Consider the following 121,896-nt stretch of genomic DNA (forward strand, 5'->3'; position numbering starts at 1 on the left):
CATCGATGTCCATAACATAAATATGTTCATGAGATCCATTTAAGTCTAAATGCAAGTACGACCATGTAACTCATTTTATTACATTAATTGTCAACTCTCTCATGTCCTTTTACTTCTTCACCTAGCTCAAGCTGCCTCTGAAAAGGTTTGGATCTCAAGTCCAAAAAGGTCTGCAACGTCGGCAGGTTCGAGGTGTACGCCTTCTTCACTAAATGCCTGTATAGGGCCTGTGTGAGGTGCGCCCCATCATAATACATGTATGTGCTCCTGTGCTTGCAAGGGATGCTGTACTGCACGCATGGTTCACCAAGAATTTCAGTGGAGACGGTGCAACAACTCTGGTTCACCACCTTGGATTACATGCACACCATTCCCACACAATAGAACCAACATTTCAGTACCCACATGCCAGTGTCAAATATTCCATTAACGATGGGAACCCAGAAATTTCATATTGATCAAAAACACAGTAGGGTAAAAGTTTTCTGATTGCTAATGGGTTTTATCAAGAATCGAAGTCCAGCTTCCCTGTGATTTTAATAAATATAGCATAGCAAAGTAAAGATTCATCATCTTGTTCGAAAAACTTGGTGAATTTCCATCAAGATCGTAACTTTCATTTAACATAAATATGAAGGTAATAATGATTCCTACTGTTGAATGGGGACCCTCACATCTATGGTGACAGCACCACTCACCTCACTAATGACGAGCACAAAAGCGACCAACAAGCCCAGCACCCGCACCAAGTGGATCTCTTGCTAATTAACGTTTCTAGCTGATGTTACCAGACGAACATCAAGCAATGACAGGAGTTCAGGTGAACTTTTAGACAGATTTACTGGTTTTTGTCTGTGGAAATCTGACAATCAGAATCGCCAACAGTTTTCTAAAGCACAAATATCCCCTAACCCACATGATTTCTTCCTTAGCGTGTGTCAATCGCCAATGCTTTTGAGACATGAGGCTAGTGGTGGAGATGAAGATGGTGATAATGATGAAATCCACAGTAAAACGTGGCATACCATAAGATTGTGGATTGTCAAATACGTTTCTCACGATTCCATAGGTATTGAGGAACACGAAACTAGAACCCGGTAGACTTTTCTTCATCCCGTCTATTGAAGATCTCAGGGGAGAGTTAAACGTTATTGCAGCGTGGTTCGAGAGTCATCACCGACTCTTGAGATGAGTCGAGAAGACTCATGAGGCTTTGAGCCTCTCTTTTAAAGTCGGTGGATTAAGGCGGTGCTTAATGAGTAAAGAAAAAATTTAAAAAAATGGAAAACGGTGGAAGCTTCATCCACCGACCTCCTCTTCCTATAAATAGGGATGATTGGCCATTTTGAGGGTATGTAGAAAATCAAGTTGAGTGCTTTTGGTTGTGAGTTGAGTGTGCTCCATTTGTGAGCTGGTGAGTGCTCGTGTGTTCACTTCGTGAACTCGAGTGTCGAAGCTTCAAGTGTGTGCTGCAAGGGTATTGGGGTTTTAGCTCACTGCGTGGGCCAAAGTGAGTTTTTTTCTGAGTTCTCTTTTGTAAATCCAGTTTCATGAATAAATAATTGACATTTTAAAGTATACTCTGCCAAAGTTATTATTGAGAATTATTCTGGACGTCGAGACTCTGCTGAATTTTTTTCGCATAAATTCGAGTTTGTAGCTGAGTTATATTTAGGGCCCGCATTACGTTTCCCAACAATTGGTATCAGAGCGGGGTTCTGTTTAAGGGCCGATTTACTAGTGAGATTAATTGGGCAATTATATTCTGAAATTATGGCGGCATTAGCGGTTGCATTAAATAATATTGAGAAGCTTAACAATAGCAATTATGGCTATTGGAAATCTTGTATGGAGTCGTATTTTCTTGGACAGAAATTATGGGAGATAGTATTGGGATCAGACACTAATATTCCTGTCGACGAGGAACCGAAGAAGAAATAGATGATCAAAGCAGGAAAAGCTTTATTTGCAATTAAGGTTTCAATTGAGAAGGCTTTATTAGAGCATATACGAGAAGCTACGACTCCTAAAGAAGCATGGGATGCTTTTGCAACGTTATTTTCTCGAGCTAATGACGCCCGCCTACAATTGTTAGAAAATGAATTAGCTACATTAACTCAGGGAAACATGTCGATAGCAGAGTATTTTATGAAAGTTAAAAATATCTGTAGAGAAATTTCTCAAATTGATCATGAGTCTAAAATTAGTGAGGCCCATATGTAGAGAATTCTTAGTCGCGGACTTCGTCCAGAATTTGGCAGTTTTATAATTGGTGTTCAAGGCTGGCCAGTTCAACCAACTTTGTTGGAGTTAGAAAATCTCTTGATCAATCAAGAAACATTAGCGAAGCAAATGGCCGGGTTTTCTCTCAAGGGAAATAATGAGGAAGCTTTGTTTAGTAAGGGTTAGAGATCACGATGGCCAGCTAAGCCAGTCATTAGGTCTCCAAGTAGGAATACTGATGAAAAGAAAGAGAAAAATGTAGAAAAGAAAACAAAAGAAACTACACAACAATGGAGACCAAAGAATAAGTGTTTTAGATGTGGAAGACTGGGTCATTTTGCTCGTGACTGCAGAGTCAGAATAAATGAAGGAAATACAGTCACGACAAGTAAGCAATATGGGGGAGCTAACGAGACTGTACAGAAAAATTCATTTCTGTACTCAATGGAGGTTAAAGAGAATATTATGCAAGAAAGATGTAATTCCGCCCATAAAAAACCAGTAAAAGAAAAAGAAGAGAAGATCAATTATCAAACTGATTGGATAATTGATTCTGGATGTTCAAACCATATGACTGGTGATGAAGGCAAGTTCATAAGTATGAAAGAATATGACGGAAATAGAGTTGTTGTTACTGTTAACAACACAAAGCTCCCAGTGAAACATATTGGAGAAGCAGAGGTTGTAGCCAACTTTGGCAAAGACCAGATTTTACGGAACGTTTATCATGTTCCAGGAATGACTAAGAATCTGTTGTCTGTGCCACAACTTACATTTTTAGGGCACTATGTTGTGTTTGGCCCAAATGATGTTCAAGGAACTCCCATGTTTGAAGGAAGGAAAGTTGAGTCAATATATGTCTTGTCTGCAGAAACAACATATACTGACAAAACAAAAAAACATAGCACTGCAGATATCTGGCATGAGAGACTCGCTCATGTTGGATACAACAAACTTCGGGAGATGTCTAATAAGGGGCAGTTGATTGGCCTGCCCAAGCTTGAGGTACGAACTGACAAAGTATGCCCAGGATCTCAGTACGGAAAGGCGCACAGGCAGCCATACAAAGAATCAAAATATAGAGCTAAAGCGCCATTCGAGCTTGTGCATTCAGACGTATTCGGCAAAGTACCAGACCCATCGGTTGGAGGTAAATGATATTTTATCACATTTATTGATAATTTTTCAAGATATACCTGGGTCTATTTCATAAAAGAAAAGTCCGAAGCACTTGAAAATTTTAAGGAGTTTCACCAAATTGTACAAAAAGAACTTGGGCATAGAATTCGGTGTCTACGAACCGATAATGATGGCGAATATACATCTAATATGTTTATGGCATACACGAGGCAACATGGTATTTAAAGGCAATTCACATGTGCCTATACGCCACAGCAAAATGGAGTGGCAGAAAGGAAAAATCGCCACATAGCAGAAACATGTCGAAGTATGATGCATGCAAAGAACATGCCACCAAGATTTTGGGCCGAGTGTGTCAGCACCGCTGTACACGTAATTAATCGACTACCAATGTCAAGGTTTAATTTCAAGTCTTCATATGAAATGCTTTATAAAAAGTAGCCATCTGTGAGCTATTTTAGAGTATCTGGTTGTGTATGTTATGTCTTTATATTTGAACAACACAAGACTAAGTTCGACAAAAAGGCACAGAGATGTGTCTTTGTCGGATATGATCCATATCGGAAGGGATGGCGATGTGCTAATCCTAGCACAGGGCAAGTTCATGTTTCTCGCGACGTCATCTTCGATGAAGCACTATCGTGGGGGTCAGAAGAAAAGAAAGCGCTTCCAGACTCTCTAGTTTTTGAGAAAGATGTTCGAAACAAAATACAATTCGAGATGAATCAAGGCGAACATGAGTCGAAAGTTCTAGAAGCAAGACGACCTGATAAACAGGTCCAAATGTCTAAACATAGTTCAAGACGAGAAGGACGAGCAGATCCATGGAGAACAGGAGTAAGTCCTGTCCAACAAAGAAGTACAGAAGAAGAAAGACCATCACAACTTGAAGAGGCAGAAGAAGCACCAATAGCACTAAGAAGATCAACGAGAATACCAAAACCAAATCCCAAGTATGCAGATGCAGATTGTACCATCATGGAGGAGATCGAGCCAGCTTCTTTTCAAGAAGCAAAAGATGTTGAAAAATGGCAAGCAGCAATGAAAGATGAAATGAAGGCGCTGGAGCATAACGAGACTTGGGAACTCGTACCAAAGCCTGCAGGAGTAAAGCCTATTACTTGTAAGTGGGTTTACAAAATTAAAAGAAATGCAGATGGCTCAGTTGAGAGATATAAGGCTCGACTAGTCACGAGAGGATTTTCACAGCAGTACTGCATTGACTTTGAAGAAACTTTTAGTCCTGTTGCGAAGATCACATCCGTACGCATTCTGATGGCCATTGCTACAAGCAAATCTTGAAAGCTATGGCAAATGGATGTGAAAAATGCTTTCTTATATGGAGATCTCGATCAAGAAATCTATATGGAGCAGCCTGAAGGATTCAAATCTCCAAACAAGCCAGACTACGTCTGCAAGTTAAGAAAAGCACTCTATGGACTGAAGCAAGCACCCAGAGCATGGTACGGAAAATAGCTGAATTTTTAGTATTTAGTGGATTTCAAGTCTCTTCAGCATATTCAAGTCTCTTTGTCAAGGCAAGAGGTACGAAACTTACTATTTTGTTAATTTATGTTGATGACTTAATTATTACTGGAGATGACAATGAATAAATTAATCTCATTCGTGAACATCTCACAGTGAGATTTGAAATGAAAGAGCTGGGGGAGTTGCGACATTTCCTTGGATTGAAAATTGATTACGAAGCTCAAAGATTATTTTTAAGTCAAAAGAAGTATGCTCATGACTTACTACGTAAGTATGGTATGCTCAGTTGCAAACCTATCTCAACACCAATTGATATAAATGCAAAGCTTAGAATTGATGAAGGAGACAAGCTAGAAAACATTACTATGTATTGACAACTGGTTGGAAGTCTAATCTACTTAACATTGTCAAGACCAGATATTGCATATGCAGTTGGTGTTGTAAGCAGGTTCATGCAAACTCCAAGGAAGCCACATTTAGAAGCATTAAAAAGAAAACGAACTCTTGACTTTGGTATACTTGATGAAAAATGGCCAACTTGTCAAGTTGTTGGATATTGTGATGCGGATTATGTTGGAGACTTATCAACTCGAAGATCAACCACTGGATATACGTTTAGTCTTGGAAGTGGTGCAGTTTCATGGTGCAGTAAGAGGCAGCCGACAGTTTCACTGTCTACAACAGAAGCAGAATATAGAGCAGCATCTCAAGCCGCACAAGAATGTGTATGGTTGATATGACTACTAAAAGACATCAAACAAAATGTAGATTATGCAGTGAGAATTTACTACGACAATCAGAGTGCAATTAGACTGGCAGAAAATCCTGTCTTCCATGCCCGGACGAAACATATAGAGGTAGAGCATCATTTTATTAGAGAAAAAGTACTCAAAGGAGATATTCAGTTGCAGCCAGTCGGTTCAGCAGATCAAGTTGCTGACATATTTACCAAAGGCTTGCCAGATATTCACCAAGTTTCGAAGAATGTTGAGAGTCATAAGTAAAGAGTCGGTAATGAGGGGGAGATTGAAGAGAGTCATCACCGACTCTTGAAATGAGTCGAGAAGACTCATGAGGCTTTGAGCCTCTCTTTTAAAGTCGGTGGATTAAGGCGGTGCTTAATGAGTAAAGAAAAAAAAAATGGAAAACTGTGGAAGCTTCATCCACCGACCTCCTCTTCCTGTAAATAGGGATGATTGGCCATTTTGAGGGTATGTAGAAAATCAAGTTGAGTGCTTTTGGTTGTGAGTTGGGTGTGCTCCATTTGTGAGCTGGTGAGTGCTCGTGTGTTCACTTCGTGAACTCGAGTGTCGAAGCTTCAAGTGTGTGCGGCAAGGGTATTGGGGTTTTAGCTCACTGCATGGGCCGAGATGAGTTTTTTTCTAAGTTCTCTTTTGTAAATCCAGTTTCATGAATAAATAATTGACATTTTAAAGTATACTCTGCCAAAGTTATTATTGAGAATTATTCTGGACGTCGAGACTCTGCTGAATTTTTTCCGCATAAATTCGAGTTTGTAGCTGAGTTATATTTAGGGCCCGCATTACGTTTCCCAACAGTAACGTCGCCTTATATTGAGGGTTGCAACCATTTGCTTGAATTCCGAAAAGGACGAACTTGCGAGCTCCCAAATTGTACACGATCTGCAAAAACAAGCCTAATTAAACACCAGAACCAAGAAATTTAAAACACCTGCGTTGCAGAAAAGTTGGCATCGGCAATTTCCTGAAAAATGGGGATCGCTACTGCTATCCAGAGATAAGAAAAAGAGACTGAAAGTTGTTGTGAACCTTGAGTTCGTGAGTGAAATTTGCCAAGAGACTCTCATTGAACTCGTCGCAAACGCACTTTTCCCTCTGAACAGGTCCACTACACTCTTGTTCGAGGTCGTTACCTCCAGAGTTGAAGACGAATATGCTTTTTGCCAGATAGCTAGACAGCTCCTTTCTGTTGTCAAACTGTGTCCTTAACTCAGGGATGGTGATGGTTTGGAAGTGCTTGATTTGCTGGCTCAGTGAGATAAACAAGGTCTGCAACAAGTTTGCACATCATCAAAAAGTCAATACTTTAGTTCTCCGATTGCTTTTGCTTTCGATTATGTCCACCTTAATCGACCACAAAGCAAAATGTGATCAAGCAATTCAACGCCAGTATGGTTTACTCTACACTAGAAATATTTTGCATTCTAAGTAACTGATTGTGAATAAGAAAAACAAAAGTTAGAAGGCCGCGTGCTTCAAAATTCATCTTGTCAGCCAACAACAACTCATGTGTAGGGAGGGCGTTGACACTTTTGGGAGACAAACCACTTGAAAATCGTCGATAGTTTCCACAAAAAAGTCAGCCTCCATTGGCATGCATCGTTGAAAAGGAAGATGAAGAAAATGTAATCCCACTTAACCAAGTGACTGTGCCTTTACGAGAGCCTGAAATATCGGTTGAATTTTTATCCTGAGCCCGATTCTGCAAATTCTTGGATTTGGTGATTAAATAATTAGTTTTTCACGTTGTTATCTAAAAAATGTATATATAGTAGAAAATTAAACAGACAAGCCAATTACAAATGCTACTAACTGTCTTTTTGTAAAACAATTATTGATCCCATCATATGTAGAAAGCAACTTACGAAGCCAGTTAATCAGTGAAATCAGAAACAACTTAAAGAGAGAACGGGACAACCCCTGCCCCAAAAAGTTTCCTTACACCAGGAGGAGAGTCAAGAATGCCTGAGCCACTGTAAGCGCAGTTAACTCCATACAGGATCGTCTCGACGGTGGTCTTGGGGTCCATGGCAGCAGGAAGGAAATGAGGAATCCCCACGAGGTGGCTCAAGAAATCAGCGGGGTTCTTCCCATTGTTTAACCTTCTGGTAGGACCTGTGGGGAAGTCTATTCCATACGGCAGGGTAGCGGTGGTGCAGTTGGGATACACAAAGACAACGTTTCCACCGTCAACAACGGAGTCTCCAAACACAAACATGGCCGGCACGTTCCACTTTCCTAGGGTAACAACTTCAGAGTAGGAAGGATGGAGGAGGGCAACAAGGCAGAGGAAGAAGAAGCAGAAGGTTGTTCTCGCCATCTCCGCTGACAACAAACCTCTAGTTCCTTCGTCCACCCACATTTATACGGAAATGAGAGACTGTACGGTCATCGAGTCAGCTCTACTGGTCAATCAATTGGGGTGTGCTAGCCAAGGCTACTTCATTTCTACTTGTTCTCTAAACTGTATTTCAGGGACGAGCATATGATCATGATACCATCATGATACGGGTTAAGTAGCTGGCCGAACAAGTCCCTTTTCTTGACTGACAAGAAGAAAAACGACTGAACAAACTGATGCCATGCCGCTCATGTTGGGATAAAATGGATTGGACATGAATCTACTAAAATAATTCAACAACAAACTATAACCCAATAGATCATGCAATAATCAACGAATCAATGACCAAGCACTCCAACCAAACTAATCACAATCACAAATTGCACGAGAAATTTTTTACGTGGAAAAACCTCTCAAAACAATGAGGGTAAAAAACCACGAGGTACTACGACCCAAAAACAATCCACTATAATCAATGATAGAAGTTATCCCACGAGGGGCTACATAAAGCCAACCCTCAAACAATAATATCTCATCAAAACAATATGAGATAAACAAAGAGAATATCACCGATGGAATGCAGAAATCGTGGATTGGGAGGAGATGCGTTTAGCTTCCTCCTCGATATCAAAACTTGCTCAAGTCAAGTGCTTGCAACCTTTTCTTCCTTGCCTTCCTCTTCTCCTTCTCTCCTCTTGCTATGCAGCCACACAAGAGATCTCCCCTTTTCCTCAAAAAAAAAAAAGAAAAACCTAAAGAGAGAGAGACATAAGAGAGATTGGGGGTACCATTGGGTGCCCTCCCTTTTCCTCCGCTCGTCACTTAAGTGACGGGTCGGATCGGGTTGGGTCCTCTCTTGAGGCTGGACCCGACCCAACAAACTCCCCCTCCAGCCTCAAGTGAGGGAACATACTTGCAAATGAACAAAATTAATATACTGCCTTAAAGACAGTCACTCCAACTAAGTCTTTACACATGTCATGTTTTTCTTTAGGTAGAGACTTGGTCATTATATCTGCAGGATTATTATCTGTATGGATCTTATCAAGAACAAGCTACTTCGACTCTAGAACATCACGTATCCAATGATACCTCACGTCTATGTGCTTTGACTTTGCATGAAAAGTAGAATTTCTTTCCAAAGTGAATAACACTCTGACTGTCACAATAAAGCACATACTTGTCTTGACTGAACTGAAGTTCCTGCATAAACCTCTTCATCCATAGTAACTCCTTGCTCGCGTTTGTAGCTACAATAAACTCTGCTTCAGTGGTAGATAATGCTACACATTTTTGAAGTTTGCATTGCCAAGAAACTGCACCACCTGCATATGTTAATAAATAGCCAGATATAGAACTTCTCCAATCAATGTCTTCTGTCATGTCTGAATCTGTATAGCCAACAAGAATAGATTTTTCTGCCTTAAAACAAAATGAAAAACGGCAAGTCTCACAAAGATATCTCAAAATTCATTTAACTGCTTCATAGTATTTCTTTCCTAGATTTGAGACAAACGGACTAACAACTTCAACTGAATGAGCAATATCAGGTATAGTGCATACTATAGCATACATCAGACAACCTGTGACTTAGGCATAGGGAATCTTCTCCATATCTTTCTTTTCTGAATCTGTTCTTGGACTCTGCTTGGTGCTCAAATTGAAATGCGCTGCAAGAGGGGTGCTAACAGGCTTTGCCTTGTCCATGTGAAATCTTTGAAGTACCTACTTAATGTATTTCTCCTGAGATAGCCATAGCTTCTTTGAGTTCCTATCTCGCATGATCATACCCAAAATCTGACTAGCATGTCTCAAGTCCTTCATAGCGAAAGACTTGCTCAACTCCTTTTTCAAGTTTGAAATTCTCGATATATTGTTGCCAACAATAAGCATGTCATCAACCTAAATCAACAAAATGACAAAATCATCACATGAGAATTTCCTCACAAAGACGTAGTGATTTGAGGTGGTCTTGGTGTAACCATACTCCTCCATAAATGACTCAAACTTCTTGTACCACTGCCTAGGTGCCTGCTTCAGACCATACAAGCTTTTCTTTAATATGCAAACATCATTTTCTTTACCTTTCACAAGAAAACCTTCGGGCTGCATCATGTAAATTTCCTCATCAAGATCTCCATGAAGAAAAGCTATCTTCACATCCATCTGCTCGATCTCGAAGTCAAGACTGGCTGCCAAACTGAGAACAATTCTGATAGACGACAACTTGACCACCAGTGAGAATATCTCGTCAAAGTCAACTCCCTTCCTCTGATTGAACCCCTTCACAATCAACTTAGCTTTGTATCTTGGGTTTATGGAGCTTTCATCATGTCAGTTCTTCACTCGTAAAGTGACTGTATCTCATTTTTCATGGCTTTCATCCACTTTTCCTTGTGCACATCATGCGTAGTTTCTTCATAGCATTCAGGCTCACCACTGTCAGTCAACAAAATATAGTCACTTACGGGATATCTTGTTGAGGGACGCTGCTCTCTCGTGGATCTCCGCTGCCGATCTGCATCTGAAGAAAAACCCTACAAATTCTGATCGTCATCTTCGTCATCTAAATTAGGAATATCTGACAAATCTACTTGTCATTCTTTATCATGTATCTGCCCAATAGCATCATCTGGCACTGCTGTTGGGGTATGCTGCAAGAGAATAGACTCCACATCAACTGGCTGATAGCTGTTATGAGAACAATCTTTTACTGCTTTCTGAATATCCTCAATATTCTGATCTTCAGCAAATACCACATCCCTGCTTCTGACAAGCTTCTTCTCAACTGGATCATATAATTTATAACCAAATTCATCATGGCCGTAACCCAAAAACACGTACTGCTTGCTTTTTTATTCCAACTTCGATCTTTCATCCTTCGGTATATGCACAAATATCCTGCATCCAAATATATGCAAGTGCTCATAATACATCATTCTCATACCAAACTCTGTTATGAACATCACAATTCAAAAAAACATGTGGAGACAAGTTAATCACATAAGCAGCAGTATGTAAAACTTCACACAAAAAAGAATAAGATAACTTAGCTTCAGATAGAAAACATCTAACTCTCTCCATGAGTGTCATATTCATTCTTTCTACCACGCCATTCAACCGAGGAATCTTAGGTGGAGTCTTCTGGTGCCTAATGCCATGAGATCTGCAATACTCATCAAATGGACCAATATATTTTCTCTCATTATCGCTGCGAACACACTTCAGCTTCTTTCCTGACTGTCTTTCAACCAGTGCATGAAAGTCCTTAAAAACACCAAGGACTTGGTCTTTTCTCTTCAAAGAATAGGCTCAAACTTTCCTGGAAAAATCATCAGTAAACGTGACAAAATAAAGTGTTCCACCATGTGAACTTACTTTCATATGACCGCATACATCTGTATGAACCAACTCAAGTCCTTCTGACTTTTTGAAAGGTGAATGACTCTTGAAAGAGACCTGCATCTGCTTCCCTGCAAAACAATGACTGCATTTATCAAGTTTATCCTTCTTTACATCTGGCAGAAGATTCTTCTGGATCAAGAATTGCAGTCCCTTGTCACTCATATGTCCCAGCCTCTTGTGCCACAACTCAATAGATTTCTCATCCTGTGTCACATGCACCATGTCTCTGGAAATCGATGCCTACATAATATAAAGATTATTGTTGCATTTCTTGCTTCGAACAATAATCAAGGAACCTCTAGTAAGCTTCCACTGACCATCACCAAAAGTATTGTGATACCCTTCTTCATCGAGCCTTCCTGCAGAGATAAGGTTCAAGTGCATGTCTCACGTCTGTCAGCTTCAATAGGGCTCCTTTCGCATTCTTCAGAATGATGTCGCCTCTACCTACAACTTGAGACAAAAGACCATTACTCATTCTCAAAGCGCCAAAATCACCAGAAATATATGAAGAGAAAAAATCATTATGAGAAATAACATGAAGAGCTGAACCACTATCAACAAGCCAACAAGTATCATCTCTGGCAACATTAACCATGTCAGCATCACAAACCATGAACATTTCATGATGTCCAGCAATTGCGACATTATCATCTCTGTCATTTTTCTTCTCTTGTTTCTTCCCAATTTTATTCTCCTTGCTGGAAGCAATACTTCTTTATGTACCATTTCTTTCCACTGTGGTTGCATTTCAAATTCTTATATCTGGATCTGGACTTGCTTCTGTTTTTATCTCTGCCCATGTCACTCTTGAATTTACTCATTCCCCAGTTCTCTGTGAAAAGAACCTCTGTCTGAGAAGAGTAGACCTGAGATTTTTTTCTCATCTCCTCATTGAGAATATCTGACTTAACAGTCTCTAAAGAAACAACCCCATAAGCTACAGAATTAGTATGCGAGACTCTAAATGTCTCCCACTAATCAGGCAAAGTAGCAAGCAATAATAATCCCAAAATCTCATTTTCAAATTTAACACACATACTGGATAACTGATTGGTGATCCCCTAAAAATCATTTAAAAAATCTGACACTGAACTGCCCTCCTTGAATCTCAAATTCATCAATCTTTTCAAAATAAATAATTTACTACTTCAGGCATAAAGATTTTCTAATTATACCCACAAACTACATGCATGATTTTCATCTTGGATATGGTTGTAAACATTTTTATCCACAAATTGTCGAATGAAACCACAAACTTATTGGTGTTCAAATTCTCATTCCTCATCAGACTTAAAATTAGGCTTTTCTTTGGAAAAAATTGAGACGTGCATAGCCTTCACATATAAGAGATCTTTCATCTTATTTTTCTATAGACTATAATTAGTCTCATTTAAGCTAATCATACAGCTAGTACCAAAATCAATTTTGTTATCAACAGTGTTGGCTCTAATATCATTTTGTTGAGATAAAATGGATTGCACACGAATCTACTAAAATAATTCAACAACAAACTATAGCCCAATAGATCATGCAATAAGCAACGAATCAACGACCGAGCACTTCAACCAAACTAATCACAATCACAAACTTCACAAGAAATTTTTATGTGGAAAAACCCCTCAAAACAATGAGGATAAAAAAACACGGGATACTACGACCCAAAAACAATCAACTATAATCAATGATAGAAGTTATCTCACGATGGGCTACATAAAGCAACCCTCAAACAATAATATCTCATCAAAACAATATGAGATAAACAAAGAGAATATCACCGATGGAATGCAAAAATCGTGGATTGGGAGGAGATGCGTCTTGCTTCCTCCTCGATATCAAAACTTGCTCAAACCAAGTGCTCGCAGCCTTTTCTTCCTAGCCTTCCTCTTCTCCTTCTCTCCTCTTGCTGTGCAGCCATACAAGAAATCTTTTTCTTTCCTAAAAAAAAAAACCTAAAGAGAGAGAAACGTAAGAGAGGTTGGGGGCACCATCGGGTGCCCTCCCTTTTCCTCCACCCGTCACTTAAGTGACGGGTCGGATCGGATCGGGTCGGGTCCTCTCTTGAGGTTGGACCCCACCCAACAGCTGAATGTGTTGTATATTAAAAAAATAACATCAAACCAAACCGATACTTTTGTAATGTCACTCTGGTACCTGCAACGATGTTGATACATGTCTTTAAGCAAATGCTCTTTCACAATTTACGATAGGACCTTAGTAATTCTGATTTGATTTGAATGGACGTTTCGTTCTAAATGAAATCTATGTCACACCAATTCCAGAATGTGGACGTATGAACAACATCGATGCGTTTTTCTAGCATATTATTTTTTATTTTATTAAAAAATTGTACAATTACATAGCACGGATTCATCCCCCCTTGAGAGGAGTTCACGTCGCTTCTGTCTGTCACCGTACCCAAAATTGAATCTGTGGTCGGCCAGACCTTAAATGTTATATTTTATTGAGTCATCGACACTTGCATTGTGGTGGAAAGCCTTTCCCTCTTTTGCCTGTCTATTTCTACTCTTTGAATCATGCTCCCTTTACGTGTCCAGTGCTAACGCCCATTCAACCCAAAAGGGCTAAACCCATGTGGGGCAATAGTTTCTTCCACTGCTAGACTAATACTTAAGCTCAAATAGAAAAATCCGGCCAAGCCCAATTGGTTGTTTACTTCTTTAGTATAAAAATCATATCTTTTGATATTTTTAAGGCCTATTCGGCAAATGGAACATTGGTATTCTTTTATGATTATCAACATACCCTCATCTTTGGATCATATTTATAATGTGTAATTGTCACATGATTGTACCCTAAAAATGAGGCAAACATAGGAAACACTATTTCATGAATTTGTTTTATTTTGTTAGGGTTAGATTTAATATATTACTGTTGTCAAACGACTCTTAAAGGTCCGTTAACAACTGTAGCAGATTGTCATTGTTCCATAATCTACCTCAATTTAGTGGTAAATTCTTGAAACAATAACAACCTGATACAATTGTTAAACACCCCTTTGTATACTAAAAGAAACGGTGTGGCTGTCGCTATTCAATAGAATCTTTGAGTTTGAAACAGGATCTTTTTGTGGTTATTTCATTTCGTGGTTAGACGATGATGAGGAGCTTTCGAACACCCGGATCCAGCAGCATGAATTTTTTGTTTGTATCCTCTATTCAATATGAAGAAAGATAGGTAATTGTTTTTACTTGAACGAAGGAACATGGGAAAGAGGATCCCTGTAAGTGCTGTGGTTCCTTGCATAAAAAAAAAAAAATTATTTCTTTCATATAAAAATTTTGAAAAATAATTTTTTGATCCATGTTTAAATTTTGAAACAATAATTCAGTCCCATCATAAAAAACTTCTAACTCTTCGTATGCCTACATTTTGTTCCACTGAAATATGAAGCTTTTTTTGGTGGTCCGCTGAAGTATGATCTTTTTTTTAGACCGTGTGAGCAACTGCCCACACATGGCCCATACCTACCTCTCTCCCCTGGTATAAAGAGTCGACTACCTCTTCACTGTAGAACCCTGTATATGGGACTCAGCCTAGCATCTCAAGGTTACCTTTGTAATGTAGCTTATGAAGACTAACTACATATGTTTTTTCTTTATTTATATTGCCAAATATCTCAAAATACTTGCCCAGCTGGTGCTGGGGGCAGACTTAAAAGTTTTTGGTATTACTAATAAATTTTAAAATTTTTAAATAACATGTAAATGAGAAAAATTACCCTAGCATCTACCTCTTGCATGAATGAGATTGTAAAGACATCCAAAGATTCAAAGGGGAATTCAAATTCAGTGTGCACATCGCCTACGGTGTAATCGATTGGAAACTACTGTGGGGACAGCTAAGGTTTTAATCATTTTCGTCATTAATCAAATTAAGGCACAAATATGACATACATAACCAGTTACACAATTTTTTAGCAATGAAATTATAAGGGAAATATAAAAAACTACAAAAATCAGAAAGAAAAATGATTCTATCAAAGAAATAAATAAAATATAAGAAAAAAATTACCAAAAAGTTTGAACCTTTAAGGTTGGAAATGTGTTGGCTGTCAATGTGGGACTCAATATAGGGACGCTTTATATGTCTACAATTACATCTGGGCTCCACAGCCGATATCCAAACTCAGGTTCGGGCCTCATATCCAAGTCTGGGCTCTGCGCAACCCAATGTCATTAAAATAAAAAAATATTTTTTAAATATAAAATAAATATATTTTTACAAATAAAATATATAATCTCATTAAATAAAAATAATAAAAAATTTAAAAAAAATAATCGGGCCAAACCGATGCCCATCGAACCGATCGAGGTCGGCCCAATCGGCCGCGACCGGTTTTTTCAGGCCTGGGATTGGGCCCAATCCGGCCTAGAATTGGGTACACAGGCCAAACGCTCAGACTTACTACCAATGACATTACTAAACGCATAAGCAAGAAAAGCGAGCCAGGAGAGAGAACTAGAACTAGAGAAAAGAAAAAAGAGAGCGTAGCGTAAGTGGACAAGAAAGAATAAAGAATAGGGAGCAACCAGAAGAGCCAAGGCAGTGAAAAGTTTTGTTGGGTGAACCTCGTGTTTTTTCCTTTGGTGGACCACTTTGAAGTCGACAAAGTTGGTCTTTAACAAAACAAACAAAGACTTAGTTATTTTGGATCTTCAACTTATCCATCTTTATATTTTGGCTGTTCTCGTGACATCAATGTTGTTAAAATAGTTTGCCAGCAAGGAAGTCCTAGCGGCTGATTTGAACTGAAGTTAAATTGTTTGTGAATTCAATAACTAAGCTGTTTCTACTTTCTATCACAGCTGAATTGATGAGAACATAAAAACAATAAAAAAATGTCTCACATATTGATATTAAAATCTGGGTTAAGGAAACTAAAAATACAATTATACTGCTCTTAGAGAGTTCAACATGGGTTATTATTTCATGGTGATAGCTAGATTGACTTAGTGTAGGTTCACTTAGGGATGTTTGGCATAAGGACACCTTGTGATTATTTCATGAATTTGCCTTAAATTGAGACAGTCTCATGAAAATACTAAAATTATTGTTCAGTGAATGTGACTCAATCTTTAAGATAGATTTACAAGACTCAGCAAGTATTTTTGCAACCAAATACCCCTTAAAGTTAGGTTTCCCACCCATATAAATAAAAAAAAAGTTGACTTAGCTTGGATGATATATTGCAAGTCCAGTCCAGTGTAAGAGAGGGAAGTAAACTCAAGTAGCGAGCCTCAGCTGTCTCCTGGACTTTGTTGATATAAATTGAAGGCTATCATCATAAAAAAATTCCTAACTCCGCTTATGCCAACATTTTGTTCCGCTAAAGCATGAATTCTTTTTTGTGGTCCGCTGAAGTATGAACTTTTTTTTGTGGTCTGTGTGAGCAATTGCCCACACATGGCCTACACCCACCTCTACCCCTGGTGTGAAGAGTCTACTACCTCTTGACTGTAGGGCCCTGTAACTCAGCCTCGCGTCTCAATGCTATCTTTGTAATGTAGCTTATAAAGACGAAATACATATGCTTTTTCTTTATTTATATTGCAAAATATTTCAAAGTACTTGCCCACCTGGTGCTGGGGGCAGACTTAAAAATTTTTGGTATTAGTGATAAATTTTAATTTTTTAAAGAACATGAACATGTAAACAGAAAAAAGTTACCCCAACATCTACCTTAGTTTAGGTGAGGCGGTGGAGACAGCTATAGTTTTGTTTTATTAGACAGAATCAATTTCGTCTTTAATCATATTAGCGCATGAAATTTTTGTGCACAAATACGAACGTACATAACCAGTTTTGGAAATTTTTAGCAATAAAATTTTAAGAAAAATATAAAATAAGAAAAATATAAAAATCAGAAAGAAAAATGTTTCTGTCAAAGAAAGAAATAAAAATGTAAGAAAAAAAATTACCAAAAATGTAAGGATCGAGATGTTTGAGCCTTTAAGGTTCGAAATGCGTTGGTTGTGAATGTGGGACTCAATATATCCGGAGCTCGGCCCCATGTCAAACCTCATATTCTCTTACCCAAAAGGCGAAAGTATAATAAAATATTTAAAAAACCAGAAAGGCACAGATGAGTTTTGTTGGGCGGAGCATTAAAGAGGAACGCTGCTTCTTCTTCCATTGGCGAACCACTTTGCGACCGCAAAGTTGGCATTTCTTTTTCCTTTTTTTTTTCTCCCTACCAACTTGTGGGAGATTCAGTGTAATGAAGCTCAAACAATAAAATAACAAAAAAAAGGACTTAATTATTTTGGATCTTTAACTTAGCCATCTTTATATTTTGGCTGCTCACGTGACATCAATGTTGTTAAAATAGTTTGCCAGCAAGAAAGTCCTAGCGGCTGAATTGGACGAAAGTTGAAATTGTTTGTGAACTCAATAACTACACATTATGATGTTTCTATCACAAGCCGAATTATTGAGAATATAAAAACAATAAAAAAAATGTGTCACATAATGATATTAAAATCTGGGTTATGGAAGCTAAAAATACAATTATACTGCTCTTAGAGAGCTCAACATGGGTTAAAATTTCATGTCAGGCTGGTGGCTAGATTGAGTAAGTGTAGGTTCACTTAGGAGTCCGGACACCTTGTGATTGTTTTATAAATTTGCCTCAAATTGAGACACGTTCATGAAATATTAAAATTATTGTTTAATGAATCTGACCCAATCTTTAGAACAGATTTATAAAATACTCTTCCTGCAACCAAAATACCCTTTAAAGTTAAGTTTCCAACCCATATAAATAAAAAAGTTGACTTAGCTCGGATGATATATTGAGTCAGGAGTAAACGCAAGTGGCGAGCCTCAGCTGTGTCCTTGACTTTGTTGACATAAATTAACTGCTATCTTTTTGAACTAACATAAACATCATAGGGTTCACTTCGTTCCACAGTTCCAACTATATTGTAATGGCACCAGTTTTGATGAAGTTCACCATTTAAACCTTACGATTTGCTTGTGTGTAATTATCGAATGACAACAGAGGAGCAAAAACTTTCATAGGCATCTCGTCTTCAACAAAGTAATGACAACAAAGTAATGACAGCAGAGGAGCAAAAACTTTCATAGGCATCTCGTCTTCAACAAAGTAATTTGGGTTCCAGGGGCACAACATAACTAGTCAGCTTACTGGCAAGTTGCTGATGCATTGCGGGTTACCGTTCTGGTCGCGATTGGTGATATGTTCCTGACCTCTATAGGATGGTAGTGCAGTAATAAGATGATGGTCCCCAATGCAGCTTTGGATCCTAGAGGAAGAAGGTGGCTAGGCTGAAGAGAAGGGGGTCCTGATTGATCTCTAATAACGATGAGATGAGTTCAGACCTTAAAATTATCCAAGTTCGACCAACCTAAACTTGGGTCAGTTCAGCACGTGTTGCCCCTAATTCAATTTGTGGTTTCTACATCAACCTTTTGTCATGAATCTTTCTCAATGTTGTTTGGCAATGGCCCGGCCCGGCCCCTAGGTTCTCTCTACAGTGAAGTTGCTCTTTGCTCCTCCGGCTGGTGCCATTCAGGTCAGGCCGGAGGTCTCCATGAGTTCGACTGGTTGCCCACAGAGTCGAGCCCGATGGACCTGTTGGAGGTGTTGAGGCTCTCATTCGAGATGGCTCGCTGCTCGACGTCAAAGTGGTGCAGTGCCGCAATTTGTTGTCATCTCTCAACGCCCACTTCCTTTGCAAAGGGTGATGCTGAGTTTGATTTTGTATATGTCTAGGGTAGGAGCTTTTGGATTGCCTTCTCTTTTCCTCTTTCTTTCTCCTTATGATCTTCGGGTTTCTTGCGTGCCCTGAGTTTTGGACAACCCATTTTTCTGCCTAGCTATGAAAATTAAATAGAATAGTGTTTATGCTTCTTAATTAAAGCTTTCACTATGCCAATAGACCAGCGTGAAACTTGTAGTGAACACAAGCGATTAGTCTTGGAAATGGTGTAATTTTATGGTGAAGAGACAGCTAACAGTTTCACAATCTACAACAATAGTAGATTATAGAGCAACATCCCAAGCATGACAAGAATGTATGTGGTTGATGTGACTACTGAAAGACATTAAACAAGATGCGAATTATGCAGCAAGACTCTGCTGCAATAATCAAAGTATAATTAGACTTGCATAGAATCTGTAATTAGACTTGCATAGAATCTGTCTTCCATGCTCGAATAGAACACATAAAAGTAGATTATCATTTTATCAAAGAGAATGTACTCAAAAGATAGATTCACTTACAGGCAATCACTATAGAAGATCAAGTCATTGACATCTTTACCAAAGGCTTGCTAGTACAAATATTTACTAAGCTTAGAAGAATGTTAGGAGTCATGAGTAAATAGTCGGTAATAAGGAAGAGATTGTAAAGAGTCATCACTGACTCTCTCGAACAATCGTGTGCCTCCTCTTGTAAGTCGGTGACTAATGGTAAAAACATAAAGAAAAAAAAATTAATTAGAATGTGGTGGATTCTTCCACCACTAACTAATCCTCCCTATAAATGGGATGTTGGGCATTGTGAGTGCATTGAGTAAAAATTGATTGTTGAGTGTGTGCTCACTTTGTGAGCTGATGTGTGAGCTGATGTGTGAGCATTGAGTTAAAGTTGAGACATTAGAGTTGAGGCATTGGGTGCAAAGGGCATGGAAGTCCTTGGGTGTGAAAGTTTATAACGTGAGCTTAGTATATTTTGTCAAGTTGATTATTGAGAATTATTTTGGATGTCGAGACTTTGCCGTTTTTTCTCCGCATAAATTCGGGTTTGGATCTAAGTTATATCTAGAGCCTACATTTTCTCCCACAATTTGGAGATCCTGTTCAGATGTTAGTCTCAAGTAAATTAAACTGGTTGCATGGATCCTATTCAATTAATGTTTCGTTAAACGTTGTTTTAGGACTATGATTTTAGTCCCATATATATCTTCCAATTCAAGCACATAAGAAAGATTGCATAGTGATACAAATCGGTTTATATCTCTTTCCAAGCTGCTTAATAGGCCAAAATGAAACTTTCAAAGCTACAGAATCGGCCCATTATTTAGTAACATATTCATAAGTGCATTAACTTTTGTTTTTTTAACTAAATAGATTATTTTTAAAAACATCTTATATGTAAGGTAATTTGGTCATGTGATCGATACAAGCCAATTCACTGCACTCTTTCTAAGACTAATTTGTTTCTAATCCCAGCATGAAAACTTTCACTTACATGCCATTTTTCGGTGCAATTCATTTGGTTAGATCCAAATGTTTAAAACTTAAGCTGTGTAATTTTTAATCTTTCGAAAGATAAGTATGTTCTTGTCCCAAAGTATTAACTCCCACAATGTTGTTGACAAGATGAGAATCTCAAGATGTGTATGACATTACCAACTATTTCTCTAGCTCTTGCCATTGTGTCCCATGGCACCCTATTGCTTCCCTTAGCATATATTTGGGCTTATATCTCACAAACCTATATAAGGGAGGGGTCAAAAAGGAGGAAAATTATACAGTCAGGAATTTTTCGGGTATAATACAGAAAAATTGTACATCTCAGGAATATTTTGAGAAAATCTCAGCAATTTTTTTTAAATAAAACATTTAATAAATCTTGAAAATTATATAAAAAATAAAAATTAATAAAAAATGTGAAAAAAAGTGAAAAACATGTATACTACATGTTTTCTTCATGATTTGTATTTTCTGATGGTTTTTTAAAAGACACATCTAATTGCCGTTTTGTACGGCTGACTTATTTCTTGGATACTATACGCTTTTTTTTTTTCGAATAGTATGTGTCTTAAGTGACAATGATGTAAATTAACTTAAAGGGTAACCAAAATTCTCAATAGATAGTCAAATGTACAAGTCCCGTCTGTAATTTGATGCCTTGTATGCATTGTTCGCATCACAAAATAGGCTTTTGAATCAAATTGACGAAGCTCGAGATTCAGTTAATCAACCAAGTTAGTGATTTTAGCTGAATCATTTGGGAATCACCAAAACTTTAAAATATTTATTTTTGATTAAATGATGAAAGGTATACATAATTAATTAAGAATAAATAGAGTTAAAAATTTTAAAATGCGTAGTAAAGATGATACATGGAACTCTCGACGTGGCCCGTGAAAGAACACTGACAACATGACCCACCCATCACTATTGGTGAGATAAGCACAGAAGGATTCTTAAAACATCCATGAACTTAACACATACTGATGGCTGTTTCATTTTCATCAGTAAAACGGACTTTTGCCCGAGGGCTACTTCATTGCTGTCAGGAAACCTTAAGTATTTCCGACGACAACGTTTTCCATCAATGAAAAGTCTGTTCTTCTGACAAAGGCTACAGGCTGTGGCTAAAATCCACCTATTACTGACGGTATGTTTTGCTACCGTCAGTAGTAAATGGTTTTGTTTAGAGCCAATCGGACCACCACTGAATCGATTCAAGTGGGCATATTCAGAACAATCTTTTAGAAAATTGGTTTTGTATTCCAAGTTTGTTAACCCATACATATCTAACAATGTTGAATATTGAAGGTTTATTTGGAAGAACTTTTCTCGTATGATGTGCTTCTTGAGAGCAGTTGTAGTGCATAGAAGCATTTGAAATAAATTTCAAAGACATCATTTGATTCAATTGTTAATGAGGATAAATGAAGTATTTATTGCAATATAGGCCGAATACTCTTCCTAGACCCATTTCCTTCATTAGCTAAAGTATATTCATTGGTGCTATAGAAAGAAAAACAAAGGGGGGGCATGTAATCAATCAAATGTTTTATATCATGTTGGCTCAACTGCAACAGGACCAGATGCTCGATCTCTTAAGCACGAAAAAGGAGACATTCGTCTTCCATGATGCTTTGTTTGAACTGTAAATGACTTTCCACCATATGTGAATCTATCAAGGCGGTGTTGAAAAGGTAACTTAAATTCCTATTGTCACAAGGATATATGTTATTATTTATTAGAAATTAGTTACAAGATGTGTTACATGGTTCATCAAAGATTTTTATTATTAAATCACCAAATATCAATTTGGTAGTTGATTTCCCGTGACAACATCGAAATGAAGTATTTGCCTTTTCTTCTTTCAAGATATGATTCAGTCAATGAGGTGAAACGTTTTGAGAGTAGATTTTGAAAGAAAAGAAGACATTCTTCGAACATGTTTTGGCATATAATTGGAGGAAGAAAAGCATTTTTTTTTTCAGTTGACATATTAGGACAACTTACTTCATCACAATTTAGGTATGATGCACATTGAGAAAAATATATGTGACATAATTAGCAGACTATTCTATATAGAGAAAAAAAGGCAATTTAAATGATTGTTTGGATTTGAATTACATGAACATAAAATCTTTAGTTGTAAGTCATTGAGTAAGATAAAGTGATGTTGCCTTTTGCATGCTTTACTATGAGTAAGAATGAAAAGGACAACCTTTGTAGTATATTGCAAAATATAAATGTAACAAATACTTATGTAGCAAATATATCATGTTGTGTTCCATTGCAAAGACACATGATTTCGGTGTTTAAAAGTCAAGATTGTCATATCTTAATGCACTAATATACCATTGGTTATTTATAACTTGTTGCCTATAAAGGTCAGTTTTCTCCTTGCAGACACATATAGGTTCTTTAGGCCCTGTTCGATGCACAGGAAAAATCCTGTGCATCTGGTGAAATTTGTACGGTTGAGGGAAATTTATCCTGGTAAACAGTGTGTATGTCAAACGTTGACATTTTTCATCCGAAAAATGTATACTGCGAGGGCAAAATTAACCAGCAAAAAAATCCATCTCTTGATGTCGGACTTTTTACCACGGGGAATTTCACCTGCAATGCAGAATATCCTCTCTCGCTGCCTCTCTTCTCTCGCTCTCTCGTTCCTCTACGCCGATCATCGCTGCAGCTATTGAACTCCACCACCGCATTCCGGCCGTGAAAAGAAGGGTTGGAGCTCCATCTTGCATGGTCGTTGTTAGATGGTGTGGCCTTCGCCGGTACTACGATGCCTAAATGCTTACATGGTCGCCTCTCTACGTCTCTCCGATGTTAAGAAAGCTTGCGTCAAGCTCAGAACTATTAAAGAAGAACCTTCAATTTTGACTCATGAGCAATCAAGTCAGCAAGAAAATCATCTATCAAATAGCGTAACGCCCAAAACTAATGCAACGTCCAGCTTTGGTATCGACAGCTGCAAGGAACAAAACGCTTCTATGGAACGCCATTTAATGGGCTCTACAAATGGAAAGCAGCAGTTATCATGCGCCAGCCAGAATGCTCCCAATCTGATCCACGATTCTCACAATGCAACGCAAGGAGAAAAGGAAAGCAATCTTGATGAGAGGATAAGAAGAAAAGAAAAAAAGAAAGATCATAAAGATGGTGATTTGGCTCACGATTCTCAAACTGAAATAATTATGCCCAAAAATCTCTCACCGGTTACAGGGAGATTTTTGTAGCCTCTTACTGCTGTACAAAAAGTGACGATGTACATAGAAAGTGTAATCAAGAAAAAGAATACAGAAAAGAAACAAAGAAGGAAGGCTCTTTGATTTTCTGATTGTGGATGTAGGTTCTCAAGGACTGAACCACGTAAATCTTGTGTTTTCTCTTTTCCTCTTCCTTTCTCTCTTGTTTCCTATTTTCTTTATGGTATCAGAGCCACTACAAGCCTTCATCGGCAGATAACTCCTGGAAATAAGTCATTTCCCTTAGTGCCGCCGTTGATATCCAAGGAAGTGCCGTCCTCTCAATTTGGTGACCATGGCACCATCCACCTCAGCAGCATCTTCAAACAGTTTGCTCTATCCTTATCCCCTCAATTTGAACGTGGCCAATTTTGTTTCTCTGAAGTTGACACACAATAACTTCCTATTGTGGAAAACACAAGTCCTTGCACTCATTGAAAGTCAGGACATGGAGGGTTTTCTGACTGGTTCAATCTTTGCTCCGCCAAGTCACATTGTTGACCCTGCTGATCCGCAGCAACTAATCTCAAATCCCAATTTTGAATCGTGGCGTCGCTCCGACCGTCTTATAAAAGGATGGATCACTGGTATGTTGTCTGAAAACGTCCTTGGTTTAGTTGTTGGATTGAGTTCTTCTCAAGAAATTTGGTCCACTCTTGTTGATGCCTTTGCCCAAGAATCCCAAGAACGGGGTTTTCATCTTACTCATATGCTTACGACTTGTAAAAAGGGTAACGATGCCCTTGAAGTCTATGTCGCCAAGTTCAAAGCCATATGCGATCACTTGGCTGCCATAGGAAAATCTGTTGGAGACAAAGAAAAGGCCTTCTGGCTTCTCCAAGGACTGGGAAAAGGCTACGAGCCTTTCGTTATGGCCATGCTCAAGCCACCCGTTCCTTCTTACAAAGAATTGATATCTTTATTGCAAAGTTTGGAAGTGAGAAACAAATTTTTCAATTCTGACACTTTGCCCCAAGTTGCCTTCTATGCGCAATGTGACAATCAAAATCGACTCCGGGGCACTTACCAAATCTCTCGAGGACGAGGACGGCATAATAGAGGTGGACGTGGAGGAGGCTACCATCAACATCATCCTTCTCACAGAGGTGGATACAATCCGTCTCAAACAGGTTACAACACTAAACCTCCTCAACCAAAAATCGATGGGTCGGCCACCTCCTTCAATTCATCCAAAGATATCGTTTGTCAAATTTGTAACAAGAAGAATCACTCTGTCATGAGATGCTACAATCGTTTTAATCATTCTTTCCAAGTGGAAGATGCTACTCATGCCCTTGCAGCCCTTACTATAAGTGATCCACAAGATTCCGGATGGCTGGTTGATACTGGAGCTACAGGCCATATGACAGGGGACGCAAGTAAACTTAAGAACATTTCTCCTTATTATGATTCTGATATTGTTATTGTTGGGAACAGGCAGCATATCCCAATCACACACGTTGGACAAGCTGATATTTCTCCAAATCTTTCTCTTAAGGATGTTCTCTATGTTCCTCGTCTCACTAAAGATCTTATCTCTGTTAGTAAATTGACTAACGATTTTCCATACATTTTTGAATTCACCTCCGGTCGATGCATCTTGAAGGACAAGAGGACGGGCAGGCTAGTGGCAACGGGAACTGAACAAGGCGGTCTCTATGAAGTTAACAACAATGGCAATCATAAAGCTTTCTTTTCATCACGTTTTCGACGGGCGACAGAAGAATCTTGGCATGCTCGATTGGGACATCCTCAATCTAGTGTTCTCTCTTTTTTGAAGAATCATAAATACATTGATGTTTTACCTAATGGTTCATTTTCGATTTGTGCTAGTTGCCAAATGGGAAAATCTTGCAAATTGCCTTTTCTTGAGAAAGATGATATTAGCTCTTTACCATTAGAAAAAATTCATAGTGATCTATGGGGGCCGGCACCCGTTCCATCTCGAGAACAATATCTTTTCTATGCTATATTTGTTGATGACAATAGTCGTTTTACATGGTTTTACCCTCTAAGGCATAAATCTGATTTTTTTGATGCTTTTGTTCATTTTCACAAAATAGTTGAGCGTCAATTTGACAGGAAAATAAAAATCTTCCAAAGTGATGGAGGCGGTGAATACACTAGCTCTCGTTTCATAGCCTATCTTGATGCTCTTGGAATTAAACGTCAATATTCCTGCCCCAAGACACCTGAACAAAATGGCAAGGCAGAACGCAAGCATCGCTCTATCACTGAATTGGGATTAACATTGCTTTTCCATTCTAATGCTCCAGCACGTTTTTGGACTGACGCCTTCTCAACTGCGGTTTTCTTAATGAACAGGCTGCCCTCCGCCACCTTGAATATGCAGTCACCTTTTGTCATCTTGTTTAACAGGATGCCTAATTATTCCAGCATGCGCATTTTTGGGACCAGATGTTTCCCTTATTTGAGAGGATACGCAAGGAACAAATTTGATCCTAAATCAGTTCCATGTGTTTTTATCGGCTATAGCACCCTTCATAAGGGTTACAAATGCTTCGAACCAAATTCCAGACGTCTATACATATCAAGGCATGTCGTCTTTGATGAAAATTCACTCCCTTTCAAAAACCAATCTTCTCTCTACAAGGACGACATCATGGGAAGTGATTTTATATCTTTTGTCGACGTCGAAGGCTCAAGTGCTGGAACTCCATTAGATTCAGACGATCTCACACCTTGTTGCAGCCCTGCACCAGACCCGCGCCTAAATGTATAGGATCAAGACGCGACAAATGTGAGCTCCTTACCTACAAATGTTGATTCAGCCGATCCACTTGATCCAACGCCATCAGCTTCATCTAGCCCATCAAACTCTATGGAACCTCGAGCCATAGTTACTAGATCTATGACTCGAGCAACATCTTCCCAAAGCAGAACAATGACCACTAGAGCTATGACGGGCATTCACAAACCCAATCCAAAATATGCCAATGTTCATATCACTTACTCTAGCATTCCAAAAGAGCCCAAAAGAATTCAACATGCTCTTCGACACGATGGATGGAGAGCGGCAATGGAAGAAGAAATGATGGCTCTGAGATCCAATAATACATGGGAATTAGTTCCAAAAGAACCCAATATGAACGTCATTGGATCTAAATGGGTTTTCAAATCCAAACTCAAAGCTGATGGAAGCCTTGATCGGCAAGCCTTGATCGGCTAAAGGCACGCTTGGTTGCCCGGGGTTTCACTCAAGTTGAAGGAATCGATTATCAAGAGACTTTCTCTCCTGTCATTCGACCCACTACTATAAGACTCGTTCTTTCTCTTGCAACCATTTTCAATTGGCGCATCAAACAATTAGATGTTAAAAATACCTTTCTACATGGATCACTTGATGAAAAAGTCTATATGTCCCAACCACCAGGGTTTGAGGATCCTCTTCTTCCGCATCATGTTTGCCGTCTTAAAAAGGCTTTATATGGTCTGAAGCAGGCCTCTAGAGCATGGTTTCAACGGGTAAGTGATTTCCTCTTTGTCAATGGATTTTGGAGCTGTTATTCTGATCCATCGATGTTCACATTTCATGAGAATAACAATTGTCTCATTCTCTTAATCTATGTTGATGATATCGTGCTTACGGGTAGCTCTTCCAGCTTAATTCAGAATTTTCTCTCTAAACTTCAAGATGAATTTCCTGTGAAAGATATGGGGCAACTCAGCTATTTTCTTGGGATCAAAGTTTTACACACTGGCAATGGTCTCTTCCTCAATCAAGCAAAATATGCTCAAGACATTTTGGACCGTGCACAAATGATTGATTGCAAACCAATGAACACTCCCATGGCAACTAAGTTAGATCTTCTGGATACTTCATCATACCCAGATCCTACATTTTATCGTGCGATAGTTGGATCCTTACAGTACCTCACAATCACTCGGCCGGAGATATCATTTTCAGTAAATTTCATCAGTCAATTTATGCAGAATCCTACCCGAGCTCACTTCAACATTGCCAAGCGTATTCTCCGTTACATCAAAGGGACTATCGATTATGGAATTCATCTCCTTTCTCAAAGTACGGTTGATTTATATGCCTTTTCCGATGCCGATTGGGCCGGATGTCATCTTACCAGAAGATTCACAACAGGGTACTGTACTTTTCTAGGAGCAAATTGTATTTCTTGGAGTGCGAAGAAGCAAACCACCATCGCTCGATCCAGCACCGAGGCTGAATATCGTTCCATGGCATCAACAGCGGCCGAATTAACCTGGCTTCTTCAGATCCTTAGAGATATTGGCATTCCAATTATGAAAGCACCTGTTCTTCTTTGTGATAATGTCAGTGCTCTCTATTTAGCAAAAAAAACCAGTCTTTCACAATCGGTCGAAACATATTCAGATTGATTATCATTATGTGCGAGAAATGGCCACTTCAGGGAATCTCACCACTAGGTACGTGCCTTCTTCTGACCAAACTGCGGACATATTTACCAAAGCCTTGGGGAAAGATCAGTTTTTAAATTTACGAGTCAAACTCAACGTCATCAGTCGTTTTCGTTTGAGGGGGCGTATTAAAGAAGAACCTTCAATTTTGACTCATGAGCAATCAAGTCAGCAAGAAAATCATCTATCAAATAGTGTAACGCCCAAATCTAATGCAACGTCCAGCTTTGGTATCGACAGCTGCAAGGAACAAAACGCTTCTATGGAACGCCATTTAATGGGCTCTACAAATGGAAAGCAGCAGTTATCATGCGCCAGCCAGAATGCTCCCAATCTGATCCACGATTCTCACAATGCAACACAAGGAGAAAAGGAAAGCAATCTTGATGAGAGGATAAGAAGAAAATAAAAAAAGAAAGATCATAAAGATGGTGATTTGGCTCACGATTCTCAAACTGAAATAATTATGCCCAAAAATCTCTCACCGGTTACAGGGAGATTTTTGTAGCCTCTTACTGCTGTACAAAAAGTGACGATGTACATAGAAAGTGTAATCAAGAAAAAAAATACAGAAAAGAAACAAAGAAGGAAGGCTCTTTGATTTTCTGATCGTGGACGTAGGTTCTCAAGGACCGAACCACGTAAATCTTGTGTTTTCTCTTTTCCTCTTCCTTTCTCTCTTGTTTCCTATTTTCTTTAAGAACTGCCTCTCATGGCGAAAGTATCCATGCCCACCTCATTACGTCCGGATTTCTACCAGGTTCTGTCTTTCTGTCCAACCACCTGATCGATATGTATGGGAAATTTCGGCTTCCAGACACTGCATGCCTGGTTTTTGAAGAAATCCCTCAAAGGAACACTTTCTCTTGGAACATTTTGATGATGGGTTTTGCTGACTGTGGAAGGATCACAGATGCACTCCAGTTGTTTGGCAAAATGTCTAAACTGGAGCGAGATGAAGTTTCCTGGAACACCATCATCGCAGGATGCGTTCAGAATGGTCGAGGTGAGGAAGGCCTAAAACTATTCATTCGTATGCTTCGTGATTCCGATCATATTCCTAATTCATTTACCTTAGTCAGCGTCCTAAATTCTTGTTCGAGTCTGTTGGATTGGCCTTGGTTCACAAATTCATTCTTTTTCCCTTAAACTGGACGCTTTGGTTGACGACCATTCGATCCAGTGTGCGCTTGTAAGTATGTGCATAAAACTTTGTGATATCGCAAACTATTTTCGGCATATACTCTAGTGGAATTCCATAATTTCTGGCTTATTTTATACTCAGTGCTATATTTGAGCACTTGAACAGCAAAGCGTTTTTTTGTTCTTTTTCTTTGTGTTTATACCAATACAAATGCAGTGAGATTCCTTTGTTGTGAATTTGTGTCTCTGCAAGAAATAGAAGCTATTATTGCAAGGAATGAAGCTAGGAATTGCAACGATCAAATTTCTTGTTTACATAATTTTTGTCTGTACTGCATTCAAATAGAGAGACTGCCATGCATTCAAATAGTATGCTTAGGTGTAAACCTCAACTTTTGTTTGTTTTGGAAGATCACCTTCCAATTTGTTTCCACGTGAATTTGGAGGAAAAAAAAAACAACTACTACTAACGGTCCCGAAAAAAGTCTTTCATACGTTACATCATCAATATCAAACAGGGTTAATTTTACTCTTCAAAAAACTATCCTGTCATCAAACAGAGCCTCAAATTAGAAGAGGGAGAAATTTCATGTTGTAAATTTTTTCAGAAAAATTTACCATGGTAAATTTACCACGCTAAATTCTTCCATGCCATCAAACGGGCCCTTTAAGAACCTGAGTACTAAAGTTTTACAAGAGTATAAATTGAAATTATAAAAGATTAAACAGCATTAACAATGTGCAACTTGAAATTTGGTATCATACTTTATTTACCAATTCATTTACCAATAAGAATTAGACTCGGTGGACTAGACCAATATCAGAGGATGTAGTCGATTGAGAGGAAACGCCTTATTATTATTATTATTATTATTATTATTATTATTATTATTATTATTATTATTATTATTATTATTTTATAACTATTAATTTTTTTATGAGACGTGGCATTGAGGAAGGGATGGCTAAGATATAACCCAATCTCTGTTCAAATATAGATTCAATCCAACAGTATGCAAGATTGGACTCAACGCCCTCTGTAAGAAGAAAAAAACGGGAATTTTGTGCAAATGAATCTATCGTTAACAAAATATAATAAAATTCCGTGGTAAAACTTAGCCGCTAGAGGGGGGCATCGAGTCGTCGACCGTACCCGTTATTCGACTCGATGGGGCTCGATTGGCTATGATCAGTTTTTAATATTATTTTTATTTTATTAATATTATATATTTTGTTATAAAAATATATTTTATTTTTATTTTAAATTATTTTAACCAAGCATGGTTCGGTCCGAGTACGAGTTTGGGTTTCAGACATGACCGGCGCGACTCTTATTGGGCGGGGCCTGGATGAAGTTTGCCGGTGAAGGATCGACTTTAACCCTTGAACGTGCCTCTTATGACAGATATATGCCGGTGAATCGCGTGCTCTGAGTTTTTGCTTCGTGCTTCGTCTTCCAGAGATCCCTTTCTTGTCAAAAATCACGAAACCAAAAGTGTTGCCACGATCTCAAGAAAACACCAATTTGAGTGAAACTAGCAACCGGAAGGCTAATGCGTTGTAAGGACCTGTATAAGAACGAAAGAGTTCTTCCGATGGCTGCCGTGGATGGTCACGTCAAGCCGATGGAGATCATATAACGTAGAAAATGTGCAACTGCTCCACGAGCTTTGTTTTTGAACAGGATGAAACTGCAACTCTTCTGCAATCAACAGGGACGAATTTAATTCCTACATGAACTCTTGTACCTGACTGACTACTCAGAATAGTATGAGGTGTCCTTAACTTGGCGCCCATCACAACTCCTAAATCTTGACTTTTATTCCTTTCTCGACGGTCGAGAAGCCCTCAAAGTATCAGGGTTTCAGTCAATAAAACTCTTGAGGCCCCTCTATCGACTGGGAAATTACCATGCTTTTACCGAACGGCAAGGAAAATCCCTACCTTTTGTTTCTTCTATGAGTTTCGAGCACAGACGTTGCACCAACGTGACATTGACAAGTTAACCCAGCTAGAGGAAGAGTAGACCGTGAAGATATCTGATGCAAACTCGTATTCGAATTCTGTTTTAGTTCGTTGAAGTAATCTAAGGTCATTCAGGAAAACGGCAAAGTAAGTAAGGTGATTGTGAGGAAATGGAGAGAAAGTGGGAAATAGAAGGAAATATTGGACAACAAGAAACAGAAGGGAAAATTAATGGGAGGTGTTAATCCCTTTCATCAACCTGGGCGGAACTCAATCGCCAAGAATTTGGTAGACGGTAAATTTCTGTTTTGATGAACATTACCAATTGATAATAACCTAAAGCAACTCCTTAACTAATTTACAAAAATATGAGATTCAAATATACTAAAATTCCTAATTGAAAATGGATATTCATGTTGGATCCTATAAAATTATAATTATGTGCATTCTTACTGCATCCCATCGAACAGAAATCTAAATGGCTGCAAGAAAAAATCTAAAAGAAATAGAATATGGGTCAAAAAGCATCCGGTGTACCTCCTGCATCAGCTTCGAAAGTCAAATAACAAAAGAGAATAAGAAAATAACCCCATTGTTGCTAGTAGAGAAATTAATAAACTTAGAAAGAGATGATTCCGTGTAATTGTGTCTTTTCTTATGAGTTTTCAAATAGTTGTTGGCAGAACGCCGATCAACCTTTCCCTCTTTGGTCTATAAAATGACATCCCGGCACACTACTTGTTCAGGTGCTAAGGGCGATCTTCTGCGTACAAGAATGGCAAGATCATTAATCCATCACTGCTGCTGTTTCTTCTTCTTCAGCGGGCTCCTTCTCTTCTTTCATTTTTCTCCATCTCAGGCACAGGTCGTCCCAGCCCTGTTTGTGTTTGGGGACTCTAATGTCGACAACGGAAATAATGCCATTCTGCTTCCCAATGAAACAACCACTCGTTTTCTTCCCTATGGATTTGATTTCCCAACTGGTCCTACTGGTAGATTTACAAATGGAATGAATCCAGGCGATGTGCTTGCCAGGCTTTTGGATCTTCCTCGTTTCCTTCCTGCCGTTCTCGACCCCAAGACCAAAGGCGAAATGATCTTGTATGGAGTTAACTATGCCTCTGCCGGCGCCGGGATTCTTGATTATCCTAATGTACGTAGGCTTTAACCGACCAATTGCCGTTTGATTACAAAGGAGCGAAGTCAGCGTTGTCATATGTTTTTAGTGCAGGAGCTCTTGTTGCTCCCTCCTTATGCATACTTTAAGAAAATTAATATATATATATATATATATATGTATGTATATTAATTTACCTAACCAAGCATGTACCATTGTTGCAGTCTGAATTTATATCGATGAACAACCAGATCAAGCTGTTTGAGAATACAACCGTTCCAGAGTTGAGTGCACTCCTTAACAAGACCCAGCTGTCCTTGCACCTGAAAAGGAGCATTTTTGCGTTGAATGCTGGAGGAAACGACTGTATTGAACTGTGTCAGAGACCTATCGGAGAGGAAGAATGCGAAGACGATCTCCAGCTCGTCATGGGAAATTACACTTTACAAATCAAGGTTTGCGGATTTCTTCTTTGTCCTTTCTGAATAGGGTAGCTAAAAATAGGATACTCTACGAGAGATGGTTGCGTGCACTAAGGTACAGAGTACACAGGTTCCAGGTTCCAGTGCATGACATGTGGACCTGGTCCACTTTCAAAATGACCTTAACCGTACTTAGCGGCTAGCAAGGGTCCTTGTTGAATCTAAAAAATTATAGTCCAGTTCTTGTACAACGTATATACACTTTTGCAAAAGGCTGGCATTCTTGGAAACCAATTTGTAATGTAAGTCCTCGTGCATTTTTTCTGCTCAGTTTCCCGTCGATATACTTTACCTGTATGGAACTTGCCCTTCAAAGGCAAATGTTAAGAGTCTATACCAAATCAAGTTTTTCTGGTTGTGTACATGAACCTAAACCAAAAAGGAATGAATGTTCGTAATCCTTCTATAATATGATGTGAAATTTAAATACTTATGTTTTTAAAACTAACTCTAGGTTTCAATTAGAACATTAAATTCGCATATATGCAGTTTACTTGCTTTGTGAAAGGTCGCTTTAAGAGATGACCTTTCACTGGGGAATTCAGAACAATAAGCATATATGTAGTTCTTTGTCCAAGCAAAGTGTTAGATGTATTTACTTCAACAGTTCTTAATAGACTGATAAGCACTAAGAGTTCAACTGCTACGAGGGAACTAACTTGTAAAATCACATAAGGCATTGAGTATTTTTGGAATTGAACATATGGGCCACAAAACAGGGATCCTTTTTCACATAAAACACCTTTTGCTTCTGTTTTTTCTGATTGGCAAGTTTGGGTTTGGCAGATCTTCGGTAAATTTGTTCCTGTAGTTGCACTACGGAGAACTAAATTGTTAACCTCTTTCAACTTTAAGATCTTATTAATAAGGAGTTGAGCCTGAACTGGCGAACCGAAGTCAGTCAAGTGTAGACCACTTGACAGGCTTTCTTTCTTGCTAAGCCTTTGGTCCCTTTGCGAGGTATTAGGGCTTTGATGTGCCACGTTTTACCTTTTTAGACTAATAGCTGTAATCCTGTTTAGACATCAAAGGACACTGAAACTTATCAACATAGAACGCTGTCTACACACTAATTAAGCACGAAGGTGTTGATAGTGATGGAGCAAAATTTTGTTGGAATTGAAATAATTTTCTTGCCCTTCAAACAGTTTCTGTTGATTTCTTAATCTTGCTGCGCAATTTTTGCCCCGCAGAAGCTGTATGGTTTAGGAGCCCGAAAGTTCGTGCTTTTTGGTGCGACACCACTTGGGTGCAACCCAGCTTACCTGCCTGGTAACAATTACACATGCAGGGAGGACTTGAATTTTGGGGCTCAATCATTCAACAAGTTGCTCAGATCTTTAGTGGACACGCTTAAGCAAGATATGCCAGCAGCCAACTTTGTGCATGTCAATGCCTACAAAATTCTCTATGATATCTATAGGAATCCTGCACCAGAGGGTAAGACACATCTTTTATTTTAAGTTGTATCCAGCTTCTTCGAAAATGATGATCAGTTTGTGCCCTCTTACTCCGTTCTATCTTGACACCATTGGACTAAAAGGTGAATAGGAACTTTTCACTTGCCTATGTCGATCGCCCAGCAAGTGGGACTGCCCATCTAATCTCCTAATGAGTATGTCACAGATAAATCTCCCTCAAAAAAGGGACGTATCAGGAACTATGAATCGGAAGAATAGTTTGAGTTCACTTCACATTGCTTTTATGAGCCCACGAACATGCCACGGTTGACCTAATCAACACCACTAAGTTAAAATTGAAACCAGTTTTTAAAAGGAATGGTCTGAATGTGTATGCAAAGAACTGCATGCCAGTTTTCAGCTCTTGAAAACCATTCATCTCAATGACAAGGTGCAGGCCTTGGATGAGAGTTGAATCATATAAATGGGCCATCATGCAACCAAGTTTCTTAGAAGTAAGGCTAATTAATTGGTCGTGAATAAGGATCAACATGGGTATCATGAAGCGATTCAGGCCCTAAACCAGGGCTCAGTATTAGACACATCGTCCTTGTAGAGCATGTTGGGAGGCTCACCCTAGTTTTCCTTTTTTTTAGCAGGACAAATAATTGAGTCTGGTCACGTAGGCACTACCTCCTTCCAAATCCCTGACCATGGCGGGCGTAGCTACCAGCCACAGGGTTTTGTGCTCAGGAATGTGATCAAGTCCCCCCTCTTACATGTGACTTCTTGTTGCTGAAGAAAAAACTAAGTGAGTCGAGATAAGTGGCTGACACATAGCAGTATAGTTGTCAACAAGACAACAAGCGACTACTATGGCCTCGGACACTGATCCGCACAGCGAACCTGCCCTTGTAGGTTCAAAATGAAGCTTTTTAACGAGCCTATAGTTTGTCAATATTGTCAGTAAATGGTGCTTGCATAAATTTTCTTTGCTAGGATTTCGGGTGGTGGACAAGGCTTGTTGCGTTACAAACAGTACAGGTTCCGCAGCAGGGCTTGCATGCGTATCAGAGAGCACACCATGCGAGAACAGGGATGAATACATGTACTACGATGGTGTACACTGCAGCACCGCGGCGTATTTGATCTTAGTGGGGAAGGCCTTTTACTCAGAGCATCCGGAAGAAGTGTATCCTTTTAATATTGCACACCTTGCTGCCGATTCTGTTCCTGAAAACAGGGCAATTTCTAACATTCCTTTATGATAGGGAATGCCTTCTTTATCTTATTGTTAGAATAACTGAAACCTGTTGTGTTGCACTGTGAAGTTGGTTAGTTCATTCCTTGGTTTTATCTAATTAAATATGTCGTATAGAATGGTTTCTACATCATATGCTTTCGTAGTTGCTAAGGGATCGTTTATAGTGAGGAATGGCTTCTTCATAACATTATTGTAAGAATAAGTGAGGCATGTTTGTCTTGCACAGGGAAGAAACTTGAAACTTTCCTTAGCTCTATCTAATTACTGTTTGTAAAAGAGAACTGTTTCTACAATGTATTTTCATAGTTTTTGATAGTTACAGATATAAACCTTCGGCATGAAGCAACAGGCAATGGTAATGAAAGTTACATCCAAGTAGTAATTAAGAAGACAAGCGGACGTGGTTGATATGTTTGTGGTAGATGCGAAGATATATATGCAAGGTTGAGAACTAACTTCTTGATTTGCATACAGCTAATTGCCAATGTTTGTGCTGCATGATAAACATTTAGGGGTACAGATTAGTTCACCCTTCAAGTTAACTTCTGCCGATCTCACTTACGAGTTATGAAGCTATAGGTCTGCAAACTGATCTCCAGATTTCATTCTCATGCGCCTTGTATCTTACCTGAAAGAAGAGCATAGTTGAAAAATCTCATCACTAATTCAACACTTTCCTTCTTAAAGTATAAATTATTGCTGTGCGGTGCAGCATCATAATGTCCCGCAACAGATGTAAATGACAATAAACAGGACTATTAAACATTGGCTCCTTCACTTTCTGGATCAGAGAAATTAGCATCACTTCGCCAATTCAGCCTGTGCTTACCTCTTTTCCGCGGAACAACATTAAAGATTTATTTTTCAAATTCTTAAGTGAAGACTTTTGAATCAAGTAAGCTCTGGTTAGGCAAGAAATAATTTGAAAATGCCAATTGAAGCCAGCTCTGTACAACTCGGTACAAAAATGTAAGTTAACAAGAATGAAAAATGAATATATCTATATGAGGTATTGAACATACTAATAAATCTTTCACCTTAACTAATATGCTAATAAATCTTGTTGTTTAACTAATTTGTATGTATAATGCTTGCCGTATCTCGCCATCAATCACTAGACAAGACGATTTAGGGCATCTATCTATAGCTGAAACTAGATGTTTGCAGCTTAGATGGACACTCTTTTGATGCTGGATATGTGTTCAATGCACAACTCTAGCAGGGCTACAATTGGTATCCATTCTTTTTGGGTGCCACTTACCCTTTCAGTTCTATATAATAAGAAAGCGACGACTCTTAGACCTTTATTTGGTTGGTCTCGTTGATATTTTGTCAAATGCATGCGCTTGAAAGAATGAATGATTCCATTTGTAGTTGAATTGTATCGTTGATTGATCATGGACATTGATTATTGAAATTGGAATTGGGAGGTCAGATTTGGAATTCCATATTGCTTGAGCGTGTTTCCCTCTATGTCACCTGTATGTCCCTGTTTTATTGTGATTTGTAAAGTGATGGAGAAGAAAGCTCTTCGTGAGAACTCAATCTGTAACAAACAAATCATCTTATTCAAGTCTGTAAATATATTCTTCTGGTGTGATTAATGAAATCACGAGGGAATTGCCTTCACTTGCCACTTTGTTTCTCTGTTTTCCCATTTCTGTTTGGCTGCTCTGTTTTCTTTCATTGATAAGTGAATCTACTCTGAGTTGCATGAGGTGGGAGCTTTTCACATGTTTTCCTTCATTTTCTCAATAGCGTCAAAGGAAAAACTTTGGCCTTGAACCCTATGACTGCAACAGTAAAACTGGTTCATTCAATGCATGACCACTGTCTAAAACTTGGACAAGTTATTTGCATCGCCTTATTTTTTGATCTCCTGTCTCTTGGTGAACAAATTGGACTCTTCTCTCATGGTAATCGTGTTACAATATATGTTGTAATGAGTTCAGTGTTTTATGAATGCGAAAGTCATGTCCAAATAGCTTGTCATTACGTCAGGTACAAGGTGCTAGGGAAGGAAATGATATTGACCCCATTCATCGTGTTCAAACTAGTTAGCTGATGTTTTACGAAGGTTGTGTTCTCAAAAAACTGGGATTTCAATATTTCATGATGTGTGAGCCCCAAGTGAGGGAGACATGATAAACTTGATATCGACCGTTACTATTCTTCGAGCCAGGTCACAGAGACCCTCATGACTCAGTTTCTTTTCTCTTTGATCTCTTGCTGTACACAGAAACAACAATTACATCGCCGCATGTTTTTGTGGACCTTGTAAAGTTTTTTCCTTTGTTTTTCTTTTTATGGTTTCTCGTGGATGTAGGCAGCTTCCAGGCAAGTACCACACAAATTTCTTGCTTTCATTTTTTTCCTCTTTTTTTGTCTTGGTTTTTTTCTCGACGAGAAGCTAAAGCTTTTTGTCATCTGTTGCTTAGACCAGACATTGCAATATGTAATATTGATCATTAAAACATGTGGATCTTAAATCTGTTCAAAGTTAAAATTGTAAATATTCCTTTTGATACGTGTGTGGCGCCTCCGGCATGAGGTCCTTGGATGTAATCCAAAACTCTCCAATGAAAATCCTGGGGACCAAGGATGATGCATCCTCACCCTTTTCCTCCAAACTCCTTTCCATTGTGGAAAAGATTCAAATTTTTGAAAGGGGGCTGGACCAAAATCAGATGTTAGATCTTCTGTACAACCTCCTATCTAGCACTACATATAGCGACATAAATTGTTAAACCCAGTATCCCATTTAAAACCAAATCTAGTTAGATAAATTTAGTGAGAAAATTTCAAGTTTCTCCTTTTTATGACTTATAGACCTGGAAACGACACCTAATTCAGAGATTTCAGAGATTGTTGCATTTTTGCTAATGGGCATCATAGGCAAGTTACAAGTATAAGAACTCAAATTGGGCATTTGCTTTTTCACCTGAGTGGACTAGGCGATCTGATTAACGTAAGAAGCACGTCCACTAGATTTATATCCAAAGTGCCTTACGCTTTTGATGAGCTATTCCAACTTGCATATTTGTCCGCTCCATTTAGAGCACATGAAGTTGACGTTATGGAGAGCTCAAAACCAAATTGAGTTGTGAGCTCATATGTTTGTAATAAACAAATATGCAGCAAAGGGGAGGTGCGGGTATTTTAAAAAAATTTCATAAAAAGAAGTGGACATATTTGACATTTTCACTTTTTTACTATCTGTTTTAATCTTTTAAAAAAGTTTCTTTTTATTATTTTAATACAGGTATTTTGACCATTCCTACTCACGTGCACCTATTTTTTCGTGTCAGCTTCTGGTCGAAACGTAAACTCTTCCTTCTTACCCTTTACCTCAAGAAAACTAAAGCCTATAGTGGTTGTGGTGACAAAAGCTTATGCAGAAAAAAAGTGAAGCCATCGATGTCCGCAAATATAAATATATTTATCAGATCTAATCTAAATGCAAGTACAATCATACAACTCTTTTATTACATGATGAGTCAACTCTCTCATTTCCTTTTCCTTCTTCACCTAGCTCAAGCTGCCTCTGGAAAAGTTTGGATCTCAAGGAAGTCCAGCAAGGTATGCAACATTGAAAGGATATACTTCCGTTCGCAGCTTCGAGGTGTACGCCTTCTTCACTAAATGCCTGTATAGAGCCTGTGTGAGGTGCGCCCCATCATAATACATGTATGTGCGCCTATGCTTGCAAGGCATGCTGCCCTGCACGCATGCTCCACCTCGCATTCCAGTGGAGATGGTGCAACAACTCTGGTTCACCACCTTGAATCCTGATCACATGCACACCATTATCACCCCATAGAACCAACAATTCAGTACCCACATGCTAGTATCGAATATTTCATTAACGATGGGAACCCAGAAATTTCTTATTGATCAATAACACAGTAGGGTAAAAGTTTTCTGATTGTTAATGGGTTTTATCAAGAACCATCCAAGTCCAGCTTTCCCTGTGATTTTAGAAAATCTAGCATAGCAAAGTAAGGATTCGTCATCTTGTTCGGAAAACTTGGTGAATTTCCATCAAGATCGTAACTTTCATCCAACATAAATATAAGGTAATAATGATTCCTACTGTTGAATGGGGTTCCCTCACATCTATGGTGACAGCACCACTCACCTCACTAGTGACGAGCACAAAAGCGACCAACAAGCCCAGCAGCCGCACCAAGTGGATCTCTTGCTAATTAACGTTTCTAACTGATGTTACCAGATGAACATCAAGCAATGACATAAGTTCTGGTGAAGTTCTAGACAGATTTACTGGCTTTTTCTGTGGAAATCTGACAAGTGACAATCAGAATCACCAACAGTTTTCTAAAGCACAAATATCCCCTGACCCACATGATTCATTCCTTAGCGTGTGTCAATTGTCAATGCTTTTGAGACATGGTGCTAGTGGTGGAGATGACGATGATGATAATGATGAAATTCACCGTAAAATGTGGCATACCATAAGGTTGTGGATTGTCAAATACGTTTCTGACAATTCCATAGGTATTGACGAAGACGAAATTAGAACCTTGTAGACTTTTCTTCATCCCGTCTATGGAAGATCTCAGGAGAGAGTTAAACGTTATTGCAGCGTGGTTCATATCCTCCCTGCATTTTTCTGTGGGCAGTAACGTCGCCTTATTTTGAGGGTTGCAACCATTTGCTTGAACTCCGAAAAGTACGAACTTTCGAGCTCCCAAATTGTACACGATCTGCAAAAACATGCGGAATTAAACACCAGAACTAAGAAATTTAAAGCACCGGCGTTCCAGAAAAGTTGGCGTCGGCAATTTCCTGAAAAATTGGGATCGCTACTGCTGTCAAGAGATCAGAAAAAGAGAGTGAAAGTTGTGAACCTTGAGTTGGTGAGTGAAATTCGCCAAGAGGCTCTCAAGGAATTCGTCGGATGCGCACTTTTCCTTCCGAACAGATCCGCTACACTCTTGTGCACAGTCGTTGCCTCCAGAGTTGAAGACGAATATGCTCTTTGCCAGATAGCTAGACAGCTTCTGTCTGTTGTTAAACTGAGTCCTCAAGTCAGGGATCGTGATGGTTTGGAAGTGCTTGATTTGCTTGCTCAGTGAGATAAACAAGGACTGCAACAAGTTTGCACATCAACAAAAAGTTAGTACTTTAGATCCCCGATTGCTTTTTTTTTCCGATTATCTCCACCTTAATCGACCCCAAAGCAAAATGTGATCAAGTAATTCAACGCCAGTATGGTTTACTCTACACTAGAAAAACTTTGCATTCTAAGAAACTGACTTTCAATAAGGAAAACAAAAGTTAGAAGGCCGTGTGCTTCAAAGTTCATCGTTAGCCGACAATAACTCATGTGTAAGGAGTCGACACTTGATTGGGGGACTACCCAGTTGAAAATCGTCGACAGTTTCCACATAAAAAGTCAAGGAAGAAGAAGAAAATGTAATTCCACTTAACCAAGTAACCGTGCCATTACCAGAGCCTGAAATATCGGTTGAATTTTTATCCTGAGGCGGATTCCCCAATTCTTTTATTTGGTGATAAAATAATTAGTTTTTCACGTTGTTTACTAAAAAATGTATATATTAGAAAATTAATCAGACAAGCCGATTACAAATGCCGCTAACTGTCATTTTGTAAAACAATTAGTGATCCCATCATATGTAGAAAATAACTTCCCAAACTCCAGTGAAAAAAAGACAAAGAGGGGGAAAAGAATTGGCATGTGGGAGTCTCATCGACGATTGACCTGGGCCATGATTTATGGTGACCACAACGAAGTCGGTTAATTAGTGCTTAAAGAGAGAACGGGACAACCCCTGCCCGAAAAAGTTTACTTACACCGGGATAATCAAGAATGCCTGAGCCACCGGAAGCGTAGTTGACTCCATAGAGGATCATCCCGCCGGTGGTCTTGGGGTCCTTGGCAGCAGGAAGGAAACGAGGAATCCTCAAGAGCTGGCTCAAGATGTCAGCTGGGTTCCTCCCATTGGTGAACCTTCCGGTAGGACCAGTGGGGAAGTCTATTCCATACGGCAGGGTATCGGTGGTGCAGTTGGGATCCACAAAGACGTTGTTTCCACCGTCAACAATGGAGTCTCCAAACACAAACATGGCCGGCACGTTCCGCTTTCTTCGGGTAACTGCTCCAGAGTACGAAGGATGGAGGAGGGCAAGGAGGCAGAGGAAGAAGAAGAAGAAACAGAGGATTGATCTCGCCATCTCAGCTGACAGAAGCCTCTGCTTCCTCGAAGCGAATATGATATGCATGTGGGTGAGGAAGGCCACTTACCTTTATACAGATGGGAGACTGTACGATCTCTTCACTGCAGCAGATACCTTTTTGGCAAAGGAAGAGATCCATCCAGTAAATCTCCTTTCACCTTGAGGAACTCAATGTTGCGAGCCAGCTGTCTTACCAAGTCCGGCGATTCATCGCAGTTGGCATCTCGAAAATCTTCCGACCGTGTGAGTTTCGACGTGAGGTCTTCTTCGCCTCTTTCTACTTGACGGTCTTCGAGTCAGATCTACTGGTCAATTGGGGTGTGCTAAACAAGGCTACTTTGCTTCTACTTATTCTCTAAATTGTATTTCACTGACGAGCATATGATCATGATACGAGTTAAGCAGCCGGCCGAACAAAACAAAGCTTGTGGTCACTTTGGCCCATTTGAGCCCAGACAAGAAGAGAAAAGACAGAACAAACCGATGTAGTCATGCCGCCAAATGTATTGTATATTAGTAAAACATCAAACGATACTTTTTATAATATATATATATATAGAGAGTTGATCAATGGGTTATAGGTACATGTTTAAGCAAGAGCGCTTTCAGAATTTAGGATAGAACCTTAATAATTCTGATTTGATTGGACATTTCGTTTTACAAACTAAATCAGATATATTCTTTATGTCACATCGATACCATGCATTTAAGGTCTATGGCTTTCACGTGCAACGGAACAGACTGAAATGTGAACGCTCGGTGCATTGGCTGCAGCCTCCACATACCGACCGCGGAGGTCAAAGTGGCCCCAAGATCTTTCTTCTCCACCGAACTGCAACAGAGGGAATCCACCGAACTGCAACAGAGACATCGACGCGGTTTTCTAGCTGCGGCCGGTACTGGGGGCAGGGGTCTGTATTTTTCAAAATTTCAAATATATATTATTTTTTATTTTATTAAAAAATTGTGCAATTACATGGCACTGGATTCATCCCCCTACTGAGGAAGACGATACTGAAAAGGTGTGCATTGATTCTCTATCTGTCATCGTACCCAACAAACGAATGCGTGGTCAGCTAGACCTCAAATTTTAAATTTTATCGAGTCATCGAGGTCTTGCCAGGGTTGCGTTGGGCGGATGCAAAGGTTTTGACTTCCCTCTTTTACCTATCTTTGGCTGTAATCGAATTCGATTTTTACTTCTTTGAATCCTGCCCCTTTATGTCTCTTATGTCTCTAGACCCGTGTGGATCAATAGTTTCTTCGATTGCTAGACTCATAATTAAGCTCAAATTAAAAATCCGGCCAAGCCCAAATGGTTGCTTACTTCTTTAGTAAAAAATTCATATGTTTTTGATATTTTTTTATGGCCCATTTTGCAAATGGAACATTGATATTGTTTTATGAATCAGTACAAAAAAATTGAGGCAGATCTAAAAAATATTTTTTAAGGTATTCTATGAACCTATTTTAATCTTTGGATCTTATTTATGAAACAGTTAGATGCTCTTTTATTTGTCAAATGATAATACTCATGAACCTATCCTCAAAAACGAGACAAACATATAAAACACTATTTCATGAATTTGTTTTATTTTTTTAAGGTCAGATTCATGAAACAATAACAATATATTATTGTTGTCAAATAACTCTTAAAAGCCCTTAAAATCTACCTCAATTTAAGTGAGACTATGGAGATAGCTAGAGTTTCTAGAAGGGGAATTTAGATTCAATGTGCTCATCGCCTATGGTGTAATCGACTGGAAGCTACCGTGGAGACTGCTAAAGTTTTTTTTTCTTTTAGATAAAATCATTTTTGCCATTAATCATATTAGTGCACAAAACTTTCTTGCACCAAGACGTACGTAACCAGCTTGGCAATTTTTTAGCAATGAAATTTTAAGGAAAATAAAAATAAGACACTACAAAAATCAGAAAGAAAAATGCCTGTATCAAAGAAAGAAAAAAAAATATAAGAAAAAAATTTTCAAAAATGTAAGGATCGTGATGTTTGAGGGCTATGAATGTGGGGCTCAATATAGGGACGCTCTTAAAAAGGTCTATCACCTTTTATTACAAGCACGTGATATGTCTACCAATGGCTAAACGCAATCGCAAGAGAGGCGAGCCAGAAAAGAGAACTCGAGAAAAGAAAAAGTGAAGGCGCAGCGTAAATGGACAAAGAAAGAATAAAGAAATGGGAACAATCAGAGGAGCACTTGATCCGGAGCTCGGCCCCATATTCCCTTACACGAAAAGGAGAACATATAATAAAATATTAAAAACCAAAAAGACAGAAAAGTTTTGTTGGCATTAAAGAGGAACCCACGTTGTACTCGTGCTTCTTCCTTTGGCGTTTGGCGGACCACTTTGAAGTCGGCAAAGTTGGCATTTCTTTTTCTTTTTTTCTCTCTCTAAATTAACCACCAAGTTTTAGGAGATTCACTGTAAGGAAGCTCAAACAATAACATAACTAAACAAAGACTTAATTATTTTGGATCTTCAACTAGTGACATGAATGTTGTTAAAATAGTTTGCCAGCAAGAAAGTCCTAGCGGCTGATTTGAACGAAAGTTGAAATTTTTGTGAATTCAATCACTAAACATCATGATATTTCTATCACAAGCAGAATTAATGAGAATATAAAAACAATAAAAAAATGTGTTACACATTGATATTAAAACCTGGGTTATGGAAACTAGAAATACAATTATACTGCTCTTAGAGAGTTAGACATGTGTTAGCATTTCATGTCAGGCTGGGGCTAAATTTACTTACTGTAGGTTCACTTAATTGTCCTTTGACAATAAGGAAACCCTGTAATTGTTTCGTAAATTTGCCCCAAATTGGGGTAGGTTCATCAAATACGAAAATTATTGTTCAATGAATCTGGCCCAATTTTTTAAGATAGATTTATAAGACACTCATAAAGTATTTTTGCAAACAAATGCCCCATAAAATTAAGATTTCCACCCATATAAATAAAAAGGTTGACTTAGCTCCAATGATATATTGCAAGTCCAGCCCAGTTAAGAGAGGAGTCGAAAATAAACGCAAGTGGTGAGCCTCCGTTGTCGCTTGCACAGGGAAGAATTGAAACTTTCCTTAGTTCTATCTCATTACTGTTTGTAAAAGAGAACTGTTTTTACAATGTATTCCATAGTTTCTGATAGATACGTGTGTAAATTATGGGCATGAAGCAACAGGCAATTATAACGCTCTAAATGTTTAGTTTCGTATCGAAGATTGTGAGGAATTTTTAAGGGTTTACAAAGGGGGTCATTAATTGAATGATTGTCCTGGTTCTTAGTTTTTTCATGGGCTGGAGCCGAAATTGTTTAGGAGGGCGGGTTGAGATCCGTCGAACCAGGGGCCCGAGCCCATGAATGAGTCGGGTTGTTATAGTGGTATCAGAGTAGTTTCAACACTTAGACCTGGAGTCCCACACGTGCAGGCACGTGTGCCTTAAGGGAGGTGGATTGTAACGGCCCAAATATTTAGTCTCATATCGAAGATTGTGAGGAATCTTCAAGGGTTTATAAAGGGGGTCATTAATTAGATGATTGTCTTGATTTCTAGCTTTTTCGAGGGCTGGAGCCGAAATTGCTAGGAGGGCGGGTTGGGATCCATCGTGCCAGGGGCCCGCACTGTGATAACCCGACCCACTCCCAGGCTCAGGCCTTTGGTTCGGCGGATCCCAACCAGCCCCTAGCACTTTCGATTTCAACCCCACAAGGTTAGGAACCAGGACAATCATCTAATTAATCGCCTTCCTTTATAAATCCTTGAAAATCCATCACAATCTTTGATACTGAATTAAATTTTTAGGATGTTACAATCCACTCCCCTTAAGGCACATGCGTCCGCACGTATGGGACCCTAGGTCCGAGTGTTGAAACAGCTCTGATACCACTATAACAACCAGGCCCACTCCCGGGCTCGGGCCCCCAGTTCGACGGATCTCAAACTGCCCTCTAGTAGTTTCTGCTCCAACCCTCGAAAAGGTTAGGAACCAGGACAACCATCACATTAATGGTCTCCCTTTATAAGTCCATGAAGATCTCTCACAATCTTCGATACAGGACTATACTTTTAGGGTGTTACAATCCACCCCCCTTAAGGCACACGCGTCTTCACGTGTGGGACCCTAGGTTTGAGTGTTGAACTGGTTCTGAATACCACTGTAACAACCCGATCCACTGGTTCAAAGAACAACAAAACTTAACATTACGTTTTTATTTTATAAAAACTCCCTTTTGGCAATTTTTCAAAAACTTAGAGGGTACCAAATCGCAATTTCATATTAAATATCCGGTTGTTGCTGAAAGTCACTTTAGCAAGCCTCTTCTTAAAGAGGTTTTTAGCAAAAATGTTGTGAATTGAATTTCTAAAAAGTATAATGCTTATCCGTAAATTTTGATAATTAGGTGGTCCCGTTTTGAAATTTCCAAATGAACATGAATTCGATCGAACCCTAATCCTCTTTTCATTTTACACCTGACTTTCTCTCTCCTCGCGAGCGTTCCTTCCTCGTCTTCTGGTTTCGCCCGACGGTGGTTTCCACCGATTTTTCAGCAACCCAACACCAGCACGAGCGATCTCTCCTTCTCCCGCGAGGTTCGTCGTTCGGTTCCACGCCGCTGCGCCACCAGCCGCCCGTCGCCTTCCGCCACCGCCATTCCCTCTCTACCCTCATTTCTCAGTTCTCTCATAGTGAGGTAGACGACCACCCAAACCGAGTGTGTCTCCCTCTCTAGCCTTCCATGGCGTGGAGCAGAGGATGGGAAAGGGATCTTGACAGATCCCTGCTCTTCCATGCTCAAAACCAGAGAGGGAAAGAAGGCTCTCTTCTTGCGTTTGGGTTTCCCGCGCCGCCACGCCTCTGACGAACCACGCCTTCGGTCGCCGCCACCTCATCCTCTCCTCTCTTTCTTTCAGCTCTGCCATTGCTGCGACGGGGATGGGCCACAGGCAAAAAGGGAACTGCAAGAAGACGACACTGCAGTCCAGTTTTTCCCAAGTCGCCTCTCTGCCTCCCACGTGAGAAAAATGACTAGTTTCCAGTCGGGCATGCGATTGCCTCTACTCGTTGGTAAAATCTACTGTATTTCCTTCCTCTCTTCCTTCTTTGCTTGATGATTTTTAGGTTTTACTCTAAGTCGAGAAGAGCAACCCATGCCCTCTGTCGACAACGTTCTGGGCTGTTGCTTTCTTCTTCTTCTTCTTCTTTTTTTTTTTGTATTTGATATGGAAAGTTCTAATACGGCCCTAATCTATTATATGCATGCTCTGTTTCTCACCGATAGAATGAAAACATACATAACATATCATGCAAATATGTATATATATTTCTATCTATAAGCAGTCAAAGGGCTTCATGTTCTGTTCAGAACTGAAAATCCCCATACCTGTGAAAAATCAGAATCCGTCAACTCTTCTTTTTTCTCTTTCACAGCCCCTTTCCTTGATCTCAACCATAAGAGAGCAGAGGTGAGGATCTCTCTCTCTCTTTCTCCTTCTTTCACACAAATTCCTTGCCCTTGGACGTTCTCTTATTTGGCTGCAGTATAAGAACAGTTTTTTGCTATAAAATGGGGTTAATAAGCCCTTATATCTATCTTTTCCTCAAATGTCTCATGAAAGTTACATCCAAGTGGTACTTAAGAAGATAAGTGGATGTGGTTGATGTGTTTGTGATGGATGCGAACATATATATACAAGGTTGAGAACTAACTTCTTGATTTGCAGACAGTTAATTTCAATGTCAATGCTGCATGATAAACATTTAGGGGTATGGATTAGTTCTCCCTCTAACTGAACTTCTGCCGATCTCACGTATGAGTTATGAAGCTATAGGTCTGCAAACTGATCTCCAAATTTCTTTCTCATGCGCCTTGTGTCTGAAGAATAGCATAGTTGAAAATTTTCATCACTAATTCAACATTTTCCTTTTTAAAGTATAAATTATTGCAGTGCGGTGTGTTGGAAAGTCATTACATTGCCTTATCAAAATAAGGCAAATCAATCTTCTTGTTAAGGAATCTTATCCAAGATTAGCGGTTCCTTGATCTTAGGCAAGTTTGTAGGTTTCAAACATATATCACTAAAGTCAAAAGAGATTATATGAATCATGAATCGACAATCAATAAAACATATCAACTCTCTCTCTCTCTCTCGTTCTCTTCTTCCACAGAATTTGACATGGTATTAGAGCAAGATTAACTCAGAAGAAGATGGTAGAAAGGGGAGAAACTATTCTAAAGGAACCCAATGTTGTAAACAACATCAGCGTAGCAAGCCCATATTATGTCCATCATTTTAATGGACCTGGGACTCCTTTAGTCTCTAATGCCTTGACAGGAGATAACTATATGATGTAGAGAAAGACCATGGTAATGGCTTTTTCTACCAAAAACAAGTTGGGGTTCGTCGATAGATCTGTTGCCAAGCCTAACAGCCACATCTCCCTCAAAATTATATGGGAGAGATGCAACAACCTGGTTCAGTCTTGGGTTTTAAAATCCATTCACAAGGAACTCTTGACTAGTGTAACTCATGCTAAAACTGCTGCCCAAGTTTGGAGCGATATTGAAGCTCATTTTCTCAACCCAATGGAACACTCATTTACCAAATATAATTTCTGATAATGAACTGCAAGCAAAATCAGTCTTCTATTACAACTCATTACACAACAAAGAAGGGATTATAAGAAGAGTTAGCTTTATATGTTAACATCCTAGATTGTTTGTGTGGTTCCATGAAAGCTATGGAGTGTCTTCGCCAACAAGGCCAACTTATACAGTTCTTGATGGGCCTTAATAACAGCTATGCTGCCATTAGAAGCCAACTATTGTTGATGGATCCGCTTTCTACTTTCAAAGCTTATTCTCTTCTTATTCAAGAGAAGAAACAAAGGGACGTTAATATAGTACATGCTGAAGAAAAGGTCTCCAACTTGCAATACAACATCCACCACAAATGTATGAAGGAGATAAAAACAATCAAACTAAGGAAAGAGGAAGACCATGGGTGAAATGCAGGCATTGTGAAAAGATTGGACACATCAAAGCTAATTGTTATTTCCTTGTTGGTTTCCCTAATAGGTCAGGTTCTTCTAATGGATTGACAAAGCCAAAGGCTAATGCCCTAAGAACTGCATGCACTGATCAAACAAATGCCCAACCATTCCAAAAATTCCTTGAGTTCATAGAAAACTCTAATCAAGGTACCGATGAACCTAGAGTTAACCTCTCAGGTAACTTCTCTTCACCCATTTCATGTTTTATTTTTAATCAATCATAGATCCTTGACACCGGTGCAACACACCACATCACTAATCTTATATCCAACCTTCGTGAGCTCATCTCCACCAGCCACCCTCCAATCAACCTACCAAATGAGTCCAAAGGCAATCTCACCGATATAGGTGATGTGGATTTGCGCCCAAACATAACACTAAAAAATGTTCTCTATGTTCCTACCTTTACATTCAACTTGATATCTATGCCTAAACTCTGTAGTGATTTAAGATGTGATGCAAAATTTAATGAGAACTCTTGTGTGGTGCAGGACCGTCACTCAACGACTATGATTGGAATTGGTACATTGTAGAATGGATTGTATGTCCTAGATGAAACCAATTTCAGTGTAAACCTAGCTGCCACAAAATCTGCTCCATGGCATCTTCATCTCAGGCATACATATGATTTCAAACTTTTTATTTTGTCTCATTTGTTCCTTATTGACATTTCTAAGTCTCTTGATGTATGTGATATTTGTCTTGTTGCCAAGAACACTAGACTTTCATTTCTCAATAGTACTATTTCAACATGTGCTCATTAATTTATTGTGATTTGTGGGGAAGTTATCACATGCCTTCATTGATTTGGTGCACAATACTTTTTAACTATAGTTAATGATTTTTTTGATCTACGTGGATTTATCTTATGAGATATAAATCTGAAGTTTTTGGAGACATTAAAAATTTTGTCGCACTTATTGAAAACCAATTTCAAACTAGAATTAAAATTCTTAGAAGTGATAATTGGAATAAAAAATTTTCACAAGAGATGGAAAACTTTCTTCATGAACAAAGGAATTGATCGTCCTCATAGTTGTGTTGCTACACCACAACAAAATGGTGTGGTCGAACGCAAGCATGGAGACCTCCTAAACATAGCACGATCATTAATTTTTTAATCTAAATTGCCCATAAAAATTTTGGGAAGAATGTGTCACCATTGATACATACATTATCAATAGATTACCATCAAATGTATTGAATAATAAAACTCCATATGAAGTTTTGTACAAACATACACCAAACTACAAACGTGTACGTGTTTTTATATGTTTATGTTATGCCTACAATATTCATAAAAATCACAAGTCTGACTTGAGGAGAAAGTGATGCATATTTCTCATTTATCTATATGGTTAATCAGCTTACAAGGTTTATGATATTGAAAGTGGGTTGTTGTTCACCAGTAAAGATGCCAGATTTTGTGAAAATCATTTTTCAAATAAAAATGAAATACACGCTGGGGACAGTGAACAAGTGGTTCTTCCTTCACCATTCAGTGATTACGTCTTAGGTGAGCATGAGTTTCTTTCAAACCCAAGTGAACCTCATGTCAATCTTGAAAATGGCAATACTCGGTTTGAATTTCTAAACAATACCCAATCCAATCCAGATGATGGAACCAACCTTGACCCCATTCTTCAATCAATTGACCCTACTCATGACGATTTGGTCCAACTTTGCATATCTACGCAACCTAAGCATATACCGGCTCATCTTATCGACTACAAGTGCTTCTCAGTCTTACCCAGTTTCAGTCATTTGTTGAAGAGTAAGGGCCCAAGCCCTACAAAAGGTACTCGTTACCCAATTGTAGAATGTCTTGATGTCACTAACTTCAATCCAAATTACACATGTTTCATGCCTACCCTCTTTGAGCAATGTGAACCTTCATACATTGTCCAAGCCATGAAGGACCCTAAATGGCGTGATGCCATGAAGGCTGAAATTGGTGCATTAGAAACCAATCATACCTGGATTGTCATGAAGCTTCCCCCCAGCAAAGCTCCCATAGGCTGCGAATGAGTGTTCAAAATCAAAGACCAATCTAATGGCTTTGTCGAACGATACAATGATCACTTGGTTGTAAAGGGTTATACATAAATAGAAGGAGTTGGTTACAAACTTTCGCTCATGTCACCAAGGTCTCTACTATTTGATGCCTTTTGACCATTGCAGCTATTCAAAAGTGGCACCTTTTTCAATTCAATGTCCACAACACCTTTCTACACGGTGATCTAGGGAAGAGGTTTTTTATGCAGTTACCTCTTGGATTTGGTCGACAATGATAGGAAGGAATGACATGTCACCTAAATAAGTCTATCTATGGGCTTAAACATTCATCTTGAAATTGGTTTTCCAAACTTCCTAGTTTTTTCAAAGACATGGGCTATATTCAGTCCAAGGCAAATTACTCATTATTTTCTAAAATAGGCACTAGATGACGTACATTTGTTGTACTGTATGTGGATGACATCATCATTGCGGGGGATGACTTGAATGCAGTCAATTCTCTAAAGCACATGATGAATGAACGGTTCAAGTTGAAGGATTTATGCAGACTCAAATATATTCTTGACATAGAATTAGCTACTTTAAAAGTTGATATCTTCTTATCTCAAAAGAAATATCTTTTCAACATACTCCAGATAGGACACAGGGGAGGAAAACCGTGTGACACACCTATGGAACAACACATAAAGCTTGACAATGAAAAGGGAAATATCCTCAAAGATTCAAGTCATTATAGAAACATGATTGAAAAACCAACATATCTGACCATAACGAAGCCAGACATTGTTCACACCGTTCACATCTTGAGACAATTTATGAGTCAACCACAAGTGCCGCATAGAGAAGCCATGAACTGTTTATTTAAATATCTGAAGGGAACCACCTGGATATGTTGTTATGCTGTCATCAAGGGGGGCGATTCACCTCAAAGAATATTATGATCTAGATTGGGCTTCATGTCCAATGACACGAACATCCACAAGCAGGTACTGCACCATGATTGGGAATAGTCCCATCACTTAGAAAACCCAATGGGCAAACAATAGTCTCTGCATCATCTGCAGAGGCTGAATGCATGTCCATGGCTCTTGCCACATGTAATCTTATTTGGATAAAGGCATTACTCAAGTTCTCGGGATAATCCACAAAGAGCACATGACATTATTATGTGACAACCAAGCTGCAATGCATATTTTAGCCAATCCAGCGTTCCACGAGAGGATAAAACACATCGAGATTGATTGCCATGTGGTTAGAGATAAGATTCAAAATGGAGACATCCAAATTCAATCGTTCCCATAACTAAGAAAGTTGCGGACATGTTCACCAAGCCCTTAGGACGAGAAGCATTCAACAATTTAAGAAACAAGTTGGCGCTTTGCAATCCAAGAGCATCAACTTGAAGGGGAGTGTTGGAAAGTCGTCGCATTGCCATCTCAAAATAAGGCAAATCAATCTTCTTGATATGGAATCTAATCCAAGATTAGCTGTTCCTTGATCTTAGGCAAGTTTGTAGGTTTCAAAAGTATATCGCTGAAAACAAAGAGACTATATGTCAATCAATAAAACATATCATCTCTCTCTCTTCTTCCACAAAATTTAATAGGTGTGCATCAGAATGTCCCGCTCCAGATGTAAATGACTATAAACTAGACTATTAAACTTTGGCTCATTCACTTTCTGGATCAGAGAAATTAGCATCACTTTGCCAATTCAGCCTGTGCTTACCCCTTTTCCATGGAATAGCATTAAAGATTTATTCGTTCAAATTCTTAAGTAAAGACTTTTGAGTCAAGTAAGCACTGGTTTGACACGAAATAATTTGAAAATGTCAATTGAAGCCAGTTCTGTATAGCTTGTTACAAAAATGTCAGTTAACAACACTGAAAAAAGAATATATCTACATGAGGTATTGAACATACTAATAGATCTTTCACCTTAACTAACATGCTAACAAATCCTGCTCTTTAACTAATTTGAATGTATAATGCGTGTGGTATTTCACCATCTATCACTAGATAAGAGGATTTGGGGCATCTATCTATAGCTGAAACTAGATGTGTGCAGCTTGGATGGACACTCTTTTTATGCTGGATATGTGTTCAATGCACAACTCTAGCAGGGCTACTATTAGTATCCATTCTTTTTGGGTGCCACTTAAGCTTTCAGTTCTATATAATAAGAAAGTGACGACTCTTAGACCTTTATTTTGGTTGGTCTCGTTGATATTTTTGTCTACTGCATGCGCCTGAAAGAATAAATGTTTCCATTTGTAGTGAGAACAGTATCGTTGATTGAGCATGGACATTAATTATTGAAATTGGTATTGGGAGGTCAGATTTGGAATTCCATATTGCTTGAGCGTGTTTCCCTCAATGTCACCTGTTTGTCCCTGTTTTATATTGTGATTTGTAAAGTGATGGAGAAGAAAGCTCTTCGTGAGACCTCGATCTGTAACAAACAAATCATTTTATTGAAGTCTGTAAGTATATTTTTCAGGTGTGATTAATGAAATCGCGAGGGAATTGCCTTCACTTGCCACTTTGTTTCTCTGTCTTCCCATTTCTGTTTGGCTGCTCTGTTTTCTTTCATTGATAAGTGGATCTACTACTCTCAGTTGCATGAGGTAAGAACTTTTCACATGTTTTCCTTCATTTTCTAAATAGCGTCTAAGGAAAAACTTTGGCCTTGAACCCTATGACTGCAACAATAAAACCGGTTCATTCGATACATGATCACTGTCTAAAACTTGGACAAGCTATTACGTGCATCGCGTCATTTTTCGATCTCCTGTCTCATGGTGAACAAATTGGACTCTTCTCTCATGGTAATCGTGTTACAATATATGTTGTAATGAGTTCAGTATTTTATGAATGCGAATGTCATGTCCAAAAAGCTTGTCATTACGTTAGGGACAAGGTGCTAGGGAAGGAAATAATATTGACCCCATTCATCCTGTTCAAACTAGTTACCTGATGTTTTACGAAGGTTGTGTTCTCAAAAAAATGGGATTTCATGAGGTGTGAGCCCCAAGTGAGGGAGACGTGATATAATTGATATCTACCGTTACTATTCTTCGAGCCAGGTCACAGAGACCCTCATGACTCAGTTTCTTTTCTCTTTGATCTCTTGCTGTATACAAAGACAACAATTATATCGCCGCATGTTTTTATGGGTTTCGTAAAGTTTTTTCCTTTGTTTTCCTTTTTTTGGTTGCTCGTGGATGTAGGCAACCACCAGGCAAGTACCACACAAATTTCTTGCTTTCATTCTTTCTTCCTTTTTGTCTTGGTTTTTTTTCTCGACAAGAAGTTAAAGGCTTTTTTTGTCATCTGTACCTTAAATCAGACACTGCAGTATGTAATATTGATCATCAAATCATGAGGTTCTTAAATCTGTTCAAAGTTAGACTTGTAAATATTCCTTTTGATACGTGTGTGGCGCCTCCGGCATGAGATCCTTGGATTTAATCCAAAACACTCCAATGAATCCAGTTCACTAGATTTGTATCCAAAGTGGCTTTCAACTTGCATATTTGTCGTCCTTTTTTTACAGCACATAAAGCTGACTTATGGGAAGCAGAAAACCAGATTGAATTTTGTGCGCAGCAGTTTGCATGGAACAAATATGCACCAAAGGGAAGTAAGGGCGTCTAAAAAAAAATTATAAAAGATATGAACATATTAGACATTTTTACTTTTTAACAATCTTTTTTTATCCTTTTCAAAAGTTTCTTTTTATTATTTTAATAAAGATATTTTGATCCCTTTCCCTGTGCACCAGTTTTTCGTGGCAGCTTCGGCTCGAAAGCTCTTCCATTTTATCATTTACCTCGGGAAAACTAAAGCCTATAGTGGCTGTGGTGACAAAAGCCTATGCAGAAAACAGATGCCGTCATCGATGTCCGCAAATATAAATATTTATTGATCAGATCCAGTCTAAATGCAAGTACAACCATACAACTCATTTTATTACATTAAGGGTCAACTCCCTCATTTCCTTTTCCTTCTTCACCTAGCTCAAGCTGGCTCCAAACAGTTTGGATCTCAGGTCAGTGCAGCAAGGTGTGCAACATTGAAAGGATATACTTCCGTCGGCAGCGTCGAGTTGTACGCCTTCTTCACTAAAAGCTTGTATAGAGCCTCAGTGAAGTGCGCCCCATCATAATACATGTATGTCTTCCTATCCATGCAAGGAGTGCTGTACTTTTCGCATGCTCCACCTCGCATTCCAGTAGAGATGGTGCAACAACTCTGGTTCACCACCTTGAATCCTGATCACATGCACACCATTATCACCCAATAGAACCAACATTTCAGTACCCACATGCCAGTGTCAAATATTTCATCAACGATGGGATCCCAGAAATTTCTTATTGATCAAAAACACAGTAGGGTAAAAGTTTTCTGATTGTAAATGGGTTTTATCAAGAATCGAAATCCAGCTTTCCTCTGATTTTAACAAATCTAGCATACCAAAGTAAAGATTCATCTTCTTCTTCGGATAACTTGGTGAATTTCCATCAAGATCGTAACTTTCATTTAACATAAATATGAAGGTAATAATGATTCCTACTGTTGAATGGGGACCCTCACATCTATGGTGACAGCACCACTCACCTCACTAGTGACGAGCACAAAATCGACCAACAAGCCCAGCACCCGTACCAAGTGGATCTCTTGCTAATTAACGTTTCTAGCTGATGTTACCAGATAAACATCTAGCAATGACATGGGTTCTGGTGAAGTTCTAGACTGATTTACTGGCTTTCTCTGTGGAAATCTGACAATCAGAATCACCAACAGTTTTCTAAAGCACAAATATCCCCTGACCCACATGATTTCTTCCTCAGTGTGGGTCAATTTTCAATGCATTTGAGACATGGTGCTAGTGGTGGAGATGACGATGATGATAATGATGAAATTCACAGTAAAATCTTGCATACCATAAGATTGTGGATTGTCAAATACGTTTCTCACAATTCCATAGGTATTGACGAAGACGAAATTGGAACCCGGTAGACTTTTATACATCCTGTCTATGGAAGATCTCAGGAGAGTGTTAAACGTTTTTGAAGCGTTGTTTATATCCTCCCTGCATTTTTCTGTGGCCAGTAACGTCGCCTTATGTTGAGGGTTGCAACCATTTGCTTGAACTCCGAAAAGTAAGAACTTTCGAGCTCCCAAATTGTACACGATCTGCAAAAACATGCGGAATTAAACACCAGAGCTAAGAAACTTAAAGCACCGGCGTTCCGGAAAAGTTGGTGTCGGCAATTTCCTGAAAAATTGAGATCGCTACTGCTGTCTAGAGATCAGAAAAACAGAGTGAAAGTTGTGAACCTTGAGTTGGTGAGTGAAATTCGCCAAAAGACTCTCAAGGAATTCGTCGGAAGCGCACTTTTCCTTCCGAACAGGTCCGTTACACTCTTGTTCGATGTCGTTGCCTCCAGAGTTGAAGACGAATATGCTTTTTGCCAGATATTGAGACAGCTTCTCTGTGTTGTTAAACTGAGTCCTCAACTCAGGGATCGTGGTATTTTGGAAGTACTTGATTTGCTGGTTGAGTGAGATAAACAAGGACTGCAACAAGTTTGCACATCAACAAAAGTTAGTACTTTAGATCTCCGATTGCTTTGGCTTTCGATTATCTCCACCTTAATCGACCACAAAGCAAAATGTGATCAAGCAATTCAACGCCAGTATGGTTTACTCTACACTGGAAAAATTTTGCAATCTAAGAAAGTGATTGTGAATAAAGAAAACGGAAGTTAGAAGGCCGTGTGCTTCAAAGTTCATTTTCTTAGCCAACAATAACTCATGTGTAGGGAGTTGACACATGATTGGGAGCCTACCCAGTTGAAAATCGTCGACAGTTTCGGCATAAAAAGTCGGCCTCCAGTGGCATGCATCATAAAAGGGAAGAAGAAGAAGAAAATGTAATTCCACTTAACCAAGTAACCGTGCCTTTACCAGAGCCTGAAATATTGGTTGAATTTTTATCCTGAGGCTATTCCACAATTCTTTTATTTGGTGATAAAATAATTAGTATTCCACGTTGGTAATTAAAAAATGTATGTATTAGAAAATTAATCAGACAAGCCGATTACAAATGCTGCTAACTGTCTTTTTGTAAAACAACTAGGGATCCCATCATATGTAGAAAATAACTTCCCAAATTCCAGTGAGGAAAAGAAAAAAAGGGGGAAAAGAATTGGCATGTGGGAGTCTCCTCGACGATTGACCTGGGTCATGATTTATGGTGACCACAACGAAGTCAGTTAATCAGTGAAATCAGAAACAACTTAAACAGAGAACGGGACAACCCCTGCCCGAATAGGTTTACTTACACCGGGATAATCAAGAATGCCTGAGCCACCGGAAGCGTAGTTAACTCCATAGAGGATCATCCCGCCGGTGGTCTTGGGGTCCATGAAAGCAGGAAGGAAACGAGGAAACCTCAGGAGCTGGCTCATGAAATCACCGGGGTTCTTCCCGTTGGTGAACCTTCCGGTAGGACCAGTGGGGAAGTCTATTCCATACGGCAGGAAACGGGTGGTGACGTTGCGATCCACAAAGACGTTGTTTCCACCGTCAACAATGGAGTCTCCAAACACAAACATGGCCGGCACGTTCCGCTTTCCTAGGGTGACTGCTTCAGAGAACGAAGGATGGAGGAGGGCAACGAGGCAGAGGAAGAAGAAGCAGAGGATTGTTCTCGCCATCTCTGCTGACAAGAAGCCTGTCTTTCCTCGAAGCGAATATGATACGCATGTGGGTAGAGGAAGGCCACTTACCTTTATACAGAAATGAGAGACATGTAGCCTAACTAAGCAGTCATTTAGAAATTGGTTTTCCATGCTTGTTCGTTTTCTCAATGACATGGGCTATATTCAGTCAAGACACATTACTCGTTATTTTTTACATCATCTTTATTAAATTAAAGGGGAAGACTTGAATCCAATCAACTCTCTAAAGCACGTATGAATGAAAGGTTCGGACTTAGAAGACTCAAAAGTTAGTATTTTAATATCTAAAAAGAAATATCTTCTCAACATACTCCAGATAAGACACATGGGAGCAAAACTGTGTGACACACATATGGAACAATACATAAAGGTTGACAATGAAAAAAAAGACATCCTCAAAGATCGAAGTCATTATAGAAAGGTGATTGGAAAACTAATATACTGACAGACATTGTTCACACAGTTCACATCCTAAGCCAATTTATGAGTCAACCGCAAGTGCCATAAAGATGCCATGAACAATTTATTGAAATGTCTAAAGAGAACTGCTAGACATTGAGTTATATTGTCATCAAAGGGATCGATTCACCTCAAAGCATATTGTGATTCAAATAGGGCTTCATGTCAAATTACACGAAGATCCACAAGCAGGTATTGCACCATGATTGGAAATAGTCTCATCTCTTAGAAAACACAGTCTGTAGATCATCTGCAGAGGCCAAGTACAGGTTCATGGTTCTCGCCACATGTGAGCTTATTTGGCTAAAGATCTTGAATCATACACAAAGAGCCCATGTTTGTTATCATGTGACAACCAAACTGCAATGTATATTGCAGCCAATCCCAATGTTCCATGAGAGAACGAAACACATCAAGATTGATGGTCATGTGGTTAGAGATAAGATTCAAAATGGTGACATCCAAACTCAATTGGTTCCAACAACTAAGCAAGTTGTGGACATGTTCACTAAGCCCTTAGGATGAGAAGCATTCCACAATTTAAGAAGCAAGTTGGAGCTTGACAATCCAGAAGTGTCAACTTGAAGGGGAGTGTTGGAAAGTCATTACATTGTCTTACCAAAATAAGGCAAATCAATCTTCTTGTTAAGGAATCTTATCCAAGATTAGTTGTTCCATGATCTTAGGCAAGTTTATAGGTTTCTAACGTATATCGCTAAATACAAAGAGATTATATGTATCATGAATTGACTAAAAAAACATATCATCTACCTTTTTCTTTATCTCTCTCTCTCTCTCGCGTTCTCTTCTTCCACAGAATTTAACAGGTGTGCATCACAATGTCCTGCCCCAGATGTAAATGACTATAAACTGGACCCTTAAACATTGGCTCATTCACTTTCTGGATCAGAGAAATTAGCATCACTTCGCCAATGCAGCCTGTGCTTACCCCTTTTCCACCGAACAACATTAAAGACTTATTTTTCAAATTCTTAAGTAAAGACTTTTGAATCAAGTAAGCTTTTGTTGGGCACGAACTAATTTGGAAATGCCAATTGAAGCCAGTTGTGTACAGCTTGTTACAACAATGTCAGTTAACAACAGTGAAAAATGAATATTTCTATATGAGGTATTGAACATACTAATAAATCTTTCACCTTAACAAATATGCTAATAAATCTTGCTGTTTAACTAATTTGTATGCATAATGCTTGTGGTATCTCGCCATCTATCACTAGACGAGGATTTGGGGCATCTATCTATAACTGAAACTAAATGTTTGCAGCATAGATGGAGACTCCTTTTACGCTGGATATGTGTTCAATGCAGAACTCTAGCAGGGCTACTATTAGTATCTAGTCTTTTTGGGTGCCACTTACCCTTTCAGTTATATATAATAAGAAAGTGACGACTCTTAGACCTTTATTTGGTTGGTCTCGTTGATATTTTTGTCTAATGCATGCGTTTGAAAGAATAAATGTTACCATTTGTAGTGAGAATTGTATCGTTGATTGAGCATGGACATTAATTGTTGAAATTGGTATTGGGAGGTCAGATTTGGAATTCCATATTGCTTGAGCGTGTGTCCCTCTATGTCACATGTTTGTCCCTGTTTTATTGTGACTTGTAAAGTGATGGAGAAGAAAGCTCTTCGTGAGACCTCCATCTGTAACAAGCAAATCATTTTATTGAAGTCTGCAAATATATTCTTCAGGTGTGATTAATGAAATCACGAGGGAATTGCCTTCACTTGCCACTTTGTTCCTCTGTTTTCCCATTTCTGTTTGGCCACTTTGTTCCTCTGTTTTCCCATTTCTGTTTGGCTGCTCTGTTTTCTTTCATTGTTAAGTGGATCTACGCTGAGTTGCATGAAGTGAGAACTTTTCACATGTTTTCCTTCATTATTTCAATAGCGTCGAAGGAAAAACTTGCCTTGAACCCTATGACTGCAACAGTAATTCCGGTTCATTCAATACATGATCACTGTCTAAAACTGGGACAAGTTATTAATTGACGTCTATCGCCTTATTTTTTTGTCTCCTGTCTCATGGTGAACAAATTGGACTCTTCTCTCATGTTAATCGTGTTGCAATATATGTTGTAATGAGTTCAGTGTTTTATGAATGCGAAAGTCATGTCCAAATAACCTGTCATTACGTTAGGGACAAGGTGCTAGGGGAGGAAATGATATTGACCCCATTCATCCTGTTCAAACTAGTTAGCTGATGTTTCACGAAGGTTGTGTTCTAAAAAAAATGGGATTTCATGATGTGCGAGCCCCAAGTGAGAGAGACGTGATAAAGTTGATATCGACCGTTACTATTCTTCAAGCCGGGTCACAGAGACCCTCATGACTCAAGTTTCTTTTCTCTTTGATCTCTGGCTGTATACAAAGACAACAATTATAGGCAGCTTCCAGGCAACTAGCACACAAATTGCTTTGTTCTTCTTTTTTTTTGTACTCTTTGATCTCGTAAAGTTTTTTCCTTTGTTTTTCTTTTTTTGGTTGCTCGTGTATGTAGGCAGCTTCCAGGCAACTAGCACACAAATTTCTTGCTTTCATTTCTTCTTCTTTTTGTCATCTGTAGCTTAAATCAGACACTGCGGTATGTGATATTGATATTCAAAACATGTGGATCTTAAATCTGTTCAAAGTTAAACTTGTAAATATTCCCTTTGATACGTGTGTGGCGCCTCCGGCATGAGATCCTTGGATTTAATCCAAAACTCTCCAATGAATCCAGTACACTAGGTTTATATCCAAAGTGGTTTTCAACTTGCATATTTGTCGCTCTTTTTTTTACAAGCACAAAAATACATTTAGGACACCCCTTTACGTCTTTTTTTTTAATCTTTATTTTTCTATGTTTTTAATTCCTGTTGAAGGAATCCATTTTTTGGTTAAATATTTACGGTGGGCAACTGATTTCTTTTTTTCTCTTTAGTTTATTGGGGATGATAATATACAACGACCAGCTATGCTAAGTCCCTTAAAATGTTAATAACATAAATTGATAAAAACGACGACAATGATGTGGTTGGGTGTGAGTATTCAAAAACGAGGTGAATGACCTAGGTCATGCATTTTCTCGGAACCTACTTAGTTGACGGAGATTTATTATCATTTTCAAGCTTTCAGGCATTAAGCCAAGAGAGGCGAGCCAGGAAGGAGGACTCGAGAAAAGAAAAAGTGAGGGCGCAGGGTAAGTGGACAAAGAAAGAATCAAGAAAAGGGAACAATCAGAAGAGCGTTGATCCGGAGCTCGGCCCCATGTCAAACCCCATATTCCCTTACACAAAATGGAGAAAGTATAATAAAATATTAAAAACCAGAAAGGCACAGAAAAGTTTTGTTGGGTAGAGCAATTAAAGAGGAACCCGCGTTGTACTCGAGCTTCTTCCTTTGGCGGACCACTTTGAAGTCGGCAAAAGTTGGCATTTCTTTTTCTTTTTTCTCTCTCTAAATTAACCACCAAGTTTTAGGAGATTCACTGTAAGAAGCTCAAACAATGACATAACAAAACAAAGACTTAATTATTTTGGATCTTCAACTTAGCCATCTTTATATTTTGGCTGTTCTCGTGACAACAATGTTGTTAAAATAGTTTGCCAGCAAGAAGGTCCTAGCGGCTGATTTGAACGAAAATTGAAATTGTTTGTGAATTCAACAACTAAACATTACTAAACATTACGACGTTTCTATCACAGCCGAATTAATGAAAATATAAAAACAATAAAAAAATGTGTCACATATTGATATTGAAATCTGGGTTATGGAAACTAAAAATACAATTATACTGCTCTTAGAGAGTTAGACATGGGTTAGCATTTCATGTCAGGCTGGTGGCCAGATTGACTTAGTGTAGGTTCACTTAGTGTAAGGACACCTTGTGATATTGTTTCATGAATTTTCCCCAAATTGGGGCAGGTTCATGAAATACTAAAATTATTGTTCAATGAATCTAGCAATCTTTAGGATAGATTTATAAAATATTCACAAAGTATTTTTTGCAACCAAATACCCCTTAAACTTAAGATTCCCACCCATATAAATAAAAAAGTTGACTTAGCTCTGATGATATATTGCAAGTCCAGCCCAGTGTAAGAGAGGAGTCGAAGTAAACGCAAGTGGTGAGCCTCAGCTGTCTCCTGGACCTCGTTGAGATAAATTGACGGCTATTTGAACTAACATAAACATCACAGGGTTCACTTAGTTCCACAGTTCCAACTATACTGTAATGGCACCAGTTTTGGTGAAGTTCACCAATTAAACCTTACGTTTTTCTTAAATATTGCACTGTCAAGGTGGTTGATTCATTCCTTGGTTCTATCTAATTAAATATTTGTCGTATAGAATGGTTTCTACATTATATGCTTTCCTAGTTGCTAAGAGTTCGTTTATATTAAGGAATGGCTTCGTCATAACTTTATTGTAAGAATAAGTGAGGCATGTTGTCTTGCACAGGGAAGAATTGAAACTTTCCTTAGTTCTATCTAATTACTGTTTGAAAAAGAGAACTGCTTTTACAATGTATTTTCATAGTTTCTGGTAGTTACAAGTGTAAACTATGGGCATGAAGCAACGGGCAATGGTGGTGAAAGTTACATCCAAGTGGTACTTAAGAAGATAAGTGGACGTGGTTGATGTGTCTGTGATGGATGAGATATATATACAAGTTTGAGAACTAACTTCTTGATTTGCAGCTAATTTCAATGTCAGTGCTGCATGATAAACATTTACGGGTACAGATTAGTTCATCCTCTAAGTGAACTTCTGCCGATCTTACGTATGAGTTATGCAGCTATAAGTCTGCAAACTGCTCTCCAAATTTCTTTCTCATGCGCCTTGTGTCTGAAGAATAGCATAGTTGAAAAATTTCATCACTAATTCAACATTTTCCTTCTTAATGTATAAATTATTGCAGTGCGGTGTGTTGGAAAGTCATTATATTGTCTTACCAAAATAAGGCAAATCAATCTTCTTGTTAAGGAATCTTATCCAAGATTAGCTGTTCCTTGATCTTAGGCAAGTTTGTAGGTTTCAAACATATATCGCTGAAGCCAAAGGAGATTATATGTATCATGAATCGACAACCAATAAAACTTATCGTCTCTCTCTCTCTCTCTCTCTCTCTCTCTCTCTCTCTCTCTCTCTCTCTCTCTCTCTCTCTCTCTCTCTCTCTCTCTCTCTCTCTCTCTCTCTCTCGTTCTCTTCTTCCACAGAATTTAACATAGTATCAAAGCAAGGGTAACTCAGAGGAAGATGGCAGAAAGGGGAGAAACTATTCTAAAGGAACCCAATGTTGCAAACGACATCAGCATAGTAAGCCCGATTTATGTTCATCATTTTAATGGAAGGAGACCCCTTTAGTATGTAATGCATTGAAAGGAGATAACTATATGATGTGCAGAAAGGCCATGACAATGGCTCTTTATGTCAAAAACAAGTTGGGGTTTGTCAACGGATCAGTTACCAAGCCTACAACTCCATCACCCTCAAATTTACATGGGAGAGATGCAACAGCCTAGTTCAGTCTTGAATTTTAAACTCCATCCACAAGGATCTCTTGGCTAGTGTAATTCGTGCTAAAACTGCTGCTCAAGTTTGGAGCAATATTGAGGCTCATTTTTCTCAACCCAATGGCCCATGCATAAATCAGTCTTCTATTGCAGCTCATTACACAATAACGAATGGATTATGGGACAAGTTAGTTCTATATGTTAACCTCCCAAATTGTTTGTGTAGTTCCATGAAAGCTATTGAGTATACTTGCCAACAAGATCAACTTATAAAGTTCTTGATGGACCTTAATGACAGCTATGCTGCCATTAGACTTTCTACTATCACCAAAGTTTATTCTCTTTTTATTCAAGAAGAGAAACAAAGGGATGTTAATATGGTACATGCTGAAGAAAAGGTCTCCATCCTTGCAATGTAGAATCCACCACAAATGCATGAAGGAGATAAAAACAATCAAACTAAGAAAAAAGGAAGACCATGGGTGAAGTGTGTGCATTGTGAAAAGATTGGACACATCAAAGCTAAGTATTATTTCTTTGTTGGTTTCCCTAATAGGTCAGATTCTTCTAATGCATTGACAAAGCCAAAGGCTAATGCTCTAAGAACTGCATTCACTAATCAACCCAATGCACAACTATTCCAAAAATTCCTTGAGTTCATAGAAAACTCTAATCAAGGTACCAATGAACCTAGAGTTAACCTCTCAGCTAACTTCTCTTCGCCCATTTCATGTTTTATCTTTAATCAATCCTAGATCCTTGACACCGGTGCAATGCCCCACATCACTAATCTTATCTCCAACCTTCGTGAGCTCATCTCGACCAGCCACCCTCCAATCAACCTACCAAATGCGTCCAAAGGCAACATCACCCATATAGGTGATGTGGATTTGCGCCCCAACATAACACTAAAAAATGTTCTTTATGTTTCTACCTTTGCATTCAACTTGATATCTATTCCTAAACTCTTTAGTGATTTAACATGTGATGCAAAATTTAATGAGAACTCTTGTGTGGAGCAGGACCATCACTCGACGACTATGATTGCATGGATTGTATGTCCTAGATGAAACCAATCTCAGTGTAGACCTTGCTGCCACCAAATTTGCACCATTGCATCTTCGTCTCGGGTATGCATATGATTCCAAAGTTTTTGTTTTGTCTAATTTGAACCTTATTGACATTTCTAAGTCTGTTAATGCATGTGATATTTGTCTTGTTGCTAAGAACACTAGACTTCTTTTTCTCAATAGAACTATTTCAATATGTGCTCCTTTTGACTTAATTCATTGTGATTTGTGGGGATGTTATCATATGCCTTTATTGGTTGGTGCACAATACTTTTTAACTATAGCTAACAATTTTTTTCGATCTACGTGGATTTATCTTATGAGATATAAATCTGAAGTTTCTGGAGTCATTAAAATTTTTGTCGCACTTATTCAAAACCAATTTAAAACTAGAATTAAAATTATTAGAAGTGACAATGGGAATGAAATTTTTTCACAGGAGATGGAAAACTTTCTTCATGAAAGGGAATTGATCGTCAACATATTTGTGTTGCAACACTGCAACAAAATGGTATTGTCGAACGCAAGCATGGAGACCTCCTAAACATGGCACGAGCATTAATTTTTTACCTAAATTGCTCATAAAATTTTGGGAAGAATGTGTTACCATTGCTACATACGTCATCAATAGATTACCATCAAATGCATTGAATGATAAAACTCCATATGAAGTTTTATACAAACATACACCAAACTACAAACATATACATGTTTTTAGTTTATGTTATGCCTACAATGTTCATAAAAATCACAAGTTTGACTTGAGGGGAAGGCGATGCATATTTCTCATATATCCATATGGTTAATCTGCTTACAAGGTTTATGATCTTGAAAGTGGGTTGTTGTTCACCAAAGATGTCAGATTTTGTGAAAATAATTTTTCAAATAAAAATGAAATGCACGCTGGGGACAATGAACAAATGGTTCTTCCTTCACCATTCAATGATACATCTTAGGTGAGCACGAGTTTCTTTCAATCCCAAGTGAACCTCATGTCAATCCTGACAATGGCAATACTCGGTTTAAACCTCTAAACAATGCCTAATCCAATCTAGATGATGGAACCAACCTTGACCCCATTCCTCAATCAATCGAGCCTACTCATGATGATTTGATCCAACTTCGCAGTATGCAACCTAAGCATTTACCGGCTCATCTTAAGGACTACAAGCGCTTCTCATTCTTGCCTAGTTTCAGTCATTTGTTGAAGAGTGATGGCCCAAGCCCTACAAAAGGTACTCGTTAGCTGATTGTAGAATGTCTTGATGTCATTAACTTCAATCCGAACTATACGTGTTTAAGGTCTACCCTCTTTGAGCAATGTGAACTTTCATACATTGTCCAAGCCATGTAGGACCCTAAATGGCGTGATGCCATGAAGGCTGAAATTGATGCATTAGAAACCAATCATACCTGGATTGTCATGAAGCTTCCCCTCGACAAAGCTCCCATAGGCTGCAAATGGGTGTCAAAAATAAAAAACCAGTCTGATGGTTCTGTCCAACAATAAAAGGCTCGCTTAGTTGCATGGGGGTATACACAAACAAAATGAGTCGATTGCAATGAGACTTTCACTTCTGTCGCCAAGGTTTCTACTATTCGATGTCTTTTTACCATTGAAGCTATTCAAAAGTGGCACCATTTTCAAGTTGATGTCCACAACGCCTTTCCAAATGGTGATCTAGAGGAAGAGGTTTATATGCAGTTACCTCCTGGATTTGGCCGACAATGGGTGCAAGGAATGACATGTCACCTAAATAAGTCTATCTATGGGCTTAAACAGTCATCCTGAAATTGGTTTTCCAAACTTGCTAGTTTTTTAAAAGACATGAGCTATATTCAGTCCAAGGCAAATTACTCATTATTTTCTAAAATAGGCACTAAAGGATGTACATTTATTGTAGTGTATGTGGATGAGATCATCATTGCAGGGGCCGACTTGAATGCAATCAATCCTCTAAAGCACATGATGAATGAAAGGTTCAAGTTGAAAGATTTATGCATACTCATATATATTCTTGGTATAGAATTATCTACTTCAAAAATTGGTATCTTCTCATCTCAAAAGAAATATCTTCTCAAACATACTCCAAACAAGACATGTGAGAGTAAAACTGTGTGACACACCTGTGGTACAACATAAAAAGCTTGACAATGAAAAGGGAGACATCCTCAAAGATCCAAGTCATTATAGAAACGTGATTGGAAACCCAACATATCTGACCATAACGAAGCCAGACATTGTTCACACAGTTCACATCTTGAGCCAATTTATGAGTCAACCACAAGTGCTGCATAGAGAAACTATACCGTTTATTTAAATATATGAAGAGAACCGCTGGATATGTTGTTATGCTATCATCAAGGGGGACGATTCACTTCAAAGAATATTGTGATTCAGATTGGGCCTCATGTCCAATGGTACGAACATCCACAAACAGGTACTGCACCGTGATTGGGAATAGTCCCATCACTTAGAAAACCAAGAAGCAAACAACAGTCTTTAGATCATCTGCAGAGGCTGCTGAGCACATGTCCATGGCTCTCGCCACATGTAAGCTTTTTTGGCTGAAGGCATTAGTCAAGATCTCGGGATTATCCACAAAGAGCACATTACGTTATTATGTGACAACCAAGCTGCAATGCATATTTTAGCCGATTCAGTGTTCAATGAGAGGGCAAAACACATCGAGCTTGATTGCCATGTGGTTGGAGATGAGATTCAAAATGGAAGCATCCAAACTCAATTCGTTCCCACAACCAAGCAAGTTGCGGACATGTTCACCAAGCCCTTAGGACGAGAAGCATTCCACAATTTAAGAAACAAGTTGGCACTTTGCAATCCAGGAGCATCAACTTGAAGGGGAGCGTTGGAATGTCGTTACATTGTCTTATCAAAATAAGGCAAATCAATCTTCTTGTTAAGGAATCTTATCCAAGATTAGCTGTTCCTTGATCTTAGGCAAGTTTGTAGGTTTAAATTGTATATGCTGAAGACAAAGAGATTATATGTATCATGGATTGACAATCAAAAAAACATATCATCTCTCTTTTCTTTCTTTCTCTCTCTCTCTCTCTCTCTCTCTCTCTCTCTTGTTCTATTCTTCCACAAAATTTAACAGTTGTGCATCACAATGTCCCGCTCCATATGTAAATGACTATAAACTGGACTATTAAACGATGGTCATTCACTTTCTCGCTATCTATCACTAGACAAGAGGATTTGGGGCATCTATGTATAGCTGAAACTAGATGTTTGCAGCTTAGATGGACACTCTTTTGATGCTGGATATGTGTTCAATGCACAACTCTAGCAGGGATACTATTAGTATCCATTCGTTTTGGGTGCCACTTACGCTTTCAGTTCTATATAATAAGAAAGTGACGACTCTTAGACCTTTATTTTGGTTGGTCTCGTTGATATTTTTGTCTAATGCATGCGCTTGAAAGAATAAATGTTTCCATTTGTAGTGAGAATAGTATCGTTGATTGAGAATGGACATTAATTATTGAAATTGGTATTGGGGGGTCAGATTTGGAAGTCCATATTGCTTGAGCGTGTTTCCCTCTATGTCACCTGTTTGTCCCTGTTTTATATTGTGATTTGTAAAGTGATGGAGAAGAAAGCTCTTTGTGAGACCTCGATCTGTAACAAACAAATCATTTTATTGAAGTCTGTAAATATATTCTTCAGGTGTGATTAATGAAATCGCGAGGGAATTGCCTTCACTTGCCACTTTGTTTCTCTGTCTTCCCATTTCTGCTTGGCTGCTCTGTTTTCTTTCATTGATAAGTGGATCTACTCTGAGTTGCATGAGGTGAGAACTTTTCACATGTTTTCCTTCATTTTCTCAATAGCATCAAAGGAAAAACTTTGGCCTTGAACCCTATGATTGCAACTGTAAAACTGGTTCATTCGATACATGATCACTGTCTAAAACTTGGACAAGTTATTACGTGCATCGCTTCATTTTTTGATCTCCTGTCTGATGGTGAACAAATTGGACTTTTCTCTCATGGTAATCGTGTTACAATATATGTTGTAATGAGTTCAGTATTTTATGAATGCGAAAGTCATGTCCAAATACCTTGTCATTACGTTAGGGACAAGGTGCTAGGGGGGAAAAAGATATTGACCCCATTCGTCCTGTTCAAACTAGTAAGCTGCTGTTGTACGAAGGTTGTGTTCTCAAAAAACTGGGATTTCATGATGTGTGAGTCCCACGTGAGGGAGAAGTGATAAAATTGATATCGACCGTTACTATTCTTCGAGCCAGGTTACAGAGACCCTCATGACTCAGTTTCTTTTCTCTTTGATCTCTTGCTGTATACAAAGACAACAATTATATCGCCGCATGTTTTTACGAGTCTCGTAAAGTTTTTTCCTTTGTTTTTCTTTTTTTTGTTGCTTGTGGATGTAGGCAACTTCCAGGCAAGTACCACACAAATTTCTTGCTTTCATTTTTTATTCTTTTTTGTCTTGGTTTTTTTTCTCGACAAGAAGCTAAGGCCTTATTGTCATCTGTACCTTAAATCAGACACTGCAGTATGTAATATTGATCATCAAAACATGAGGTTCTTAAATCTGTTCAAAGTTAAACTTGTAAATATTCCTTTTGACAGGTGTGTGGCGCCTCCGGCATGAGATCCTTGGATTTAATCAAAAACTCTCCATTGAATCCAGTTCACTATATTTATATCCAAAGGGGCTTTCAACTTGCATATTTGTCGTCCTTTACAGCACATAAAGTTGACTTATGGGAAGCTCAAACCAGATTGAATTATGTGCGCAGCGGTTTGCATGGAACAAATATGCACCAAAGGGAAGTAAGGGCATTTAAAAAAAAATATGAACATATTAGACCTTTTTATTTTTTAACAATCTTTTTTTATCCTTTTCAAAAGTTTCTTTTTATTATTTTAATAAAGATAATTTTATCATTGTTTCTTTACCTGTGCACCAATTTTTGCTTCGGCTCGAAAGCTCATCCATTTTATCATTTACCTCAGGAAAACTAAAGCCTATAGTGGTTGTGGTGAAAACAGGCGCCGTCATCCATGTCCGCAAATATAAATATTATTGATCAGATCCAGTCTAAATGCAAGTACAACCAAACAACTCATTTATTACATTAAGGGTCAACTCTCTCATTACCTTTTCCTTCTTCACCTAGCTCAAGCTGGCTCCAAACAGTTTGGATCTCAAGTCAGTCCAGCAAGGTGTGCAACATTGAAAGGATATACTTCCGTCGGCAGCGTCGAGTTGTACGCCTTCTTCACTAAAAGCTTGTATAGAGCCTCTGTGAAGTGCGCCCCATCGTAATACATGTATGTCTTCCTATCCATGCAAGGCGTGCTGTATTGTTCGCATGCTCCACCTCGCATTCCAGGGGACATGGTGCAACAACTCTGGTTCACCACCTTGAATCCTGATACATTATCACCCAGTAGAACCAACATTTCAGTACCCACATGCCAGTGTCAAATATTTCATTAACGATGGGAACCCAGAAATTTCATATTGATCAATAACACAGTAGGGTAAAAGTTTTCTGATCGTCAATGGGTTTTATCAAGAATCGATGTCCTGCTTCCCTGTGATTTTAATAAATCTAGCATAGCAAAGTAAAGATTCATCATCTCCTTCGGAAAACTTGGTGAATTTCCATCAAGATCGTAACTTTCATTTAACTTAAATATGAAAGTAATAATGATTCCTACTGTTGAATGGGGACCCTCACATCCATGGTGACAGCACCACTCACCTCACTAGTGACTAGCACAAAATCGACCAACAAGCCCAGCACCCGCACCAAGTGGATCTTTTGCTAATTAACGTTTCTAGACAGATCTACCGGCTTTTTCTGTGGAAATCTGGCAAGTGACAATCAGAATCACCAACAGTTTTCTAAAGCACAAATATCCCCTGACCCACATGATTTCTTCCTTAGCGTGTCAATTGTCAATGCATTTGACACATGGTGCTAGTGGTGGAGATGACGATGATGATAATGATGAAATTCACAGTAAAATGTGCCATACCATAAGATTGTGGATTGTCAAATACGTTTCTCACAATTCCATAGGTATTGACGAAGACGAAATTGGAACCAGGTAGACTTTTATTCATCTTGTCTATGGAAGATCTCAGGAGAGAGTTAAACGTTTTTGAAGCGTTGTTTATATCCTCCTTGCATTTTTCTGTGGGCTGTAACGTCGCCTTATGTTGAGGGTTGCAACCATTTGCTTGAACTCCGAAAAGTACGAACTTTCGAGCTCCCAAATTGTACACGATCTGCAAAAACATGCGGAATTATACACCAGACTAAGAAACTTAAAGCACCGGCGTTCCAGAAAAGTTGGCGTCGGCAATTTCCTGAAAAATTGGGATCGTTACTGCTGTCTAGAGATCAGAAAAAGAGAGTGAAAGTTGTGAACCTTGAGTTGGTGAGTGAAATTCGCCAAGAGACTCTCAAGGAATTCGTCGGAAGCGCACTTTTCCTTTGGAGCAGGTCCGCTACACTCTTGTTCGATGTCGTTGCCTCCAGAGTTGAAGACGAATATGCTTTTTGCCAGATAGATAGAGAGCTTCTGTGTGTTGTTAAACTGAGTCCTCAACGCACAGATCGTTTTATTTTGGAAGTACTTGATTTGCTGGTTCAGTGAGATAAACAAGGACTGCAACAAGTTTGCACATCAACAAAAAGTTAGTACTTTAGATATCCGATTGCTTTGACTTTCGATTATCTCCACCTTAATCGACAACAAAGCAAAATGTGATCAAGCAATTCAACGCCAGCATGGTTTACTCTGCACTAGAAAAATTTTGCAATCTAAGAAACTGATTGTGAATATGGAAAACGGAAGTTAGAAGGCCGTGTTCTTCAAAATTCATCTTGTTAGCCAACAATAACTCACGTGCAAGGAGTTGACACTTGATTGGGAGTCTACCCAGTTGAAAATCGTCGACAGTTCACCGCCTAAGGAAAACGAGTGAACTTAGCTTTAAGACTATGTGTGTTCCAATGTGATGGTTACAAGTTCACTGCTTAAGGAGTCTACTTCAACTAAGCAATCCTCAGGTACATGTTATCTCATTCACAATTATCTGCCTATTCACAAATTCTCTAAATCTCATTATGCCTTTTTAACCTCCATCATGAGTGATGTTGAACCTAGCTCGTATACGGACGCCGTTAAGTAATTGGCGAAGTGCTATGGCTGATGAGATTCAGACTCTTGAACAAAACAGTACATAGTCTATTACTAATTTGCCTCCAAACAAACGTTCAATTGGATGTCGTTGGGTCTATAAGATAAAACAACGGTCAGATGGAAGCATTGAACGCTACAAAGCCAGACTTGTCGCCAAAGGGTACACTCAACTAAAAGGACTTGATTACCATGAGACATTTGCTCCAGTTGCAAAATTAACAACCATGCGCATGTTCATTGCTCTTGTCTCTATTTAAGGATGGTATATATATCAAATGGATGTGAGTAATGCATTTATACATGGAGAATTACATGAGGAAATATACATGACCATTCCCCCAACCCAATTGCATGAGGGGGAGTATACTAGTAATAAAGTGTGTCGCCTTCATAAGTCTTTGTATGAACTCAAGCAAGCGCCACGTACCTGGTTTCACAAGCTGTTATCAGCACTCAAAGGCGTTGGTTTCATTCAATCATCAACTGACAACACTCTCTTTACTCGGAAACATGAAAAACAATTTATTTTTATTCTTGTCTATGTTGATGATTTTATTATCGCAGGAAATGATAAACCAGGAATTGCTTTAGTTAAGCAATATTTACATTCAAAATTTCTTATTAAGGACTTGGGAAAACTTAAGTATTTTCTTGGGATAAAAGTTTCAAGAGCACCATCGAAAATTTTTCTAAGTCAAAGAAACTATATTGTAGATATTTTGAATGATGCAGGTTTGATGGGAGCCAAGCCTATAGACTTTCCAATGGAGCAAAAATTGCGATTAACTCCCAATGACGGTATTCCATTGAAAGATCCAGCTAAATACATGAGGTTAGTTGGACGTTTGATCTATTTAACTATTACTCGTCCAGACATAATGTATTCAGTCCAAGTTCTCAGTCAGTTCATGCAATCGCCAAGAACTACACACTATAAAGCGGCACTTAGAGTTTTAAAGTATTTGAAGGCTTCACAGCAAAAGGAATACTTTTATCCTCATCAAGTGCAAAACAAGTGAAGACCTATTGTGACTCAGATTAGGCTAGCTGTCCTACCACTCATAAATCAGTTAGTGGATATATTGTGTTCTTGGGGAATAGTCATATCTCTTGGAAATCAAAGAAACAGTCTACTATTGCCAGATCGTCTGCTGAAGCCGAATACCGGGCAATGGCTTTGACAACTTGTAAAGTTGTTTGATTAAAAGCTTTATTGAATGACTTGGGATGGAGTCATGATAAACCAGTCAATTTACATTGCGACAATCAAGTTGCTCTGCATATTTCAGCAAATCCAGTTTTTCATGAAAGAACAAAACACGTAAAGCTAGATTGTCACTTTGTAAGAGAAAAAATTCAGCAAGGAATAATTCAGACTCACCATGTATCATCATGTTTGCAACTAGCGGATATTTTCACCAAACCATTAGGGAGAGATAGTTTTCAAACTTTAAGAATCAAGTTGGGTGTTTCAGATTTGCACACACCAACTTGAGGGGGAGTATTGGAGAGGAAAATCAATTTGCTGATTTTCAGGAATCAAGAAAAATCTTTCCTATACGTCAAAGAGGAAAATCAGAAAGTAAAATTTCAGGAAAGAAATTACAATCTTTCCTTCTATCACAAGATTGTGACCATTCAATCCCAAAATTTGTGGCATTTGTATATACTTGTAAAGTTGTATGAATACCTCATATATATATGAAATGAATTATCTCGGTTGGCTCACTCATCTTCTTCTTTTCTCTCGTTTCATCACGTTCTTCTTCACAGTTGACACTTGATTGGGAGTCTACCCAGTTGAAAATCGTCGACAGTTTCCACATAAAAAGTCGGCCTCCATTGGCATGCATGGTAAAAAGGGAAGAAGAAGAAAATGTAATGCCACTTAACCAAGTAACCGTGCCTTTACCAAAGCCTGAAATATCGGTATGAATTTTTATCCTGAGGCCGATTCCGCAATTCTTTTATTTGGTGATAAAATAATTAGTTTTTCACGTTGTAAATTAAAAAACGTACATATCAGAAAATTAATCAGACAAGCCCGATTACAAATGCTCTTTTTTTGTAAAAAAACCTAGTGATGCCATCATATGTAGAAAATAACTTCCCAAATTCCAGTGAAGATAAAAAGAAAAAGGGAAAAAGAAGTGGCATGTGGGAGTCTCATCGACGATTGAACTGTGCCATGATTTATGGTGACCACAACGAAGTCAGTTGATCAGTGAAATCAGAAACAGCTTAAAGAGAGAACGGGACAACCCCTGCTCGAAAAGGTTTACTTACACCTTGATAATCAAGAATGCCTGAGCCACCGGAAGCGTAGTTAACTCCAAAGAGTATCATCCCGCCTGTGGTCTTGGGGTCCTTGAAAGCAGGAAGGAAACGAGGAAACCTCAAGTGCTGGCTCGGGGTTCCTCCCGTTGGTGAACCTTCCGGTAGGACCAGTGGGGAAGTCATATCCATACGGCAGGGTATCGGTGGTGCAGTTGGGATCCACAAAGACGTTGTTTCCACCGTCAACAATGGAGTCTCCAAACACAAACATGGCCGGCACGTTCCGCTTTTCTAGGGTAACAGCTCCAGAGTACGAAGGATGGAGGAGGGCAACGAGGCAGAGGAAGAAGAAGAAGAAGGAGAGGATTGTTCTCGCCATCTCCGCTGACAAGAAGCCTCTGTTTCCACGAAGCGAATATGATGTGCATGTGGGTGGAGGAAGGCCACTTACCTTTCTACAGAAATGAGAGACTGTACGATCTCCTCACTGCAGCAGGTACCTCTTTGGTGAAGGAAAAGATCCATCCAGTAAATCTCCCTTTACTGTGAGGAACTCAATGTTGCGAGCCAAGTGTCTTACCAAGTCCGGCGATTCCTCGCTGTTGGCATCTCGAAAATTTTCCTACCACGTTAGTGTGGACATGAGGTCTTTCTACTTGACGGGCTTCGAGTCAGATCTACTGGTCGATTAGGTGGGCTAGCCAAGGCTACTTTGCTTCTACTTATTCCCTCATTTGTATTTCAGTGACGAGCATATGATCATAATACGAGTTAAGGACAGAACAAAGCGATGTCATGATGCCGCTAAATGTATTATATATTAATGAAACAACACCAAACCGATACTTTTATAATATATATATAAACGCTTTTAACAATTTAGGATAGAACCTTAGTAATTCTGATTTGATTGAACTTTTCGTTCGATAAACTAAGTCAAATATCCTTTATGTCACATCAATTCTATGAATTAGCTCTATGACCCCCCAAGATCTTTCTTCTCCACCAAATATTTTCACATCTGCAACAGGCGGAAATAGCTGCGCCTGGTACTGGAGAAGGGTCGGTGGTCTTTCAAAATTTCAAATATATATTATTTTTTATTTTTAAAAAAAATTGTACAATTACATAGCACAAGATTCATCCCCCTAGAGAGGACGACGATACTCAAAAGGTATGTACACAGTTCACGTCGTTATTGTCTGTCACCGTACCAAAAATCGAATGCGTAGTCGGCTAGACCTCAAATTTTATATTTTATTGAGTCGTCCACGTCTTGCCAAGGTTGCGTTGGACGGATGCAAAGGTTTTACCTTTTCCTCTTTTACCTATCTTTGGCTGTATCGGGTTCGATTTCTACCTCTTTGAATCCTCCCCCCACCCCCCCCCCCCCCCCCCCCCCCCTCTGCTAGATTATTAGCTCAAATAAAAAATCCGGCCAAGCCCAAATGGTTGTTTACTTCTTTAGTAAAAATTCATATGTTTTGATATTTTTATGGCCCATTCGAACATTGGTATTGTTTTGTGAATCAGCTTAAAAAAATTGAGGTAAATCTATAAAATATTTTTTAAGGTATTTTATAAACTTAGCTTAATCTTTGAATCATATTTATGGAATAGTTATATACTTTTTTGTTTGTCAAACGGTAATACCTTCTTAAAAATGAGGCAAACACATGAAACACTATTTCATGAATCTGTTTTTTTTAAACTATAACAATGTATTATTGTTGTTGTCAAACGGATTTTAAAGGTCCTTTTAACAATCGTAGCAGGCTGATATTGTTCCATTATCTACCTCAATGAAGTGGTAAATTCATGAAACAATAATATCCTGATACAATTGTTAAAATACAATTGTTAAACACTCCTTTGTATAATAAAACAAATTGTGTGGCTGTCGCTATTCAATAGAATCTTTGAGTTTGAAACATAATATCTTTGTGGTCATTTCGTTTTCTGGTTAGACGATGACGAGGAGCTTTGGAACACCGGATCCAGAACCACGAATTTTGTGTGTATTGTCACATTAATGTGAAGAAAGATACATAATTGTTTTTACTTGAACAAAGGAACATGGGAGAGGGGACCCTTGTAGGTGCTGTAATTCTCTGCATTAAAAAAAAAAATCATTTTCTTTCATATATAAATTTTGGAAAATGATATTAGATTCATGTTAAAATTTTGAAACAATAATTTAACCTCATCATAAAAATTCCCAACTCGGCCTATGCCAACATTTTGTTCCACTGAAGTATGAAGTTTTTACTGTGGTTGCTGAAGTACCAAGTTTTTTTTTTTTGTGGTCCGTGTGAGCAATTGCCCACACATGGCCTACACCCACCTCTACGCTTGGTGTAAAGAGTCGACTACCTCTTGACTGTAGAGCCCTATAGATGAGACTCAGCCTAGCGACTCAATGCTACCATTGTAATGTAGCTTATAAAGACAAACTACATATGCTTTTTCGGGTATCAGGTATTGGGCTCGGGCCGAGCCTAGACTCGGTATTGGGTATCAGCCCCAACACCGGGCTCGGGTTTCGGACATCGGGTCGACCCAAACCCAACTCTTATAGGGCCGGGTTGGGCGGGGCCGATGCCTAGGTCTAGCTGGTGCTAGGGCAGACTTAAAAATTAATTGGTATTAGTAATAAATCTTACCTTTTAAAAAGAACACCCGCATGTAAACGAGAAAAATTACCTTAACATCTACCTAGGTTTATGTGAAATTGTGGAGACAGCTAAAGTTTGAAAGTGGAATTCAAATTCAATGTGCTCATCGCCTATGGTGTAATAGACTGGAAGCTATGTTAGAGGTCTGAAATCTGTTGGATTTCCTCCTAGCCAGATCTGGCAGGACAATATTTTTTTATTTCAGTTGGTAGGCTAATAATTAAGTTGAAATAAAAAATCCAGCCAAGCCCAAATATTTGTTTACTTCTTTAGTAAACACTTGATATGTTTTCGCATGCATTGTTTTATGAATCAGCTCCAAAAAAAATTGATTAGATCTATAAAATATCTTTTAAGGTATTTTGTAAACCTAGATTAATCTTTGGATCATTTTTGTGGAATAGTTATATACTATTTCGTTTGCCAAACCGTAATATTTCATGAACCTACCCTAAAAATGAGGCAAACACATGGAACACTATTTCACGAATCTGTTTTGTTTTCTTGGGGTCAAATTGATAAGACAGTAACAATGTATTATTGTTGTCAAACGGCTCTTAGAGATCCTTTAACAATCGTAGCATGTTGATATTGTTTCATAATCTACCTCACCTCAATGTAGTGGTAAATTCATGAAACAATAACAACATGATACAATTGTTAAACACTCCTTTGTATACTATTCAATGGAATCTTCGAGTTTGAAACAGAATAACTTTGTGGTCATTTCATTTTCTGGTTGGACGATGACGAGGAGCTTTGGAACACGCAGATCCAGCAGCATGAATTTTTTGTGTATGCAGCATGAATTTTTTGTGTATTTAATGTGAAGAAAGATACATAATTGTTTTTACTTGAACAAAGGAACATGGAAGAGGGTACCCATGTACGTGCTGTAATTCCCTACAATCAAAAGAAAAAAAAAAGTCATTCTTTTTATATAAAAATTTGAACAATGAAAAATTTTGAAATTATAATTTAACCCCATCATAAAAAATTCCTTATTTTGCATATGCTTACATTTTGTTCTGCTGAAGTATATAGTTTTTTTTTGTGGTCCGTGTGAGCAATTGCCCACACGGCCTACACCCGCATCTACTTTTGGTGTAAAAAGCCGATTACCTCTTACTGAAAAATGCCAGGTTCGTGATGTTTGAGCCTTTAAGGTTGGAAATGCGTCGGTTGCAACCGTGGGATTCGATATAGGGACGCTCTTAAAGGCCTATCACATCCCAATTATTACAAGCACGTGATATGTCTACCAATGGCTAAACGCAAAAGAGGCGAGCCAGGGAAGAGGATTCGAGAAAAGAGTAAGTGAGGGCGCAGGGTAAGTGGACAAAGAAACATCAAGAAAAGGAAACGGGAACAATAAGAAGAGCACTTGACCCGGAGCTCGGCCCCATGTCAAACCCCATATTCCCTTACACAAAAAGGAGAAAAGTATAATAAAATATTAAAAACCAGAAAGCATTAAAGAGGAACCCACGTTGTACTCGTGCTTTCTTCCTTTGGCGGACCACTTTGAAGTCAGCAAAGTTGGCATTTCTTTACATGATTCGTTGTAAGGAAGCTCAAACAATAAAGTAACAAAAAAAGGACTTAATTATTCTGGGTCTTCAACTTAGCCATCTTTATATTTTGGGTGTTCACCTGACATCAATGTTGTCAAAATAGCTTTTGCCTGCAAGAAAGTACTAGCGGCTGATTTGAACGAAAGTTGAAATTGTTTGCGATTTCAATAACTAAACATTATGATGTTTCTATCACAAGCCGAATTACTGGGAATATACAGACAATAAAAAAATGATGTCTCCTAAACTTTGTAGAGATAAATTGATGGCTACCTTTTTGAACTAACATAAACATCATATGGTTCACTTCGTTCCACAGTTCCAATAATGGCACTAGTTTTGGTGACGTTCGCCATTTAAACCGTACAATTTTTTAAAATATTACTTGTGCGTAATTATGGAATGACAACTGGCTAACAAAAACTTTGGTAGTCATCTCGAGCATAACTAGTATCATGATACCGATGCATTGCAGGTTACCAAAGCCTCAATTAGGCTTAGGTATCGGGCTGGCCTAACCTGGCCTGATAAAAGTCGGGCCCGGGCCGGCATAACACTCGAAAATAGAGTTCCCTGATACCCTCAGGCCCAACACGACCCGATTAAAATAAAAAAAATAAATATAACAAATATTTTTAATAATAAAATATATATCATTATTAAATAAAAAAATATAAAAAATAAATCGAGCTGACTCAAACCGGCCCAATACCATATAGAAAAGGCCCGAACTGATTTTTTTGGGCCTGGCCCAAGATAGGCAGAGTACTAGAGAAGGCTTAGGCTTTAGATCCTAGAGGGAGGGTAGATGCTCAGGAAAGGGGCCCTGATTGATCTCTAACAATGATGAGATGAGTTCAGACCTTAAAATTGATCTCTAATAATCTCGAGATGAGTTCAGACCTTAAAATTATCCAAGTTGACCAAAACATACTTGGGTCGGTTCAGCACGTGTTGCCCCTAATTCAATTTGTTGTTTCTACATCAACCTTTTATTATGGCTCATCCTCAATGTAGTTTTGTTAGTGGAAGTTTGGATCCACTGGTTGGATAATCAACTGAATTTAAATTGGATGAAAAGCATGAAACCAAAATTGGATGTGAAAAGATGCAGACCAACACAGATTGTTTCAAGATCTAATAGCTAGATCAATCTTTGTCCTACAATCTTGAAATAGGAAAGCAGCCGATAGTTGACATGACCCATATATTAGTAATCAAAAAATTAATGTAGGAGCACAAACAGGGATGGATTTGCAGCAAATGATTCATTGGGTCTACCATAAGTGGGCATGAGAGTTTTCCGAGAGGGTCCTTTTCATCATTAGCACAATGCAAAATTCTGGCGAAGCATATTCAAGAGAAGATAAAAAGCGCTACTTCTTCCATTATCAGGCATATTACTAAGAAGATACAAAAGGAGATGCAGTTAAAGGCACAGCAGTACATAAGAAGCCCACAAATATACCAGTCTTATTATATAAACTAGAAGGACCGCGAAAAACACTGAAGCTCGTCTGGTATTAAGACCACGAAGCCTTCAAAATAGCTGGGCCTGGACCAAGCCCAGCAAGATGTGCAACATTGAAAGGATATACTTCCTCTGGGAGCTCTGACAGATATACTTTCCTCGCCAAATGCTTGTACAGAGCTTCGGTAAAGTGTGCTCCATCAAAATACATGTACTCGTTCCTATTCTTGCATGGTGAGCTTCCCCTCAAGCAACCGAACCCCGAGGTGATGCAGCAAGTCCTGTTCACTTCTTTGAATCCTGAGTACACAACACCCGTTATCAAGATTTAAGTTCAGTAGCTTCTTACGAAGTTGATCTCGGAAGCTACAACAATGGAATTATGGACCCAAAATCATGGATGGCTCTAATTAGTTTGCAGTCCCTGCAAAATCTTGGTCCCAAGTGCAGATTAGAATTGGATCTGCCAACAGTCAGAGAACCATAAATGGCCTGACAAGTTCAATATTTAAATTGTGTAAATGTGTTGGCAGATATGTTCCGACAACACATACCAATGCATATTATAAATGAAAGGTGATCATCGGGGACTTAGTGGCGAGCCCGTTAAGTGGTCTAGTTTTTGCAGTGTTCCTCACCATCAAGCATTGGCGAGTATGGACGACATTGGATGAATCGACTCGACTGCCTGCACAACTTAACAGTTCCTAGTTTTCTAGCTATGAGCCGCCATAACCATCCGGTTTATGGCAGCAGCCTACGTCAATTATGGTGGCGACTGCACAGAAGATAGTAACTGTGGTAATGTTAATGCAGATTCTTTATGGAAATTGGTAGCTGAAAAAAATCTTCTGCATGCGAAAGAGGGCAAATGGCAAACTGTGAATTTGGTTTATGCAATGCCACCTCTAGAAGCTGGTATTAGCTACCAAATATTTCCTTCCTTCCTAAATGCATAGACTTTATCCCTGCTACAAGTTTTCAGATCGCCACCAACAAGAACAGTTTAACCACAACTTACAAACTGCATAGGCCCACATTATGCCTACCAATTTCCAAAAAGAAGATAAAACATACCGTTTGATGCTGGATTATCAAAGACATCTCTGATGATTCTGTAGGTGTCGATATACACAAAATTCGATCCCGGCATGTCGTGCTTCAGCTTGTCTATGGAAGATCTCAATCGGGAGTTATATGCCACAGCAACCCTGTTCATATCCTCTCTGCATCTTCCTGTAGCTTGTCGAGATAAAGGGTTGCACCCAATTGCTTGGACACCAAACAAGACAAACTTTCGACCTCCCAAATCATATACTTTCTGCAAAAGCATCGAAAACACCAATATGAGAACTTGCTGCACATTAATCTGCTTCGCTGGTAAAAGACTTGCAGTTTAACAGTATGTTCAGAGAACATGGTTCCCCCAAATATTGAAGGTAAGGTACAGTATGCAAAAATTTTTCCAAATGTCGTGCATAGATAAGATGATGGTGGTGAAAGATAAAGCAATTTATGATTTATGAACCTTGACTTGAAGAGTAAAATTTGCCAAAAGAGAATCCAGGAATTCGTCTGGAGCGCATTGTTTCTGTTTCTGGCCAATGGTTTGTCGACACATGAATCCACAGTCGTTGCCTCCAGCATGCATCACAAATAAGCTCTTTGACAGATAAAAAGATAATTGGTCTCTCTTGCTAAGTTGTGTCCTCAGATCTGGCAGCGTTATAGTTTCAAAATGCTTGAATTGCTGGTTCATTGGTATGCATTTTGCCTGAAAAGAAGTTTGATGTGAGCCCAAAATAAATATACCAGATGCGTAATTCCCTTGACTGTATGCGTTACACTAAATCAAAATCTTTGCCTTACATAATGTAACTATGCTTGCTGATTTCATGAGACTCACTTTTATGACAAAACTAGACCTAAGGCCATGAGTGTTTCCGATTAGATCTCATCTGGACATTCCAGAATCTGACGTTCAAATGAGTTGAAATTTGAAAACTAATATCACGTGGGTCCCTTGAAATTTTCTTTACAAAAACCAGCTTGGCGAACTCATTTTGAGCTTTAAAGCAGTCAAAAACTTGATTTGGTATCTAGTACAGAGTCTCTGCCGAATTCCAGGAATTGGCATCCAAAGAGAGCCTTCAATATGAACGGCTACCCCTTTTTTAGGAGCCACATTCCAAATGACCAAATGTTTCAGCAAATTATAGAGCATCCAGCTTTCCTTCGCTTCCTTCCCCCAGGCAATTCCAGACAGAATCCAAAAAGGAAATCGTTCTAATGAGTTGGGAGAAACGGTAACAGAAATTTATTAAACACACAGGAAAGCAAAGGACTCGGTCACTTCTTTTCAGTAAAAACGTCATCATTTTAGAAGAAATAAGATAGAATCGGTATATCAGAAAACAAAAACTAGTTTGTGCATTTTTACTCTAAATAGTTGAAATCGTTGAAGAAAAAGAAATAATGGACTGCAGTAAAGCAACTACTCACAGACTTTCCGCCGGTGGAATCAAGAACCCCGGAACCACCGGAGGCATAGTTAACCCCATAGAGAATCCTCTTCCCTTTGGCCTTGGGATCCTTTGCAGCAGGAAGGAAACGAGGGAGTCCCAGAAGTTGGCCCAAGATATCGGTGGGGTTTCTTCCATTGGTGAACCTTCCAGTAGGACCAGTGGGGAAGTCTACTCCATACGGCAGATAAATGGTGGTTATGTTGGGATCTACGTAGACGTTGTTCCCGTTGTCAACAATGGAGTCCCCAAATACAAACATGGCCGGGACTCGCTGCTTCCTTCGGAATGCTGCCGAGTCAGAGGAAGTGCAGAGGGAGAGAAAGCAGAAAAGGAAGAACAAGGAGAGGCAGGGACTCGTCCTCGCCATCACTTCAGCGAAGGGAAGACTCTCCACGAATCGCCAGCGGAAGTGGAAGAAACCACTACCGTGTTTCAGGCCTTCGTTTGTTTATTAATGGTATGGCTCAAGGAGCTCCGGCCATCGACCTTTTCTTAAAGTCGGTGTGTCGTTCTGAATCATCTAAGCAGATGAACGGTGATCCAGCCATGGTGGATTTGCCAGAACCGCATCATCCGCGGAGCCCAGGTTCGTCCTTCCCCGAGGTCATTGCTCCAGAACAATCAGGACAAGCAAAAATCTTTCAAATCTCTGGCTTCATAATGGCGGGCTCCACTACGCAGCAGCAATAAATCTTAAAGCATCTGGCATGACGAAGGTCGGCGCCACAACGAAAATAATTGAAAGCATCCGATAGACGCGCATTCGTTTACTTCACTTCGCTATTCGTTTACTTCACTTCGCTTTTCCTTTCACTAGTGGAGGCGGAGAATAAGTTGCGTGCGCCGCACGGTGCACGCAACACATACGTAAAAAAAAAAGAAAAAGTTGAGATGTTTTTGAAAACAGCAGATTGTTTTGTTTAGTCTTTTACCATTTTTTTTTTTATATTTGTTGGTTCTTACAATTTTATTTTTAAATTAATAGTACGACGTATGTAGCTTACAACCCAAAAGGAGCCAACTTTATGTTGGACTTGGACTTGGACTTGAATTTGAGCTTAAAAAAACAAAACCCCTTCGATTCGTTATTGGGCTACCTCGGATAAGCTCGACAAGCTAGAATCGAGCTTATAATGATTTTTTAATTTTTTTATTAATTTATATATATTTATAATATTTTATTATAATTAATTATTTTATATTAAAAATATTTTTTTAATGTAATCGGGATAAGCCCGGCTCGGGTTTGAGTTTGAGTTTTACGAATGGGGCCCGAATGCCCAGGCTTAAAAACAAGGGTAGCGTCGTGTATGTGTGATTCTTTGTTAATAATGATATGTACTATGTTACAGGCTATTCTGGCTAGAAATTGTCCAGTTTTCAACCATTTTGAGTAGCAAAGGTGTGGTGATCACTTATGTAGCTCCATCTTGTTAGTTTTTCAATTAATTGATGTACAATAATTCATGGCAATAAAGGGACGAGGAAGGGCTTCTCCTTGTCAACAATAATTGAATGAATTTGCCACTCTATTATTCATTGCACTCATCTATTCATTTTTAGTGGAAAACTTTTCGAATTTTTATTAGAGACATACTCTAGATTCAATTTCAAATATGAGCTTCATCCATAATAACTATTTTATTAAATTCTTTAATAATGAAGAATATATAATCTTACTAAAATCTTTTTTGGAGATCACTTTTTCAAATTTGTTTCTCATGTTTCTGGGCTAGGTTTTACTGATAATTCACAGATAAGGACCAACAATTACCATTGCCTTCTAATCTTAGTTAAAGTTTTAGTTAGGATGAAAAAAGTGATAATAATGTCCTTTTTTATGATAAACATTCTTTTCAAACTAAGTGTAACGGTAGAAAGTAAAAGCTTTTGTGTGCTCTAACATGACGTTATTCAATTAGTAGTTTTTCCTGTGCATGCACACTCATGTATAATGATTAAAATACTTTCCATAAAGTAAAAAAGAAGATTTTCAGAACGACAAAAAGGATATTATGGAAATGTTAAAAATCTAAAATGCACACACCTTTATAAAAAAATTCTAAACTACCTCAACAGCCTTTTTTTTTTTTTTTCCTCTGTGCATATTTGTTGTGACAAATACGTTAAAGTGTTCATCTTGGGATCCTATGAAGCTTGGATAGAAAGGATAAGTCTGCATCACCACTGTTTCACATGCGAAGGTTATTAACAGAAGGCAGTAGATAGGATGATACTTTGTCCCATTGTTTTCATAATTGTGGTCGAGATGCTGTTAAGATGAATTGAATGGGAACTGCAAGCTAAGAAGTTTAATGTGACGAAGTTCAAAGGAAACTGAACTCGTTATTAGCTAGGCTAATCTTTGCAAATAATTTGATGATACTTTATGAAACTGAGAAGAGGTGTCTAGCATGTATTAAATATGTGCGACATGATTTAATAGAAGGAAAAAATGTAGTTTAACAATCAGAAATATGTTATTATTCCACTTCATGTGGAAAATGAAGTGAAGGCGTATATTAGTTCACTGCCCCAAAAAAAATGGGTTTTTACTGACGCGTGGAAAACCACATTGCTAAATATGGCTTGACGTCTGGCTTGACATGTTAGTGGAGGTCGGTAGAAGGCACTTTTACTAAATGCGGGTATACGTCACACGTTAACTGATGTGACTTATGCGTCAGTAGAAGGCACTTTTAGTGATTGGAGATTCTGCACAACAAAATTCTACTGACGTGAAACCCGCATCGATAAAAAAAGCTTCGGTTTCAGTGATGTTCTCTCCATTCCCGTCAGTAAAAATCGTTTTTTTTTTTTTTTCCAACCTTCTCTTTTCGACAGTGGAAGCTTTGGTGATATCTACTTTACTGATGTGTCAATAAAGTGTCAGTAAAGGTTGTACTGATGTTTTTTCACATTTTTAGTGACACTTTTGGTGAGTCAATAATGACCTGTCAAAATATTGCTATTTTACCATCTATAGGTTTGTTCCTCCCTTTTGAAAGTTGCATCCAGAGATATGTCATTGTCGACGAAATTAAAATAAGAGCTGGCTTGTTAGAAGACTTATTTATATAGTACTATGCAGGGAAGTGCTTGATCCATCATGTCACTAACCAGGTTTACGGGTTAGAATGGTATAAACGTCGTGATTGGCTGGAGTGGCCTTTGTGAGAAGGGAAGAGTAGGTCTAAAGGATATGTTTGTGTATAACTGAAGACAAACGACCTTCTTGCTGTGTAAGGCCCATTTGCCAAATTCTTTATGGGCATTGTTGATACAGGGGAAGGAAGTCTATTGATATGTAAGCCAAATGTGAAGTAAGGTTCTGTTTAATTATCTTGTAGATTTCAAAAGAAATTCGCAACCGGTTTACCTCGGGAACTAGACCAGATCCGAGGCCTTCATTTGAGAATGCTGTTTATGTGGTGCAATAGGCAAATTGAGTTTGTAATGCTGCGGAGAAATTGGTAGTGATCATGAAAGAGTAGAATCAGAATGTCGTTTACAATGGGATCAGACAGAGTGATAAACGGGATCTTCTCAATTTTGAGAATCTTCTTCCTATATATATTCAGCAGACCCATGCTGGTGGGAAGCCCATAAAGGTGGAGGATTGTCTGAGAAGGGCACTGTAATTAAGCAAAGTGAAGCTATTGGATTATTTCCACATTACATCCATAGCGATAGCTGTAGATTTTCTTTGATGTATTACAATGTAGCTGTGGAGACAATTGGTCTTCTGTCATGCAGAGTCCTGTAAATTCTGCGTCTAGATGAGACAATCTTCCTGCTCATTGCCACAGGTTGTCCTAGTAGATGCGTTTATTTGACCTTGTTTTTGGTTTGATTCCCTGGATTTTCTTCCCTTCTCTGAATTTCTACAACGTAGGCTTCTGGTATTAAGCTACTAGTAACTGAAGAAATCAAATTTGTCTGGGCGCGCTTTAAAAAGGATTCAATACCTTTTCAACATTTCATATAGTTGGCAGCGTCCAAAGAACACTTCTAAGCATCATTTGCCCATGGCTTTGAAGACAAGGAGAGGGAAGTACTAAAGTACTCTGAACGAAGGCTCGCTATATGCTTCACATTGAACGGGTAGACATCAGAGATGAGCTGAGAAGCGTAGGCCCTTTCACATATCTGTCTGTAGACCGTCTCCGTAGGGTGTGTAGCGTCGTAGTAAGCATAGCTTCTCCTGTCTGCGCATGGCTCAACTCCTTCCTCACATTTGGGGTTTCCTAACTGTTTCACCTTAACACAACATGACTCGTTGATGACCTTCAATCCTAGCAAATTCCAGAAAATGATTTAGACAGCATGCTACCACAAACTTAATAAACAGAGAACAGATCGCACGTAATTTATCAAAAATTCGCTACTGTTATCTAGAGACAACCAAATTTAAGTTTCTTTTCACTATTCTACTTGAACAGGCATGCTTTTGTACCCCATTGTTGTCAGTTGGACAAGCTCAAGTAAGATTTTTATACATTTGATGAGAAAAATTCGATCATAGAATATTTTTTTACATTTCATATGTTATCAAACATTGGTGTACATGTCAAAAATGGTCTGAACTCAGAGTGGAATTATAGGTTTCTACTGTGAAGCTTAAATCCGTCGGACTGAAAAAAACTGAAAAAGGTGTAATTGAACAAGGATCCTCTTTGAACTCGTTGTGTATGGATGGTTCACATTTATTGGCACCTTGAAAAAGAGCCCAAAGTTAGTCGTGTGCATCTTTCATCATAAAGCAGAAGCAATGGAGATCAAGTCTCTTATGATGGGGCAAAAGAAGATGATGTAAAGGGTTTAACATCAGGGAACATCTAGGGTGCATCAGACTTGGCAGTTAAGTCTCACAACACGTATATAAAAAAATTGTTACTTTTCTAAAGGAAAGACTTGAAGATGCACAGAGAAGGGTAAGTTTCTAACAACTTGCCGTAAGTTTTTTGGGTAAGTTTCCAATAACATACCGTAAGTTGCAGGATCATCGATCATGCTACTGACAATTCCAAACATGTCAACGTAGGAAAACATAAAGCCCGGCACCTCTTCACTTAGTTCATCCAGAGCAACCCGCAGCACATTGTTGAACACAATTGATGCATCATTGTAGGCCTTTACGCATGACCCATTGTTCAGCTGTCTAGCAGAAGGCCTACAACCGATTGGCTGGGTATTAAGCACCACAAATTTTCTTGCTCCAGATTCATAAAGCCTCTGAACATCATGCGCAACATTGTGTATAAACGATCGAGGTGAAATACCACGTGCATATCAGTCCAATGTGGTTGGAGATAGAGAGCATGCATCATATCCAAAGTTCAACAAAACCAAGGAGATATTCAAAATAGCAAGCACATGAGATATTCTGAAGAAAACTGGATACTATTTACTGTCCTTGAGGGGCCCAAATAATTGCTATGGTCCTAGGTGGGAAAGTATCATGAACTAAGGAGTTAAGTGGAAAACAATTTTAACTTGATATAATTATTTTCATCTGCAGTTATTCTTTGCTGTAAACATTTACCAATATCTACAATTAACTTGCATCTAAACCAGTTCAAATCTCAAGTACAGTCAATTGCGATAAGAATTTTAGTCAGATTCGAGTTTGTTTTGGATCTATAATCTTATTAAATGGAGAACTTGTGAACAGATTCATGTATACATTCATAACCAAATTTCATAATGGACTAATATTTGTTCTGATATCCAACTTAATTGATATGGTCCTCATGAGATAAGCATTTCTTTCACAGGGGACCGTTTGACAGGAATGACTGATCATGGGGATGTCAGATCAATTTTAGTCCTGCTGGAGATTTGGTTGATTAATAAAATATTAGTTCTCAAAAATTAAATGGTTTTACTCTTGCATATCAAGGAAGTTTTCCAAAGCAAAAGCTGCCGGAAGTTCAGGCGTGTCACACTATAGAAATAATTCTTTATACCAATGGGCCCATCTGCAAATCTAGATGAAGACTCGAAAGATGAGCAACGGGAAACATAGTATGTCAACCAACCTCAAATTTCAAAGACCATAGCATGGATTCACCATACTATCAGACATCCCAAGCTAGGGTTTGAACATAATAAGCGTCCCACCCCCATGGATAATTAGGACTGACACTTTTCTCACACACACATACACACACACACACACACAGAGAGAGAGAGAGGGAGAGGGAGAGAGAGAGAGAGAGGGAGAGAGAACCTTGAGTTGTTCAGTGAAATTTCCTACTAGCAACTCTGTAAATTCCTCCAAATTACAGTTAATCTGGCCTGATTCAAAGCAGTCGGACAAGTAATCTACTGCTCCAGAGCTAACCAAAAATATGCTCTGCGACAAGTAGGAAGAGAGTTCAGAACTGCCGTTAAGCTGAGACCTCAAATCCGACAGGGTTGCCTTCTGAAAGTTGGTGATTTGATGGCTCAAAGGTACGATATCTTCCTGCACATGACAAATTAATTTTCCAATGGTACATCAGTTGCTTTGAATTACAAGTGTGTATTAGTTTTAGGCAATATCAAGTTTAGTAAATGTGAGCAACAGAATTATGTAATCCTCCCGTTAGGATTCCAAACCAGTACTTCCTGACTCCCTACCTCTGATGTATTCATGGGGAGCTGCTTAGTTTTAGAAAAATTACAAATAATTGCTTGAATTTATAAAATAATTCACAACACCAAGATATTGAAAAACACAACTTTGCTGATCTTAACAATAAATTTATAATAGAGAGTTTTTTCTTCTAATCCACAATTTTCTTTTCTCATTTTCATTGGGGCTCGACCTCGGTGTTATGGGGAAGACATGAAAGTACATCCTCTCCTATGAACACGCAATCCTTTCATAAACCTTGGAGTGCTGATACACACAAAACATAGGACAGAGGTAAAATCAGTTAAAGGAGCCCTTTCATTTTCAGGAATTACAATTATGTGGGTTTTATTTTAGTTTGTTTACCAAATTTCTTTTTGAGAAGAAATCCTTATATATACATATATTGAAAACAGCCGGCTACCTTTATGACCGTATAATTTTTTTTTTATTCTGTATCGTAAAAAACCGTTCAAAATGTGCATTCAATTGTTGAAAACTATGGCCAAGCAAATGTTGCAGCGAATGCATTTTTCTTAATGGTTTTTAGTAACACAAACTAGAAAAAAAGACCACTATATATATATAACCACTTACAGCTATGGGGAAAAAGCTAAAACTAAAAGAGATAGCGCACTTTCCTCGAATTGCCTACAAAATCATTGAAGGATTCCGACTAGAAGGTTGCCTTACATCTTGGTTGGTCGAATCAAGGACGCCGGAACCGACGGATGCGTAATTGACTCCAGCAAGAACTGAGCTCCCTTTAGTTAAAGGATCATAAAAAACCGGAAGGAATGGAGGTAAGCCCAACAGTTCCCCCAGTATGTCGGCCGGATTTCTTGCATTAGTGGCTCTCCCTGTTGGACCGAACGGAAAATCAATTCCATACGGGTAGTATTTCATCTTGAGATTGGTATCCAGAAAGTCATTGTTGCCGGTGTCGACGATCGAGTCGCCGAAAATAAACATGGCCCTGACATCGCTTCCTGCAACAAGCATCGTCAAGTGTTCGGCGAAGAAAATGAAGATCAGAAAAAGAACGGAGAAAAATCTCAGCTGCATCTTAAAGAAACTATAGGTATGTTATCAGATGTTTTCCACAATTAGGTGAAGGCGCGAGTCTCGTGGTAGCGTTATATTTATATGCTCATTTCGACCAAATTGTTAGTTGAGTGCATCACTTACATGGACTGTGGGTTGGCACAGTTGGCAGACCCACGCATCATGCTAATAAGAGTCAAATTAGCAAGATCTGATGGACAAAACACGTTACGTACACTCCTGGGTATAAGATGGGTACGTAATGACCAAGATACGTTTAAAGAAGTGAAAAAAAAAAGATTTTTAGGACGGCAAAGAAGAACCAAGTAAAAAGTTAAAAGTGTAATATATGTATATTTTACAAAAAAAATTCTAACATAACCCAACCTCTTTCATTGGTGTATATTTGTTGTGAGCACACCCTTGGCCACACAAGTCGATCTTATTTGATGAATCTAAACTTGAATAGGTTTTGCTAATGGGCCAAATAACCGAGATACTTCCATCTAAAAGTCCATGTTGAAATAATTTCGAAACAGTCCCCATGTTGACTGAAATGTTTTTTCTTTTGAGTAATGTCAGGGTAACAAGTTGTTTCTTGCCATTTTGAAGGAGGAATTGAAGGCTGTTAACAGGCAGGTAATGGTATTAGAGTTGATTTGACATTTGAACCTAGGGTCCTACATATATTGATGTGGGTGCATTAAGATGGGTAGATTTTAATACTCTAAAAATTTAGTCTCATATTTAATATTGTTATAAAGCTTGTGAGTTTTACAATAGGTGAAGTTTTGGTGAACCTTTTGTTTTCCATCACAGGTGCCTTTGGTCATCTATAGTATACAAGGGACAGAAATGACTCGATCGACCGAAAAGAGTTTTTTAGTTGTAAGGCAAAATAATAACCTTGCTAAGGCAAACCGGTTTCAAACAGTATTCTTGGTCGAGTAGAGCTGGATTAACGATTGCTTCCTTCTTTGTATAAATACGGAGTGCGAGCACACCAAACTGAAAGTTAGAAACTTTACAGGTATGGCCTGTCACACACCGAATGTCCTTTTAGAAATATTGATTCGTGGTAGGTTGATAAATTTATTTGATTGTCAGTTTCTAATGCAAGCACAGTGAAGGCGCATGTGATCAACATAACTTTTACAGGGCTATACGTATTTTCTGTACGTACAAAAGGCTGACAGAAACAAGTGAAATTATTTCGAATAACATTACGTGCGGTACTATCTTTTTTAAAGAGCTTTATGCTTATATTTTTACATTGAAGTCGGAGGGGATTTTGTAGGCAATTTTTCTTTTTTCCCAAAATCCAGTTTTACGTTTTCATCCAAATAACAGCACCTTATAAGAGAGAAAAATTTCTCTACGGGCGCCAACCCCGCGATCAGGTCAAGCAAAGAACTAGCCAGAAACTTGCTCCACATATATTCCTAAAAATTCTTGCAAAAGTTTCCCCCATTTCTATTGGAAAAAAAAATAAAAAAGAGAAAGGCTTTTGTCTTAATATACACTTCGGCTTGGGTAGCTACGCTGATGAACTTGTATTGTCCAGATTTGTTTGGGACTTGCAGAGTAATTTTTTCTTCATATTTGTTCAGAGAATTCAGCCAGCATCTTCCAGATATTTTGGTTATGTCGGAGACCCTTTTTCATTGTTTTGCCTATTTCAACAATATGTCGTTGCTTTGACCTCTTGAGACAATCTTCCCCACCAATATACTCAATAGACCTTCATCTCACTTTATTTTTGTCATTGTCTCTTCTTCAGTAGTCTTTGTAAGTTTGTATCAAGTTGATGTAGTTAAGAACAGGAGAACAAATTAAAAATTTCAAGCACATAACACGAAGCTTCTATAAACAAATCAATCATTTACTTACCAGCCCTCCCTCGCAGGGTTGTTGCGGCAATCATTTAGCTACCACCATGCTCTGCCCATGACCTTTTTTCTTTAAGCCCAATCGACATAATAAGGGGCTTCTAGATATTGGATAGCAATCTAAACTCCATGTTCCGTCGAAGTTAGAAATTAGAATAGTACAGGGTTGCTTCTGCTATACAGTTTCCAGTATTCGTTGAAAACATGGTGCATACACGAGCTATTTTTGCTATGGTAGTATGGTAGATCCACATGTTTCACCTTATCCTTCAGGTTGGAACAAAGGTTGTTGATTTGCATTGTTTGATAAAACCAAGTTCGACAAACGAAGAACATTTTTTAACTCGTCATCAGTCTCAGATGACCCAACTTCCTGCTTAGCCCTGAAGAACTTCGTAGTGTAACTGGTCGGACTAGTATTCGTAGTGTAACTGGTCGGACTAGTAGAGAATTGAAGGGTCAGATGGCAGTTTGATTCTCGTGGGTACTACTGCCTTGAACTGCACACGGCAAGTACGTTGTGCTTAGTTAATGACACTTAATTGATGAGTGTTTTTCTCCCCACTTAGGTTCCAAAACAGACCTAAATCTCGTGAGTAAGAGTAAAGAGAGGGGGGCTTTAGCTTCAGTTTTGTTTACTAAAAACTCAGACCTAATTATACGTGCCACCCAACCCCAATACACAATTTTTCGTGGGCTGAGGTTCTAAAGCAGACCTAAATCTCGTGAGTAAGAGTAAAGAGAGGGGGCTTTAGCTTCAGTTTTCTTTACTAAAAACTCAAACCTAATTATATGTGCCACCCAACCCCAATACACAATTTTTCGTGGGCTGAGGTTCACACCTCAGCTTATAAAAAAGAAAACCTCCCTATACAGGGACAAAAGGTGGAAACTGGAAAAAATGGTACTCCCAAAATGTCCATTTTTTTTAAGATGTCTAAAATGCCGAGGAGTAATGTCCATGCACAGCCTTTTAGGGCATGCATTACACCCCTGGCCTACTTGTATTGGGTTTTTGCCTGATTTGATACCCCTGTCCTACTTGTATTGGGTTTTTGACTGATTTGATACTCCTGTCCTACTTGTATTGGGTTTCTGACGGATTTTTATGAGTACTTAGCATGCATAGGAACCTGTATACATAATGCAAATGTACAATTTTTCCTTTTGGTGCATATTGCACACGACCCGAACCAATCATTGGTGCATAAAGAGCAGGTGGATCACTTTAGTTTATTTTATTTTGCTTGTAGTTTTCCGTTCACCAGCATTTGAGAACTCACTTTGTAAATGGGTGAAACATGGTTAGCGCGCAAGTATCTAGATAAACATTTATATATGGGATTCCTGGGATAGGAGATGGGAGGATCCTCTCCCTGTAAAGAAGAATAAGAACAGGAAGAAAAAGAAGGGAGACCATAATAATCTAGTTTTGATTTAGAATGATGGCCCGTGCTTTTTCACTTCTCAACATGCTCTACAGATGACAGCACCCAACAAAGACTTCTTCTAAGCAACATCCCATGGCGCCCTTGAAGACAAGGACGGGGAAATACTGATGTCCGATGAGAGGCTTGCTAGACGCTTCACATTGAATGGGTACACGTCCGTGGTGAGCTGAGAAGAATAAGCCCTTTCACAAATCTGCTTGTACGTCGTCTCTGTAGGGTGCATGGCATCGTAGTAAGCAAATCTACTCCTGTCTAAACATGGTTCAACTCCTTCCTCACAGGCAGCCGTTCCAATCAGCGTTGATATAGCACAACACGATTCGTTGATGATCTTCAGTCCTAGAAAATTCTCCAAAAACAAATTAGCTTGGAAACTTCTTTGCATGACCATTTGCTCTACAAGTTGGTAAACTTAAAAGAACAAATCCTTTAAATTTGCATGTAATTTAACAAAGGCTTTGTATTTTTTGGTGAGTGAGGGAGACCCACTATCTAGCAGAGAACCCAAGTTCCTACCTACTCTTTTATCCTTTCAGCGTAAAGGGCATGATTCGGTGCATCGAGGTGTTGTTCCTATTATGGTTTAACTTGCATCAGTAACACATCTTTCGCAGTACAGGAGGTTGATGCACTTACCACTAGAAATAAAAATTGGCCACCTACAAGACTCATCCCAAGCTGTTGTGCCAACCCCTCGGGCAGAAAGGGTCTGCATTTAATACGATACTTTAGGAAACAAAATTTGCAAGTTTCTTGTTAACATTCTGCTTGAATAAATTTGATTTTCATGCCCAGCTTTTCCAATCGAAAATAGGATATGAATTTGACGCATTAAAAAGTGAAATTCTCATTCATTGAATTTGTGATGGATGATGCTAATTATTGATCGCACCACTAGACTTCAAAGCTATTGGTGTGTATTTTGTTTGCGATAAGGACGTAGCAATTAGTGGAGACACTAGCTAAAAGCGGCCTTCAGTGCACTATAAAAAAGGTGCAATCTGGATGTGTAGTCAGCTTTGGCTTGCAATACCTAAAAAGGCCCGTCCAACCAAGACTACTACTGTTAGGACATCAAAGTTTGTTATGCTATCGACTAAGTCACATGGGTGCAAGTACAGGTTTGGGTAAGGATTAGGCGAAGTTGGTACAGATACAGTAGTTTTTTAATTTTGAAAAAATTAGATACGGAGGTATGACAGTGTATATACATAAATATGTACATTAATAGTCCACAAGAATTCTCAAAATTAAAGAAAAATAAGAGGAAAATATAGAATCTTGGTGGAAGGATAAAGAAAAATTTGGTTTCACAACAAAAAATGCCGGAGACCAAAATAAGTGGTGGCATGCAGGGCACCGAAGTCATATATACTTACTTTCATTTTAGGGAACAGCTAGAATAAGTCATGTTACACATAACTTCCTAAAAGCACAGATAAAAGGATTATGCTAGAAATCAATGCTTGTATCTGGAGTGAGGATTAATTGGGCGGTTGCATGTTTCATCTTATAACTTAAGTCATGATCCAACGAGCAAAGTTTCTACTCATTGTCAATGAACTCTGGTCAGTATATGTACCAGGCATGTGGTTCATGTTATTGGGCAACACAAATAGGTGATAATATGCATGTGATAATTAATTTAATTGAGATATGAGAAAGACATACCATAAGCTGCGGGATCATCGATCATGCTACTAATTATTCCAAACATGTTGATGTAGGAAAATGTGAAGCCCGGCATCTCTTGGCTTAGTTCTTCCAGCGCAATCCGTAGCACGTTGTTGAACAAAATTGATGCGTCGTTATAGTCCTTTATGCATGACCCGTTGTTCAGCATTCTGGCAGAAGGCTGACAACCGCTTGGTTGGGTATTCAACACTGCAAATTTTCTTGCTCCAGATTCATACAGCCTCTACAAAAGCAACGTACGCATATTTACAAATATTGATGTAAGAATCTTTAGGGCTGGAATCGGAAACTTCGATCTGAATTTCCAACAAAGCGATGGCAGTCAATATTTGATATATATATATATATATATATATATATATATATATATATATATATATATATAAGAAAACCAGACATTCTTTATATATGCCATTTTGAAGGCACCAATATTTCAGTTAATGACCAATTATGATGATCTAAAAGAAAATATAATTTCAGCTATATATTTAATGAAACAGAAGGGACGTCTAAGTTCAGAGTATTTCTTTGTGCACAGTGATGTTTTCTGCTTTAAAAATCATCAATATTGAATCCCAATTTCTGCAAATTAATAAGAAAAGATAAAAATGAGTTCCAGTATGCATCAAACAATCAAATGCTATATCTACTCAGTACTGGTAGCTGTTAGATGGGCAATTGTGGATTGAACTGGACATCAATGGACAAGATCTTACAACCGATCCTCTCAAGCACCCAAGTTTGGTTTACTTTTGTAATTAAATCAATGAAAAGCTCCTAACTGTCCCCAAAGGGCATAGCTCAAAAGGTCGGGCTGGGGGCGTCATAGAGATCTCATCGCCTACCACTGACAGACCTCTGTACTCGGCAAGGGGAAGGGGAAGGAAGGGAGCTTGGGGCTCTTTCGCAGACACTGGGATTAATCATCCTACTAACCCAAAAAGCTCCAGAGTTAAAGAGTCAAAATATGATGGGAAAGTATCTTACTCAAAGTTTATCCTTCAAGCAAAACAAGTGACCGGACCAAATGTTAGGAACAACACAATGTTTCTCACGCACTCTCAAGAGGGGGTTAAAAAGGAAGAAAACAAAAATTTACATAGTTCGGTACAATAACCTCCTACGTCCACTGTCGCATAGATCTTTACTATTCACTCTCAGATGAACACAGATGCTCTCAGAGAGAAGATAGGAAAACTGCGGCCCTTCTCTCAACATAAGGATTAGGGCGAAACCCGCATTTGTACAAAATAACATAAATGCCCTTACATAAGAGTGCGTTGATCAAGTTCCATACACCAACACCAGACATTAGTATATATTAATTTTAAAAAACTAAATATAAAACAGATTGAAACATCAATAATGGTTCACCGTCTATTTGAATGACTTTTCAATTCCACTTGAAACTCAATGCAGTATCGCATGCACGAACATCTGATTGGCAAGGATTCACCAAACGTTCAAACATACCCAAGTTAATTTTCAACTGCGAGTCCATGAGCAAAGAGTACTAGAACCTTAGGTAGGCCGACTTTTGGGGGGGGGGGGGGGGGGAGAGAGTGAGTACCTTGAGTTCTTGACTGTAATTTCCTACTAGCAACTCCGTGAATTCCTCCAACTGACATTCAATCCTACCCGACTGTAAGCAATTTGACAAGTAGTCGACGCCTCCAGAGCTAACCAAAAATATGCTTTGCGCTAAGTAGGCGGAGAGTTCCGAACTGCTGTTAAGTTGAGACTTCAGATCCGGTAAGGTTGCATTTTGAAAATTGGTGATTTGATGGCTTAAAGATACCACATTTGCCTGCAAAATAAATTCATTTTTCCCATGATATAGGGCTCCAAAATATATGTTGTAAGTAAACGTAAGAATTATAAGCAACAAAGCTAAATGGTTGATCTTCAACTTCATCAGATGATGGGGAAGTAAAAAATCGCTAAGTTTGAGGATTCAATGAAAGAGAAATATGAGGAAAGAGTGTGACGGCTGTTGATTGTATTAAGATTATACTCGTCAGGATGTAATATTTTTTTTTCTTTTTTGCTGTGGATAGTTACCTTTCATAAAAATCACTTATAGATTATTATAATAAAGACGTGTTCATGGGTTAAAAATATCTTAATTTCTTCTAACCAATTCTCTGGGGTAAGTCTCGAATGTTATTGCTGTCTTTTACTAGTTTGGGACGTGGGATCTATGCAAACAAATTTAAAAAAAAAAGGTGAATAATGTTAAATAATATAAGATCTCAACAGTTATTGCAACATGCAGACTAGTAGCAAGCCCTGGAATAATAAACAAAAATAATGGAAACGACGAACTAAGTTTAGCTACATGGATGTATTTCCACTTACATCTTGGTTAGTCGAATCAAGGATGCCGGAGCCGATCGATGCGTAATTGACTCCGGCGAGAATTGAGCTCCCTTTAGTTAGAGGATCATAAAAGACAGGAAGGAATGGTGGTAGCCCCAACAGTTGCCCCAGTATGTCTGCCGGATTTCTTGCATTGCTGGTCCTCCCGGTAGGACCAACTGGGAAATCAATACCGTATGGAAAGTATTTAGCACTGAGGGTTGTATTCACAAAGTCATTGTTGCCGCTGTCCAGAATGGAGTCGCCGAAAACAAACATGGCCCTGACATCGCCCTCGCCCACGAGAAGTGTGAAGTGTTTGATGAAGAATATTAAGCAGGTCAGGGAAGCAATGGAAGCAGGTCTCAGCATCTCGTGGAACTGTATGCTACGTGAGTTCTCACAGATTCCCTAGAATTAATCAGGTGAAGAAGGTAAGGAGTTGACACATCCAGTAAGCCTCATGTACAGTTGAACAAGAATGTTAGTTGAGTGATCTGATCATAAGGTAGACCATAGTCCAACTCAAGTTTGGCAGGTAGGTCAAATCCAAAGAAAAAGTATTGCACATATTCTGCATCAAAGCCAACCGGTTTAATGTAGTTGACGAACCAGCTTCTGTGACTCCGGAACCAGTTTGATGTAGTTGAGCCAGCTAAGTTTAAACGAGTCGAATTCTTACAACTCAAACTTGCCTCATTTAACATTTTGAGCATAAATTTAAACCTGAAACGAGTCAAGATCGAGTTGAGTGTTTACAAACGAGTTCAAGTCATGCTGAAGTTGGCACAGCTTATTGTGCACACCTACCCAAAAGGCTAAGAGATCACAGGCACAACTAGTTTGGATATATTAGTTACCATGTTTCGACTAGTTAATTAGATATTACTTTATCACATACACATCCAAATGGGTTGGCAGAAAGCACAAATAAAACTGTAGATCACATTTTAGATAAAATATTTGGAGCCAGATGTTCCATAGAATGCGTATCTTTTGGATTTGCTAAGAAAGACGTATGAAATTCAAAATTAATTATCAATTGTATACTTAATTTTTTCTTAGTGACAGACCAATTACAGGATTCACGTTCGTAAAAGCATTTATCTCGTTTCTCCTGGACGGTTGGCCTCTTACTTTTGTTAAAAAGAATGAGAAAGGATCTTTTTGCAACTGTGACGGAAATTTTCTGCTACGGCTGTTCCCCGGAAATTTAATCAATGAACAAAAGTTAAGGCGTGCCAAAGGATTGTCATGGGCAACTTTAAAACAGTTTAGATCCCCATATTCTGACACATCCAGAAAACATCATGTCTTAACTTAATCCACACACATACGCGTCTATTATTGCTTGCTTCCCCCAACTCAATTTTTTTCTTTAAATGTACAAGTAAATTTTAAAAAATTTCACGTAGCTTATATAAAAATTTTCAATAATGATATTTCGGCCTCTCTCAAAATTTTGAAACCATAATTCAGCCTTCCTCAAGAAAAAAAATCCAGGCTCTATCCCTACCTAGAGTGTTCAAGCTGTCGAACAACTCCTTAGGTAGTTTAATTGGATTCTTAGGTGGGCAGAAAGAATACTTCTTCGCACCACTTAGACGAGCGCCGAAGCTCCCACCCAATCCCATGCAACTATTCCAATGAAAATTGTAACAAACCTCATAATGGATGAGTGAGCCTCTTGTCCATTATTGATAGACGTTCTCAAGTTTAACATAATATTTATCAAATTTATATAATATTATAATAAAATGTTGAAGTAAGTAAAAGCTTCTGCAAAAACACATAAAGTGCGTCAATCTGTTTGAGATGCAAACATATTAGGAAACACAAACTATCTAGCTGATCAACTATCTACAAGTGGAGCTTATAGAAAAATACTGATATGCAGGGGGTGAACATGCGTGCCAAATTTTAGGGCTGTTCATGAGCAAGTTCGAGCCAAGTTGAACCAACTTGAACTCAACTTGAGTGTCTTGAAAGAAATTCGAACTCAGCTTGAGCTCAAGTCGATTTCGATTTCATTAGCTTGAGCTTGACTCCGTTCGAGCTCTTAAAACTCAAACTCGGCTCGAGCCCAGCCATGCATTTTATTAAAAAGGTTATTTTTAAAGAGAGAGGTGACCTATAGTTTTGAACATAGAACTTCTCCATACCAAACACATGCATACCCATTTAAGCAATCTACTTTTTGGAATAACTTTATAAGACATATTTTATGTATATATTTTTTTCTAGCTTACTCATTGAACAGCCCTAGTCTCAGTTGTTTGTTTATCTTACAAACTTTGTAGTCATGTGACCTTATCCTATAAACTAATTATACATGTATACAGGCTAACCATACTGTGTTTTATTTGAGTTTAATCAGTACATCCTCTCAAGAGCCATGATATCTTCGCTTCATTGAACGATATACAGATTAAGCATCACTCCATGGTTGAACATTCGAAGAAGCCCCAACATCCAGAGTGAGGTTTGCTAGAACATTGACATTGAATGGGTAGACCTCAGTGTCGAGCTTAGAGAAGAAGGCCTTCGTCGACAATTGCACGTAGACACTCTCAGTCTGGTGCACCGCGTCATAGAAGAGGTAAATGCTCCTATCCGAGCACGGTGCGACTCCTTCAGCACATGCCATATCGCCACTACTAGCGGACAGGGTACAACAAGTTTCATTGGTTACCTTCAATCCTGGAAACCAACCAATCCAATGTATAGCTGTTTAGAACCAATATATTTTAGTAAAGCTAGGCGTGGACACAGTGTGCAATGACTTAAATACTTCTATTTAAAGTCAAAAAATAAAAAATAAAAGAGCAAAAAGATATTATGAGAAAGTTAAAATGTCTAAAATGAACACTTGTTTATAAAAAATTTCAAAAAAACTCTAACCCCCATTCTTTTTTTCTTTGGTGTACACTTATGCATGCACACCCTAATGCATGCAACTCGATATAATATGTGTGAAAAAAGAGGGCTACTCAAGTTGCTTACCGTAAGCAGTTGGGTCGTCGAGCATGCTCATAACCATGTGGAAGATATTGACGTAGACGAAGCTGAAGCCAGGCTTGTCTCGGCTCATACCATCCAGAGCATACTTCAGCTGGTGATTTAGATACGAGTCTGCCTCGTTCAGAAAGTCCTCGTCGGAACCATTATTTTTGGTTCTAGAAAAGATGTTGGACCCAGCTGGCATGAGATTAAACACCACGAACTTCCGTTCCCCAAAATTATATAACCTCTAACGCAGGTAAAAGAGGGAAAAAAAACATAAAAGACGTGTAAGAAATGAAAATATAATGATTTGCCATGTCACCCATAAATTAATTTTCCAATTTGATAGAATGTCATAACTTCACCTAAGTCACATTGATTATGCATCCAGACTTGTTTTTCTTCTTTTGGGTTTAATATGGACTTAGGAGAAACCGCCTTCCATATAAAACCCAATGTCATACTGATCTTACACTTCCAACTTCCAAGATTATGGCTTGCTTTGGAGTCTAATTAAACCTCCAGTACATTCTTTATCTCGAATGTTTTGTACTATTATGGAGGACAAACTCTCTAGTGAGTATCAAAACTTAACATTTTGTTCTTCATGGTAAGCAACAACTTATATTTAAAGGGGTATAGATTTCATAAGAAAGAAACTATGCATGTTCTTGCAACAACAGCTTAAGAACACAAAGTTCTTATTCTAAAAACTATATATAACAACATTATATCTACTACCTTTTAATTGTTAAATCTAGAAACAGCATCCCAAATCATACTATGTTACATGTTAATAGTAAAATTTTGTACAAGGTGTCGTTTTGTTCACCACTTTGTGGAAAATTGTTAGCTTGAAAATGTCAGATACATGTAACTGGATGGGTTGATGAAATAGTATCCATCTTTTAAAAAAAAAGAACATGTTTATTTTACAAATATATATTATGTTGCCAATGAACGAGATATGGAGGAATCATCCACATGTAAGGAGGCATCATCGTAATATCATAATTAGCATTATGGGTCTTTTCTGCTTGAAAAGAGAATCTTTTGTTAAAATAGACGTAGAAGTGATGTGGATTATTCAAGAATCATGTATTTGAAAGGGACACATGGCCGGTCTCTTGTAAAGCTTCAGAGTTAGTGAAGACAAGGAGCAGATGGAAATCTGCAAAGGGCCTAAACAAGAGAGAGAGAGAGAGAGATGGAAATATGCAAAGTAGGAATAGTCTTTGGCTTACTGTTTGGCTAGTGGAAACGAGTATGCCCGAACCACCTGTGGCGTAACTGACTCCGGAAAGAATGGCACTTCCCTTGGTTTGAGGATCATAGAAGACCGGAAGGATGTGGGGGAGACCCAGCAGCTGCGCCAGTATGTCCGCCGGGTTTCTTCCGTTAGTGAACCTGCCAGTGGCACCCCCTGGAAAATCCACTCCGTAAGGATAAAAGTTGGCCTTGGAAGTCGTGTCCAAGAAATCATTGTTCCCACTGTCGACGATCGAATCCGGAAGACGAACATGGCTTTGGCGTTGCTCTCTGCCACTGCTACTAAGAAGTGGGAGAAATGAACGAAAAGCAGGAAGACAAGGAGCAGCATGTTGGGTGGAAGGAACTAACAAAGTTGCCGAGCTTTGTTAATCATATATATCATATGTGTTAGGTGCAATAGTCATAGTGGCACGAATTGCTACTCATATAATTAAAGAACGGCATGGATTGTCGGTCGGTTAGTACTCAATTTTTTTGTTTTTTATATTGGAGGACAAGACATCTCCTGCTACTTTCCATGTTTGTCGTTAACATGAAACATGTTCTCACCTTTAACCACAGGGGGGCTTTTTTTTCATACTTTTATAAGGCAAATTTTTTTTAAGCTTCAGTTTTACCTTTACAAGTGAAGAGTCATATATTTAATGAACATAAACATTTTGGTTATTGTAAATTCATGACACTTTAAAAGTTTAGTTTTATATTGAAAATTGGGCCGTGGGATTAGCCTTCTGCTCACCCAAAAAGCTAGTTGTAACTGGCTCTTTGAACCTATCTGGCTGGATTGGTCTGAAATCTCTAACTTGAATTCAAAATCCTATGTTAAAGCAAGCATTTAATCATTGGCATCAGTAAATTTGATTTAAATTGGATATCAAAGTGAACTGCTTGAAAAAAATTGGATACAGAAAAAAAAATTAACATCTGATTAAAAAAAAATATGAATCAGATTAGGATCTGATAAATGACAGTTGTTCTGGTTCGGATTTAATGAAAATGCAATCGGATTGGTTTCTTAGTTTTAACTAAATATCCTATATCTGATACCATATAATTTCAAAGACAGGTTCTTAAATCTTAATGTATCGCAATGTGAACTGCATTTAGTTTAAAAGTTTGATACATATTCAGTTGTGAATTTGAAAATCAGATTTGGATACAATTTGAATTACGAATTTATATTTAGATTTGGCTATAGTATAAATTTCTTCATTTGTATTTGGATTATCCAAATTTGAATACAAGTATACGAACATCCAATGAAGCAGATATGGCAGTATATTCATGCTGAACCAAGGACATAAAAGATGTGCATCGACAGGGGCAGGGGCAGGGGGGGTTGGCAGGGCTATGGCCCCTCTCATATTTTTAAATATGCAAATGTTTACTATAAATTTTACAAATTTTAGTTTAACCCATATAAAAATTTTAAAAAAATATGTTTTGGGTCCCTATCAGCCTGATGTCAGAAACCCGAGCCCGACCATAAAAATAACTACATAAAATGATAGAAACAATGTCTTAGTAGTGATAGAAATGAATCATTTAACTTGAGCTTTAAACTGTAAAGTTTAAATAATGCAAAACAGTGAAAAAAAACGCAAAAATTTTGTTGAGTTTTTTTCAAAGAAACGCTAAAAATGCATTTTTCATGGTTTTTAATTGTGTAAAAATAAAAAAACTAATAGAATAATTGGCAGTAGAGTACTCCACGTGACCTCAGGCCACTTACCGGTGGTGGGTACCAATGGCTACCTACCACCGCCACCACTTTGCCAGGGGCAGAGCCAGGACTTTTTTTAGGAGTGAACTAAACAGTCTGACAAACTTATTCGGTAGAGCTAAACTAAACTCGAATATAAAAAATATATCAAGTAACTAATTATACATGTATACAGGCTAACCATATCAATACATTCTCTCAAGAGCCATGATATATTTACTTCATTCAACGATATACAGATCAAGCATCACTCCATGGTTGAACATTCGAAGAAGCCCCAACATCCAGGGTGAGGTTTGCTAGAACATTGACATTGAACGGGTAGAATTCAGTGTCGAGCTTAGAGAAGAAGGCCTTCGTTGACAATTGCACGTAGACACTCTCAGTCGGGTGCACCGCATCATAGAAGAGGTAAATGCTCCGATCCGAGCACGGTGCGACTCCTTCAGCACATGCCATATCGCCACTACTAGCGGACAGGGTACAACAAATTTCATTGGTTACCTTCAATCCTGGAAACCAACCAATCCAATGAATAGCTGCTTAGAAACCGGTTATGTACACAACCTTGTGCAGGAAAAATTGTGAACACAAGTGTGCAATGACTAAACTACTTCTCTTTAAAGTTTTAAAAAAATTTAAAACAACAAAAAGGATGTCATGAGAAAGTTAAAAAGTCTAAAATGAACACTATAAAAAAATTGTGCACACAAGTATGCACACTCCTATGCATGCAACTCGATATAAGTGTGAAAAAAAGAGGGCTACTCAAGTTGCTTACCGTGAGCAGTTGGGTCATCGACCATGCTCATAACCATGTGGAAGATATTGACGTAGACGAAGCTGAGGCCAGGCTTGTCTCGGCTCATACCATCCAGAGCATATTTCAGCAGGCGGTTTAGATACGAGTCTGCCTCGTTCAGAATGTCCTCTTCTGAACCATTATTTTTGGTTCTACAGTAGATGGCGGACCCAGCAGGCATGAGATCAAACACCACGAACTTCCATGCCCCAAAATACTATAACCTCTAAAACAGGTAAAAAGGAAAAAAAAAAAAGCTTAAAAGACGTGTAAGAAATGAAAATAAAATGATTTTCCATGTCACCTATAAATTAATTTTCCAATTTGATAGAATGACATAACTTCATCCAACTCACATTAGGAGAAACCGCCTTCTGTATAAAACCCAAGGTCATACTGATCTTACACATCCAACTTCCAAGGTTATGACTTGCTTTTGAGTCTGGATAAACCTCCAATACACTCTTTAACTCGAATGTTTTGTACTATTAGGGAGGACGTACTCTCTAGTGAGTATCAATACTTAAAATTTTGTTCTTCATGGTAAGCAACAGCTTATATTTAAAGGGGTATAGATTTCATAAGAAAGAAACTGTGCATGTTGTTGCAAAAATAGCTTAAGAACACAAAGTTCTTATTCTAATAACTATATATAACATCATTATATCTACCCTTTAATTGTTAAATCTAGAAACAGCATCCCTAATCAAAAAATGTTACATGTTTGAAAGACGAAACTGGTGATTTTAGACAATGTGTTTTAGGAACATGTGTTTTCTTTTTTTAGAAGCAACTATGCTGGGAGTGGGCTCCTTTTATTTTGTTGAGAACACTAACAAATCCAGTTCCAACAGCTCTAGTCGCGGGTTATGCACCATTAATGTACTAACAAACATGACGATCATTCTTGGAGTGCAGAGACAGATCCCTTCCCTGGCTGGCTCCATGTATCTTCATGAAAAATTTAGTGGAAGGAGTGTTCTAGTAAAATTTTGTACAAGTTGTAGCTTTTGTCACCACTTTGTGGAAAATTGTTAGCTTGAATATGTCAGATACATGTAACTGGATGGGTTGATGAAATAGTATCCATATTTAAAAAAAGGAACGTGTTTCTTTTACAAATATATATTATGTTGCGGATGGAATCATCCACATGTAACGAGGCATCATTCACTTGTAAGGAGAATCTTTTGTTGAAATAGGGGTAGAAGTGATGTGGATTATTGAAGAATCATGTATTTATGGCCGGTCTCTTGTAAAGCTTCAGAGTTACTGAAAAAAGCTCCGGTGCAGCTGTAAGTGGCTCTAAGCCTCCCTTTCTTATCTGGCTCTCATTTTTTTTCCATTACAAGAAGTTTCAATTGATCAAGGCAGAACAACTAACAAGTTGTGAGAGAAGAGACTACTAGTTCTGTGCACTTTAAAAGAAAAATGTCCTAAGACTCTCTTTGCCAACTCTTAGATTTTCTGGCACCGGCCTTACACTCCAAATCCTTCAACTCAAAATGATCGATTTTCAGTAAGGTTGGGGACAACCCTCGCCGGAGTTTTCCAGAAATCCTTCAGCTCAAAATGCCCACTTAAATTCTTAACGGGGTTGATGGATTGGTAGCGAGTTTTTAATACACAATTTGAGAAAATGAAGTTGGAAAGTTTGCACCTCAAGCTGTTGGGTGAAATTTCCTTGCAATGTATCTGCCAGGCTGACGCATTCGGCAAAGGTAGAAACCGAGCAGTCTTGAGAGATATCGTCTCCACCGGAGTTGATAAGAAATATGCTCTGTGATAGATAGGATGCGAGCTCGCCACTCCCGTTGAGTTGAGACGCCAATTCCTGTAGCGTATAACTAATGAAGTTGGTCACTTGCTCCCCCAATGATGTGACGTTTGTCTGCAAAAAAATAATAAAATGCATATTATTGACTCAATTAGGCTGTAAAAGTGGGATTAGGATTGAATCTACATTTGTGGAATCAAATTTTAGATCTGAATTCGAGTATGACTTTTTTAGTTCTCACTTGAATGTGACTACTCATTTGAATCCGACTATGTGAATATTCAATAAAACAAAATATAATTAAGAATATATCTAATTCAATTCAAATCTGATATGTTAGGGGACCCCATACCCTTGCAGAATCGTATAACGAAAAGTCTAATTATAATAAAGAGAGCTCATATTTTTTCAATGGGTATATAAGAGATGACGTGAAACTTAAAATTAACAGCCTACAACTTTTAGCACATAAAAACGATTCTTTTATATCATTAGCCTACATCTTTTAGCACATGAAAAAAAAAATCTTTTATAGCATTTTCTAAGAAACTGGGTATGAAGATCACATTTAATTATCACATCATTTTCTTTGGAAATTGCTTGTAAATCTGGAAAAAAAAATATTGTCTATGTATTAGAGAATTAGAATAGTATACTTGAAAAGTAAAGAAGCCCATTTCCGCTCACTAACTGCCAGCTCAAACTTTAGTTTCCAAAAGCGAATAGGTTCAAGGTATAACATGAATATCTTTAACTATATTTCACAAAAAAAAGAAATTGAAATTAGAAAGCTCAAAACGATTATGAGGTCTTCAGAAAATAGCTAATAAGATGAGCATTATTATGAAAAAACTTTTCAAAAACTTTGGGTGAGCATTAAACTCACTACCCAAAAAGAAAAAACTCTAAAAGCTCTTCCCATTTCTCCTGCTTTTTAGGTTTTTGGGCTGTTTTAAGGACATGAATAAGGTATGGTACTGATACGAGCCCACTTAGGACCCGCACTAGGACTAAGCAGGGGTTAGGCGAGACTAGTGAGGTTAGGACGGAACCCTTAGAAATTCTTGGGTCCAACGTCCCAACAAATGAGAACATAGGAAATTCAGAACCTAGAGCGTTAGCAGTGGGAGGTGAGGGTGGAATAGCAACGGCTCTAGGATAGGTTTTCGAGCAAGGAAGGCCGGTACATGGAGAAACCAGGGGCTAGGAAACCAAATTCCTAGGATTTGGTCCAGTATAGGCTTAAGTTTAGTTCTTGAGTCGAGTCCAAAACCCAAGTCCTTAGAGTCGGGTTTGCGCGAGTCTAGGGAGGTCATCTAGTCGAGTTGAGCCCAGCTTGAGGAGGCTAGATGGGTGTGCTAAGCAAGTGGTTTCCATCTTGAGCTCACATGGCTCGAGAGGAGTTTTTATTCAGGAGTTACACTTAGTGTTTGGTTTTCTCTATTCGATTTGATTACATATTCATTCATTCACATAATTCCATTCATAAGTCGGGTTGTGACTTGGGATGATATCGCTTTTATTATGTTTATGCATTTCATTTTGAGTTTTGGGGTTGGATTCATGTTTGGAATCCAGATTTGAATACACTGGTATAAATTGAATTGGATCAAGGGACCGAGTATGCAATTTTGAGAATTTGAGATCATTTGATTTTTGCCTCTCTCTCTCCTCACGTTTCTCCTCTCTTCACGTCAATCCCTCTCTCCCTTGTCTCTCTTCTCTCCTCAACTCTCCTAAGACCAGCGTGCTGGCCTCTCTCCCCCTTCTTGTCTCCCTCTCCTCTCTTCTTCTTCCATCATCTCTCTCGTCATCCCCTCCTAGTCACATTTATCTCCAACGTTGAAGAAGAAGGAGCGGTGATTCCTCTCGGTGAGCCACGGCTCTAGGGGGATTTTCAACACTTCGACTTCACCTCGGATCTGCACGCCTTGGGTGCAATTCCTCTGCCATATCAGAGGAGTTAGAGGCTCTAGACGCGCAAAGGAGGTTGCGGTTTCATCCCTTGTAGCACAGCAACCCATCGATGGGAGATAGTATTGGGATCAGACACAAATATTTCTGTCGATGATGAAGCTAAAAAGAAATGGATGATTAAAGGAGGAAAAACTCTATTTGCAATTAAGGTATCAATTGAAAAGGATTTATTAGAGCATATACGTGATGCTAAGACTTCTAAGAAGCATCGAACGCTTTTGCAACGCTATTTTATCGAGCTAATGATGGCCGCCTATAATTGTTAGAAAATAAATTAGCTACATTAACTCAGGGAAACATGTCGATAGCAGAGTATTTTATGAAGGTTAAAAATATTTGTAGGGAGCTATCTCAAATTGACCTTGAGTTTAAGATTAGTGAGGCCCGTATGCGGAGAATCCTTGTTCGTGGACTTCGTCCAGAATTTGGCAGTTTCATAATTGGTGTTCAAGGCTGGCCAGTTCAACCAACTTTGTTGGAGTTAGAGAATCTCTTGATCAATCAAGAAACATTAGCGAAGCAAATGCCTGAGATTTCTCTCAAAGTAAATAATGAGGAAGCGTTGTTTAGTAAAGGTCAGAAATCACGTTGGCCAGCTAAACCAGTCATTAGGTCTCCAAGTATGAATATTGACGAAAAGAAAGAGAAAAATATAGAAAATAAAACAAGAGAAACTACACAACAGTGGAAACCAAAGAAGAAATGTTTTAGATGTGAAAAATTGGATCATATTGCTCGTGACTACAGAGTCAGAATGAAGGAAATATAGTCATGACAAGTAAGCAACATGGGGGAGATAATGAGACTCTACAGAAAAGTTCGTTTCTGTACTCAATGGAGGTTAAAGAGGATATTATACAAGAAAGATGTAATTCCACTCATACAAAACCAGTAAAAGAAAAAGAAGAGAAGATCAATTATCAAACTGATTGGATAATTGATTATGAATGTTCAAACCATATGACTAGTGATGAGAACAAGTTCTTAAGTATGAAAGAATATGATGAAAATCGAGTTGTTATTACTGCTAACAACACAAAGCTTTCAGTGGCACATATTGGAGAAGCAGAGGTTGTAACCAACTTCGGTAAATACCAGATTTTAGAGAATGTTTATCATGTTTAAGGAATGACAAAGAACTTGTAGTCTGTGCCACAACTTATAGCTTTAGGGCACTATGTTTTGTTCGGCTCAAATGATGTGAAAGTTTATCGAGATGTTCAAGGAGCGCTCATATTTGAAGGAAGAAAAGTTGAGTCAATATATGTCTTGTCAGCAGAAACAACATATATTGACAAAACGAAGAAGCATGACACTACAGACATCTGGCATGAGAGGCTCGCTCATGTTGGATATAACAAACTCCAGGAGATGTCTAATAAGGGGCAGTTGATTGGCCTGCCAAAGCTTGAAGTACAAACAAACAAAGTATGCCCTGGATGTCAATATGGAAAGGCACACAGGAGGTCAGTCAAAAATCCAAGTACCGAGCTAAAGCACCATTCGATTCAGATGTATTCGAAAAAGTACCATACCCATCAGTTAGAGGTAAGTGGTATTTTATCACATTTATTGATGATTTTTCAAGATATACTTGGGTTTATTTTATGAAAGAAAAGTCTGAGCACTTGACAAGTTTAAGGAGTTTAATTAGATGGTGCAAAAAGAACTTGGGTATAAAATTTAGTGTCTACGCACCGATAATGGTGGCGAATATACATCTGACATGTTTATGACATACATGAGGCAACATAGTATTCAAAGACAATTTACATGTGCATATACGCCACAACAAAATGGAGTGGCAGACCGAAAAAATCGCCACATAGTAGAAATATGTCGAAGCATGATGCATGCAAAGAACATGCCACCAAGATTTTGGACCGAGTGTGTCAGCACCTTTGTACACATCATTAATCGACTACCGTTGCTAAGATTTAGTTTTAAGTCTCTATATGAAATGCTTCATAAAAGGAAGTCATCTGTGAGTTATTTCAAAGTATTTGGTTGTGTATGTTATGTCTTTATATCTGAGCAACACATGACTAAGTTCGACAAAAAGGCACAGAGGTATGTTTTTCTTGGATATGATCCATATCGGAAAGGATGGAGATGTGCTAATCCTAGCACAAGACAAGTTCACGTTTCTCGTGATGTTATCTTCGATGAAGCATCATCGTGGTGGTCAGAAGAGAAGAAGACGCTTCCAGACTCTCTAGTTTTTGAGAAAGATGTTCGAAACAAAATACAATTTGAGATTAATCAAGACGAACCTGAGCCGGAAGACATAGAAGCAAGACGATTAGATAAACAAGTTCAAGCACCTGAACCTAGCCCAAGACGAGAAGAACGTACAGATCCATGGAGAACATGAGTCAGTCCAGTTCAACAAAGAAGTGCAGAAGAAGAAAGACCATCACAATTGGAAGAGCCAGAAGAAGCACCCATAATATTAAGAAGATCAACGAGAATACAAAAACCAAATCCCAAATATGCAGATGCAGATTGCGCCATCATAGAGGAGATCGAACCAGCTTCTTTTGAAGAAGCAAAAGATATTGAAAAACGGCAAGCAGCAATGAAAGATGAAATGAAGGCATTAGAGCATAACGAGACCTGAGAACTCGTACCAAAGGCTTGCCAGTGCAAACATATACCAAGTTCGAAGAATGTTAGGAATCCTGAGCAAAGAGTCGGTAATGAGGGGGAGATTGTAAAGAGTCATCACCGACTCTCTTGGAAGAGTCGAGTTGACTCAAGAGGCAACAAGCCTCTTTCTTTTGTAAGGCGGTGCTTATGTAATGATTGAAGGAAAACAAAAAATAATTAAAAAACAAAATGTGGAAATCGGTGGAAGCATCCACCACCGACTTTTCATCCCTATAAATAGGGATGATGGGCATGTGAGTTAAGTGTGAAAAAAAGAAATGAGTTGAGTGTGCTCAATTTGTGAGCTGGAGGGTAAGTGTTAGCTCGTGTGTTCACTTCGTGAACTCGAGTGTCGAAGTTTCAAGTGTGTGCTGCAAGGGCGTTGGGTGTTTTAGCTCACTACGTGAGCGGAAGTGAGTTTTCTTGAGTCCTCTTTCTAATATCCAGTTTGATGAATAAATAGTTTACATTTTAAAGTATACTTTGCCAAAGTTATTATTGAGAATTATTTTGGACATCGAGACTCTGCTGAATTTTCTCTACATAAATTCGAGTTTGTATCTAAGTTATATCTAGGGCCCGCATTCGTTTTTCCAACAAAACTCATAATTTACATGGATGGGATTGACCGGTGAACGGCACTCGATTGATTGGAGGTTGGCACAGAGAGCTGGCGAATGAATAGCTCCACCTGTACTACCTGCCCCACTCCCCTCGTTGTTTAGGGGGGGGACATTTTCATCTTTTTAAAAAGACTAATCTTTAAACCTCCCTATGTTTTTGGGAGTCATATTTTTTGTTGCCTTCATCTGGCGCCCACACATTGAGTTCAATGCTCGGCACCCGACCATTAAATTCAATTATCAGATGTCAAAATTATCTAAATATCTATGCCTCTACAAGATATGGAATGATAAAAATATACCTGTTCTTCCATTATATTTCAGCATATATTATCTAGTCAAGTCGAGTTGAGTTCTTACAACTTCAACTTGACTCTGTTAATACTGAAGCTTACAAACTCGAGCTCAACTTGTCTATACATGAGTAGACGTTCGATTCATTGTGTAACCCTATTTCCACTGTTGTATTTTCTGAATCGAGTATCTTGATAATACATTTGAAAACTCTACTCAGGTCAAACAAACGCTCCTATAGTTACCTCACTAGTTGCGTCATCGCCCCTAGGAAAAAGTTAAGTTGAAGGAACATGTCTCTCATAGTCATGACATAAAATGGTAGCTAGGGCTTGGCATTTTCTGATTTTTCTAAATGTTGCATTTATAGCTGGCATTTTTTCGTCTTGTCCTGAGGCCTTTTCATAGTCGCATAGATATTGGCACAAATACCGGTATGGGCGCACAAAGTCATTTTGGAAAACATGGGTGCAAAGACACAACAATATGTAGATATAATATATACAAAAATTTAGTCTTTTTGTTAAAAAAGAAAAAAGATTTAGTGCACTTTGAATAAATTTTAATATCTATGGGAAAAATCTTTAAAAATATATATATGCATTTATTTAAAAAGAAGAAAGATCTAATGCATTTTGGATGGGGTCTGACCCAAAGCTAAAGCAAAATATTGTCCAGATGTATGTGACTCAGTATCCCAGTGTCGACATGCAAATTTGTTGTGTTCTCTTATTTTTGCATATTTTTTTGTTATCTGTGTGGCCATCAAAACCCAGCGATAAATGACATGTTAGTCATAAATATTGGTTAAAAAGAAAAAAAAATGAAAAAAGGACATTTATTCTCCCTTTTTCTTAGTCTTCTACCTTCCAAAAAATTTTCCCTTCTTTATTTTTTGTTTATCAAGCATACCTTATACTTGAAAAAAGTGAAATTTTCTTTCCATCAACCTATATCAAGGAAACATCTTTATGTGTGCCATCAAGAGTAAGTATGTAAATGAACTGCCACCAAAGTAGGAGGTGCAATAAAATGAGGCCACAGCTGCACCATAACCATTTTTTTGAGGCAGATGCATAGAACGGTAACACAAATGACATTTTCATGTTCCACAAAAAAAATGGATTTCTAACAACTGTGTTTTTAACCCAATGGGCAGAGTTACCGATCCCATGAGTCGATCATTTCACCCCCTTAACTGAATTGATTGTGAGTGAGGCCAAAATTTTTTAAAAATTATATTTTAAAAAAAAGTAAAATAAAAGTTTGTGTAGAGAAAAATAAATAAAAGTAGTTAAATTATTTGTAAAAAAGAAATTTAAAGATTCGTGGAACGTGGCACTATATTTTAATTTAAGTTTGATTTCATTAGCTCAAGCTCGACTCGGCTCGAACCCTTAAGTCTCGAACTTGGCTCGAGCCGAGCCAAACATTTCATTAAAAAATTAGTTTTTTAAATAAAAAGGTGGCATGTAGACTTGAACATAGAATCTCCCCCACACCAAACACATGCATACCCATTTAAGCAATTTAATTTTTTGAATAACTTCATTAGACGTGTTTTATATATTTTCTTCTTCGAGCTTAACCAGGTTTAACCGAGCTGAGCCTATTTAACTCGAGATCGACTCGTTTAGGTTGTCGAGTTCATTTCTTAACTCGAACTCGACTCATTTAATAAATGAGTCGAGTTCGAGTTGAGTTTATCGAGCGAGTTCAAGTAGCTCGACTCGTTGAACAGCCCTAGTGTCAGTTGTCGGTTTATCTTACAAACCTTTTAGTTATGTGACCTTATCCTATAAACTAATTATACATGTATACAGGCTAACCATACTGTGTTTTATTTGAGTTTTATCAATACATCCCCTCAAGAGCCATGATATTTTCGCTTCATTGAAGGATATACAGATTAAGCATCACTCCATGGTTGAACATTCGAAGAAGCCCCAACATCCAGGGTGAGGTTTGCTAGAACATTGACATTGAACGGGTAGACCTCAGTGTCGAGCTTAGAGAAGAAGGCCTTCGTTGACAATTGCACGTAGACACTCTCAGTCGGGTGCACCGCATCATAGAAGAGGTAAGTGCTCCTATCCGAGCACGGTGCGACTCCTTCAGCACATTCCATATCGCCACTACTAGCGGACACGGTACAACAAGTTTCATTGGTTACCTTCAATCCTGGAAACCAACCAATCCAATGTATAGCTGTTTAGAATCAATATATTTTAGTAAAGCTAGGCGTGGACACAGTGTGCAATGACTAAAATACTTCTATTTAAAGTCAAAAAATAAAAAATAAAAGAGCAAAAAGATATTATGAGAAAGTTAAAAAGTCTAAAATGAACACTTGTTTATAAAAAATTTCAAAAAAACTCTAACCTCCATTCTTTTTTTCTTTGGTGTACACTTATGCATGCACACCCTAATGCATGCAACTCGATATAACATGTGTGAGAAAAGAGGGCTACTCAAGTTGCTTACCGTAAGCAGTTGGGTCGTCGAGCATGCTCATAACCATGTGGAAGATATTGACGTAGACGAAGCAGAAGCCAGGCTTGTCTCGGCTCATACCATCCAGAGCATACTTCAGCTGGTGATTTAGATACGAGTCTGCCTCGTTCAGAAAATCCTCGTCAGAACCATTATTTTTGGTTCTACAGAAGATGTTGGACCCGGCAGGCATGAGATTAAACACCACGAACTTCCGTGCCCCAAGATTGTATAACCTCTAAAGCGGGTAAAAGGGGGAAAAAACATAAAAGACGTGTAAGAAATGAAAATATAATGATTTGCCATGTCACCCATAAATTAATTTTCCAATTTGATAGAATGTCATAACTTCACCTAAGTCACATTGATTATGCATCCAGACTTGTTTTTCTTCTTTTGGGTTTAATATGGACTTAAGGAGAAACCGCCTTCCATATAAAACGCAAGGTCATACTGATCTTACACTTCCCACTTTCAAGGTTCTGACTTGCTTGAGTGTGGATGGACCTCCAGTACAATCTTTAACTAGGATATTTTATACTATTGTGGAGGACGTACACTCTAGTGAGTATCAAAACTTAAATTGTTTTTCCTTTTGGTAAGCAACAGCTTATATTTAAAGGGGTATAGATTTCATAAGAAAGAAACTGTGCATGTTCTTGCAAAAACAGCTTAAGAACACAAAGTTCTTATTCTAATAGCTATATATAGCATCATTGTATCTACCTTTTTATTGTTAAATCTAGAAACAGCATCCCTAATCATACTATGTGACATGTTTGGAAGATGAAACTGGTGATTTTAGACAATGTGTTTCAGGAACATGTGTTGTCTTTTTCTTTTTTTTTTTCTTTTTTTTTGTGAAGAAACTCTGCTGGGAGGGGGCTCCTTTTTTGTTGAGATTTAGCAAACAAGTACAAATCCAGTTCAACAAAAAAACAAACAGCTCTAGGAGACTGGGAGCATGTGTTCTAAATACAAAATATCCTTCCCAACGAACATCCTCAACAAGTCACGGGATATGAATCATTAATGTACTAACAAACATGACAAGCATTGTTGGAGGAGTGTAGAGAGATCCCTTCCCTGGCTGGCCCCGGGTATCTTCATGAAAAAATTAAAGGAAGGATGCTTTAGTAAAATTTTGTACAAGTTGTAGGTTTTGTCGCCACTTTGTGGAGCATTGTTAGCATGAATTTGTAGATACATGTAACTGGATGGGTATCCATCCTTGAAAAAAAAACATGTTTCTTTTACAAATATATGTTACCTTGCGGATGAACGAGATATTGAGGAATCATCCACATGTAAGGAGGCATCATCCACTTGTAATATTACCACGTGCCTTTTTCTATAAAGACCCAACCCACTTTTGCGATTGAACCCTTTGTTTGGCGGATCTTAACCTCCTGTCCTCTAACAATTTCGGTTTCAACTTCAAAAAAGACTAGAAACCAGAACAACTATCTAGTCAATAATCTCATGTATAAGCCCTTAAAAGATTCTTCACAATTTTCAATACATGATTAAATTTCTGTGGTGTTACAACAATCTATTGTTAAAAATAGAAGTGATGTGGATTATTCAAGAATCATGTATTTGAAAGGGACAGAGCCCGGTCTCTTGTCAATCTTCAGAGTTAGTGAAAAAAGACTACAGTGCAGCTGTAAGTGTAGCTCTAAATCACGGAAGTACGTGTTCTTTGAACGTATATCTTTAGAAGATTGTTGGATTGCCTCTTGTCTTCGCATGGATCATTAGGAAAAAGTTATTATTGTATGTTGTGATTTGTTTGCCTTAAACTCTGGTGAACCGAATGTTAGAAGACCTTTTGTCTTTCGAGCCACATAAATCTTCGTATGATTATGCCGTTATTTCTTTGTCTTTCTATTTTCTTTGACATCTAAAGCACCACAGCCTCTCCTTTTTCTTATCTGGCTCTCATTTTTTTTTTCCCATTAGAAGAAGTTTCAATTGATCAAGGCTGGACGTCTAACAAGTGTGAGAGAAGAGAATACCAGTTCTTCTGAAAAAAATTGTCCTAAAACTCTCTTTGGCACCTCTTAGATTTTCTGGCTCAGGCCTTACACTCCCAATCCTTCAACTCAACGTGATCCATTTTTAATAAGGTTGGGGAGAACCCCTCGCCGGAGTTTTCCTGAAATCCTTCAGCTCAAAATTCCCACTTAAGTTCTTAACTGGGTTGATGGATTGGTACTCGTGGTAGCCAGTTTTTAGTACACAATTTGAGAAAATGAAGTTGGAAAGTTTGTACCTCAAGCTGTTGGGTGAAATTTCCTTGCAATGTATCTGCTACGCTGATGCATTCGGCAAAGCTAGAATCCAGGCAGTAGTCGAAGAGATCGACTCCACCAGAGTTGATAAGAAATATGCTCTGTGATAGATACGATGCGAGCTCACCACTCCCGTTGAGTTGAGAGGCCAATTCCGGTAGCGTATAATGAATGAAGTTGCTCACTTGCTCCCCCAATGATGTGACGTTGTTCTGCAAAAAATTAATAAAATGCATATTTTTTACTCAATCAGGCTGTAAAAGTGGGATTAGGATTGAATCTACAATTGTGGAATCAAATTTCAGATCTGAATTAGAGTATGACTTTTTTAGTTCTCATTTGAATCTGACTATGTGAATATGCAATAAAACAAAATATAATTAACAATATATCCAATCCAATTCAAATCTGATATGTTAGGAGACCCCATAGCCCTGCAGAATCGTACAACGAAAAATTTAATTATAATAAAGAGAGCTCATATTTTTTCAACGCGTATATAAGAGATGACGTGAAGCTTAAAATTAATAGCCTACAACTTTTACCACATAAAAACGATTCTTTTATATCATTAGCCTACATCTTTTAGCACAGAGAAAAAAAAATCTTTTATATCGTTTTCTAAGTTTCTGGGTATGAAGATCATATTTAATTATTACATCATTTTCTTTCGAAATTGCTTGCAAATCTGGAAAAAAAATATTGTCTATGTATTACAAAATTAGAATAGTATACTTTAAAAGTAAAGAAGCCCATTTCCGCTCACTAACTGCGAGCTCAAACTTTAGGTTCCAAAAGCGAATAGATTCAAGGTATAACATGAGTATCTATAACTATATTTCAAAAAAAAAAGAAATTGAAATTAGAAAGCTCAAAACGATTATGAGGTCTTCAGAAAATAGCTAATAAGATGAGCATTTTTATGAAAAAACTTTTCAAAAAACTTTGGGTGAGCATTAAACTCACAACCCAAAAAGAAAAAACTCTAAAAGCTCGTTTCATTTCTCCTGCTTTTTTGTGTTTTTGGGCTCTTTTAAGGACATGAATAAGGTATGGTACACCTTTTAAAGAGTATTGAGATCCCACCATTTGTACTACAAGTGAGTAGCACTTATGGGAATGGAAGCCACTATGCACTACACTGTCTACGTTGCTTGTTTATCTCTTGGAACAAAAAGAAAAAAAAAAAAAAAAAAAAAAAAAAAAAAAACTCAATCATGTTTGATGTGCTTAAACCAGAGTGGAGATTGAGGCTAAAAAATTTTCCAAAACTAAATCATGTACAGAGGGCCTAAACCAGGGAGAGGGAGAGAGAGAGAGAGAGAAATATGCAAAGCAGGAATAGTCTTTGGCTTTACTCTTTCGCTAGTGGAAACGAGTATGCCGGAACCAGCTGTGGCGTAATTGATTCCAGAAAGAATGGCGTTTCCCTTGGTCCGAGGATCATAGAAGACAGGAAGGAAGTGGGGGAGACCCAGCAGTTGCGCCAGTATGTCCGCCGGGTTTCTTCCATTAGTGAACCTGCCTGTGGCACCCCCCGGAAAATCCACTCCGTAAGGATAAAAGTTGGCCTTGGAAGTCGTGTCCAAGAAATCATTGTTCCCGCTGTCGACGATCGAATCGCCGAAGACGAACATGGCTTTGGCGTTGCCCTCCGCCATTGCTACTGACAAGTGGGAGAAAGGAATGAACAGCAAGAAGAGAAGGTGCAGCATGTTGGGTGGAAGGAACTACCAAAGTTGCCGAGGAGCTTTTGTTAATCTTATATCATATGGTTAGGTGTGCTTGTCATAGTGGCACGAGATTGCTACTCATCTAACTGAAGAGCACAATGGATTGTCGGTTAGGTGTACATGTGGAGTGGCGCGAGATTGCTACTCATATGATTGAAGAAACGTAATGGATTGTCGGTATTGGATATGCCATTCTTTGACATGTTTGTCGTTAACATGAAGGAACATGTTCTCACCTTTAACCACAGGCGGCCTTTTCAAACATTCATAAGGCAAAATTTTTTTAAGCTTCAGTTTTACCCTTATAAGGGAAGAGTCTTATATTTAATGAACATGAACATTTTGGTTATTATAAACTCATGACACTTCAAAAGTTTAGAGTAGCCTTAAAACCTAGTTGTAAGCGGCAATTCAACTTATGTGGCTGGATTGGTCTGAAATCTCCAACTTGAATTCAAAATCCCATGTCCAAGCAAGCCATTAACCATTGGCATGTCAGTAAATCTGATTCAAATTGGATATCGAAGTGAACTGCCTGAAAAAAGTTGGATAAAAAATTACATCTGATTAAAAAAATGAATCAGATTGGGATCTAAGAAATGACATCTGTTCTGGTTTGTATTTTATGAAAAATGCAATCGGATTGGTTTCTGATTGTTCGGTTTAACTAAATATCCTATATCTGATATCCATATATACTTTCAAAGACGGTTCTTAAATCTTAATGTATCGTAATGTGATTTGCATTTAGTTTAAAAGTTTGATACATGTTCGGTTGTGAATTTGAAAATCAGATTTGGATACAATTTGAATTGTGAATTTATATTTAGATTTGGATATAGTATAGATTTTTCTTCATTTGTATTTGAATGATCCAAATTTGATTACAGGTACATGAACATCTAACAAAGCAGACATGGCCTTGAAAATTCAAGCCACTGGACCAAAAACATAAATGATGAGCCTCGACAGGGGGGGGGTTGGCAGGGCCATGGCCCTTCTCATATTTTTAGATATGCAAATTTTTACTATAAATTTTACAAATTTTAGTTTAACCCATGTAAAAATATAAAAAAAATATGTTTCAAACTATAGTTTGGTCCCTGTGACAAAAAAAATTTCTAACTCCACGCCGTGGAATCGTGCTATGATCAGAAGCAGAAAAAAGGAAGAGTGTTTTCTTGTCATCACAAGGTGAAAAGGTAAAAAGAAAGCATAAATTTAGGGTGCAATCAATCATTAGAAGCGATCTATTTTAACTGACAGGGTGCTGAATGATTCAAGAACAGAGAAAGTTAGCTGGGTGTGGGCAGCCTTATGTTCCTAAGCAATGAAGAATACAAATACGAGAATCGTTGTAGTTGTAGGTAGGGGTGAAAGGCCAAGAAGATCATACATGGCTGATTCCCGAAAACCAATTTCAGCTAATTTAGCATCAAGGCAGGTAATTGCTCACATATATAAAAAGATGTAAACACAATCTTTTTCATTTAAAGATCTCATACGGTAAGAAGCAAAGACAGTCTTTTCCACTTAAAATCTCATCCGGATATATTCTCAACCAGTAATGTTATCCTAAATAACTGCATGACTCTACTGCAACTAAGCGTCACCCCATGGTTGAGCCAGCGAAGAAGTTACAGCAAGGCCTGCTAGGACTTTAACATTGAAGGGGTAGACCTCCGTGTCAAGCTCGGAGGAGTAGGCCTTCGTCGACAGCTGCACGTACACATGCTCCGTTGGATGCACAGTGTCGAAGTAGAGGTAGCTGCTCCGATCTGAGCAGGGCGCAACTCCTTCCGAACAGAGAAACCCGGCACCGTCGCTGGGCACCGTGCAACATGATTCATTGGTTACTGCTACCCCTGATAAGATGAAGCCAATGAAATAAACTCTGATATTAGTTAAATTGTTTAGGAACATACTTCGTCCACTAGTTTGGTTACTCTATCATGTCTTCTTCGAAATCGAGTTGCGTGCAGAGGTAACAGATATATACTCATCAACAAGAAAGAATGGGGTTGGAGTATTTTATGAATTTTTTTATAAAAAATATACATCTTAAAGTGTTAAAATTTTCATAATCTCATTCATTTTAAAGGGTTCATGATCTGATTACTAACATTTGAATGGATGAGATTTCATACCGTATGCTGCTGGGTCGTCGAAAATGGCATTAACCATGTGGGTGATGTTGACATAGACGAAGGCCATCCCCACCTTCTCTTTGCTCACACCATCCAAAGCAGCCTTCAGCTTGTGGTTGAAATACAAGTCAGCCTCGTTCAAGTACTCCGCGCAAGTCCCGTTGTTTATGCTTTTAGCGTAGACGTCGCAACCGCTCGGCATGAGATTGAACACCACAAATTTCCGCGCCCCATAATCATACAACCTCTGTCGTTCAAAAGCGAGAAAAGTATGAACTATGAATTTATATTTCGTGATTAATTTCACCGCCCCACGAACAAGGAGCAATTTCATGTAATTTTGCAATACAATCCAGACCCAGCAAGAGCATAAAAAGATTACGTGTGATAAACATATGAATTCCAATTGAATCTTGGATTGAAATTCAGATTCAATCATTTGAAGATTTAGTAACCTAAATCATAAAGTAAAATAAGGAGATTTTTAATTTAAAAATTTTAAAAAAATGTTAAAAATCTAAAATATGCATGCTTCTATACAAAATTTTTAAGTAAAAAACGATGTGTAGTACCTCGAGCTGCTGGGTGAAATTCCCCACCAGCTCCTCTGCAAGGGTGAAGCACTCCGCCAGGGCGGACGCCGAGCACTGCACCGAGAGGTCGTCTCCGCCGGAGTTGAAAAGGAAGATGCTTTGTGATAGGTAGGATGAGAGCCCCGCGCTCCCCTTCAGTTGAGACTCCAAATCCGGCAGCGTCGAATTGATGAAGTTGGTAACCTGCTGCCCCAGTGACGTGACGTTCGCCTGTGTGCAGAAAAATTTAGCGTCGACCTATCAGACAAAGGGAAAGTCGGAAAATTTCGACGGAAGGGTTTCGCTTACAGTTACGCTAGTGGAAACGAGTATGCCCGAACCGCCAGTTGCGTAATTGACGCCGGAAAGAATGGCGCTCCCCTTGGTCAGAGGATCGTTGAAGACGGGAAGCAAGCGGGGGAGGCCCAGCAACTGTGCCAGTATGTCCGCGGGGTTCCTTCCGTTTGTGAACCTGCCGGTGGCACCCGCCGGGAAATCTACTCCGTATGGATAGTAGTTGCCCTTGGAAGTGGTGTCCAAGAAGTCATTGTTCCCGCTGTCGACGATCGAATCGCCAAAGACGAACATAGCTGTGACGTTGCTCTCCGCCATTGCTACTAACAAGTGGGAGAAAGGAAAGAAGACCAGGAATAGAATGTGCAGCATGTTCGCTGGAAGTGGTTGGCCTGGCCGCTGCATGAAGCGTCGTCTTGCTCAACTGTATGTTGCTGTCCAAGTGATTCACCATCGTTGCTTCTTAAATAGTTGCTGCAATTAATTTTGTTATTCTTTTTTTCCATTGCTTCTTTTTCCAATAAGATGCTTGGGAAAATAAAAGGAAAACTTCACTTTCAGGTTTACCTCTCGCCCCGCGATTCATTTTTCTCACTTTTAAGCCTTTTGTAGTGGTCACCCTTATCAGATAAAGGTTATGCTTAATTTTATTAATTTAGTTTTTCCTTTTTTTTTAGCTCACTAGAGGTGAGCTTCAGTC

At 38.5% G+C, this 121,896-nt stretch overlaps 11 protein-coding genes across 18 annotated transcripts; 1 reads left to right on the plus strand and 10 right to left on the minus strand.

Annotated features, from left to right (window-relative positions):
- Nucleotides 1-6,305: 6,305 nt before the first annotated feature.
- On the minus strand, nucleotides 6,306-7,932 carry LOC116255979 (GDSL esterase/lipase At1g71250-like). Its single transcript, XM_031632082.1, has 3 exons — nucleotides 7,531-7,932; nucleotides 6,642-6,881; nucleotides 6,306-6,494 (listed from the first exon to the last, which is right to left on the minus strand). The coding sequence occupies exons 1-3, from the start codon at nucleotides 7,930-7,932 to the stop codon at nucleotides 6,306-6,308; spliced, it is 831 nt and encodes a 276-aa protein (XP_031487942.1).
- Nucleotides 7,933-32,144: 24,212 nt separating this feature from the next.
- LOC116256691 (GDSL esterase/lipase At1g29670-like) lies at nucleotides 32,145-35,727 on the plus strand. The gene is made up of 4 exons (XM_031633104.1): nucleotides 32,145-32,530; nucleotides 32,719-32,949; nucleotides 34,170-34,416; nucleotides 35,376-35,727. Exons 1-4 carry the CDS (start codon nucleotides 32,153-32,155, stop codon nucleotides 35,642-35,644), a joined length of 1,125 nt encoding a protein of 374 aa, XP_031488964.1. The 5' UTR covers nucleotides 32,145-32,152; the 3' UTR covers nucleotides 35,645-35,727.
- Nucleotides 35,728-39,060: 3,333 nt separating this feature from the next.
- On the minus strand, nucleotides 39,061-57,730 carry LOC116255505 (GDSL esterase/lipase At1g71250-like). Of its 3 annotated transcripts, none has more exons than XM_050078285.1 (4): nucleotides 57,303-57,717; nucleotides 40,509-40,748; nucleotides 40,112-40,364; nucleotides 39,061-39,428 (listed from the first exon to the last, which is right to left on the minus strand). In XM_050078285.1, exons 1-4 carry the CDS (start codon nucleotides 57,675-57,677, stop codon nucleotides 39,202-39,204), a joined length of 1,095 nt encoding a protein of 364 aa, XP_049934242.1. In that variant the 5' UTR covers nucleotides 57,678-57,717; the 3' UTR covers nucleotides 39,061-39,201. The 3 variants fall into 3 exon arrangements, with proteins under 3 accessions (XP_049934242.1, XP_031487214.1, XP_031489153.1); XM_031631354.2 differs by lacking the exon at nucleotides 57,303-57,717 and adding an exon at nucleotides 41,476-42,098; XM_031633293.2 differs by lacking the exons at nucleotides 39,061-39,428; nucleotides 40,112-40,364; nucleotides 40,509-40,748 and adding exons at nucleotides 54,857-55,226; nucleotides 55,899-56,151; nucleotides 56,296-56,535 and having other exon boundaries at nucleotides 57,303-57,730.
- A 12,079-nt stretch (nucleotides 57,731-69,809) lies between these two features.
- Nucleotides 69,810-74,846, minus strand: LOC116256805 (GDSL esterase/lipase At1g71250-like). Of its 4 annotated transcripts, XR_007573595.1 has the most exons (5): nucleotides 74,252-74,845; nucleotides 71,189-71,428; nucleotides 70,793-71,045; nucleotides 70,516-70,624; nucleotides 69,810-70,179 (listed from the first exon to the last, which is right to left on the minus strand). XR_007573595.1 is itself a non-coding variant. In XM_031633294.2 (4 exons), the coding sequence occupies exons 1-4, from the start codon at nucleotides 74,429-74,431 to the stop codon at nucleotides 69,953-69,955; spliced, it is 900 nt and encodes a 299-aa protein (XP_031489154.1). In that variant the 5' UTR covers nucleotides 74,432-74,845; the 3' UTR covers nucleotides 69,810-69,952. The 4 variants fall into 4 exon arrangements, 2 of the variants coding, with proteins under 2 accessions (XP_031489154.1, XP_049934243.1); XR_007573594.1 differs by having other exon boundaries at nucleotides 70,516-71,045; nucleotides 74,252-74,846; XM_031633294.2 differs by lacking the exon at nucleotides 70,516-70,624.
- A 5,000-nt stretch (nucleotides 74,847-79,846) lies between these two features.
- Nucleotides 79,847-83,121, minus strand: LOC116256800 (GDSL esterase/lipase At1g29670-like). Its single transcript, XM_031633289.2, has 4 exons — nucleotides 82,465-83,121; nucleotides 81,491-81,736; nucleotides 81,040-81,283; nucleotides 79,847-80,262 (listed from the first exon to the last, which is right to left on the minus strand). Exons 1-4 carry the CDS (start codon nucleotides 82,852-82,854, stop codon nucleotides 80,015-80,017), a joined length of 1,128 nt encoding a protein of 375 aa, XP_031489149.1. The 5' UTR covers nucleotides 82,855-83,121; the 3' UTR covers nucleotides 79,847-80,014.
- Nucleotides 83,122-86,106: 2,985 nt separating this feature from the next.
- LOC116255670 (GDSL esterase/lipase At1g29670-like) lies at nucleotides 86,107-90,221 on the minus strand. Of its 2 annotated transcripts, XM_031631570.2 has the most exons (5): nucleotides 89,800-90,221; nucleotides 88,720-88,956; nucleotides 87,476-87,722; nucleotides 86,456-86,782; nucleotides 86,107-86,371 (listed from the first exon to the last, which is right to left on the minus strand). In XM_031631570.2, the coding sequence occupies exons 1-4, from the start codon at nucleotides 90,169-90,171 to the stop codon at nucleotides 86,499-86,501; spliced, it is 1,140 nt and encodes a 379-aa protein (XP_031487430.1). In that variant the 5' UTR covers nucleotides 90,172-90,221; the 3' UTR covers nucleotides 86,107-86,371; nucleotides 86,456-86,498. The 2 variants fall into 2 exon arrangements, with proteins under 2 accessions (XP_031487430.1, XP_031487429.1); XM_031631569.2 differs by having other exon boundaries at nucleotides 86,107-86,782.
- Nucleotides 90,222-93,450: 3,229 nt separating this feature from the next.
- LOC116255665 (GDSL esterase/lipase At1g29670-like) lies at nucleotides 93,451-97,986 on the minus strand. Of its 2 annotated transcripts, XM_050078178.1 has the most exons (5): nucleotides 97,544-97,986; nucleotides 96,756-96,992; nucleotides 95,162-95,408; nucleotides 94,127-94,199; nucleotides 93,690-93,829 (listed from the first exon to the last, which is right to left on the minus strand). In XM_050078178.1, the coding sequence occupies exons 1-4, from the start codon at nucleotides 97,913-97,915 to the stop codon at nucleotides 94,159-94,161; spliced, it is 897 nt and encodes a 298-aa protein (XP_049934135.1). In that variant the 5' UTR covers nucleotides 97,916-97,986; the 3' UTR covers nucleotides 93,690-93,829; nucleotides 94,127-94,158. The 2 variants fall into 2 exon arrangements, with proteins under 2 accessions (XP_031487421.1, XP_049934135.1); XM_031631561.2 differs by lacking the exon at nucleotides 94,127-94,199 and having other exon boundaries at nucleotides 93,451-93,829; nucleotides 97,544-97,984.
- Nucleotides 97,987-99,971: 1,985 nt separating this feature from the next.
- On the minus strand, nucleotides 99,972-100,748 carry LOC126410140 (GDSL esterase/lipase At1g29670-like). The gene is made up of 2 exons (XM_050078311.1): nucleotides 100,547-100,748; nucleotides 99,972-100,243 (listed from the first exon to the last, which is right to left on the minus strand). The coding sequence occupies exons 1-2, from the start codon at nucleotides 100,746-100,748 to the stop codon at nucleotides 99,972-99,974; spliced, it is 474 nt and encodes a 157-aa protein (XP_049934268.1).
- Nucleotides 100,749-103,781: 3,033 nt separating this feature from the next.
- On the minus strand, nucleotides 103,782-104,524 carry LOC116255983 (GDSL esterase/lipase At1g29670-like). The gene is made up of 2 exons (XM_031632092.1): nucleotides 104,323-104,524; nucleotides 103,782-104,053 (listed from the first exon to the last, which is right to left on the minus strand). The coding sequence occupies exons 1-2, from the start codon at nucleotides 104,522-104,524 to the stop codon at nucleotides 103,782-103,784; spliced, it is 474 nt and encodes a 157-aa protein (XP_031487952.1).
- An 8,972-nt stretch (nucleotides 104,525-113,496) lies between these two features.
- On the minus strand, nucleotides 113,497-118,171 carry LOC116256518 (GDSL esterase/lipase At5g45670-like). The gene is made up of 4 exons (XM_031632899.1): nucleotides 117,809-118,171; nucleotides 116,432-116,662; nucleotides 114,148-114,394; nucleotides 113,497-113,844 (listed from the first exon to the last, which is right to left on the minus strand). The coding sequence occupies exons 1-4, from the start codon at nucleotides 118,163-118,165 to the stop codon at nucleotides 113,573-113,575; spliced, it is 1,107 nt and encodes a 368-aa protein (XP_031488759.1). The 5' UTR covers nucleotides 118,166-118,171; the 3' UTR covers nucleotides 113,497-113,572.
- A 1,469-nt stretch (nucleotides 118,172-119,640) lies between these two features.
- On the minus strand, nucleotides 119,641-121,645 carry LOC116255683 (GDSL esterase/lipase At1g29670-like). Its single transcript, XM_031631589.1, has 4 exons — nucleotides 121,212-121,645; nucleotides 120,903-121,133; nucleotides 120,331-120,577; nucleotides 119,641-120,048 (listed from the first exon to the last, which is right to left on the minus strand). The coding sequence occupies exons 1-4, from the start codon at nucleotides 121,599-121,601 to the stop codon at nucleotides 119,786-119,788; spliced, it is 1,131 nt and encodes a 376-aa protein (XP_031487449.1). The 5' UTR covers nucleotides 121,602-121,645; the 3' UTR covers nucleotides 119,641-119,785.
- Between the last annotated feature and the right edge of the window lie 251 nt (nucleotides 121,646-121,896).

The sequence above is a fragment of the Nymphaea colorata genome, chromosome 6 (assembly GCF_008831285.2).
Source record: "Nymphaea colorata isolate Beijing-Zhang1983 chromosome 6, ASM883128v2, whole genome shotgun sequence".
Classification (NCBI taxonomy): Eukaryota; Viridiplantae; Streptophyta; class Magnoliopsida; order Nymphaeales; family Nymphaeaceae; genus Nymphaea; species Nymphaea colorata.

Bases quoted from the DNA above. Each gene is read 5' to 3' on its own strand.
- LOC116255979 (XM_031632082.1), bottom strand. From the start codon at position 7,932: ATGGCGAGAACAACCTTCTGCTTCTTCTTCCTCTGCCTTGTTGCCCTC. The intron at 6,882-7,530 runs GTTGTCCCGTTC...AACTTGTTGCAG, and splicing joins GGAAACTTTTTGGGGCAGGG to ACCTTGTTTATCTCACTGAG. The intron at 6,495-6,641 runs GTTCACAACAAC...TTGTTTTTGCAG, and splicing joins ATTTCACTCACGAACTCAAG to ATCGTGTACAATTTGGGAGC.
- LOC116256691 (XM_031633104.1), top strand. From the start codon at position 32,153: ATGGCAAGATCATTAATCCATCACTGCTGCTGTTTCTTCTTCTTCAGC. The intron at 32,531-32,718 runs GTACGTAGGCTT...CCATTGTTGCAG, and splicing joins GGATTCTTGATTATCCTAAT to TCTGAATTTATATCGATGAA. The intron at 34,417-35,375 runs GTAAGACACATC...TTTCTTTGCTAG, and splicing joins TAGGAATCCTGCACCAGAGG to GATTTCGGGTGGTGGACAAG.
- LOC116255505 (XM_031631354.2), bottom strand. From the start codon at position 41,904: ATGCATATCATATTCGCTTCGAGGAAGCAGAGGCTTCTGTCAGCTGAG. The intron at 40,749-41,475 runs GTAAGTAAACTT...AACTTGTTGCAG, and splicing joins GCATTCTTGATTATCCCGGT to TCCTTGTTTATCTCACTGAG. The intron at 39,429-40,111 runs GTATGCCACATT...GCATGTGATCAG, and splicing joins TGACAATCCACAACCTTATG to GATTCAAGGTGGTGAACCAG.
- LOC116256805 (XM_031633294.2), bottom strand. From the start codon at position 74,431: ATGGATATGACTTCCCCACTGGTCCTACCGGAAGGTTCACCAACGGGA. The intron at 71,429-74,251 runs GTAAGTAAACCT...AACTTGTTGCAG, and splicing joins GCATTCTTGATTATCAAGGT to TCCTTGTTTATCTCACTGAA. The intron at 71,046-71,188 runs GTTCACAACTTT...ATGTTTTTGCAG, and splicing joins ATTTCACTCACCAACTCAAG to ATCGTGTACAATTTGGGAGC.
- LOC116256800 (XM_031633289.2), bottom strand. From the start codon at position 82,854: ATGGCGAGGACGAGTCCCTGCCTCTCCTTGTTCTTCCTTTTCTGCTTT. The intron at 81,284-81,490 runs GTTCATAAATCA...ATGCTTTTGCAG, and splicing joins ATTTTACTCTTCAAGTCAAG to AAAGTATATGATTTGGGAGG. The intron at 80,263-81,039 runs GTATGTTTTATC...TTGTGTACTCAG, and splicing joins TGATAATCCAGCATCAAACG to GATTCAAAGAAGTGAACAGG.
- LOC116255670 (XM_031631570.2), bottom strand. From the start codon at position 90,171: ATGCAGCTGAGATTTTTCTCCGTTCTTTTTCTGATCTTCATTTTCTTC. The intron at 87,723-88,719 runs GTTCTCTCTCCC...CATGATGTTCAG, and splicing joins ATTTCACTGAACAACTCAAG to AGGCTTTATGAATCTGGAGC. The intron at 86,783-87,475 runs GTATGTTATTGG...GGAATTTGCTAG, and splicing joins CGATGATCCTGCAACTTACG to GATTGAAGGTCATCAACGAG.
- LOC116255665 (XM_031631561.2), bottom strand. From the start codon at position 97,915: ATGCTGAGACCTGCTTCCATTGCTTCCCTGACCTGCTTAATATTCTTC. The intron at 96,993-97,543 runs GTAAGTGGAAAT...TTTATTTTGCAG, and splicing joins TTGATTCGACTAACCAAGAT to GCAAATGTGGTATCTTTAAG. The intron at 95,409-96,755 runs GTACTCACTCTC...TTGCTTTTGTAG, and splicing joins ATTACAGTCAAGAACTCAAG to AGGCTGTATGAATCTGGAGC.
- LOC126410140 (XM_050078311.1), bottom strand. From the start codon at position 100,748: ATGCCAGCTGGGTCCAACATCTTTTCTAGAACCAAAAATAATGGTTCC. The intron at 100,244-100,546 runs GTAAGCAACTTG...GTTGGTTTCCAG, and splicing joins CGACGACCCAACTGCTTACG to GATTGAAGGTAACCAATGAA.
- LOC116255983 (XM_031632092.1), bottom strand. From the start codon at position 104,524: ATGCCTGCTGGGTCCGCCATCTACTGTAGAACCAAAAATAATGGTTCA. The intron at 104,054-104,322 runs GTAAGCAACTTG...GTTGGTTTCCAG, and splicing joins CGATGACCCAACTGCTCACG to GATTGAAGGTAACCAATGAA.
- LOC116256518 (XM_031632899.1), bottom strand. From the start codon at position 118,165: ATGCTGCACCTTCTCTTCTTGCTGTTCATTCCTTTCTCCCACTTGTCA. The intron at 114,395-116,431 runs GTACAAACTTTC...TACCCGCTTTAG, and splicing joins ATTTCACCCAACAGCTTGAG to AGGTTATACAATCTTGGGGC. The intron at 113,845-114,147 runs GTAAGCAACTTG...GTTGGTTTCCAG, and splicing joins CGACGACCCAACTGCTTACG to GATTGAAGGTAACCAATGAA.
- LOC116255683 (XM_031631589.1), bottom strand. From the start codon at position 121,601: ATGCAGCGGCCAGGCCAACCACTTCCAGCGAACATGCTGCACATTCTA. The intron at 120,578-120,902 runs GTACTACACATC...TTTGAACGACAG, and splicing joins ATTTCACCCAGCAGCTCGAG to AGGTTGTATGATTATGGGGC. The intron at 120,049-120,330 runs GTATGAAATCTC...TCATCTTATCAG, and splicing joins CGACGACCCAGCAGCATACG to GGGTAGCAGTAACCAATGAA.